At 43.8% G+C, this 144,179-nt stretch overlaps 1 protein-coding gene across 2 annotated transcripts; it reads right to left on the minus strand.

Moving 5' to 3' along the window:
- Positions 1-11,470: 11,470 nt before the first annotated feature.
- Positions 11,471-69,698, minus strand: C1QTNF6 (C1q and TNF related 6). Of its 2 annotated transcripts, none has more exons than XM_030190072.1 (3): positions 69,633-69,698; positions 23,868-24,117; positions 11,471-14,110 (listed from the first exon to the last, which is right to left on the minus strand). In XM_030190072.1, exons 2-3 carry the CDS (start codon positions 24,109-24,111, stop codon positions 13,560-13,562), a joined length of 795 nt encoding a protein of 264 aa, XP_030045932.1. In that variant the 5' UTR covers positions 24,112-24,117; positions 69,633-69,698; the 3' UTR covers positions 11,471-13,559. The 2 variants fall into 2 exon arrangements, with proteins under 2 accessions (XP_030045932.1, XP_030045931.1); XM_030190071.1 differs by lacking the exon at positions 69,633-69,698 and adding an exon at positions 36,374-36,428.
- Between the last annotated feature and the right edge of the window lie 74,481 nt (positions 69,699-144,179).

Here is a 144,179-nt window from a genome sequence, read left to right on the forward strand (position 1 = left end):
GGCAATGTCCTATTGTGGATTCAAAACTGGGTTAAAGATATAAAACAGAGTAGGGTTAAATGGTCAATATTCTCAATGGAGAAAAGTAGATAGTGGGGTTCTCCAGGGATCTGTGCTAGGACCACTGCTTTTGAACACATTTATAAATGACATGGAAACAAGAATAATGAATGAAGTGATCAAATTTGTTGATGACCCAAAGGTGCCCTGTTGCTAAAGGGCGTTAAGCCTTAATGTGTGGTTAGTTTGCCAAAATTAAGCTACTGCAAAATGTGTTAAGATGTTTTGTGGTATTTAGCCTGTTAGCATGTGCTATCATGCACTTTAGGTATTTTATAAATATATATTTTAAGGGGTCGTATCATGGGCGGAGAATGGGTATGTGAGCATTAACCAGCTATTTGCATTATCACATGCTAATTGGCAGCACTTAGCACTTTTGCTCTCCCAACTTTCTTCTCTTGGTATTAGTGGACTTCTTCTAGCTTAGTTTGCTTCTTTCCTTATAAACTGTTCTTATAATGTCACTACTGCTACTTTCACATCTTTCTTCACGCTCATTAACCTGCAGTGTCCCCAAGGGTTCTATTCTGTCACCTCTTTTCTTTAATCTTTTCCCAAGTCCTTTTGCAGCTTTTATCCAGTCTGCTGGTTTTTCTTACCATTTCTATGTGGATGATATACTTTTCATTTTTCCAACTAATCCTTTCTCTAAAATAAATAAAAACCCCAAAGAATATTATAATGCCTCTACATTGTTCCATGCTGTGACTGCAGCTCAAATATTGTGTACAATTTAGGTCACTGCATCTCAAAAAAGATATCACGGAATTAGCAAAGGTACAGAGAAGGGCAGCCAAAATGATTAAGGGGATGAAATGACTCCCTTATGAGGAAAAGTTAAAGGAGTTAGGGATCTTCAGCTTAAAAAAAAGATGGCTGAGGGGGGATATTATAGAGGTCTATAAAATAATGAGTAAAGTGGAACAGGTAGTTTAGTTTGGTTTAGTTTATTAGAGGCTTGATATACCACCCTTCAACAAAAATCAGAGTGGTATACAACAATAACAACAATAAATAAATAAATAAATAAATAAATAAATAAATAAATAAAAACAAATAGGAAATAAGCAAGGAACTCCATAAAAAGACAAACAGGGATAGCACATGAAAGAAATTAAGTAAGAGAAGAGCATAGGAGTAAACCAATCACAATGGCAGGATCACTTGGCAGCCAAGAAAGTGAAGGCTTGGGAAAAAAAGTGAGTCTTGAGGAGGGACCGAAATCAGGAATAGGATTCTTCACAACACAAATCAGAGGAAGCAGCAGAAAAAAACTGAGTATGGAGTTGATTTGAGACAGGAACAATGAACAGGGGGGAGAGAGAGAGAGAGGAAAGGTTACAGCAGAGCATAGAGACATAGAAAGGATGTAAGGAGAGATGAGGGCAGAGAACTAGAAAGGGATCCCAGAGTATAAGACCTTGTGGACAAGAGCAAAGATCTTAAGTTGAATGCAGAAACAATGCCAATTGGAAAATGTGGGATATAAATGCCAAAATAAATAAATAAACATGGAGCCAAGCCAATGGTGTTGAGCAAGGAGGGAAACATGGTCGGATCTGTGGGCACCAGTGAGCAGGCAGATGGCTGTGTTTGGACAGTCTGGAGCCATTTGAGAGTGGATTTGGGAGGGCCAGAATAGACAATGTTACAGTAGTCCAAGCAAGAAGAAACCAGAGAGCACAACAGAGTAGCACATGAATTATCATCTAAATAAGGACAAAAAGAGCGAAAGAGAACGGCTGTGGAAGAAACCTGAGAAGCAAAAGAAATCTGAGATTCCAGGACAACACCCAAGTATCTGAAAGAGTGTGTTGACTGAAGCAAAACATTGTGAAGGGAGGGGGTAAGGGAGGGAGAAAAAGACTGGCCGGTAATCCAGAGTGCATGAGATTTTGAAGGGTTGAGAACTAAACGGTTGTCAGTCAGCCACGCATCAATTTTATCTAAACAGGATTGAAGGATGGACAGATCGATGTTGGAGGGATTTTGAGGGGAGATTAATAGTATGTCGTCAGTGTAGATAACTTGATAATGGTTGACTGGATCAAGGATGCCAAAGGACTGAGAAAAATATTAATAGAATATTAAATAGAACCAGAGAAATTGAAGAGCCTTGGGAGACTCCACATTTAAGGGACAGAACTTGAATGTGGAAGCATAACAGAAAAGGAATGGTCCTTTAGGAAAGAAGAGAACCAAAGAAGTACAGAGCCAGAGATACCAAAGGAGCCCCTGCCTTTCTAAGAGGAGAGAATGACTAACCAGGTTGAAAGCTGCACTGAGATCTAGGGAGATAAGAAGAGTAAAATGACTGTGGAGTGAAGTGTGTAAATCATTAAGGAGAGGTCAAAATAGTCTCAGTAGAGTGTCCTTGGTGGAAGCCAGATTGAAAAGGGTGAAGAAAACTGGAAGATTTATTGTTTATTCTTTCTAAAAGTACAAGGACTTGTGAACATGTAATGAAGCTACTAAGTAATACATTTAAAACAAACTGGAGAAAATATGACTTCACTCGTTGTATGATTAAGCTCTGGAATTTGTTGCCAGAGAATGTGGTAAAAACTGTTAACATAGCAGGGTTTTAAAAGGTGTGGGCAAGTTCTTGGAAGAAAAGTCCATAAACTATTATTAAGGTGAACTTGGGGAAAATCCAGAGCTTATTCCTGGGATAAGCAGAATGAAATCTATTTACTCTTTTGGGATCCTGCCAGGTACTTGTGATCTGGATTGGTCATTGTTAAAAACAGAATTCTGGGCTTAATGGATCTTTGGTATGTCCCAGTATGGCAATATATACTTATGAGCGTAATGGTTTTCTCTCTCTCTCTCTCTCTCTCCCTCTCTCCCGTGCCTTTTTTATATACAGAATATACACAGATTCTAAGAATAGACCAGAATGTTAGACTTGTAATCCCCAACTAGCATCTAATATGCATTCCCTTGGTGTATTTTTTCTGGTTTCACTCTATCTGTTGTTCTTGGAAAGAATACAACAAAAGAAAAAACATCTTTCATTCGGGAGCCTCACCAGATCTCCATGCTAATAAGATGCATGCTGTGGAAATATTTCTTACACTAACAGACCCTCTAGCTACAAATAATTAGAAAACTAGTTTTTTTTTTTCTGGCTGTAGTAATTCTGTCTGGCGGTTGACATTGCCACGTGGCATTCCCATAGCTCTGGAGAGAAGGAAACTATGGGTTTTGCTGAAATGAGCATATTTTGAGAAAGAAAGAAAGAGTGATGGAGGGAATGCAGACAGTTAAGACAGAAGCGATACAGAAAGGGGAAGCTGACAGCTGTAGTTCCTTGGCCACTTGGGAGGCAGTTTTGTAACTGGGCACCTCCTGTGATGTGCTCTAGTGGTGCACAGTGCACACCTATTCTAGAACAGGTGCTCTTATAGAATACAAACGTAAGCTGCCGTCGGCGTGTCTAACATATAAGTGTCAGCAGTTATATCGGTAGTAGAACTGATGTAACTGTGGGAAGGGTGCACTTATTCTGTAAGTTATACATTTAACTGGGAGCCCTACACATGCTCTTTTTATGCCCTGTCCACATATACACCCCTCCCCCCTTGCAATTGAACACCATAGCACTTACATATGCTCTTACAGAATAGCGCTGAGGGTACTTACATGCATATGTGCTAATTTGCTCAGTATTTACATGTGCCTTGCATGTGCAACTCTGGGCACCTAATTATAGAATTTCCCTTTTGCTACTGACTAGAAGCCACCTGGTAGTATAATTATCTGGCTTCTGGCCACAAGGAGCAGACTAACAATCTCAGAGCCAGCCCAAAGGTATCTGATGCCCTAGGCAAATCTTCAGCTGTACACCCTCTCCCCTAGGGCAGTTCAAGCCCCTCCCCCTGCTCCAGTATCTTCATTTACCTTGCCTACCCCTCCTCCATATAAACCAGCAACTCCCCTTCCCTATTCCCTTCCATGTTCATCAGCAGCTCCTCTCTTCCCTTCCTTTCCCTATCTCTCCAGGTGTGCAGAATCTCCCTTTCTCTTCCCTCCTCTCTTGTACCCAGCACTCCTCTTCCGTTTCCTATCACCCATGTCCAAAATCTCCCTTTCCCTCCCCCCTCTCCCCAAGGTACCTAACATCTCATCTCTCCTTTCCTAGACCCCAATCCAGCATCTTCCAACTCTTCCTTTTCCCCTACTACGGTCTGTCCCAGAGCCAGTGGTTAGGAGGTGGGGATAGAGCTAAGCAGACTTATACGGTCTGTGCCAGAGCCGATGGTGGGAAGTGGGGCTGGTGGTTGGGAGGCAGGGATAGTGCTGGGCAGATTTATACGGTCTGTGCCCTGAAAATGACAGATACAAATCAAGGTAAGGTATACACAAAAAGTAGCACATATGAGTTTATCTTGTTGGGCAGACTGGATGGACCATGCAGGTCTTTTTCTGCCGTCATCTACTATGTTACTATCCTGCTTATAATCGAACGAGAATAACGCCCAAGTTCCGACCTAAATCGGGAGATGGGCGTTCTTCTCACAAAAACAAATAAAGCGGCATAATCGAAAGCCGAACTTTGGACGCTTTCAACTGCACTCCGTCGCGGATGCGGACAAAGTTGACGGGGGAGTGTCGGAGGCGTGGTGAAGGCGGAACTGGGGCGTGGTTATCACCCGAACAGAGATGGGCGCCCTTCGCCGATAATGGATGCGTTTGTAGCTAGAATTTAGGGCACTTTTCCTGGACCCTGTTTTTTGACGAATAAGGCCCCAAAAAGTGCCCTAAATGACCAGATGACCCCCAGAGGGAGTCGGGGATGACCTCCCCTGACTCCCCCAGTGGTCACTAACCCCCTCCCACCACAACAAATGATGTTTCACAACTTTTTACTTTCACCCTCAAATGTCATACCCTCCTCCCAAGCAGCAGTATGCAGGTCCCTGGAACAGTTGTTAGGGGGTGCAGTGGACGTCAGGCAGGTGGACCCAGGCCCATCCCCCCCCTACCTGTTACAATTGTGCTGCTTAATGCTACTAGTCGTCCAACCCCCCCCCAAACCCCCTGTACCCACATGTAGGTGCCCCCCTTCACCGCTTAGGGCTATAGTACTGGTGTAGACTTGTGGGCAGTGGGTTTTGAGGGGGATTTGGGGGGCTCAACACCCAAGGGAAGGGTGCTATGCACCTGGGAGCTCTTTTACCTTTTTTTTTGTTTTTGTAAAAGTGCCCCCTAGGGTGCCCGGTTGGTGTCCTGGCATGTGAGGGGGACCAGTGCACTATGAATCCTGGCCCCTCCCACGAACAAATGCCTTGCATTTATTCGTTTTTGAGCTGGGCGATTTCATTTTCCATTATCGGTGAAAAGCAAAAACGCCCAGCTCACACCTTGGCGAATAAAGCATGGGCGTCTATTTTTTTTAAAAAATACGGTTCACTCCGCCCCTTCACGGACCCGTTCTCGGAGATTAACGCCCATGGAGATAGGCGTTTCTGGTCGATTATGCCCCTCCATGTTACTAGGCTTGTCGCAACCATTGCCACTGTCACCTACTTCCACCCAAGCAGAACAATAGCAGAATGAAGATTATTACAATGCAGGGCCTTGGGCAAAAGCCTGCATTCAAGGCCTAGAACATAACATAAAAACATAAGACTATCCATACTGGGTCAGACCAATGGTCCATCTAGCCCTATATTCTGCTTCCAACAGTGGTCAATTCAGGTCACAAGTACCTGACAGAATCCCAAATAGTAGCAAGATTCATGCTATTGATCCCAGAGACAAGCAGTGATTTTCCCCATCTCTATCTCAATAACAGACTATGGACTTTTCCTCCAGGAACTTCTCCGAACCTTTTTTAAACCCAGATGCACTATGCGCTAATACTACATCCTCTGCATCAGATCATCTTGTGCCTCATTGGCAGGTTATCAGTAGGTCACAAACCTATTGCACTGGTAAGAGAAAACAACAACAACAACTATACTTAAGAACAATGGGTGACATTCAATGCACATCTGAAGGCGTCCTTATTTCAGCAGGACTTCATAATATTGCCATGCAGAAAAAAGTTTGGGGCCCTTTTACTAAAGCTTAGTGTATGCTAATGGACATCAGCATGATCTAAACGCTGCATATCCTGCTTTATTCCTATGGCCATGTGGCACTTAGTGCACACTAATGTCTGTTAGCCCGCACTAAGCTTTAGTAAAATAGCACCTAAATTTCTTTCTTGCAGGTAGTTGTAGAAGGGACTTGTGTGTCTTGTTAGGTTTTTTCTTAAATTATTTTGTTGTTTTATGCTTTTATGTATGTTGCTGTTTTGATTTTATACTACATGGCGGTCATTTTACAAACGCTATTTACACATTAAACATCCCAGTCCTGGCAAAATATAAGCAGTCAAAACATATAAATCAGTATTTTACAAAAGGGCAGGACAAAATGTTTAAGCCACTATGTATAGAGACAGCGAAGGCATGTTGGGGGCAGTACAGGGGATTATCAAGGGTGTCACTATGTGAGTGATGTCTATCTCCGATTCTGGATAGCACACTGATGTACATCCTACATCAGATGAATGTTGAGACTTAGACCACCTTTAAATCATGAAAATGTGTTTCTGCAGCATGACCCTATGACTGTTTGCATTGGTGCTGACTGTGAGAGAGATGAAAGTGAAAAGTTTGTGAGCCTGATTTCTATTTCTGTCCACATAGGTCTGTCATCTGATACCCCTCTATCTCTATATCTGCTACCTCTTCCACCTTCCAATACTGTGCCAAATACTTCTTGCTCCTCATCTATCTCCTTCCCCCTCTGTGGTGCAGCAGGTCCTGTGATTCTGTCTGATTTTCTTTATGCTCATCATTCTACCCACAGACCCTTGTGCCATCTGAGGCACTGACAGTTCTTCGTCACCATGGCAGATCCCAACCCATGCCTTTTGTGTGGTGTAGGTGCTGAGTCTTAGCCCTGCCACAACAAAAAGATTGTGGTGTCTCAGAAATTACCCTCCCCCCACATGTCCACCTCCTCTAAGGTGAGGTTTCCCTTGTGGAACAGGAACTGCTACTTTGGAGCCAGTACAAATCTTCCCATGCAGCCTCTGCCAGAGATTGTAAAATGGCAAGGCTGACATTTATATATGCGTTACAAAAACATCTTGGTGTTGCTATTTGATATGTTCAAGTTTCTGAAATTGTTGGCAGCTCTAAATGTTTAGGGCTGTAAAATGTGTATACCTACCATTTTATAAAGCTGGCAGCTTCTCTGGCTCAGTATTGGAATGTGAGCCAGATTTGTTTATAGACGATTTGGGTGTTACAACATTCTTTTTATTTCGATTCCTTTTTTGATTTGATGCCCTTTTTAATGTATTTTCTAATGGTGTATATCTCTTGTTCTCTTTTGGTTCAGTGCTGATTAAAAAAAAAAAAGCTGCCTGCTAAATATGTCAGTGCTCTGAGGAAGATTTGTCTCAAGTACTCCTGGATACCAAGCCTAGTGCTTTAGCCAAAAAGCTATTCCTGAAGTGCAAGACATAGTGCTCTGCTCTGCTCTGTGATACAATATATTTTGTACAACTGAGTCCTATGGAGGAGTAGATTAGTGGTTAAAGTATCACACTTGAAATCCAGAAGTGCCTCGTTCAAATGTCACTGCTTCTCTTTGTGATCTTAGGCATGTCACTTAACCCTCTCTATTGTTTTAGGTACAAAATTAGATTGTGAGCCCTCCAGAGACAGGAAAATACCATGTGCTACTACTGAAAAGGGTGTGAGCAAAATCCAAATAAATATTTTGAGCCCCAGAGCAGTGCTAAATGTTTTGCACACACTATATTTTCTACCACCGCCACAGGCAGCACTAGACATTTTCCCCTGCAGGCAATGAATGGACACTGGGGACACGGTGGGGACATGGTGAGGACCTCACAGACGTTATGTACTTGTCCTGAGGGAGTAAGGCATGATGGTGTGAGTTCGTATGGGCTATTTTCAGCTTCTTGGGCACGCTTGGGTACATTTTTTGGGGGGGAATGTTTTACATTTACCACATTTTGAGACATCATCGTTGATATGCTATATATTTGCCTATAAGACTCCTTGTTGGAGGGTAGAGATATGTTGATTTTACATTGGACTTCTATGTTTAGTCCTGCATTTGTAAAATATGTCACAGGCTCTAGACATTTTATATGCTGACATCCACGACTTTTCTTAAATAGCGCTGCACATTTTTCAGTTGTAATCCACCTAGTTTTTTTTTGTTTGAATTGAAATGCAATAAACAAAAACCAAATCAATAAAACAGTAATCCAGGGATTCATACCAAAGTGCAAAATGTATTTTATTAAAGAAACTTGCAGAAAAAAAAATCCATACTAAAGTACATCATGTTTATTTCATAAAAGCACCAGTACATGAGGATACAGTTAGTTTTGCTCCCCCTGTTACTCCCTGAATTGTAAGTACCCGTGGAGCAGAGCCCATCCACCCTGGTGGTGGACTGCTACATGCATAACTGAAGAAATGTGCCTCGCCTACCAAATGTATAACATACTGCATTGCTTGTGTGTACCTGAGGAGCAGACTCTGTCCACATGGGTTGTTAAGGGGTAACGTTAGAATTTAGCACCATTGATCTAAGAATGTGAAAAATAAACTAGTGGGATATTTTAATGTTGACCCTGGGCTATAGTATAGTCATTCTGAGGGTATTTCATAAATCATTTTCATGCATAAAACACTGATTTACAGGTGTAAAGGGGCATTTATAAAAGCTAGGTCATGCCTAAACGTGCAAACTGGCATGTACTTGTACAGTAGGGTTGCTCAGGGAGAAAGTTTGGTGGAGCATGGACGGAGTCACAATTTACACAGGTATTTTATTTTACATGCATATATTTATTATCTGTTGTTGAGCAGGCATAAGGTCTGTGCCTTCAATCTAGGTGCCATTAGTGTTATAGAGACACATTGACGCCTGTGAGTCCTTATAACAGCCAATCCCAACTCAGTTCTTGGGGCACACCTAGTCCCATTGGGTTTTCAGGATGTCCACAATAAATATGCATGAGAGAGATTGGCATGCATTGCCTCGATTGCATGCAAATCTAACTCACAAATATTCATTCTGGATATCCTGGAAACCTGATGAGACTAGGTGTACCCTGAAGACCGGGTTGGGAATGGCTGCTTTATAAATGAGGTGCCTTCCTGTCCAATTAACCTAAGTGCCTTAAATTTATAAAATGACCCCATTGTGTGCAATGCTGACTATAAACATTGAATATTCAGTATTAAGTATTGTATACAGACATGTGAGTGTAGTTTTGTAACAGATCACACAACAGTCCAAAAAGGGGTCTATTTTGTAAAAGCACAAAAAAACTAGGTCCAGAATAATTAAACAATCAAAACCCACCAGAATATCTTTCACTATACCTTATAGATTGTCTATAAATATTCTATAAGATGTGGAGGAGCATTTTCGATATGAGGTCTTAGTCGGATTTTGGATGTTTTGAGCTAAATGTCCAAATTCCGAATAGCAAATGTAACTGTTTCTGAAAAAAGAAAAATGTCTCTCTTTCTTTATTTCGAAAATACTATTTTGAACAAGGTTTTGTGCGTTTATCTTTTTGGGCCATTTTTGAAAAAAATGCACAAAATCAAGCCATTGGGATGTAGGAGGGGCCAGCATTTTTAGTAGCAGACTGGTCCCACAGACATCCCAGGAGGGCAATGGGGCACCCTAAGGGGAGCTGCAATGGACTTCAGACAAATGCTCCCAGGTACACATTTCACCTTTGCTCCCTTATCTCGTCTGGTGAGCCCTCCAAAACCCACCCAAAACCCACTACCCCCAAATGTACACCACTACAATAGCCCTTATGAGTGAAGGGGGCTCCTATATGTGGGTACAATGGGGTTTTTGTGAGTTTTGGAGGGCTCACAGTTTCCACCACAAGTGTAACAGGTAGGTGAAGTTATTGGCCTGGGTCCACCTGTCTCAAGTGCACTGCACCCACCACTACACTACTCCAGGGACCTTCATGCCGCTTCAATGGACCTGGTGTTAGCACAGCGGGTAAAAAACCCCCAGACACACATGGCCATACGGTAAGAGAATTCTTACCTCATGGCCATTTGGCAGGGAGCGCTCACTACCACACATTGAGGTGGTGATAAGGGCTCCCATGCTAACCTTGTGGTAACCAGCCAGCACGCAGCGATGCTCGATTACCACTAGGTTACCACCACGCAAGCCACTTCCGGGGGTTTTCTTTTTCTCCAGGAAATGGTGCACACTCTGGGTGGGACCATCACCGGTGGCTGCGTTGGGCCAGTGGTAGTCCTGGAAGTGCGAGCGGTAAGCCTGCATTGGGATTTCTGCTGTTATGTAAAAGGGCCCCCGAAAAACAGATCTAGACCAAAACGTTGAAGTTTTCGCCCCAGACGTTTTGGTTTTGTTCCATTATCGCTGTAAACATCCAAGTGATAGGCATGCCTTAATCCCTCCTTTGAAATGCCCCCAACATACTCCCTTGTGACTTGGATGCACTGCAGATGAATTGCATAGATAAATCTCTACAAAATAGGTTTTGAAAATACCGATTTGGACGTTTTGAGAAGAAATTCACCCAAATGCTGCTTCATGACACTTTTTGAATGTTTTTCTCATTGGAAAATGAGCCACTTAGTGAAGGTTATTCAGGTGATTTTTGATTGTTGTTACCAATGTTCTCTCTAAACTGGAGTCCTCCAACTACATTACTGCCAGTAGGGGGTGGTGGTTCAATATTCTGTTTTCAATCGCTAGGAACAGGCAGGTTCACTGGAGTCCTGCAAATCTTGCCTGTCCCTTACTATTGAAAATGTGGTAGTGAAACAGCACCCCACTAGCAGGACTATAGGTAGAGACTGTAGGTTTAGGACTCCCACTCAACTTAGAGGTAACAGTGGTTGTCATTTCATAAAAGCAGCATAGGCACCTATATGCCTGTATAAAATAGGCTGCCACAGATAGACCAACAGCATTCAAATAGCCATTAATGCATTTAGGGGTCCTTTTACTAAGGTGTGCGGAAAAATGGCTTGCGGTAGTGTTGGCACAGGTTTTGGGGGCGCACCAATGCATTTTTCTTCGCTCCTGTAAAAAAAGGCCTTTTAAATTTTTTTCCCGAAAATGGACGTGCGGCAAAATGAAAATTGCCACGTGTCCATTTTCAGTTTGAGACTTTACCACCAGCCATTGACCTAACAGTAAAGTCTCACGCAGTAACCGGGCGGTAATGACCTACGCTCGCCAAATGCTACATGGCGCGCGTAGCTGATGCTTGCCAGAAAATAAAAATATTTTTCTGGCGCGTGTAGGAGACACGTGCCAAAAATGAAATTACCGCAAGGTCCAAACGGTAGCCATGTGGTAACTCCATTTTGGCACGCGTTGGGCATGCGTAGACGCTTACGCGGCTTAGTAAAAGGGCCCCTTACACCTGCTACAAAAAAGATGTACATAAATACACATATGTAGTATGTAGAATACGCACTTACATTGCAAGTCCTCTTCACTCCACCCATATCCATGGGCATGCCTAAGAGCAGATCTTGTACAAAATAGGCACACTCTTTCTGTGCGACTACTTCTTACCCATGAATCCAGGCAGCAATTTTATTAAAGCTCTTTTCTGTGTGTGAAATAGGCTTTACATCTGGAAAAAGCTTTTTAACATGAACCCCGGGTGTTTAGCACTGTCAACTGGCTGTAATAATGGGGCATGACTTACTCTTTGCTGTAAGACTGAGGGTGTTTTTTTACTGATCACTGGCTGTGGTATCAGCAGTGACGGTGATTCATTTCATGGGGCTTCCATTTAAAACCCACCATTTTGTGGCTGAGCTTGGAAGGCATTTGATTTCAGAAAGTTTTGGGCAACGCCCTTCCCATCAAAGGACTTACAGTGGCTGAACAGATAAAAAAAAAAAAAAAGAAAAGAATGGTTGGACTGTTTTCCCCCCCCCCCTTTTTTTTTGATAAAATATTTTGCAAGACAGAACACATCCATCAACTTCTTTCAGCTATGGGTTTCTGTCCCCTCTCCCACTGACACTCACTCTGTGCTCGATCAATGTATCCTCAAAACAGAATAGAGGACTCCACAGGTTCAAAACATTCCATCACTAGGGGAAAAATGACCTCAGACATTGCAAGACATTAATACGCAGCTGGGTTATTCATCACAAGTCCTGTCTTTAGTGACAGTTCAATCACTGGTCCAAAAAAAACCCTTTATAATTTTTTATATGACATCAAAAAGTCCATTAATATGAAATTGTAGTGCAAAACTGTGCAAACTTCATATTTTTAAAACCATTTATTATCAGTTTGGAGAGGGTTAAACGATGTGGCACTTATCTTAAAAGAAGAATCCTGACAGGTGCCCGTTTTGTCTAAAATTGCTTCATCAGATGATCATCTTGAATTAACAGCTTGAAACATCACCACTCAAAACTCCATTCCCGCCTCAGGAGGAGGGAACCGAGTTTTGAGTGGTGATTTTTAAAGCTGTACTTTAAGAAGACCCTCTGACGCAATTATAAAAAAAATTATAAAGGGGTGATTGAACTGTCACTAAAGACAGGACTTGTGATGAATAACCCAGCTGCGTATTCATGTCTTGTGACGTCTGAGGTCCTTTTTCCCCTAGTGATTGAATGTTTTGAAACTGTTGAGTCCTCTATTCTGGTCTGAGTTGACACTACATTCAATAGTGGACTATTTTTGCCATTTTTTAATCAATGTTCTGAATGTATGTACTACCATCTCTGTCCTAAAGTAACCAACCTGTAGTAGCTATCCCTTTTGTGAAGTGACAGTAGAATTCCATTTGCATGTTCATTGAGTGAGTAGCTTTAAAGTTAAGCACTAATGACTCACAGATGAACCCCAACCTATAATCCAATGTGCCTATATAAGAGAAACTTAATCCAATAAAGAAGCATAATCCCAAACCCCACTTCAATTAAAAAATATATAATAACAATATCCCAATCTTCATGTGAAATAACACCTAGTTCCGCCAGGATTTTAATTATAATCCACATACAGATGTCCCACCGGACTCTTTTCAATCCTGATAGTTTGATCCAGTTCTAATTTTCCCTCATTTCATTTATGGACATAGATACAAAGGAAGAGTCAAAACAGGAGGAGTGTCCAGGACTAATCTGGGTCACATGACCACCTTATCCAAAAGTAAAGCAAATCCATGGTTGAACTCCAACAGAGTCAAATCTTGCATTTCATCTGACAACATGTGGTAGAACCCTAATTTACAGAACACCCTCAACCACCCTCAACTACCAAAGGGACCTATACTAGCACCTGTTTTTTTTCACCCTGATCTTTCTCCGTTATTGCACAATGTAGTAATTTTGAGCAGACAAGGAATAGGGAAGACAGTGGAGAAAAGAGATAAAGCAAAGGAGGGAGGGAAGATGGGTGCATTAAGGATCAATATTGGGTTTAATTAGGTAACCACTAAAGGTGATATAAATGTCCACATCGTCGCTGTAGATGGCATTCTCACGCTCACGCTTGTACAGGCGCACCCATATTTCATCATTCTCCTGCAGCTCCAGCATCAGGCTCTGGCTTTGCATGATGCTTCGGTCACTGGGCTGGGCATAGAGGATCACTTTTTCCTGGTCGTTACACATGATATGCATATAGGTCTCTTTGAAGTTCCAAGTATGGATGTTGAGGCTGAAGAAGTAGATTCCAGGCACATAGCAGTAGAACTTTCCCTTGAACATGTTGAAATGGCCAAATAGATTCACAAAGACTGTGTCAAAAACAAGGGTCTGGTAGTACTCACTGCTGTGAAGAGCCTTTTTACGCCCCACAGAGAATGCACCATAATGCTGCTTGCAAGGGTCTCCTGGAATGCCCATCTGACCCTTAATTCCTTTAGGTCCCTGAGGACCTCGCTGGCCTGGTGGACCTTCTTTGCCCAATTTTCCAGGGATTCCTCTTTCTCCTCTGTCCCCTTTGTCCCCTATGGAAGAAAAATAATATTGTCCATTATTGGAAATCTAACTATTAATTGTCTGCTGATGTTAAGAGGTTTTTCATTTTCAGTTCATCTCTGTAAACTCATGATCATCGTATATTTGCCTTAATACTTTGAGGAAAAAGCTCCAGACATGTAACTCACATTCACTTTCATTTTGATCTCCAGTTTTCTAGACACTGTATTCATCAAGGTCGCTTTCAACACCACAGGGGAGGACTGACCATTTGGGCAACCGGACAGTGCCTGAGGGCCCATAGGCTCTAAGGGGCTCAGAGGCTCTGCCTCGTTGCCCACCACCAGACACTACAGCCCCCATGGGGCACTGGTGGTCTAGTGGCCGCTGACGCTATTCACCCTGGTTGCACCGCTGTGTTTATAAAATGGCTGCTGAGACTACCGTGGGAAGTCTCGGCAGTCATTTTGTAAACACAATGTCGTGCCAGGCAGAGTAGAGGCAGCGGGTGGGCAGGAAAGAGGGATTTATTTCCAGCCCCCGAAGAAGTCACAGCCACTAGACCACCAGGGCCCTTCAAGGTGAGGGGTGGGGGGGACAGCAGCACACAGTGGGAGGGAGGCAGCACAGTGAGGGTGGGGGCACTGGTGGTGGCAGCAGCAGTATGGCGTGGGGGGGGGGGGGGAGGCCTAGAGTAGTCTCAGTGCCTGAGAGCCCAGAGTACTCTCAGTCTGGCTCTGTAACACCATATATAATTAGGGCTTATGATCCTAGGTATTTATCATTTGGAATTGTAGAGATGTATTTTTGAGGCAAGTAGGTGCTCTCCCTGGATCAGAAAAATAAGGGGTACATATTCAGTATTTTTTTTTACCTCTGCTGGCACTATCCCTGGATAAGGGGCCATCTCCGGGCTTCAGCACTGAATATCCAGGCACTTGCATCCAGCTCATATTTATGAGCTTAAGTACAATTTCAGCACTTAACTGCATAAAGATAGAAATGCATTTTATGCGGTCCTATTTATGTGGTTACCTTATATGGTTTAGCAGCAGTGCTTTTTTTGTAGAAAAAAAGGTACCGGTACTCATTACGGGTGGGGTCACCATCTATGGCTCCACCCCTATGGTAGCCACACCCACAGTAGCCACACCCCTTATATCAGCCGTGGCGCATATAAGCAGTATCATTAAAAATACTATTGGAGCAAAAAATAACTTGTGATTTTTTTTCATTATAAATAATTTCTATAAGCTGTTACAGCTCTAGTATACCCAGTGCAAAATAAGACAGCAGATGTAAATTCTCAAATTGGACATCTTCAAAACACTAAAATGAAAATAAAATGATTTTTTTCTACCTTTGTGGTTTTTCTTAACTTGTTGGTCCCAGTCTCTGATTCTGAGGCTCTTTATCTGATCCCTTAACTCCGTTTCCAGGGCTTCCTTTCCATTTATTTCTTTACTTTCCTCCTTCATTTCTTGCCCTATATCTATAGGTAAAAGCTGGGTCCTCTGCGGACTTGACTGGAGGAGGTATAGAGTGGATCCAGCTTTTGTCTATCATCCATGTGCAGATTCTCTCCTCTTTTCCCTTTCCCTCACCTTATCAGTATGCATCTCCTTCCTCTCTCCATCACGTCCAGCATTTTTCCTCTCCCCCTCCATCCATGCCCAGCATTTCTCCTCTCTCCTCCCCTCCATCCATGTTCATCTCACTTCTTCTCTCTTCCCTCTCCTCCATCCATGTCCAGCATTTCAACTCTCTCTCCTCCCCTCCATCCATGTCCAAAATTTCTCCTCTCCTCTAAATCCATGTGCATCTCCTCCTCTGTCTTCCCTCCCCTCCATCCATGTCCAGCATTTCTCCTCTCCCCCTCCACTTCATCCATGTGCATCTACGTCCTCTGTCTTCCCTCCCCTCCATCCTTGTCCAGTATTTCTCCTCTCTCCCTTCCCCTCCAACAGTGTACATCTCTTTCCTTCCCTCCAACATTTCTCCTCTCTTCCCTGTCCTCCACTCCATCCATATCCAGCATTTCTCCTCTCTCCCCTCCATCCATGTGCATCTCCTTCCTGTCTTCCCTCCACTCCATCCATGTCCAGCATTTCTCCTGCCCTTCCCTCCATCTATCCATGTCCAGAAACTCTGCTCTCTCCCCTGCCCTCTCTTCCCATCCATGTCCAGATTCTCCTCTGCCCTCCCATCTGTGTCCAGCAATTCTCCTCTCTCCCCTGCCACCCATGTCCAGCGATTCTCCTCTGCCCTCCCCTCCCATCTATGTCCAGCGATTTCTCCTCTCTCCCCTTCCATCTCCTCCCCTCCATGTCCAGCGATTCTTCTTTGCCCCCTATCCTCCCCTCCATGTCCAGTAACTCGCCCTAGGCCTCCACCTGCCCCCCCTTTTAAGCCTCCATCGAGTTCCAGTGCCCCAGCCCCATCTGCCCGCCCTTAGCTTCCCAATAGCCACACCCCCGCAACGCGTTTAAATCTTTTATTTTTTTACGTGAAGTCGCAGCGCCAGCATTAGTGAGAGGACCAGGCTCGCCTCCTCCTGCCTTCCCTTTGTTCCTGCCTTCCTGTGATGTAGTTTCCTGTTTCCACGAGGGCGGGACACTGAAAGGGAATGAAGGGAAGGCAGGAGGAAGCGAGCCTGGTCCTCTCACTAATGCCGGCGCTGCAACTTCATGTAAAAATAAATAAATAAAAGATTTAAACGCGTTGTGGGGGGGGTGGGGCTGTCAGGAAGGTAAGGGCGGGCAGGTGGGGCTGGGGCGCTGAAACTTGATGGGGGCTTAAAAGGGGCGTCGCAGGTGGCAGGAACGGAAAGCAGGGCTGGGGAGCTAAGGGCGGGTAGGTGAGCCTAGGAAAAAGAGGTGCAGGTATGCTGTACCGGTGCGTACCGGCACAAAAAAAGCACTGTTTAGCATTGAATGTCGGCACAACCACATAGGTGATTACTCTGCCCCCAGGTAGCTCACAAATTAGCCAGTTTCAGCTTAGGTGCTAACTGCAAATATTTAGTGGCACTAACCAATTAAGTGCCACTGAATATCCATGGTTAGCCCCAAACAAGTGATTTTAATGGACAGGAGCCTCTCTTGGCAGTTTAAATTGCTTTGAATATCAATCCCTAAGGGTTTATTAGTGTATCTGCATCATGAAAAAAAATTTTTTGTGGATTTTATTCAATAATCCCAAACCCAATTTTCAGTGTCAGTCCTATGTTGCAGTACTAGCCCTTCTTCTCCCAGCACCAGCATTAGGTCCATTTTCAAGCTCCAGCCTTAGCATCACACCCTTCTCTCAGCCCAATTACAGTACCAGCCCCCTTTTTTCAAGCCTTACTAATAGCATCATCCCTCTTATCCAAACACCAGTCTTAGCCCCTCTTTTTCTAATCGCGCCACACCCCCCATTTTCTAGCCCAGTAACAGCCCCAGCATTAGGCTCCCTTTGCCCATTCCCAGCAAAAGCATCACTTCACTCTTCTCTAGACCCCAGCAACGGTATCAGTCCCCCCTTCTCCAAGATCCCCTTCTTTCAGCTACAGTCTCCTTTCCAACCCCAGCATCAGCCTCCCTTTGTCCCAGCTCCAGCCCTCTATCTGGCACAAAGAGGTGAGATCTTGCATCTTTGCTCCCACAGCTCTGTGCTTCTTGGCCGACTCTACAATGGTTTAAAATTTGAGAATAGACCTTTTTGTAATCTCACGAGCAACAGGAAGTGGCAATTCTTGTATATGAAACCCTATTGAGCGCCAGCAAAGAAATAGAGGGCAGCAGAAGTAAAAATGTGATTTCCCACCATAGGAAATGGGACACCACTCCAATAATGTCATTCAGCTGCAGCTTCAAGCTAGATCTATTTTCTATAGTTCATTTCCAAGGATGAACAATGGTTCTCCCAAGTCTAGCTGGCAAATAATTTTTTTTATGAACTTTTTCCCCAAGAACTTGTCCAATCTTTTTTGAAACCCACTATTTTGGTCACTTTAACCACATGTTTCAGCAACAGATTCCTCAAGTTTAATTATGTGCTGCATTAAAAAAAAAAAAAAAAGACCCCCCCCCCCCAAATTTCTACTATTTGTTTTCAATCCGCTAGTCATTAGTTTCATGAAATGTCCTCTTCCTTTCTGCTGTTTGAGAGGTTAAACAACTGTTCTGTATTTAACCATTCACCCTCACCCATGATTGATCTGCTATCATATCCCTTCTCAGTTCTCTTTTTAACAATGCTGAACAGCCGTAAACTATCCTTTCTTCATAAAGAAAATATTCCATTCCCTTTACTATTTTTCTCACCCTTCGCTAAACCTTTTTCAGTTTGGTTCTATCCTTTCTGAGATGGGGTGACCAAAGCTGCACACAATACTCAAGGTGCAAATGTACCAGGAACTCATACAAAGGCATTATTTTTAGTTAGCTCTTTCTCTATGGAATGGGCTTCCAAGAGTTATTAGATCAGAAGCAAATTAAAAAAAAAAAATTAAGGTGGTGTTGGAAACTTTTTTTTTTCTGCATGGCCTTTGACATCCTGATGGAGGGTGAGGGGAGAATCTAAGGTGAGTCTGCAAACTATGATCCAGCAGTTACAGTAAATATATTACAAAACTAGTGCCTAGGGCCCTCTATTGAGGCTGAAGGAGTGATAAACTTTATTTATTTTTAGAGTGTCTTTTTTCTGTATGAATGTGACAAGTTTTTCTTCTTATTATTTTTATGGAGTTCTTTATTGACTTTTATGTATTTAGCTCTGTAAAGCACCATGATCTTGTCCAATCAGGCAGTATATCAAATTTTAAACAAACATAACTATAATAATATTCTCAGTTTTCTTTGCCATTCCTTTTCAGAGTAGACAATCCTTAATATTTTATTTGCTTTTGCTCCAAGCATGGCACACCGGACTGAACATTTCAATGCATTATCCACAATGACTTCAAGCTCTTTGTCTTGGGTTGCAATTCCTAATTTAGAAGCATTTTATTCCTATAATTGAGCTTATTTTTCCTTCTGTGCTTCATCCTGCTCTTGCCCATATAAAATTTCTTCTGCATTTAGATGCCCAGGTTTCCTGGTCTCACAAGATCCTTCTGCAAATCCTCACAGTCCTTAGCCATTTTAATCCTTTATAAACTGTTGTTGAGAAGCAATGGCTTTGTAAGTAGGGCTGCTCAGAAAGTAAAAAGTGGCAAACACAGCTTTAGAAGTGAGAGGAGATATAAACAGTCCCTGCTCTGTTGAACAGGGACACTGGTCTTAAGTGTCATCATCTACTGTATTTCTGTGTACAGTATAGTTACTTGTGTACAGATATTCATGGGAGCTATGTGTTGGCCAAAACATAGCTCCTTTGTCCATAGATTTTCAAAATTAATTTGAATAGTATTGGGTTGCTTGAATCACTAAGGAGTCCTTTTACTATGCTGTGGTAAGGCTACCGCGACATTTTGAACCAGCATAGCCCCAGGGCAAAAGTGAAGAAGGAGTTTCACTCCTATCTTGGGTTACCAGAGTACAAAAGGTCTGTGCTGGGTAGGGAATCAGATCAGTGGTGCTAGATTGGATGGGGGACCTTGATCAGTGATGATTTGGGGGTACACTGGTTGGGGAGGGTGAGGTTATACTGCTTCTTTTTTTTAATTATTATTTGGGCACGGCATGGGAGCACCCAATTCATCTGCCAAAGCATGTAATGCAGTGCCAATGTGGTAGCTGTCTGTTACCACGTTGCCTTTACACATACTACACTTTATAAAACATGCCCCTTAATTCTACCATAATTGCATTTTGAAATTTTTTATTTATTTTAGTTTTGCTTGGCTAACTAAATTCTATAATCATTATATCCCATGTTCCTGGCCCTCTTAAGGCATGCACATGCCTTAATATGTAGACATATTATATAGGGCAGAGCTGACGTTAGAATATCTTCAGGGGGTAGTCCCTTGAGACAGCTTGGTCTCGGGCGAAACATATGTCGGGCATTTGACCCCCTGAGTCTGAAGATTGATGGACTTTAAAAGCTAAGCCGAAAGCTAAGTCAATTTAAAAATTAAAAATTATAAATAAAAGTTTTGAACTACTTTATAGTAGACCGATGAAGATGATTGATGTTGTCTAACGTTGCCATTACAATAAATATGATGGCAACGGACATCGCTGAGGTCATTTAAATCATTAAATCATCAAGTGATAGTAGTTTGTAAGCAGTGTATTGGTGCTAGTTGGATATACTGGAATTACTACTTGGGATTGCATGTTTGTTTTCCAACAATCTACCATAAAATAATAGCCATTGGTGTGAGTTAATATGTAGACAGGCAGACCCACAGCACTAGCCAACATCCAAGAAAGACTCTGTTTTCTGCATTTCAACAAATTTTTGCAAGATAAACACATAGGTGGCAGAGGCTTAGCCAGGTTTTGACATCAGGGGGAGCAGACTTTTGTAAATAGGCGCCAGTGCAAGGCTGAAAGGCCAGGAGAGAGGGGAGGGCTAAAATCCTTATAGGCATACGCAGTTGGTGACTCAGCTGTTTGGGGAGGCTAAGGTGGGGTAGAGTGGGCCTAGGATGGGGTTGGGGCAGGGCTAGCTAAAATCCTTATAGTGGGGGTAGCACCCATGTCAGTAGTAAAGGAACAGCGGGGGCACCTTTGAACACAGCAGTGAAAGACCCCTTCACTGTGTCTCTGATGCAACTGCACCAGCTATTTCCCCCTAGTATCTCATTGGGAGAGGAGGGGAAAGAGAGACCTGTGAGGGGAGTAGGTCCAGCAGCAGAATAGATAGGTGCCTCTAGCAGTAGGAGAGGTAGGCGCAATTTTTATATGTTTAGGGGAGTGGCAGCTTCCCTTGCGCTCCCCTCCCCCAGCTATGCCTCTGATAGGTGGGAATTCTATAACATGGTGCATAAATTAAGGCTCCACAAAACAGTGCACTTAATGCCAATTCTACAACGGTATTAGGGCATGCTGAACTTACTACTTATCATTTCTATAGCGCTACTAGACGTACGCAGCGCTGTACACTTGAACATGACGAGACAGTCCCTGCTCGACAGAGCTTACAATCTAATTAGGACAGACAAACAGGACAAACAAGAGATGAGGGAATATTAAAGTGAGGATGATAAAAATAAGGGTTCTGAACAAGTGAATAAGGGTTAGGAGTTAAAAGCAGCATTAAAAGGTGGGCATTCAGCTTAGATTTGAAGACGGCCAGAGATGGAGCTTGATGTACCAGCTCAGGAAGTCTATTCCAGGCATATAGTGCAGCAAGATAAAAGGAATGGAGTCTGGAGTTAGCAGTGGAGGAGAAGGGTGCAGATAAGAGAGATTTACCCAGTGAACGGCGTTCCCAGGGAGGAGTGTAGGGAGAGATGAGAGTGGAGAGGTATTGAGGAGCTGCAGAGTGAATGCACTTATAAGTCAATAAGAGGAGTTTGAACTGTATGTGAAAACAGATAGGGAGCCAGTGAAGTGACTTGCGGAGAGGGCTAATATAAGGATAGGGACACTGACTGAATATAACTTGTGTAGCAGAATTTTGAACAGATTAAAGGGGAGATAGATGGCTAAGTGGGAGACCTGTGAGAAGCAAGTTGCAATAGTCTAAGCAAGAGGTGGTAAGAGCGTGGATGAGGGTTCTGGTAGTGTGCTCAGAAAGGAAAGGGCAAATTTTGCTGATATTATAAAGAAATGACAGGTTTTAGCAGTCTGCTGAATATGTGCAGAGAAGGAGAAGGAGGAGTCGAAGATGACCCCAAGGTAATGGATTATTAGCACAAATTTGGCGCCAAAATTTAGGTGCAAACTCTTAAACCATGTCAATGGCAAGCGTAAGTTGGTGCACTTATGTGTGTCTTTCAATGCATGCAACTGATAGTGTTCTATAAGTTGTGCACATTGTTAGGCAGAACGGCAATGACATGCACATCTCTGCTCACAGATACAGCCCACTTGCGATAATATGCTAAGTAACATACACGCCAAGTTTACAGAATAGCGCCTATCACTTGTGCACATAACTACAAATTTATGGCACCAATCAAATGCTTAAGTGCAGCTATTCTATACACTTGGTGCACAAATTGGCATCTTATAATAGCCCCTTAATTCTATAAAAATTGTCAAAAATTGCTCGCACAAATATGGGCACGTGCCCAATTTGTGCACACAATTTAATTGGATAATGAGCTTTTTAACAAGCAATTATTGGTACTAAATGGATTTAGTTGGAACTTAGACGTGTAAATTTAGGCACCCATGCCTAAATTTTACATGTAAAAAAAAGGGGGGGTGCAGAAATGGGAAGGTCATAAGCAGAACGGGGGTGTTCCTAGCATTGTAAGTAGTAAGTAGGATGGGAATCTGCCCACGCTGGGAGAAACGGCTAGGAGCACCAGGCTGGAAGAACAACTAGCAATACAAACATTGCCATCACAGATAGTACTTTGAAACAGTCTATTGATGCTCCCATTCCTGTTTTTTCTTCAGGGACTATAGCAAAATCAGCCGTAGTGACAATGGAGTCACTCTGGAACCTGACATTTAACATTCAATCTTCTTTACAAGTATTGATAACTAAAAACACTAGTGGAAACTAAGGTATTGTCTGAAGCAGCCATTATCCAGGCACAGGTAACTGCTCAACAATCCTCTGAATTGAAACTTTTAGATGAGAAAATTTAAAAATTAGAATCTGTGAGACAAGTCTCAATTAAAGAAAAAAACTTTACCTTTTGTCGTTTGAAATACTTAGAAAATCAATCTAGGAGGCTTAATTTGAGGCTGATGAATTTTCCTAGATCACCTTTAATTACACCTATAGAGATGGTTAAAAAATATTTGGTTGAAATACTAGGAATGGCTGGGGATTCACTGCCTCCTATAACTCGGGCACAGTACTTACAAACTAACGTAAAATCTTTGCCTGGAACTTCTCAAACCTAAGTAGGAGATGCTATGAACCTCACATCTTTCTTGGAATCCCTATGAGAAGTAATTACTCAGAGAAATACTTTGGTGGGTTCCTTTTCCCTGGAGATGGATCGAGATGCAGTACTGAGACTTTCCTTTCGTCATTTGGACTTTCTATTCTTGGGGTCTAAAATAAGAATTTATCCAGATTTGTCTAGAGAAACACAGAAAAGGCGTACAGCCTTTTTGGTTTTGCGCCCAAGGACTTTGGCATTAGATGCAAATTTTGAACTTAAATTTCCTTGTATATGCTGTATATTATTTCAATCTAAACAATTTCAATTCTTTGCTCCCAAGCAGTTAGAAGATTTTTTGCTGTCTAAAGAAGAGGTTAATGTTATTGTCTAGACACAGATGTACACTGTAAGATAGCTTGGAGTAGGCAACCTGGGTAGCATTAATTTAGTATTGCTTCTTAGATACAATGTTAAGTAATCTTTTCCTTTCTTGGATCTAATTTACCTAATGTATAGTGGACGAAAGTGGTGAAGATATTTATGGATAACTTAGAATATTTTGTTATGAGGTATTTCCAATTTCTTGTATTTTTGCTCAATGAATTGTATTATATATATATATATATATATATATATATATATATATATATATATATATATAAAAATAATGAACATAAAAAGATTTGTGTCCCAATTTTGAAAGCTCTTAGGGCTTCTTTTCTGCCATTTTACAGAAGAAACAGCAAAGATAGTTGGAACATGTCATGGTACATTATCTCCTCCCTTGCTTAGTGAAAAATATTGAAGCCCTCATATTATGAGTCATTGGAACAAACACTTACCCTTGAGAATAGTGATATTGATGTAAGGACGGACCTCTGGCACTAGGTATGGTAAGGGATGATGTCCAGTTGTGGTCTGATCCTCTGTGGTTGGAGCAGGGGGTTCTACAGGATCACAGCACCATCTGCAGCTACCTGAGGTCATTGGAGGTTCTTCAGTTGAAGGCTCATTGGAGGGAGCCCCAATAACAAATATTGGTAAAAAAAGGAGGCTCAAGTAAGCCAGGAGGGTAGCTGTTACCATAGTGACCTGGAGGGACAAGAGGAGAGAAAACTGAGGAAAGCCGGTAGCTGACCTTCTAAGTTAATTTGTTTGGTCACAGTAAAACTGGACTTATAGGTCTTACTGAGAAGTTTTTTCCAGCTGGTAAATTACACAAGCATGCTATGGTAACCGCAAACGTAAATACAGGGGAGAAAATGCACCAGTATATAACATCTGATGTATAATGTACCTCATATATGCTAGCATATATTTGTTGCTCATTTGTACTCACAGTTGTGGATGTTGTAATTCTTTTAAAGTTTTAATAGACAAATACAAATATTTGAATAAGAAATTTAACACATGATATATGGAACATCTAGGTTTTGAGAACTTTTTCTGATTTTGAACAAAAAAATAATAACATTTTTTTTAGAATTGCTTAGAAAACAATATCAGCTGCTATATACTAAGTCAAAGTTTCAGTAGGAACACAATAGCCATCAAGTGGCTTACTCCAATCATTGCTGATTATGAGTTTGTTTATATATATATATATATATATATATATATATATATATATATATATATATAACAGGTAGCCTAGGTTGTTGGGAGGCAAGGTAGGTGACTATTTCAAGCCTATTTTAAAGAGACACATAGATACCTATGGGGTCCTTTTAGTAAGCTGCAGTAAGCACTAATGCGTGCTTGCTGCAGCTTAAAATGGCTTACTGTGGGGCATCCTCAAGCATTTTGTGGTAAATATATGTGTGCTACCCATGCATTAAAAAATATTTTTCATTTTTTAGTTGAGGGGGGCAGAAAGTGGGTGATTCTGTGCTAATCAGTTAGCACAGCTACATTACCACATGCTAATTGATTAGTGCAGGATTAGCACACGAGCTCTTACTATCTATAAAATAGGTGACAGTAAGGGTTTACATGCTAATTTTTGTTAATGGCCATGTGCTAATGGCAACATTAGTGAATGCATCTAAGCACTATTCTGCTTGCTTGTTAACTTACATAGCACATATTTTAAAGAGGGGTATACACAAAACCCTCACTTCTGGTCAACCCCCCATTCTGTCTCAGTATTTGTTACCCTACTTTCCCGCCCAGGTACTTCGATTCTCAGATTAGCATCTCCTCACTCTACCTGCCTTGCAAGTGGTAGCCCTAGCCACTCTCCAGAAAACGTTTTCAGTTGCCAGCTCTATTCTTTGGAACAAATTTCCCACTGGTTTGCGATGATTGTGTTCTCAGAGTTTAGCGTGGCCCTTAAAACATATTTTTTTAGGCAAATAAATGGGTTTACTACCTGACTTTTAGGCTTCCCTCATTTTTTCCCCCCTATGTAGGCCTAATTTTGTGGAGACTTGTATCTGAGATACTAAACTTGTTGGACTTTCTGTTCCCTTCCCTTTATTATTATTTAAAAAGTGGTCTCCCACTCTCACCCTCCTTTCTTCCCCCCTCTATTAGTGTTTCCTTTTTCTTTCCTTTTTGACTTTTCCATATATATATTGAAGTTCATTTCCTACTATTGCTCTCCTGTTTATTGATGTTGTAAACCGTTATGATGGTACATACCCTTTAGCGGTATAGCAAACAAAGAAAAACTTGAAACTTGATGATCAGCATGCTACAAAGCTACATAAGAGTGCAAAAACATTCTTTGTGACCATGTGGTTGAGTTTTGTGCAGATAGTGGTCCATCTATGGCATGGCCTAAGCATCCTGCTGAAGAGAATTGCACCATCTGCTGTTTAGACTTACTACATAATTCATGGGGAGCAACCAGCAAGTCAACAACTGTGCAGAGGCGGGCAAACTATTGTAGCGAGTCACTTCAGTTGTAAACTATATTGAAGCTTCATCCACTTACAAAACATCTATTTGGGAAAATTGTCTGAAAATGTGGTGGCTGATTATGATGTGCTACCAGGACAACTGCACTTTTGGCCATTACCCTTTGCGTTAATAGCTGAGGCACATAATATTCAATTACTAAAGCATTTTAACAACCTGGGTCACAATTAGATAATAGACACCATCTATCTGCTCTCTTATATGCTCAGCATCAATTCTGCAAATTGCTGCTCCAAACAAAATTAATATGAAGTCTAACTCAGAAAATAGAGTGAAAGTCTGTTAGCTTTCCTGTTGGATGGACAATGAATGGAAGGGGTTGCTCCCTAGGTGGTGTTAGGGAAGGGGTGGAGGCATTGGGTCCCTATTCCTTGGTTTGTGGGCAGGAGTAATTCAAATGGTTATTGTAGTGGGCCGAGAACCAGGAGAACTCGATTTAATTCCTACTGCAGCTCCTGCGACTCTGGGCAAGTCACTTACTCCTCCATTGCCCTATGTACAAAAAGATTATGAGCCCACTAGGGACAGAGAAAGTAACTATAATATGTACACTGCTTTGGTTCTACCCCAAAAAGACAGTATATCAAATGCATTACCCTTATATCCTATAGGGAGGGCATTAATATTTGCAATTCAGTCCTTTTCAAGTTACACTTTGAAGGATGATAGTGATAGTGCTGCCCCTCCTGAATTGAGAAGGCAGAGGTCTACAAGGAGTAAACCCAAACCCAAACAAGATCATTAAGATTATTGAGAGGATTACATAGGGTGTCCACAGTGTGTTTCTTCTAGCAAAAAAGGTGCCGGTACTCAAATGTCAGGCCACCCTTCAGGGATGAGGTGATCACTGAGGGACTCACCCCACAATAGCCAGGACCCCTGCAAACAGTCACAGAATCTATGACAAGGCAGAATTGGTGTGTAGAGCCTGAGCTCTTTCGCACGTGAGCTTTCAGGGCGATGAAATGACCCCTCATCACCGCCTTAAATCCCTCCCACAGCACCCCTGGGGAAACCTCTCCATTGTCGTTAAATTGGATATATTCTTTAATTATCCTTTCAAATTGAAGCACATGAGTCACCTCAGTCAGCAATGCATCATCCAGGCGCCACTGTGGGGTATCCCCTCGCCCCTCCCAAGGCCGCAGAACTAGAAGGACCGGGCTATGATCCGACCACGTACGCGGCTCTATGTGGTGGTCTCCAACACAACCCATCACCGCCGTGTCCCCCAGCCAAAAATCAATACGAGAGAAGGAATTATGAACCTGGGAAAAATAAGTATAATCCCTTTGTGTTGGATTAGCTTGCCTCCATAGATTGCTCAAATGCCACCTGGCCAAGAAGGCATGGAGTGATTCCCGCCCTTGTCTAGCATAGTGTGCTAAGGAGGCGGAGTTATCCAGTTGCGGGTTAGGGGTAATATTAAAGTCTCCTCCCACTAGTATTGATCCCTCCCCATGTGTCAATAATATTTGATCAAGTTGATGAAAAAATTCCTGATGGTCTGCATTAGGCCCATATACGTTCACTATAGTGTACTTTTGTGTTCCCAATTGAATAATCAACAAAATATATCGACCCCCCTTGTCTCTGATGACTTTTTGAATCTGCCATGAATGGGAGTCATTAAGCGCTATCATCACCCCTCTGCTCTTAGAGCCTGAGTTGTTCGATACAAAGAAAATGTGCGGGTATTGGTGATGCCTACACAGCCTCTCATATTGCTTTTTTAAATGAGTCTCCTGAATCAGGGCTATATCAACTTTTAAGCGAGTCAGCTCCCTAAACAGAAGCTGACGCTTCATTGGTACATTTAAGCCTCTGACATTCAGGAGTGCTAATGTTACATCTTGCATCTCTTTACCCCCTTTAAGCTCTCTCGGCCTACCCCAGTGTACACCCACTCCCACTCGTCCACATACTCCTCGCCACTCATTAGTTCCTTCCCCCTTACCCCCCCTTCTCTTCTCCCCTCCCTCCCGTCCACCCGCCTCCCCCCATGTTCATACAGATCCTCCCTCATAATTGAAGAAGTATCCAATAGAGGAAGCAACTCACCCCTCCACTCACCCTCATATTACTACTATACAGCTTATTAACCATTCTCCCTTGAACTATAAACCGTTTCAAACTTAAATTGGATATCACCATTAAACTTGTGATTCTTGGCGCATGCCAGGCCCAAGCCTAGCTCATGATAACACAGTATTTGGTCCCCTTACCCACAGTCATGTGAGCCGGCCAGCCGACTGCTGTCGTTGTAGCCTCTTTTGTCCTTTGCCCACTCGTTGCCATTTCGAGTGGGATATCGGAGCTCTGTCTCTGCTGAGTTTCCCCGGAGTCACCGGGGGAGCTTCCTGTTGTATCTCTGGCAAAACTGCTCTAGCTTTAGCTAGTGTTCTTGCTTGGTGCGTATGGCCCTCTTTGTAGAATACCAGGGCAAAAGGATGCCTCCAGCGGTACCGGATGCCGAGCTCCTGCAGCCGCCGGGTTATCGGTTTCAGCTCCGCACGCCGCTTTAAAGTGGCAGACGCTAGATCCTGGTATATTTCCACTTGGTAGGTATCCCACTTGAAGCTTTGCAAACGTCTAGCCGCTTGGAACACCCTCTCCTTTAACTTATAGTCTTGGAAGCAGGCTATGATGTCTTTGGGCAAGTTATTCCGCGTTGGGCCCAGCGATCTGTGGGAGCGCTCCAGCACAACTGTAGTGGCCTCTAGCGGGGCACCCGCTTCTTTCAAGATAGCGCTCACCACTTGCTGCACTACTGCTTCACAATCAGCGTATTCTGGTGTTTCAGGTATGCCTCTGAAGCGCAGATTATGCCGTTGGCTCCTGTTCTCTAGATCCTCCATCTTGTCTGCCAATTGCTGTTGCCCCAAGCGGACATCTGCGACCGCCCGGTCCAGCGATCCGAGCTCCTCCGTGTGGTCCTCAACTCGGGTCTCCATCTCTTCCATCCGGCTTCCCAGTTCTCTAATTTCTCCACGAAGATCCGAGCCCAGTGTTTCCAGTTCGGCCCGGACCGCCTTTACATCTGCCCGGATCTCCTGCAGCCACTCTTTTAACTCCGCTAGCGGATCCGCGGTTGTGTGCTCTTGATCCTCCCCAAAGAGGCACAGCCTTTGCTGGGACTCACCATCCGTCAGCTTGCAGGAGCACTTGGGCGGGTTTTCCGGGCCCGCCACGCGGTTTGCCGCCATTCCACCTTTGAAGCCAAATTGGCTGAGTTCCGCTTGCGTGCTCATCACCGCTCGGATCGCCACCCCTTATTCTATCATTGGGGGCCCAGATCGCACTAGGAGGGCTCGATTAATGGGAGAACTCACGTTTCTTTGCTCCGGTGAGTGGGAGCTGAATTTTTAAGCCGCCATCTTCCACGGTGATGTCACTTCCTCTCTAGAGCCTGAGCTCTTTCATTAAAACTTGGGGACCATGGGCCAATTTCAGCACACAATGGAAAAGATGCTTGGGTGCATAAGGAGAGGGATGACCAGCAGGAAAAAATAAGTGATAATGCCCTTGTTTCTGGTGAGGCCCCATTTATAGTACTATGTACAATTCTGGAGACCACACCTGCAGAAAGATATAAACAGAATGGAGACTGTCCAGAGGGCGGCTACAAAATTAGTAAGCGGTCTATGTCATACAACATATAGGGACAGGCTTAGGAACCTCAACATGTATACGCTGGAAGAGAGGCGAGAGAGGGGAGATAGGATAAAGATGTTTAAATACCTCAGTGGTGTTAATATACAGGGGGTGAGCCTTTTTCAAACGAAGGAAAACTCTGGAATGAGGGGGCATATGATGAAGTTAAGAGGAAATGGACTTAGGAGGAATCTAAGAAAATACTCTTTCACCAAAAGGGTGGGAGATGCGTGGAATAGCCTCCCGGTGGAGGTTGTGGAGGCGAGGACTGTGTCAGAATTTAAGAAAGTGTGGGACAGGCATGTGGGATCCCTTTAGAAAGGAAGAGTTAGTGGTTACTGAGGATGGGCAGACTGGATGGGCCATTTGGCCCTTATCTGCCATCATGTTTCTATGTTTCTATGCCATTAACAACCCCAGACTGAAAAGGAGAAGGAACAATTCCCAGTCAATTCTTGCCCTCTGGCACAATCATCCAAAATGATTCTGGCTAATTCAAAGCTCCAATTTGCTGCTCACATGCAGGGCTTATAAAGTTTTTTTGTTGTTGGTGGTGGTGGTGGTGGTGGGGGGGGGGGTGTTTGGAATTATTTTCTCAAAATATATTTTCTGGTTAGGGAAAGGATTTCACTGATAGAAGGTCTCAGTTGCACTTCTTGGGGGAAGGGTCAAAATATCAGCAGGTTTATTAGCCTGCCAATATTCTCTGGAGATAGTTAACAATACTTCTTGAGGTCTAGTTAATTAATTAGACTGGTTTAATGCAGATGAAAACATTTATCATGATCTGTATTAAACTTTTTGCATAATAATTACCAGTTCATTTTTTCTAACAAAAAAGGCGTCAATACTCAATGCTAGGCCATCCTTCAGGGGTGGGGTGATCACTGAGGGAGCCACTCCACAATAGCCAGGCACCCTGCAACCAGTCACAGAATCTATGACAAGGCAGAATTGGTGTGTAGAGCCTGAGCTCTTTCATTAAAACTTGAGGTCCATGGGTCAATTTTAGCAAACAATTATAAAACAGAAATTATGTTGGCAAAGAAACCTTATGCTAAGAAAATGAAGCAAGTGGCTTGGCCACTGTTGGAAACAGGATACTGGGCTAGATGGACCACTAGTCTGACCCAGTATGGCTAGTCTTATTTTCCTACGTAATACTGAATCTCACAATCTATTTCAGATTATACATTCACTCTTTCAGAAATCAGCTTTGGATCTGACATCCTCTTTTCCCTCTGTATTGGAGTTGGAAGAATATTTTAAACAGAATATTTCTATGATCAGATCACAGCTGCAGAAATCTATTGACTATGATCTGTCAGGAGGAGAGACTGAACTTTTGTTATTGACTGTACCCGAAGATTGTCTCCTCAGTTGATTCAGAACTTTTTTAAAACCTCTAAACAAAAGGTTTCTGTGATCAGGACCCTTGTCTTACTACAATGCTAAAACATCTACCATTAGAGGGAATAGCTTGGCTCTCTTTGTTTCTAAATTTGACTCTTGAACTGGGTTGCTTTCCGTTAGCTATTAGTACTATTTCCCTAACACCTGTTTTTCAGGTATCCTGTTTTTGACCAGGGTTCTGCAGGTAACTGTGGCTTGTCAATTACAAGAATATCAGGATAAATTTGACATCTTGAATTCCAGGTTGTATGGATTTCGAAAATGATATCGTACTGAAACACGTTTATTATCATAATGGAAGTAAGAATAACATTGGATACATCGGGGATTCTCAACCCATTTCTCAGGTCACACCTAGCCAGACAAGTTTTCAGGAAACCCACAATGAATATGCATGTGATAATAGATTTGCATACACTGGAGGTAGTGCATACAGCTTTATCTCATGCAAAATCATTGTAGATATCCTGAAAATCAGACTGGCTGAGTATGTCCTGAGAACTGAGTTGAGAATCCCCGAGCTTAGATCTATCATCAGCATTTGACCTGGTGGACCAAGATCTATTATTGAAAGAACTGGATTTTATCAATATCTCTGGAAGTGTGTTGTCCTGTTTCTCTGCATTAAAAAATAAAAATCATTCTTACAGAGAACGAATTACCTCCTCTACATGGTCCCCAGGTCATGGTGTTCCACAAGGTTCCCCTATCCATTTTAGTAACTTTTTTTTTTAGCTCCTTAGGTATACAGCTCAAACCATTGGGGCTATCATAAGAGGGGCATAATTGAACGAAAACGTCTATCTCCATGGGCGTTTATCTCCGAGAAAGGGTCCGTGAAGGGGCGGACCGAACCGTATTTTCGAAAAAAATAGACGTCCATGTTTTATTCGACAATTTGTGAGCTGGGCGTTTTTGTTTTTCAGTGATAATGGAAAATGAAAGCGCCCAGCTCAAAAACGAATAAATTCAAGGCATTTGTTCGTGGGAGGGGCCAGGAGTCGTAGTGCACTGGTCCCCCTCACATGCCAGGACACCAACCGGGCACCCTAGGGGGCACTTTTACAAAAACAAAAAAAAAGGTAAAAGAGCTCCCAGGTGCATAGCACCCTTCCCTTGTGTGTTGAGCCCCCCAAATCCCCCTCAAAACCCACTGCCCACAAGTCTACACCATTACTATAGCCCTAAGGGGTAAAGGGGGGCACCTACATGTGGGTACAGTGGGTTTGGGGGGGTTGGACGACTAAGCATTAAGCAGCACAATTGTAACAGGTAGGGAGGGATGGGCCTGGGTCCACCTGCCTGAAGTCCACTGCACCCCCTAACAACTGCTCCAGGGACCTGCATACTGCTGCCAGGGAGGTGGGTATGACATTTGAGGGTGAAAATAAAAAGTTGTGAAACATCATTTTTTGTGGTGGGAGGGGGTTAGTGAGCACTGGGGGAGTCAGGGGAGGTCATCCCCGATTCCCTCCAATGGTCATCTGGTCATTTAGAGCACTTTTTTGGGACCTGTTCGTTTGAAAAAAGGGTCCAACAAAAGTGTCCTAAATGTTCGCTAAAAAAGCCTTTATTTTTTCGATTATCGCCCTAACGCGTACATCTCTCCTCGGCCGATAACCATGCCCCAGTTCCACCTTCGCCACACCTCTGACACGCCCCCATCAACTTTGTTCGCATCTGCGACGGAGTGCAGTTGAAAACGTCCAAAATCGGCTTTTGATTATACCGATTTATTCATTTTTGTGAGATAAACGTCTATCTCCCGATTTGGGTTGAAATCTAGGCGTTTTTCTCTTTCGATTATAAGGTGGATAGTATATGTACACAGATGATGTATAGATAATCTTGTTTTAACTCTAGTTTCTGAGATTATTATGTTTAAGAGCTTTTGTTTTAGGAAGATAGCAAATTGGAAGGTGGGTAATATACTCAAACTAAATGCTGATAAAGCCACATTGTTATGGGTTTTGTTTTGTTATGTTTGTATCCCGCACATTCCCACTCATGGCAGGCTCAATGCGGTGGGCAATGGAGGGTTAAGTGACTTGCCCAGAGTCACAAGGAGCTGCCTGTGCCGGGAATCGAACTCAGTTCCTCAGAACCAAAGCCCGCCACCCTAACCACTAGGCCACTAATCCAGTTCTGAATTTATATCCTGATCTGTAAGGCAAGTCTATACCTCTTTAGATGTCTGTTCGTAGCTTAGGCATGTGGTTTGATTCTTCTTTAGAAAGCAGGGCAAAAGTTTGAAATCTAACATCCTCTGCATTTCTAAAAATACATTACCTGCATCAAATCTGTTCATTTTTCGTATTAGATGATTTAAAGTAAATTGTTCATGTCATCTTTTCTTCTTGGTTAGATTACTGTAATTCACTCTATTTAGGGTTTTCTAAACCACTATTATAAAGATTAGAGCTATTACAAAACACTGCAGTTAAGCTTATCCTTTATAAGTCTAAATTTGATAAGGCTTCCCCACTATTAAAATGTTTGCATTGGTTGCCCATCATTGCTTGAGCAGAATTTAAATTACTATGCTTTTCTTCTAAATTATTATGTGGGAATTCCACTACATATATGGCTCCATTGCAGAAACATAGAGTGACATCTCATTCTAATTGTTCAGTTCCTGCCAATAAGCCTCTTCTACATGACTGTCTTCTACTCATAAGAAATTATTCAATTCACAGTTCAGTGGCACCAGGTCTATGGAAATCCTTGTCTTGAGAAATCAGATTGGAGCAAAATTCCAAGAAATTTCATTTTTGGTGACTTTTATAGAATTAAGGGGTATATGTTTAGGACTTGCTGTTAAACAAAGTGCTTTTGACTATCCAACCCGAAAGGGAAGGGAAAAGGAATGAGACTTGATATACCGCCTTTCTGTGGTTTTTGAAACTACATTCAAAGCAGTTTCCATAGTATATACAGGTACTTATTTGTACCTGAGCAAAGGAGGATTGAGGGCTCCTTTTACTAAGCGACCGTAAGCCCAATGTGGGCTTACTGCTCGGTATACAAGAAGTACCGTTGGGCTACCGCAGTAGCCCGGTGGTACTTCCCATCCCTAGCACACCGTCATTTCCAGATTTCCAAAAATTATTTATTTTTGTAGCGCCAGAGTATACCTGGCGGTAATCGGGCAGTGCCATGCGCTGCCTGGTTACCACCAGATTAACGCAGAAGCCCTTACTGCTACCACAATGGGTGGCGGTAAGGGCCCCCCTCGAAATGGCCACATGGCAGGTGCTTTACTTGCCGCACAACCATTTCCTGTAGGAAGGTGAGACTTCCCTTTTACCAGCTGCGGTAAAAGGAGGCCTCGGTACGCGTGTAACACACGTAACGAAGCCAGCACCAGCCCTCTTTTGCCGCAGCTTGGTAAAAGGTGCCCTAAGTGACTTGCCCAGAGTCACAAGAAGCTTTTTTTAACTTTAAAAATATGAGTGTTGCAAGTGTACTATCATCAGAACAGCAATCACAAGCTGAGTTATCTCTTGCTGCAAGGTTTCCAATATGATCTCTTTGGAAAACCTTTACAGAAAAAACTTCCAACATTCCAGCAGAAACCAAAATCATCTTTGGTCTGACACCTCCAGGGAAGTCCTTACCAATCCACTGAGGCCAAGACCTTTGTTACCTCCGGTAAAATGCCAGTGGTGATCTCATGCTATAGTAGAAGGTCTCAGCCAGGGCCCAGGACATGGCCAAACTAGACACTGTTCCACCTGGAGAAGTTGATGCCAATTTTAAAGGACTGACCTCCCCCAAAAAACATTTTAACGGATCTTTAATAGATCATGCCACCATAATCATGGCCACACCAACTGCTACTTCCACTAGAATGAAAGACATGAAAGACATGACTGACAGTGCAGCACATGCAGTAGCGTGTGTCCCTCTCCGGCCCTCATCAGCTCTTTGCTCTGATTCCACCAGCATGGTCACATTCTAGGAACGTGCATTTGTTAGTGCATATTTGATTTTATTTGCATGATTTAAAAAGTTAGTAAATGCACAATCTATTAAACACATGTTAACATACAGAAAGTGTGTAAAGTGGATTGTTGCATGCATTAAGTTCTAAGGCATGTTGGAAACAAAGCAGAAAAATGTCAGAAAACTGGGAAAACATCTGAAAATGACCCATAAATGACCCACAACCTTTTTTTTCCATGCTCATCCCTGCCACGCCAGGGTGATCTTCACAGCCAAATGGAATTCTTCTCCAGAATCCCACTGGCACCAGTGAGTCTTGTCTGAGTTTAGTTGCTGAATGAGATCTGGAATGGAAGTCTGTTAAAGGGTCACCGCTGCCACAATTAACCTACCCAAAACATCAGACTGTATTCTCAGCTACAGTCCTCGGTGGTAAACCACTAAAGAATGATGCTAGAATTAGAATCTTCCAAAGGAAAGGCTCAGACTTCCTCCTTGCATTTTTCATGGTATGATGATACAAAGGAGTGTAACAAAACACAAGAAATGAAAATATTTTTCCCCTTTTGACACAGAGAGGGGGGAAGTATGATTCTGGCTCCTTTTTTTTTCTTTTTCTATCCTGGATCGTCACTCCTGTATTCTTCCCAGCTTTAAAGACAACTTTTCTAAGTACTACACATTTTCACCTGACCAGTCCTGTCTTACTGTTTACAATGTTTCTAAGTGGTAGACACAACGTTGTTGGGTTTTTTTTCAGCAAAAAAGGTGCCGGTGCTCAAATGCTAGGCCACCCCTCAAGGGTGAGGTGATCACTGAGAGACCCACCACACAATAGCCAGGCCCCCTGCAACCAGTCACAGAATCTATGACAAGGCAGAGTTGGTGTGTAGAGCCTGAGCGCTTTCATTACAACATGGGGGTCCCTGGGTCAGTTTTAGCAGACAATAGAAAAGGTGCCGGTACTCAGTACCCCCCCCCCCCAGTACCCCCTCAAAAAAAGCCCTGAGCATCAAAAAAGGTAGCACAGAGCCATCACTGTGAGCAATTTGCTTCCATGCTTCCTAACCTCCACTTAGCTAACAGGCACCGCAGTGGCTAAAACAACAAAACACATCTCCGTTTTTAGTAGTACTGGAAGTTTTAGGAGGGAGACAGTGGTGGCAATGATTTAACATTGCTGGCCAGAAAATAGAGCATTTCCTTCCTAGAAAGAGAGATCTGGCTCTGGTACAATGCCATCATTTGCAGTCCAGTCTTGAACACTGTCGGCAGGAAAGCCAGAATGATTAATTTCTACACAGTGACTGAGGGGAGAGCAGAACTTGTCTCAGGCAGACATTAAATCCATACAATCACCGAGAAGAAATGGGGTCTCAGCTCCATGCCCAATAATAAGGAATTGTTATCTTACCCTGGCAAAACCTTGGGTGTCCATGATGCTGCTCTGCCTACCTCTTGCTAGGATCCTGTCAGCCGCACAGTGCTCCAAAAACCTCTCTGAAACAGCTCTGACCTAACTTCCATTCCTTAATAGCTGGTTAGTTGATTGCAGCATGTAAGCTGCTGGATTTTTTTTTCTTTTTTAGACTGTTCTTTGTTTCTCCTCCCATTTCTGACTGTTTTATTCGGCTATTCCTTAAACCCCTGCAAAGTGTTATGTTACTTGATTAACCCCATACTGAATTTTTCTTTTGCCTGATCTCAAGTCCTTGCCTTCAGAAAGGACAGTTTCTTTTTGCACTCACTCGCTGGCATGGTAAGATCTTACTTTATCTCTGGTTTTGTTTTTCATCCTGTTCCTTCTAGTTCCCCTTCCCAGTGGGACAGAGATAACTCAGGGGAAAGTTATGGCTACTGTTAAGACATGTTATTTTATCATTGACTTGTGCTATATTAGCACAACTCCCATTTATGCAAAGAGAGCTTGTTACTAATAACTGGGGTTAACAGTAAAATGACATGTCTTAATGGTAGCCCATACCAATAACTCCCCCCCCCCCTTTGTGTGGTTGCTGTATCAGCCCACTTTATGGTAATACGCAAAATAGAACAAAAGAAAGGAAAATTAGGTGATACCTTTTCATTGGACGAGATGTATTTTTTGACAAGCTTTTGAAGGCAGAGTCACATTTTTCAGGATTTTAATTCACAACATAAAAAAAGATGTGCACTATAATTAGCATACTTCCATACAATCCCATTTAAATGATGAGATTAACTATGTTCCTGAAGACTTAACTAATGTTTGGGGTTTTTTTTTTAACCTCCTGGATCAGAGAGTAAGTTAGTTCACATTTCAGGAGTTAGTATTAGTCTATAGTACTGTGCCATCATAGTCCAGAACCTGGAGTTCCTGAATGCGGGATCCCAGACTCATGTCTCCTGGGGTCCAGGCGGTTCACCAAACCCAAAGTTTGGGTACTGTACTGATTCAGTACCATAGATTAAACCTAGCCCTAGAAATGTGAGTTCACTTTACTCTACCTCTGACCCAAAAGTCAAATTTCCAAGCCTAAAAAATAAGGGCTAAGCAATAGGATACCTGAATAAGGAACCCCGAGAGAGTTACTCTGCCTAGGGTGTTCCAAATCACTGACCCTCTGCCCCAGGATTTCTGAATTAGAGGGACCCTACCCTGAGACCACCCATGCACCTAACTACCTTCCACACCCTCATCTCTACATCTAGGTACCTCTGGAAATATAAAAAAAAATTTGACCACAAAATAAAGCATTTTTCTGTGTCAAATAAGACCTTAGAACCAATGACTTATCTCTCTCATAGGAGAAGGAAACTAAGAGGGTGGAGCTTGTGGATATAATATCTTGGGAACAATCCAATCCCCTTGTTCTCCAACTTCACATATACCAATCTATGAATACAGTAACAATTAATAAACATAATATTCTCTGGATTGGTGATAAATAAGATCTACAAAATACATTACATAAGTACATAAGTATTGCCATACTGGGAAAGACCAAAGGTCTATCAAGCCCAGCATCCTGTTTCCAACAGTGGCCAATCCAGGTCACAAATACCTGGTAAGATCCCAAAAAGTACAAAACATTTTACACTGCTTATCCCAGAAATAGTGGATTTTCCCCAAGTCCATTTAGTAATGGTCTATGGACTTTTCCTTTAGGAAGCCATCCATACCTTTTTAAAACTCCGCTAAGCTAACCGCCTTTACCACATTCTCTGGCAACAAATTCCAGAGTTTGATTACATGTTGAGTGAAGAAAAGTTTTCTCCGATTCGTTTTAAATTTACTACATTGTAGCTTCATCACATGCCCCTTAGTCCTAGTATTTTTGGAAAGTGTAAGCAGACGCTTCACATCTACCCGTTCAACTCCACTCATTATTTTACAGACCTCTATCATATCTCCCCTCAGCCACCTTTTCTCCAAGCTGAAGAGCCCTAGTCACTTTAGACTTGCCTCATAGGGAAGTCATCCCATCCCCTTTATCTGTTTTTATCGCCCTTCTCTGCACCTTTTCTAATTCCACGATATCTTTTTTGAGATGCGGCGACCAGAATTGGACACAATATTCAAGGTGTGGTCGCACCATGGAGCGATACAAAGGCATTATGACATCCTCATTTTTGTTTTTCATTCCTTTCTTAATAATACATAACATTCTATTTGCTTTCTTAGCTGCAGCAGCACACAGCAGAAGGTTTCAACGTATCATCAACAACGACACCTAGATCCCTTTCTTGGTCCGTGACTCCTAACGTGGAACCTTGCATGACGTAGCTATAATTCGGGTTCCTCTTTCCCACATGCATCACTTTGCACTTGCTCACATTAAACGTCATCTGCCATTTAGACGCCCAGTCGCCCAGTCTCCCAGTCTCGTAAGGTCCTCGTAATTTTTCACAATCCTGCCGCGATTTAAAGACTTTGAATAACTTTGTGTCATCAGCAAATTTAATTACCTCACTAGTTACTCCTATCTCTAGGTCATTTATAAATATGTTAAAAAGCAGCGGTCCCAGCACAGACCCCTGGGGAACCCCACTCACTACCCTTCTCCATTGAGAATACTGACCATTTAACCCTACTCTCTGTTTTCTATCTTTTAACCAGTTTTTAATCCACAATAGAACACTACCTCCTATCCCATGACTCTCCAATTTCCTCTGGAGTCTTTCATGAGGCACTTTGTGAAACGCCTTCTGAAAATCCAGATACACAATATCAACCGGCTCACCTTTATCCACATGTTTGTTCACCCCTTCAAAGAAATGTAGTAGATTGGTGAGGCAAGATTTCCCTTCACTAAATCCAAGTTGACTTTGTCTCATTAATCCATGCTTTTGAGTATGCTCTGTAATTTTGTTCCTAATAATAGTCTCTACCATTTTGCCCGGCACCGACGTCAGACTCACCTTTCTATCATTTCCCGGATCTCCTCTGGAACCTTTTTTAATACATTTTCTAAAGAGTATCTCAGAAGAAAACAACTAGTTATAGGAAAATTTAGGGGGTCTTTTACTACAGTTTAGCTTGAGTTATCTGCAGCGGGGCCCATAGGAATAACATGAGCCCTTCTGCAGATAGCTTGAGCTAAGCTTTAGTAAAAGACCCCCTTAAAAAGGCAAATTTCTTGTGTTCTCAAGATTCTCAGTTTTAAAGTGAACATTCAACCTATCTTTTTACACCAGAATGTTCCACTGTTTGCAAAGATTGAATCTGAGGCTCTAAGACCCCTACTTTCTTAAACTCTAAATCAACTCTCTTATCAGGTTTCAGATACTTAGTAATTGTCGAGAGGTAAAATTAGACAACTGAGAAACAGTTCCCTGCATAAGTCCTTCAGACCTTGTTCCAGCTTTCCAAATATTCAGCAAGGATGTATCAGCCCTTAAGAAAACTCTAATCTAAGGATAGTGACTCCACAAGTTCCATAAGAACTTGAAGAAGCAACAATTGACTCTTCTCAAAGTATCCGTGGCCCCTTGAGAAAACAAATATAACCCATTGGAAGTCAGAGGTGGAAATGGAGGGGTCCTGCCAGAATTCTGTCAAATAAGAGATGCAGTTAATCCACCTGACTGAAAGGCAACCACATATCTAACCATTGGGCCTGAGATCAGGGGGAGTTGAAGCAGAGGGAGATTTATTTTTCATCTTCTGCTTGTCCATATCAAAACAGTACGAAGTGAGAACTGCCACTCACAAGATCTGCAAACAGACAAATTCCCGGTCTCTCAGCTGCTCTGAAGGGCCTCCAAAGGGGTGTTCCCTGTTGGTTGAGCTCCTTCAGGCATGCAGCTGCATGCTTCAGAACAGCTCTCTTTTATTAAGCTGGCCACCTCTGATGTCACGGGCACAACTCCAATCCAAGCTGACACTGGACCTCTGTAGCTGGTTAACAAACCAGGAATAGATATATAAACTAAAAGGATGAAATAAGAGAACACCACATCAAGTGCAAACAACAGTTCAAAAAGATCTCTCTCAAAAAAAAAAAAAAGAGTTAAAATTGAACACATTTATTGGATATTGTACAAAACTTCCAAATCTTTCAGCGCAATTGAACAGTCCCAAGATAATTCAAAGAACCATTCTATCACCATTTACGCCAAACTTCAAGCTTCTCAAATAGAAGAAACAACCAAGAGAGTGTTTACATGGTGTTTTAATAGTATTCACAATTTGAAATTTCACAGCCAACTCTTCTAACGGCTTTGAGCCTTAAAGCGTCTTCAGTCAAAAACACATCACTATTCAAGGAGTTTTACATAGCCTACTACTACTTAACATTTCTAGAGCGCTACTAGGGTTACGCAGCGCTGTACAATTTAACAAAGAGAGACAGTCCCTGCTCAAAGAGCTTACATTCTAATAGCCTGGCACGTTGCTGTCCTTGTGTCCATCTAGATGAATTACTATCCTCTTCTCTGTTTATACAGTATAAGAATTTCACTAAATATCCCTTAATTCATAGTCTGAGTCAACATTAACTTCTAATTGCAATGACTGGGGATATAGTAATTCTTTCTAGCACAAGGGGTATTCCAGTCAGAAAGCTGGGAAACAAACATGAGATTCTTTTTCTTCTGTTCCTCTTTTCACCTTTACTTTTGTTAACACATTATTCTATTTTTTTTTTTTTTTCTGAAGCAGTAAAACTGCTGAGCAAGCTCTTCAGGTCCCAGCAGCTTTGCCTCTCCTGGAATTCTCAGAGGAAACAGATAATGTTACAGCCTGAAGTTTTATGAAAGGACATAGGGCTTCAGATTGTTTAGGCTAGAGTTTGTCAAATGGCCTGAGTGTGCCTTTTAACAAAGCAGGAGAGACAGGGGAACAGTGGGTGGAAAGTACAGTGGAAGAAAAACAGAAGAGTTTGGGAAGAAGTGTGGTGAATGATTATTCTAATTCTGATTTATCAGGGATTGCAGATCTTCCTATTGTGGCCTAGGGATGTCTCTTTGGTATGAAAAGGATATATATTTATCCTTTTTGTGTTCTTTCGAAACTAACAGAAGTTGGAAAGAATTATACAAAATGGGTCAAGAATACCTGTCTATCTGTCTGTCCATGTGGGAACAATAAAATGGAATAGAATGGGATGAAACTTGACATGAGAGAAAAACTGGTAGAAAGACACATCAAGTTGAAACATGTGGTAAATCAGACTGGGGCTTCCAGAGAAATAAGCTCCCTCCCCACCATGGCCCAATAGGAGATAAAGATCCAGCTTCTGCAGCATAGAAAATTTCATGGAATGGGATTAAACTTGGCACATGGGGGGGGGGGGGGGGGGGGAGGGGAATAGAACACATCTAATGAGAAAATAAGACAGATCAGATCAGGTCTTCCAGAGAAGTATGCCCTACCCCCCCCCCCCCCCAAAAAAAAAAAAAAATAATAATAATAATAATAATGAATGACCAGTATGTTTCTATAGGATGCCTTTAGGTTTTATTGTGTGGGATATAATTTTTTTTATAAATAAATATAATAGTATAGAAACTTACATAGAGTGAAATATAGCAATTAGGGAATTTAACCTTTCAAACTTCCTTGCCCCATTCTCTACACTCCAAAACTCCCAAACTGCCCCTATTCTAAAAGCTATATCCCATAACCCCTCACCCTCCAAACTACCTGCCTGCAACTGCCCTGCTACCCCAAACTGCCCCAACATGCCCAAAACTGCCCCTTTAACTGTTGCACCAACTAGAAAATTGCCTCAGTCCCCAAAAACTACCTTCTGCAACTATCACACCATCTTTCATACTGCCTATAAAATATCCTATGTAACTGCCCCCATGCCCCCAAACTACCCGCACATCCTAAATCTACCTCTGTAAACTGTTCCACCCCAAAAAACTACCCCAACTAACTTATAATCCTGTAAACTGCTCAACCCAAAAAACTACCCACTGTGAGGAACTGCCTAGGCAAACCCTAGTTCCCATTAAGATTACCTCCTCACCAGGCCACCTTAAGTATATGTTAGCTGCCTAGTCAGGAGGGTGGGGCTCAGACAGGAAGGAAGTTAAAACCTCAGAGTGGAAACAGAACAGGAATTCAATAGCACACAGCCATTTACTGCTCCCTTTTAAAAAAGCCGTGGTAAAAAAAATGTCCCAGCATGCACCGAAAACACACGTCCACACTACTCTGCAGGCCACTTTTTACCAGGGCTTAGTAAAAGGACCCCTTAGTTCTTTCCATAGCCTTCAGTCTTTCTTTCTGCTTATGTTCTCAGGTTATGTTAGTCTTTCTTTCTCTGCAAACCTCTGTTAAATTGATTCTTTTGTAAACTACACATTGTGGTTTTACAAACTGCACTATAGAAAATGCCATAATCTAATTAGAGGCAAGCTTTTCATGTGGTGCTTCTCAAAAGAATTTTTTTTTTTGGGGGGGGGGAGGGGAGTTGGTATTTATAGGTGCTTTACAATAGGTTACAGAGGTCTTACTGCTGTTGTACATTACTGTTTAATACCATGCATCCTTGTGTCACATAGGGCATGAATGTTTCGAGATCCAGCAAAGCAACTCTTCTATAAGGTATACTCATCCTTTCCAGCTGCCCTGTTTTCCTACCTTCCCCTCCCTAACGTCAACCATACTTAAGGAATAAATGAAAGAGACTAGGATGAGGACTACAGTGGCAAAGAAATACAGCAGAGCAATACGTTTTATAGTAGCAGCAGTTTTCAATTTAAAATAATCTCAGTAAAACAGATTTGTGTCTGCAAAATTGGGCTCCTTTCGTTCATGCATGAGCATATGTTGCATCTGTTATGGAACTGAAAATGACTGTGTGTGTCATGCACTGTTACTGAAAACCCCTAGGCAAATCTTTTTTTTTAATATATGTTATTACTTCTGTTAATAATAACTCAAAAATATGTTTGGATCAATTTTCAAAAGAACTCATATGTTTACTGGCAGCCTTGTAAATGTGGATTTTCAATGGCACTATTTGGATACTGTTACTGAATATCCATATAACTGCTGTGACACCATAGAGATGATTTTATAAGTGGGAATCTCCTTCTAGGTGCCCCATTGCCAAGTGGTGAACTCCTATTCTATATCAGCATCTGGGCATGCCTGGAATAGACTTCCTGAGCTGGTACGTCAAGCTCCATCTCTTGCCGTCTTCAAATCTAAGCTAAAAGCTAACCTTTTTGATGCTGCTTTTAACTCCTAACCCTTATTCACTTGTTCAGAACCCTTATTTTATCATCCTCACTTTAATATTCCCATATCTCTTATTTGTCCTGTTTGTCCTAATTAGATTGTAAGCTCTGTCGAGCAGGGACTGTCTCTTCATGTTCAAGTGTATAGCGCTGCGTACGTCTAGTAGCGCTTTAGAAATGATAAGTAGTAGTAGTAGTAGTAGATGCTGTTATAGAATATTAGCATAACCCAGTATTAGGGTGTCCCAAATCCTTGCCAGCCATAGACCTTTTCTGACTGGAGGCACCTAAATGTTGCAAAGATGCATGTAAATGGCAGCATCGCCCATGCCCTTTCCATGCTCCACCCATTTGAATGCCCCCTTTGCAATTATAAGCTGTGACACTTAAATGTGTGCGTACTTCCCCGCAAGTGTACAGGTATTGTGTACATTCACACCAAAGCAACAAAAACAACAGAGGTGATCCAAGGAATGAAGAACATGCAGGAGTTCACCAAAATAAGTTTTATTGAAGAGGGACCCAATTTGGCCAAGTCAAGTCTCGACTTCGCTTTCATCAGGGGTCACCCAGATTCTGCAGTCAGAGGAGAAGCATTCATAGTTGGCTAATGATGTTTTTCTGCAGAAGTGAACTTAAAAAAAATTTGTTCTGAGGAATCTGATGACCCCTGACAAAGCCAAAGCTGAGGCTTCGCTTAGTTGGGTCCCTCTTTAATAAAACTTATGTTGGTGAACCTCCTGCATGTTCTTTATTCCTTGGATCACCTTTGCTGTTCATGTGGCTTTGGCTGTTACTGCAAAGAGTTTTCTCCTGTTTTTTTTTTGGCTTGGAATTGGTGCAGATTGTGACATGGAAATGAGGGCACCCGGCTAAAGAATCACCTCCTATATGGGAAAAGGGTAATTCTTTAATATGATGCCTATGCTTATGTGCCCCCTTGTACATGTAAAGTTACAGAATACTAGTACATTTAACCCACATATGCTAGCAGGACACCTAAGCACTATTCTGTAAGGATGCACGTTTTAAGTGGTATAGCATGTAAATGCAAGGAGCAGAGCTCTCACTTAAAGAAGGCCGGCGAGCTGCATAGCGAGCAACCGCACATAACATGACGGCTGCCACACGGTAGCTCCCTGGCTCGCACGGTCCTCCAGCTTCCCCGCCATGGAAGGAGTGATGTCACAAGAAACTCCAGCGGGGATTGGCGGGGAGGCTGAGAGGGGGGTGGGATCATGGCCTGTCGGCGCAAAAAAATAAAATAAAGGGCTGCTGAGGAGGCAGGGAAGCCTCTTTGGCGGTGAGCAGAAGATCAGGGAAAGCTTCACAACCCTGGGTTGTGGCAGAGGCACCCTAGCCTAGGAATTGCTGGAGATGCTGGAACAGCAGCCAAAAGGGAGTTCGGTCGCTTGAGGCAAGGACAGGAGCATTCACTGGTGGCAGACTAATCACCTACCTGGCTCTAAATGGCAGGTGGAATGCTGGGCTGGGGTGCAGTCCAAAGTAGACAGACACACGGCCACGCTGGAGGCGGACATATGGCTGGCCGTCATATGGAACAGTGAGACGTGCTCCCCAGCTGGAAAGGCATGGTGGGGAAGGAAAGCCTCTACAACATAGAATTCATGGCTCGGGTGCTTCCTAGGCGTTATGTTAATGTATTTTAATAAGGTTGTGGCAATTTATTCCCAAAAGTAAACTTGCTTATTGCTCAGTCATTGTGTGCAAGCCGGGGGCGAGAATGTGTGCAGCCTGCCTATGTTAAGTGCTTAACTTTTTTTTATTTTGTTACATTTGTACCCCGCGCTTTCCCACTCATGGCAGGCTCAGTGCGGCTTACATGGGGCAATGGAGGGTTAAGTGACTTGCCCAGAGTCACAAGGAGCTGCCTGTGCCTGAAGTGGGAATTGAACTCAGTTCCTCAGGACCAAAGTCCACCACCCTAACCACTAGGCCACTCCTCCACTCCACAGGATATTGTAAGTTATGTGCACCCTTGTCACAATTCCTTGACTGCAGTTACACCAGGGCTATGGTTGGTGTAACAGTGGGCACCTAAATGTTAGGCACACTGATGCCAGATAATGCTAGTATGGTCCTGGTCCTGCTCCGCTGATTCCCACCCCTTGTAAAGGCTCCACCTCTATCTGTTACACTAGATGACATCATCAAGATACTGTTCCATACTACTAGCGGTGTCTGCCTGTATAATTTGTGTCTGCTACTGCGTGTTTGCTTATATTTTTATTTTTGTGTCTTTCAGCTTTCTGTGCTGCTGTTGTTGTTCCTGGTCCGCTAATTCCTACCCTTCCCAAAGGCTCTGCCCCCTCTCTGTCACACCTAGGTGACATCATCAAGACACTATTTATTCCATACTACAAGCAGTGTCCACTCCGAAGGAGCGCTTCTTGGGCACGTTCCTTGGGTTGATGAGATAATACTGTTAACAGCCTTCTGAAAATCATATCTGGTTTCTTACCCAAACTTTCTACAGCCTTTCCCAGGTGCATGCAATTCTTTTTATTCATTTGTATCATGGCTGCAATACCCATAATCTGGGGCCATCATCACCCTTCTCTGCCCTCTCACAGACCTAGAATTCTAACTTCATACCAGACTTCCTCCCACTTAGCGGGTGACACATCTTCTATGTTCTATCTGGCCGTCCTATCTCTACTCCTTAATTGTAGTTCTCGGTGTCCAAACACAGTTCTTATTTATGACTTGCTTTCTTCGTATCCAGGTTCCCTCCTCTACCTTACTAAGACTTGTCTCCTTAATGGCGAGGAAGCGATTCTGTCTCAATGCCTCCCTCCCTTGTATTCAGCTTTCTCTACCTTCAAAATGAGGCAGTAGTGTGGCTCTGCTTGCTCCTTCCTCCTTTCTCCCTTCCCCTTACTGAGCTAGGTTCCGACCTACTTTCGTACATTGAGTATGTACTTCTCCATCTGGATGTATCTTTTGCCTTCTCCTTGCCTTCTCTTCTCTATCCTTGTCTGACCATGTTCTGATTTCCTTTTCCTTGAGACCTCCTGGTCCTGTTTCCCTGTCCTGCCCTAACTCCAAATTGTACTGGAACATTAATTCTGCTAACTCATCTTCCCTCCCTCCTTTGATCTCTTTATTTCCCCCTAATTTTAATTCTTCCATTAGCTAAAAAAAAAAACCCACTCTTGGAATTCCACTCTTTGCTCCTCTATTTTTGGGCTTCACCACTTTCATTGGAAAGCGTGGTATACTGTGGACCTATGGCTTCTCAAGAAACAACTACAGAGGGCAGAACATTTTTGGCAATGATCAAATTCTTTATCTGATTTGGCCCAGTGCAAGAAACTCCAACACTTTTTTAATGTACCCAGTTGATGGCAATACAGCTTTAACATTATTCAAGTGCTGCTAATCATCCCCCCAAACTATTCTCTATTCTTTCCAAACTCTCTTTGGAGGGTCCTGTATCCACCTTTCATGCTCACTTCTCAGCCTCTGATATGCCATAGTTCTTTTCAGAGAAGCTGCAGTCTTTATGCTCTCACTGTCAGTCATCCACCAGTGGGACTTGATTACCTCATTCACCTCCCCTGAACTCTAAGGAAGACCAGTCTCCTATTAAATGCTCTTCATCTGCTTCATGGTCTAGATTTAACCTCTCATTGCTGACAACTTTTTTTGAAACTGGTTTCTTCTACTAGGAAAACATGTCTTTCTGACCCTTCCTCCTAGTTGACTATTCCACGTCACTGCTCAATTTCTTCCTTTTTATCTATTGTCCACAATAGCCTGTCTTCCAGGTAGGTGCCACCTGTCTGGAAGACTGCACTATTTTATTCCATATTGAAGAAGCCTAACCTGGGTGGTTCACTTCCATCAAATTATAGGCCAATCTCTAATCTCCCTTTTGTATCTAAATTGACTGGTCTTTCATCATTTGTTACAGCATGTCAAATCCTCTCTGATCCTTCACCTCTACCAGTCGGGCTTCTAAACAGGCCATTCTACAGAAACTATAACTGTTTATTATGAGGACTTGATATACCACCTTATCTAGCAGGCAGGTCATGGTGGTTTACAAATGCCTCTTTGCTTAGTGACATCTATGCTGCTTTTGATCATGACAACGCTGATTTCTTAGCTTCATTGGACCTTACCTCAGCTTTTCATCTTATTGACCATTATCTACTTCTTTCTAGACTAGCCTCAATTGGTATTATCAATACAGTCTGAGAGTGGTTTACATCTTATCTGTCAGAATGCAACTTTATAGTTGCTTTGCCATCTTCTGCCTCAAAATCTCAACCTTTACCTTGTGTGGTGCCTCAGGCTCATTTCTCTCATCCTTATTATTCAATATCTTTATCAGCCTGCTTGCTTCTTTAATCCAGGCCTCTTCTGTTAAAGCTTATATCTACTCAGATGGCATCCTCTTGTGTCTGTACATGACCCCTACAACCTTGGTTTTCATACCCTTCAGTCTTGTTTGTACAGCATTGATACTTGGCTCACATCAAATCATCTCCTGAATCCATCAAAAATAGAGGCTCTCTGAGTCACAAGCAGACCTTTAACTCCTCTTACCATGTCCACACTATGATTCTCCAATTCAGCACGACAACTCTTTTAAGTATCTTGGAATTATCTTGGATTCATCTATATAATTTGTACCCTAAGTAGTGGCCATAGTTTAAATCTTATTTCCATTCACTCCATCATATTTGAGTGGTATGCCATTGTATGGACATAGCATCTTGTGAAACTCTTCTTTATGCTCTGGTAACCACATGCTTAGACTATTGTAATATCACCTATCCTGGTCTACCTCTCACACTTCTAAAGAGACTTCAAACAGTTAAAAATGCATCTGTTTGCTTACACATGCCTCACACTTTGGTCAAATTACTCTACTCCGAGCCAAATATCATTGACTCCCTATTTAATTTAGAATCAAGCATAAGATCTAGACTCTGGCCTTTAACGTTCTTTATACAGGGTCCCTCCCCTTATCTTCTTTGCTTACCCCATATGTTTTTTATGCTCTTCATCTGAGCACTGCCTCGCACTGTCTCCTATTCACTGATCGCGTCTGGAAGCTACCAGACACTATCCTTTGGAACTCTCTTCCTCCTTGGAGCTCTCATCCTCCATCCTTACATGCTCAGCAATCATATCCAACTTTTCAAGTCTTCCTAAAAGCTCATTTGTTTTCCCTGGCTTTCCCCAATATGGCGGGAGGATAGCTGCACCCATGATGGCAGATACCAGCATTTTGTCATTTCTGCCCCTATTATCGATTCTGTTACTTCCCTGTCATTTATTGTAGCTCTTTTCCATTTTAGTTTATTTTAAATTGTACACCAGGTTGTTGTCTAGATTGAAAGATGGTATGCCAAATATATAGTAAACATAATCCCACCGATATTCAACACTATTTAACTCACCAGAAACGCTTTTGGACGGTCAAATTGTGCTGGTAAAGCACTATTATTCAGCGCAAGATAGCTGGTTATCTCTGCTGAATATTAGCACATAGCAGCTAACTGGCTATATCATGCGATATAACCCGATAGCTGCAAATATTCAGAGCTTCGCCGGTTAAGTTTAGCGGCCAAATCGGACCACCTAAATAGCAGTCCTATCTTTGGCTGCTATAAACTTAAATGGCCAGTGCCAAATATTAACTTGGCTGGTTAAGTTTAATCAGGCAAAAAAAAAAAGGGATATTAAATGCTGGTAACCACAAACAGACTGGTATTGAATATTTGGGCTCTACACCGATCGTAGCACTTAGCCGGCCTGCCTCCCATGGGCTGAATATTTTCCGGAATGGATTCTGGATGCCCAAATGACATTATTGAATGGACCCTCATTGTGTGGCATTGAAGCTCCTAAATAGAGTTGTCCACTTAATTCTCTCCATAGTGACGGACTGGAGTTAGACTGAAGCGAGGGCAGAGTGCCTATCTATGTGCAGAGTGTCAATTTTCACCACCCAAGAAAAAGATCTAAGTGTCATCATAGATAATATGTTGAAATCTTCTTTTCAGTGTGCCATGGCAGCAAAAAAAAACAAATAGAATGCTAGGAATTATTAAGAAAGGAATAGAAAAACAGTACAAAGAATACCATAATGCCTCTGTACTGCTCCATGGTACAACTCACCTTGAGTATTGTGGGCAATTCTAGTTGCTGTATCTCAAAAAAAGATACAGTGGAATTAGAAAAGGTTCAAAGAAGGGCAACCAAAATGATTAAGGGGATGTCAATTTATACATAAGGCTCCCTGGGGTTTCTTTTGCTATACCAACATCCTAGTATTTGGAATTTGGTTCAGTCCAAGATCTGTGAACTGATTTCTTTCTTTCTTTATTAGGATTGGTCAGTATAGCATGTAGTTTACTGATTTCATTTTAGGAGATCTAAATTTACATTTAGAGGATGTATCAAATACCTCTACTGTTCAATTTTTGCAAATATTGTCTTCTTTAGATATAATACCTGGTCCAATCTGCCCAACTCATAAACAAGGTCATACCCTGGATTTTATTGCCTATTCTTTAAAAAATTATCAAGAACCATTAGTAGATAATATTTCATGGGAACCCATTATTTGGTCTGTTCATTTGTTACTGAATTTTTATTTGAAGGTCCCAAAGGCATATGTTAATGATCAGTTATCTGTACAGGAATGTATGCGCCACAAATATCCACCTGCCAATATTTTATGACAAGACGTTCTGCCTAAATTAGAGTTTGACACCTTTAGTCTTCAACCAATGATACAGGCATGGAATTCTTCTGTTTCTTCTGTTTGGCACCTCTATATACAAAGAAACAGAAACGGATAGATAATCCATGGTTTATAGAATCTTTAATGTTATTTAAACACTCCAGTAGATCCCTTGGAAGACATTGGAAGAAGCACAAGGATAATGGCTCTTATGTGGTCTGGAAAGAACAGCTTAGATGATATAAATTAGCCATTAGAGAAGCTAAATTGCATTATTATGATCAGCAAGTTTGCAATGCAGAGAACTCCTCTAGATTGTTGTTTAAAACTTATCAGACATTAGCTGAGACAGATAAGGTTTTGATTTTACCAACTCTGTTACAACCTTCAGCAGACAAATTAGCTTTATTTTTTCAAAGTGAATAAAATTAGAAGCTCATTTTGATGTCAGAAGATTATATTGAGTTGCAAAGTGTAATTCATCCTGATTATCTGCAGGCTGATAAGTTATGGGAACATTTTTCTTCTGTATCTAAAGACTTAGGGGTCCTTTTACAAAGGTGCGGTAGCTTAAAAATTGGATGTCTGAGTGGAATAGAACAGATAAACGTGAATCAATTTGTTTACTCTTTCAAAAAGTACAAAGACTAGAGGGCACTGGACGAAGCTACATAGTAATTCTTTTAAAATGAATAAGAGAAAATATTTTCTCATTCAAAGAATAATTAAGCTCTGCAACTCATTGCCAGAGGATGTGGTAACAGCAGTTACTGTATCTGGGTTTAAAAAATGTTTTGGACAAGCTTCTGGAGGAAAGGTCCATAGTCTGCTATTAAGATAGACATGAGGAAAGCCTCTGCTTATTCTAAGGATTGGTAGCATGGAATGTTGCATAGCTTGGTGGTTAGTGCAGCCGACTTTGATTCTGGGGACCTGGGTTTGATGCCCACTGCAGCTCCCTATGACTCTGGGCAAGAAACTTAACCCTCCATTGCCCCAGGTACAAATAAGTACATGCATATAAATGTAAACCACTTTGAATGTAGTTGTGAAAGGCAGTATATCAAGTCCTATTCCCTTTCCCTATTTGGGTTTCTGCCGGGAACTTGTGACCTGGTTTGGCCACTGTTGGAAGCAGGATACTGGGCTAGATGGACCATCAGCCTGAGTCAATATGGCTAGTCTTTAGTTTTAAGCTGCTATTCTTATAGCCAGAAAAATGGCTGTCCTAAATCAGACCACATAGCTGTAGATATGGCAGCTAAGTATTGCTGCTATATGTATAGCTATTGGTGGTAATCTTTTTATACATATCTTTGGTGCTGATGCCTATTGAGATAGCAGCTTTCAATATATGCATTTTTTAAATGTCATGGCTGCAGGGGCGTAGCCATAGCTCAGCGGGAGGGGGGTCCAGAGCCCGAGATGCAGGGGCACATTTTATCCCCCCGAGCACCGCAGACCCCCCCCCCCCGCTACTTTCGACACCCCCAGTGCCACCGCCCCTTCACGGCCACTTTAGGACCCCCCCACCTCCACCGCCTCTCCCCCGCCTCACCAGGTACCTTTGCTGGTGGTGGTCCCCAACCCTTGCCAGCCTAAGTCCTCTTCAGCGCCGGTCTCCGGTATGTTTGCTGATCTGTTTTTGTCAGTCTTAACTCCTGACATCCTGCAAGTTCGTGCAGGACGTCAGGAGTCAAGACTCACAGAAGCCGATCACCAAACGGCACGAGCTGGAGACCGGTGCTGAAGAGGACTTCGGCTGGGGGCAGTTGGGAACCCCCACCAGCAAAGGTACCTGGAGGCTGGAGGGGGAGGTCAAAAGTGGTGGGGGAGGGTCAGTGGCGGGGGGGGGGATCGAAAGTAGAGGGGACCAGGGCTAAATCGGTGGGGGCATCAGCATCCTAAAGGGATGTAAATTTAGCTTTGTGAGAGACTCAGTATTCATAACACCAATTATCCCCCCCCCCCCCCCCCCCAACACACACAGACTTTGAATCCACCAATACTTTAGGGCGTCCAGTAGATGTATTTATTCACAGAAATGTAAACTAGTTTCACAAGCCATAGAAAATACAGTCAGCTAGAGATGAGCTTTCATCACGTTCCAGAATCTGGGAAGCCTTCACCATGAAGAAATGAACATGTCAGTTACATCCTGAGAGCAATAAACTCTTCAAAGCCTGGATCTCTTTTATTGGGTTTGTACAAAATAAATAATCTAATATTGGCATGCCCAGCAGCTGCTATTCATCTTAATTAGTTGTTCTTTTCCACTCCCTCACTGGCTTTTATATGAATTCACACCTGTTTAAGCTATCTTGCATGTTTTCAATAAATTCCTGTATGTCAGCTGTATAATATCCAACATGACAGCTGCTGAGACAGCATTCTACCCTAGTCGAATAAAATCTTTGCATACAGAGCGACCAAAATGATAGAGGGAATGGAACTCCTCCCATATGAGGAAAGGCTAAAGAGGTTAGGGCTCTTCAGATTGGAAAAGAGACAGCTGGGGGGGGGGGGATATGATTGATGTCTACAATATCCTGAGTGGTGTGGAGCGGGTGAAGATGAATCTATTTTTTCACTCATTTAAAAAGTACAAAGACTAGTGGACACTCAATGAAACTGCATGGAAATACTAGCATGATTTATTTTCACTCAAAGAATAGTTAAGCTCTGGAACTCATTGTCAGAAAATGTGGTACCGGCAGTCAGCATATCTGGGTTTAAAAAAAAAGGTTTGGACAAGTTCTTGGAGAAAAAAAGTCCATGGTCTATTATTGAGATGGACATGGGGAAGCCACTGCTTGCCCCGGGATTGGTAGTATAGAATGTTACTTCTATTTGGGTTTCTGCCAGGTACTTGTGACCTGGATCGGCCACTGCTGGAAGCAGGATACTGGGCAAACTGTACCATTGTTCTGACCCAGTATGGCTATTTTTATGTTCTTATGTAGAGCTGGCACATTTTCAGAGCTTGGTGTACCTTTTGAGCACTTCTAGACACAGGAGCAAAGTATGTGTGTGCGTGTTTTGGAGGACGTGACTCCTCAAAATATGCAGAAGCTGGGTAGGTAGTGTTGGCTGGTAAAGATGTGGCAGTCCCTCTCTGAAGGTGAAGTCTAATGAAAAGGGTGTCATATTCTTTCTGGCATACTTTTTCTGAGCTGTGGAGAAGAGATGGCTGAGGGGAGACATGATAGAGGTATATAAAATAATGAGTGGAGTGGAACAGGTGGATGTGATGAAACTACAGTGTAGTAAATTTAAAACAAATTGGAGAAACCTTTTCTTCACCCAACGCATAATTAAACTCTGGAATTCATTGCCGGAAAACGTGGTGAAGGCGGTTAGCTTAGCAGAGTTTAAAAAGGGGTTAGACAGTTTCCTAAAGGACAAGTCCATAAACCACTACTAAATGGACTTGGAAAAAATCCACAATTCCAGGAATAGCATGTATGGAATGTTTGTACATTTGGGAAGCTTGCCAGGTGCCCTTGACCTGGATTGGCCGCTGTTGTGGACAGGATGCTGGGCTTGATGAACCCTTGGTCTTTTCCCAGTGTGGCATTACTTATGTACTTACCCACCCCTTAAAGGCATGAGGCAGACTAGTGGCAATTTAGATTTACAGTCCAATGATGCTGATCTATGAACCTCTGCACATGTGAAGGATGTTGTATGTTTATTAAATCTACATATACCACCTTTCTTGGGGGCAAAACACAGCAATGTACAAAATTATATAGAGAAGAAGTAATGGAAGGAATGACTATCCAAAAACAGAACAGAAAAAAAAGAAGTAAAGAAAGAGACAGAGGAGTGCAAAAGTAAAGTCAGTACCGACACTGTTCAGTTCTGGATTCCTCCATAAGCCTGGGAGAAAAGCTAGATTTTCAGAGCAATCTTATACTTGGCAGGGGATGCCTTAAGCTGGACTGAAAGAGGGACCAAGTTCCATAGGGAAGGTGCCAAGAAAAAAAAAGGCAGTTATGTCTGGCTGATTCTTGAGAGGCCAGAGAAGGCAGGGGTAAAAAGAAATCTAGAAGGAGTTTGCTGAGCAGAGTAGAAAGGAGGACTTATAGGCAGTGAGAAGGGAAGCAAGGTAGGAGGGGCATTCTGAATAAAAGGCTCTGTGAGTTAGGACTAGAACTATAAATTGGATTTGTTTATGGGAAGCCAATGATGTGGTAGAGAAGCATGGAGACATGGTTTGCATGGCAGGAACAATGGATAGCAGTATTTTGGTCTGATTGTAACTAGGGGTGTGCTGGTAAATTTTTAACAACAGGCTCTTTCTCCGGACGTAGCCAGCTCTGTAGTTGGAAGGGCCAGGGGGGGCCAGGGGGAGCAACACTTGCCTCTCTCTCCTCTCTCCCTTCATGTGGGCACGCTAGGCATACCTTTGCTGGCAGCCAATAAATGGGCTGCCACCACTCCCTACGTCTTGTTCTGAGCAGCATACTGGAACTTCTCTCACATGCTCGAGAAGTCCAAGCCTGCTGCCCAGAGCTGGAAACAAGGAGTGGGGAGCAGCAGTAGTCTATTTACTTGGCTGGAAGAGCTCAGCATCCCCACCAGCAAAGTAAAAGATAATTCAGCAGGGGGCACAAGCCCACATTTTGGGAGCCAGTTGTTAAAGTAGCCATGGAGGGCCCTACTTTAACAACCGGCTCCCAAAATTCTTAAAAACTTAACAACCGGCTCTTGCGAGCCTGTGAGAGCCTGCTCCAGCACACCACTGATTGTAACCCTTTGGTGATACTAAGGCGAAGACCTGCATAGACAGAAGTACAGTAGTCAAGTGTAGAAGTAATTGTGAGAATGCTGAAGTGCAATTTGAAACTGAGGGTCATGCTATGTACAAACTGATCTGAACTGGTGCAGTGCCCAGAAACAAGTGTGAACACCATGAGATATTTGTAGTTCAAAAGAAAGAGAGTGTTCAAGATATACACTTAAGTACTTAAGGTGCCCTTTTACAAAGGCGCACTGGAAAAATGGCCTGCGGTAGTGTAGACATGTGTTTTGGGCGCTCACAGAATCAGTTTTCAGTGTACCTGTAAAACTGCTGTGCGTCCATTTTGGGTCTGAGACCTTACCGCCAGTCACTGACCTAGCGGTAAGGTCTCACATAGTAACCGGGCGGTAATGGTCTCCACAGTGGTGTACCTAGGGTATTTGACACCTGGGGCTGGTCATTTTTTAACACTCCTCCAAAATCCAGTAATAGGCATACCAAGAATACAAAACACTCAGGACCTATAGAGCAATTCTACCATACCATAAGCAGTAATTTTTACGAGTCACACAAGGAAAAAGAAAGCATCTTAAACACTGCAGTGAGCACTAGAACATCAATTCACCTATTGAAAAACGAAGATCGTCGATCCTGCACAGTCAATGCCAACTGAAAGCAATGTTTTTTTCACAGACACAGATACTCCCTAATCCAATATAGAATAAGTAACCATAAACTTTCTATTTAGACAAAATATAAAGATAGCAGATGTAAATTTCACCACTTTACAAATTAACAAATAGAAATAAAACAATACAGAAAATAGAATAATATCATTTTATTGGACTAATACATTTAGCTTTCAGAGGCCAAAACCTCCTTCCTCAGGTCATTATAGTATACTGTTGTTACAGTAGCCTATCCTGACCTGAGGAGGGGGTTTTTTTCTCCGAAAATTAGTCAAAATGTATTAAAATTAGTCCAATAAAAAGATGACCTTATTTCCATGTTCTATTTATAAACATTTATTAACACAGCTACAATATTACTTTATCCTAAAGCAAAAAAAGAAAAAAATATTTACAGTTTGTTGTCTCTGGTTTCTGCTTTCCTCACATCTTCTCTCTTCACCCTTCTATCCAGCATCTGCCTTCTCTCTCTTCCTGCCACCCAGTGTCTGCCTTCTCTCTCTCCCTGCCCCTGCCATCCACCGTCTGCCCTCTCTCTCTCTCCCTCTGCCCCTTCCAACCACTATCTGCCCTCTCTCTCTCTCTCTCCCTTCCATCTAGCGTCTGCCCTCTGTCTCTGCCCTTTCCATCCATCTGTCCCTGTCTGCCCTCTCTCTCTCTCCCCCTTCCAACCACTGTCTGCCCTTTCTCTCTGCCCCTTCCACCATTTGCCCTCCCTCTCCTATCCATCCAGGATCTGTCCTCTCTTTCTCTCTCTCTCTCTGCCTCTTCTTTTCAGCCCCCAGTTCCAGCCCCATTATCCCACCAGTCCCCAGTTTCAGCCCCTGCCCTTTTCTCTCACCAGTCCCTGAGCTTCAGCCCCAGCCACCTTTTCCCTGTCCCCTTTTCAGCCCCCAGTTCCAGAACTAGCCCCCTTATCCCACCTACCCTCCTTTTCAGCCCTCAATTCCAGTTCCTTTCATCCACCTGCCTTTTATTATGCCCCCTTTCAGCCCCAGCCCCATTCTCTCATCTGCCCCCCTTCCAGCCCCAGCCCCACTCTCCCACCTGATCCTGCCCCATGCATGGCCCCATTCTCCCTCCTGCCCCTGCGCCAGGCTTGGCCCCAATTCCAATCCCAGCCCTATTTTCCCATCTGAGCTCCCCCGACCCAGTCCCCACCTGTCTACCCTCAGCTCCCTCGACAGCTCCCTTCTCTCTGCCACCCGGTCCCCTGCAAAGCATTTAAAAAATATCTGAATTGGCCGTGCAGCACAAGCATTCAATGCCTCACGTCTACCTGTGAAAGAAGCAGATTGCCTCAGGCCTTCCCTTACTGTGTCCCGCCCTCCTCTGATGTAACTTCCTATTTGCACGAGGGCGGGACACCTTGAGGGAAGGCTCAAGACGATCTTCTTCTTTCACAGGTGAATGAAAGGCGCTGCACGCTGCACTGCTGATTCAAATGTTTTTAAAATGCAATGCAGGGGACTGGGTGGCAGAGAGAAGGGGGTTGTTGAGGGAGCATAGAGTAGACAGGTGGGGACTGGGGACTGCAACGCCAAAAGCATGAATAAAAAATAGGATGGGGCACCCCCCTTTATGCTTACACCCAGGGCGGATCGCCCCACCCTTGCTACACCACTGTGTCTACGTGTGTAAAATGCTGATTACTGCTCGATTACCGCCCGCATGCCAGAAGAAAATATTTTCCAGTATGTGTAGCAGACGCACATCAAAAATGAAATTACTTCAAGGGCCACGCGGTAGCCGGGCGATAACTCAAATTTGACGCACGTTGGGTGCGCATAGACGCCTACATGGCTTAGTAAAAGGGCCCCTAAATGAGGAGACAAGAGATGTAGGGACACCGACCAGGATGGGTGCAGTCATAGTGCAGTGCTTTGAGCCAGTGATCCAACAAGCAGTTGCTTTTAAGGGATTGAGGATAAGGTGATTGGAAGAAAGCCAAAGAGCAACCTTGTCTAGACAAAGCTGAATCTGAGATGTCAGGTGTTGTGTACTGCATGGTACAAACGAGGAAATATAATCAGCATAAAAATAAGTGGAGATTCCCTAGTCTTGTACAACAGTAGCAAGAGGGCTTAGGAAAATATTAGAGAGGAGAGGTGTGAGGAAAGAATAGCTAATAGCGTCATTGCTATTGATTTTAATAGGCTGTGTGCTGGTGCCCAATGTAACATTTTGCACTACTACTAGTAATCATTTCTATATTGCTACCAGACTTATGCAGGTGCTTTCTCTGTCCCTAGAGGGCTCAAAATCTAGGTTTTTGTACCTAGGGCAATGGAGGGTTAAGTGAGTTGCCCAAGGTCATAACAAGCTGCAGTGGGATTCAAAGCCAGGTCACCAAGATCAAAGCCTGCTGCACTAACCACTAGGCTACTCCTCCCCAGGGTTAGCTTCTCCGCAAAACTCTTTTCTGCATTCTGTGCCCAGAAAATTGAGCACAGAGGACGCGCTATCTGCATGCTACTATATGTGCAAGCTTTCAATACTCTGCTACAGAGTAGCAGAGAAAGAGGAAACTAAAAGCACCACCATAAGCAGGCAAGGAATGTTCTGCAGTCATACAGTCTGTGAGCGAAAGAGCATGATGTTGGAGTTGGAAGTGGAAGATACTGTTCAAATGAGACCAAGAATTGTTAACCCAGTGAAGAGGGTGTTTTACTAAAGTGCCCTATGGTTTTGCACTTAGCTCACTAGCAGTAGCCTAGTGGTTCGTGCAGTGGACTTTGATCCTGGGGAACTGACTTCGATTCCCACTACAGCTCCTTCTGACTCTGGACAAGTCACTTAACCCTCCATTGCCCCTGGTACAAAATAAGTACCTGAATATATGTAAACCGCTTTGAATGTAGTTGCAAAAACCTCAGAAAGGCGGTATATCAAGTCCCATTTCCCTTTCCCTATTTGAGATTCTAAATGGAATGTTGAGATTCTGTTGCTACTATTGGAGATTCTACATGGAATGTTGCTATTCCACTAGCAACATTCCATGTAGAAGCCTGCCCTTGCAGATCAGCAACGCGGCTGCGCAGGCTTCTGTTTCTGTGAGTCTGACGTCCTGCATGTACGTGCAGGACGTCAGACTCACAGAAACAGTAGCCTGCGCAGCCGCACTGCTGATCTGCAAGGGCAGGCTTCTACATGGAATGTTGCTAGTGGAGGAGTAGCCTAGTGGTGGGTGCAGTAGTCTTTGATCCTGGGGAACTGACTTCGATTCCCACTGCAGCTCCTTCTGACTCTGGACAAGTCACTTAACCCTCCATTGCCTCTGGTACAAAATAAGTACCTGAATATATGTAAACCGTTTTGGATGTAGTTGCAAAAACCTCAGAAAGGCAGTATATCAAATCCCATTTCCATTTCCCTTCCCTTAACAGCAAAAATGAAAATGTGCTAAGTGCAAACACTGTGTGGTAATTGTTGGGGCGTGCTTAGCAGGTTCTCTGTAGTTATTACCCTGAAAACTTCATTAGTGCACCTAAACTTGGATGCAATTAGCATGGAGGCATTACCTCCAGATTCTATATATGGTGCCTAAATCTGGGCACAATCCCAAGACTTAATTGGCTAACGAGCCATTACTGATCAATAACTGGATGCTAACAACCAGTTATTGAGGTTATTTGGCACCAGTTAGGATTTCTGTGCGCATCTGGCTGCCCAAATCACATAACTCAAGAGGGGCTGCAGCCATAGGAGGGGCATGGGTATGTCAGAGATGTTCCAACATGTTGCATGTGTTGTTACAGAATAATGGGTCAGTGTGTCCAACTTGGGTGCAAACCAGTGGCGTATTTATATCAGGTGCATGTGTTGCATATGCACCCCTTGTCAGACCCGACCCCCTGCCTCAGTGGCGTACCAAGAGGGGGCAGTGGGGGCGGTCCGTCCCAGGTGCACGCTGCTGGGGGGGGGTGCTGCGGCACGCACCTGCTCCGAGTTCGCTAAACTTCGTCGCTTGTTCGCTGCAGCTCCCTCTGCCCCAGAACAGGTCACTTCCTGTTCCGGGGCAGAGGGAGCTGCAGCGAAGCGAAGTTTAGCAAACTCGGAGCAGGCGCGCGCCACGGCACCCCCCCCCCCAGCGGCGTGCACCCGGGGGGGTGTCATTTTGCCAGAGGGGGGGAAGGTGTCATTTAGTGGGGTGGCGCGCTGCACCCAGGGGGGGGGGGCGCATCGGCGCTCCGCCCCAGGTGCCATCCAGGCCAGGAACGCCACTGCCCTGCCTATACTGTAAAATAATCTCTTCTGCAGTCTTTGCCTGGGCAGTGGCAGCGGCACTCATAGGCTGCCTGTGGCCTGCAGCGGGACTTCCTCTCTAAACCGTCCTGCCCCTTCTGATGCAACTTCCTCTTTTATGAAGGCGGAATGGTTCAGAGAGGAAGTCCCTGTACAGCTGCAGGTAGCTTATGAGTGCCACTGCCACTGCCTGGGCAAGGATTGCAGCAGAGATGATTTTAAGTTAATGGGGGGTGGGGGGGGGGGGAGACGAGAGGCAGGCTGGAGATGCATCTCCTGTAAAAAAAAAAATCCTGGCTACCCTAATGGTGCAAGCATTTACATGCAAGCATTTACATTCAGCAAGGATTCAGTAGGCATAAGTCTGGCTTCCAAAGTTAAGTCATGGCAATCGGCACTAATTACGATTGTAAGGGCATGCACCCTTTATAGAATTGCATTTATCACTGATCTTTTCCAGTGCCCATTTTTGAGCACCAATTATAGAATCCAGTCCTTAGTACCTGCTACTGTGGATGTGCTAAGTAAACCTGTGCTAGCAGGAAAAGTGACAGGGCACAGTAAATAATATGCACTAACTTCATATGCAGTACCCACCCATTCAGGGGCACTTTTACTAAGGTGCGGCAAAAGTATGTGTTTTCGATGCACACTGAGGCCCCTTTTAACACAACAAGAAAAAGGTTGTCTTCTTTTGAGGAAAAGAAATGGCCATGCGATATGTGAAACACTTACTGCATGGCCATTTTGAAGGGCAGGCCTTACCGCCACCCGTTGAGATGGCAGTAAGGGCTCCCATGCTAACCCAGCAGTAACTGGCCAGTGATTAATGCCGGTTAAGTTCTGGTACTATAAAAATAGATCATATTTTTGTAGCGCCAAAAATGGCGATCTGGGTGTGGGAACTACCACCGGGCTCCTGATGTAGCCTAGCGGAAGTTTTGGATTGGCACTCGGCAGGCTCCTAGTGGCTTTACTGCTGTTTAGTAAAAGGGTCCCTTAGTTTCTGACCCCATAACAACTTGTGGTTAATGCACTTGCTAACTGGCATGGCACTGTGCTAACAGTTGGCATGCTTGTGTGGTAGCAGTTATGCATGCTAATTCACGCCTTAGCTTTACGCACTTTAGTAAAATGACCTCTAAACTGTTAGATAATTAATTTTTACAACTATTTTACAGTGGTTTTGTAGACAATTTGTCTCCGTGTTTTGATCATCCTTGGTTTCTATATACTTGTAGATTTCCAGAAAGGGACACTTATTTTAAAGCTACTTTGGTCTCCAGTTACCTGTTTAACTCTTTTTTCTCTGTGCTTAACTTGTATTCTATATATAATATAGAATACAAAATATAGTGGGGCTGATATTCAGAAAGTGGGAGGTAGCTGAACCTGGATATTCTATGCTGGGCTCTTTCCGATGACTGGCATTGAATATCCTGGTGTGTTTTGGCCGCTTTTAACTTAACCAACCAAATCGATATTCAGCGTTGGCCAGTTAATTTGAAACCAGCCAAAGATAGGTTCTTCTATCTCAGTGGCCTAATTTGGCCAACAGTCTTAGCTGGTGATGCTCTGAATATTGGCAGATAGACAGTTTATAGCGCTATATAACCGGCTATCTGCCAAGCGCTAACTGACAATATTCTGATAGCTGGTTAAGTGCCTTTTAATGGTTTTAGGTCAGTTCCCAACTGGACAGTTCCCACTCACCAATTCCTATCCGGACAATTCCCTCCTAGGGCAATTGCCACTGAACCAATTCCCACCACACCAGGGAGGAGAATTTCCACCAATAACCCAAATAATACAAAACACACAAGACAAGTAATCTCCCTACCTTTTCTCTTCCAGATCGCTTGGTGGTGGTGGTGGTGTGGGGGGGGGGGGGGGGGGGGGGACAGTACCCCCTCACCCCCCCAACATTATCTTTTACATATCCCTTTCCTCTTCCAGGCATGCGGTTCATGTGTGTGTGGGGGGGGGGGGGGATGCCCCCCCCCCACACACCCCAAACTAGGTTTCAACCTAATTCATGTTTAATCCAGGATCTAAATGTCATAAATAAGTAAATAAAAAAAAAATAATATATATATATATATACAAACTGCAGTTCATGTGGGGCGGAGGCAATGCCCCCCCCCCCCCCCCACATACCCCCAAGCTAGATTTGAAGGTAATTCAGTCCCTCAAATTGATGCACTGATTATGATCTATAACAAATTACTACTCTACCTATGCCCCCCCCCCCAAACTAGGTTTCAACCTAATTCATGTTTAATCTGGGATGTAAATGTCATAAATAAGTAAATGCATAAATAGATACATGCAAACTGCAGTTCATGGGGGGGGGGGGCATCTCCAGGACATATGGGACCCGATACAAGAAAGAAGCTACAGTTGGTAAAAAAAAAAAAAATGGTTAGGAAGGGTGGGAAATGACTGAGAGGGGGGAGGAGTCCTTGGTGGCAATTGTCCCCCTTAAGTGGGAATTGTCCCGGGGGGGGGGGGGGGGAATTGTTCTAGGTGTGATTTGTCTTGGGGGGAATTGGTAGGTGGGAACTGTTCGGGTGGGAGCTCACCTGATACCATTTTAACTGGCCAGGGGCCGTTCCTGACTGGTTAAATGGTTTTAAATATTGGCCAGAGTGAGCTCATTGGAGCAAGCCCTTTGCTAATCTGCATGCAATGAGACAGAAATTTAGGAGAACAGGAGTGTAAATTTGACCATAGACACCGCTTATTCTTTATGTTCCCAATTCTGGAGTAACCCTCAGCCTCAACACACGCGGGGTCCACTACACTCGATCCAAATATATTCCAGTACGTCTGATGAATATTCACACTGAATTGTTTTAAAACCAGAAGAGTTTGCAGTGTTTGTGAACCAGATTTGCATTCCCCTGTTGTAAATAAAATAACTAATTACTTGTGACTGCTAACCTCAACGCGTAGTTAGACTCTGGAATTTGTTGCCGGAAAAAGTGGTTAAGGCGGTTGACTTAGCAGACTTTAAAAAGGAGTTGGACGGCTTCCTGGAGGAAAAGGCCATAGAATGTTACTGAATGGACGTGGGAAAAATCCACTATTTCTGGAATGGGCGGGACAAATTGTTTGTTCTTTTGGCCACTGTCGGAGACAGGGTGCTGGGCTCGATGGACCCTTGGTGTGTCCCAGCATGGCGATGCTTATGTAATGTATGTGCTGGAAATTTTTTTATAGTGTGGCACTATGCCAGCAGTAATCAGGCAACGCCGCACGCTTCCCGGCTACCACCCGGTTACCGCAGGAGCCTTTACCGCCACCTCAATGGCAATAAGACCATGCGTTAAGACTAATCTTATTACATTTTTTTAGGGGTTTTTTACCCACTGCGGTAAAAATGGTCCTGGCACATGGGAAAATCAGCCCCCGCCACTACCGCAGGGCCTTTTTCCCTACAGTGTAATAAAAGGACCCCTACATTATCTAGCTGGCGTGTGCTAATGTGAATGTGCTAGCTGGATAATGCTTCCACACACATTTTCCACCCATATCACGCCCCCCTCTCGGAAACTGTTTAAAAAATATATTGGTGCCTAACCACCTTCCCCATTCATGATACCTACACTGACTACATAGTTTGTTACCTTTAGATTGTAAGCTCTCTTGAGCAGGGACCGTCCTTCCCCATGTTTAAACTTGTACAGCGCTGCGTAACCCTGGCAGCGCTATAGAAATGCTAAGTAGTAGTAGTAGTAGTAGTAGTGAATTCTATACATGGCACCCAAAAAATTGGCACTAAAAAAAATACAGATAGCACTATTTTGTAAACCTCACCTAAAGTTAGGCATGGTTTATAGAATATGCATAGCACCCATTCCCATGACTAAAATTTAGGTGTGTCCATTTACGTCAACTAAAATGTAAATGCCCACACCTAATTTAGGTGCAGATCAGGTGTTTTCTATGACAGTGCACATAATTTTTAGGAACACCCATGACCCGCCTTTTCCTCTCCCATGGCCACACCCTTTTTGAGATCCATGCTCTAGAATTACACTTAGGAAGCTGCACATGTAAATTCTAATTAGTGTCAATAATCGTTTCTTAGTAGCTAATGATTGGCATCGATTGGCTTGTTAACCAAATAAGTTGCACATACAATTTGGCCGCACTGCCAAATTTGTTAGCGCAACTTAGACGCCATATATAGAATCTGGGGGTTAGTGCACACCAAGAGGAAAACTACTGCAAAACACTTTAATGCATTTTGTGGTAGGTTTTCCCCCCTCACGTTAAGCATGTGTTAATGCTTAATGCAGTTAGTAAAGGGGCCTCAAAGTAAGGTAACTTATTATTTTACTCCAGAGGCAAAGAATGTGTCTTCAACAACTTTCTTGCAAATATACAGCCTAAGAAGCTGTGAAAAGTAAAATTTTCAACTTGAGAACATTTCATCCAGAAGCAGACCAAATTTCAGTTTTGGTTTCAGTTACAGTGCCAGCTATGACAATGTTATCAAGTCTATGTAAGCCACATTGAGCCTGCAAATAGGTGGGGGAATGTGGGATACAAATGCAATAAATAAATAAATAAATAAAACTAACCCAAAATCCTTTTTCTCCCAGTTTCAGTTTTGGCTGAAATTGATTGTGTGTTTTCTGTTGAAGACAAAAATTTGTGCTTTGTCCTGTTTGTTTTCCTCCCTCCCTCCCCTCCGGAGTTGCCTTTCCCTTCTGCCCACCTTTGGTGCCCCCTCAGGCCTATTTTACAATCCCTGGTGGTCTACAGGTGTAGTCAAGGCAGGAGTGATCCCCCAACCCTCTTCCCCATGCTGGCTCTGCTCTCAAAATGGCTGCCATGCTCACGAGATTGCCATTTTGAGAGTAGAGCTGACATGAGCAAAAGCGACTGGGGATCACTTCTGCCCTGAATATACCACTAGGGATTGTAAAATAGTCTGGGGGGGGGGGGGGGGCATTATTGTTTGCATTCTTTTTTTTCCTGTGTAATCCAGTTGCAAGTAATGCAGTTATGATCTTGCACAGTAGTTTATATGGTAAATAGAGTGTGGTAAATAAATGCCTTTGATACAAAACTTTAGCAGGAATTTAAGTCTGTAAATTTGAGATGATAAGTTCCTCAAGAATTAACCTCTCTGTGGAGATATGAGATCAGTTTTCACTCCAAATGTGCCACAAAGTCAGCCATTGTAAAAGCACTGTGGCTTTCAGTTTGTTTTCATTAGCTGAGGTCTATGTGTGGAGAGGCTATTTTGCTTGGAGGTAAAATATGGTCTTTCATATTTAAATTGTTATATATATTCTGGCTTGGATACTATTTAGGTGATTCTAAAGAATTTCCAGGCTCTATTGGGTATGATGAAGATACAGCGTTTTAATCAAACTTGTGGCGTGTAGAAGCTAGATTCTATGAGAGAGGAACCTGCAGTGATTGTTTTCAAGCACAAATACTGGTCAGTTTATAGTGTTAGTAGGGAAATGATATCACATTGAAATGAAACATATATTAGAAAATAATTTGAGAAATGCATTGCTCCTAATTGTCATTTTTCAGAGCATACTGTATAGTCCTTGAATTCAGTGACATCGGTGTGCTTTTTTATTCTGAATTGTGCATCAGGCTGGTATAATGTCCGCAGTGTAGAACAGTGTCTGGACTCCTTTCCCTTATTTTAGGAAGAATCTGTATCATGCTTGTCTTTAGTCAGTTTTATAACTAAATACAAAACGGGAAACATTTTAATGCTACTTTTTCTTGTTTCTTTTGCATTTTGGGTAAGCATAAAAACTAGTAATCATGAGGTATGATATTTTTCTTTTTACACATTCTCACAAAGGCCCTGTCTCAGAGGATGTTTAACTATACTTGCATTGACTTGGGAACCCAAACCTGCCAGACTTCTTGAGAAGTCCTTGTTAAAATAGGTCTCCCAGTTGTCAGCCTGTGCTTGCAGTTCCTGGGACTGGAGGGTAATAATCTCCTGTGGGTTTAGCAGAGGGCTGCCGACTACAAGCTCTGACAATCCTCAGTGGGCCTCATTGGTTCACATTCAAGCAATCAAACTTTAGTTTTTGGTTTTGGTTTCAGCAGTGACCAAAACAAGGTGATAGTTCTGCTGCAGTGTTTAAGCAATTTCAGTAGGAGTTTTGGTTTTAGCTTTTGGCCATAACTGGAAAAAAAAAAAAAAACAGTTCCAGTAGGCCTCTAATTTTGTCAGATATTCTGCAAAATTTGCATATGTTCAATTACTCATCATAGTCTCTAATGGGACGATTTCTATATGAAAGGCCAAAATATCAAAATTCATCTGCTCTGCATGTGTCTGTGTTTCTGCTTTGAATTCATAAGTACATAAGTAATGCCACACTGGGAAAAGACCAAGGTTCCATCGAGCCCAGCATCCTGTCCATGACAGCGGCCAATCCAGGCCAAGGGCACCTGGCAAGCTTCCCAAATGTACAAACATTCTATACATGTTATTCCTGGAATTGTGGATTTTTCCCAAGTCTATTTAGTAGCAGTTTATGGACTTGTCCTTTAGGAAACCGTCTAACCCCTTTTTAAACTCTGCCAAGCTAACCGCCTTCACCACGTTCTCCGGCAACGAATTCCAGAGTTGAATTATGCGTTGGGTGAAGAAACATTTTCTCCGATTTGTTTTAAATTTACTACACTGTAGTTTCATCGCATGCCCCCTAGTCCTAGTATTTTTGGAAAGCGTGAACAGACGCTTCACATCCACCTGTTCCACTCCACTCATTATTTTATATACCTCTATCATGTCTCCCCTCAGCCATCTCTTCTCCAAGCTGAAAAGCCCTAGCCTCCTTAGTCTTTCTTCATAGGGAAGTCGTCCCATCCCCGCTATCATTTTAGTCACCCTTCGCTGCACCTTTTCCAACTCCACTATATCTTTCTTTAGATGCGGCGACCAGAATTGAACACAATACTCAAGGTGCGGTCGCACCATGGAGCGAAATAACGGCATTATAACATCCTCACACCTGTTTTCCATACTTTTCCTAATAATACCCTATATTCTATTTGCTTTCCGAGCCGCAGCAGCACACTGAACAGAAGGTTTCAGTGTATTATCGACGACGACACCCAGATCCCTTTCTTGGTCTTTAGCTCCTAACGTGGAACCTTGCATGACGTAGCTATAATTTGGGTTCTTTTTCCCCACATGCATCACCTTGCACTTGCTCACATTAAACGTCATCTGCCATTTGGCCGCCCAGTCTCCCAGTCTCGTAAGGTCCTTCTGTAATTTTTCACAATCCTGTCGTGAGTTAACGACTTTGAATAACTTTGTGTCATCAGCAAATTTAATTACCTTGCTAGTTACTCCCATCTCTAAATCATTTATAAATATATTAAAAAGCAGCGGTCATAGCACAGACCCCTGAGGAACCCCACTAACTACCCTTCTCCATTGTGAATACTGCCTATTTAACCCCACTCTCTGTTTCCTATCCTTCAACCAGTTTTTAATCCACAATAGGACTTTTCCTCCTATCCCATGACCCTCCAATTTCCTATGTAGCCTTTCATGAGGTACCTTGTCAAACGCCTTTTGAAAATCCAGACACACAATATCAACCGGCTCCCCTTTGTCCACATGTTTGTTTACTCCTTCAAAGAATTGAAGTAAATTGGTCAGGCAAGATTTCCCCACACAAAAGCCGTGCTGACTTGGTCTCAGTAATCCATGTCCTTGGATGTGCTCTGAAATTTTGTTTTTAATAATAGCCTCTACCATTTTCCCCGGCACTGACGTCAGACTCACCGGTCTATAATTTCCCGGATCTCCCCTGGAACCTTTTTTAAAAATGGGCCACCCTCCAATCTTCCGGTACCATGCTCGATTTTAAGGATAAATTGCATATCACTAGCAGTAGCTCCGCAAGCTCATTTTTCAGGGATACTAACAAGGGCTGGATTTCCCTTGTTAGTATCCCTTAGCCATAGGGAAGAGGAACGTCTCTACAGGGGTGTGGTGGCAAGGGAGGGGGGATATTCCCCACTGTGTGTCTCTATGGGGCACCCTCTGTTTTGCCAGCAAACAGACTAAGCAGCAACTTATTTATTTATTAATTTGGATTTATTTACCACATTTTGAAGGAATTCACTCAAGGCGGTGTACAGTAAGAATAGATCAAACATGACCATTAGGCAATTACAGCAGTAAAAATATTCAAGTAACAATACAAAGTATGGCATAGTATACTACTTACAATGTCAACACAATATGTACTAGAACATTTTAATTGATAATGAAGGGTAAAGTATCCCCTAACAATGCCCTTAAAAGACACAAGGGCATGTCAGTAGCAGCACTTGGTAAATAATCCAGATTACACATGCAGAATACAGATAGACCTTCACCAAGTATAGAATAAGTAGCCACAAATTAAAAATATAATTAATAGGCAAAAATTAAACTGAACCCCCAGGAAGTCAGATTCTGCATATAGGGGAAAGGGAATGGGACTTGATATACCACCTTTCTGTGGTTTTTGTAACTACATTCAAAGCGGTTTATATATTATATACAGATACTTATGGGGCAGTAGTGCAACACCAGAGTAACAGTGATGCATGCCCACTGTACTTTGTAAACTACATTGACAACAGATGTAACTTTCAAACACTGACACATTCCAATTACTATATTACAAATGAACAAACACTGACTTGTTCCTGTGTCTTTAAGGAGATGGACCCAGTGGATCCCTACAGCTCAGGTCACGTGGCATTAAAGAGAGAGAGAGAGAAGGTGGGGACCTTGTCACTGTGCTTTCCCTAGGCATGGGCCTACATAGTCTAATGGGAAGTCTAAGCTTGGTCTAGTGTTCACTTTTTCTTGGAACAATTTTGCCCTTAAAGGCAAAAAAAGTGTCATGTTGTAACCACTCATTATGCTTTGGCACTGAATTTCCTGTGGTTCATCCTTTCTGAAAAGGACATATGGAAGGCAGGTGTGTTTTGGTTGATGTGCTATTTTAAATCTCCAGACTTCATATTAGATCCAAAACCAGCCAATGAGTGAATCAGTTCCATTCAATACTCCTTATGTCTTCCAAGCAAAGAGTGCCTTGAGAACTTAAATTAACATCAGAATTGAAAGTTGCTGATGAGATTACAATTCCCTTGCCCATGGATCCTGAGTTCCTAAAATAATCACTGGAACCCATTACTTTGCTTTCTGAAAACTAGTAATTGGAACAGAATGCCGCCTTCTGAAAGCAAACTATCAACAGTAAGCAGTTACATTTTACCCAACAGAAAACAGGAATTATGAAAGTTACATTCACAGTTTAACTTTCAAAAATCCATTTCGCTATGCTGTACACGTGTCTGCATCCCGACACTTACTGATTAATGCACTCGTAGTTGTGCTCTGAACTCCCACTACCCTGCATTGCTCAGCTACTGCATATCTTGCAAAAAAAAAAAAAAAAGCCTTTCCAGAAAAGTGGAAGAGCATCTTCCAAAGAAGCAAAAGCTTCTCCTTTTCTCTTACCCTCTCCTCTCCTCTTTCCTCGCAGGTTTTTTTGGCACATCCATTGCAAGAAATGCTTACCTTGGATCCCGGTACAGGAAGATCCAGGATTGTTCGACGTGTAACCTGGCTTGCTCTTCATTACCCAGCACAGAAGACTGGGAAAATCTGTTATATTGAAACCAGATGCTGTCCGATTTGAAGTTACATAATGCTGGCAGCACTTCCCCTGCTCGGTTGCTAGTCATCCATCTTTCCACAAAGCCCTCCCCTTTGGCTGAGATTGAGAATGGATGAACATTTCATTCCTTTTCGGAACAGTTCTTGTCGATTTAATAACTGGTTCGGCTGTAGGCAGCATTCCCTCAAGAGCTGGACTGGCTTTTTTTTTTAAATCACATTAAGACCTATATTGTAATGGTCATTTTCAGTTCATTTTGTCCCTAATTTTCAGATTTTTTCTCCGGTCCATTTCACACATCCATTGCATGTCATTAACAAATGGAAATGAGCAGAAAAAACATAATATTTGAAGGACCTTGTGCTAAACTGCTGTAAGCAATAATACTTGCTTAGTGCAGGTTAAAAATCACTACCACGGGCCATGTTCAGGCATCCCATGATAGTTTTGGCCAGTGGCGTAGCCAAGGGTGGGCTCGGGTGGGCCCAGGCTCATCCACTTTGGGTTCAGGCCCACCCAGTAGCAGCACATCTATAATGTGTCTGGCAGGGATTCCCAGGCCCCACCAGCCGAAAACTCCCAACTGTCCCTCCTGGATACCTTTTAAATAGCAGATCTTTGACTGCAGCAAGCAGCGACTGATACATACTGTTCGCACCAGCCCCGCAGCCTTTCCTCTGATGTATTCCCACCTATGTGGAAACAGGAAGTTGCAGCAGAGGAAAGGCTGTAGGACCAGCATGAGCAGTGTGTATTAGTTGCTGCTCACTGTTGGTGAAAATCTGTTATTTAAACGGTATTCAGGGAAGGGCGGATGTTTGAGAGACCATATGGATGCAGGCAAGAGAGGGAGAGACCAAATCACTTGTGGGAGAAGGCGGAGTTCTTCTGCCCACCCATCTTGGGCCCAGGCCCACCCAAATTTGGGTGTCTGGCTACACCCCTGGTTTTGGCATCTGCACGTGCTTCTCACTTGTTAAAAAACACTTTTTATTTTTTAGCGCTTGGGGCATGTTTAGTGTTGGAGAGTAGACGTGCCCAGCTTTGATCAGCGCAGCTGTAGCGTCGTGTGCTAACCGATTTGCATTTGGTTAGCACGGGAGCCCTTACTGACTAAAAAATAGGTGTCGGTAAGGGAAACTAGCGTGTAGCCATTAATTGGGGAAATAGGAAATGTGGCCATTTTAAAGCCATGCTAAAAGTGCAGTTTATTAAAAAGACTCCCTTGTGGGGGAGGGGGGGTATGTGCTAATAATAATGTGCACTCTTTTGAAAGTGTGCACTGTTTCAAAAGAGTGCACATCTTTGCACACTATTTGCAAAGAATTTGTGCTCTTTGTAAAGAGTGAATTCTCTTTCCCGATAGTGCATGAATACATCAACCATTGCACATGTAAAGAGTGCAAAAGAAAGTGTCTGAGAATAGAAAGCAAGCAAGCAATCTGCAAGATCCAAGATGATGAAAAAAAAATAGCAGACCAGACAAGAAATGTCTGTCAACAAATGTATTCACCACAGCATATAAAAATGAAAATTAAAGGCCTGACCTGGCCATGTTTCGCCCACAAATGAGCTGCAGCAGAGCCATGAAAAAACAATCAGTGTGTGTTCCAGCTGCATGGAAAAAGCTGTTTTCACAAATTAGGAGATACTGCTGGAACAAACCAATTGGTCTTTTTAACCCCCGATGCAGCCCATATGTGGACAAAACATGGCCGTGTTGGGCCTTTATTTTTCATTTTTATATGTTCTGGTGAATAAATTTGTTGACAGACATTTCTCATTTGGTTTACTATTTTTCTGTGCCCTCTTTGCAAAGAATGCACACTTGAAAGACCATGTGCTCTTAACAAAATAGCCTAAAACCCCCAAATAAAAAGAAAATTCCCATAAATTAACCAGAAAACAACATGAAATGAAAACGTTTTGGCTGTCCATCTTTGCCTGTCTCTGGTGGCTTGTCACAGGAAGATATAATAAAATATGAATCCAGCTCCTCCGTGCAGAACAGTTTGAAGGACCCAGTCCCCAGAAGAAAATAAACAACTTTCTGTTGTTATATAATACTCCTATTACCTACTTTACCTCATTATATTGTATTGTTTTGCTTAAAATGTTTCAATAAACATCTGAAAAAGAAAAAGTTAAACAATTTTCTAGCCCACCTCCACACAGAAAAAGAACTACCAAGATTCGATGAGCTGTGGGGCTGTGAAAAGCTACGTTCTGTAGGGGAAGTGACTTACTATTCAGTTTTCAATCCTTGGCCTTGCTTAACTCCAGTGATGGTCAGAGGCACCAGCTTCTTTTGTTCTACTGCGACCACACCAGTGCTCACCTGCTCAACAAAACAGATTCTAACTAGGCCGGGGCCCTCAAGTCAGCTCAGCGCTGCTGCTTTCCCCTCTATTCTCAAGGGGTTTAACTACTGCATGCTGCATTTTCTTAGGCCTGTGATGGCTCTACTGCAGCTGGTCTCTCAAACAATTTGTAGCGTGCCCATATGTATGAATGGAAGTCATCATGGTTCACAAAATGTGTGAGAGGAGAGGGGCTTAGCATATGAGTGTGTGAACTGGGCTAAATGTGTGTAGCATCCTTAATGTGTGTGACTTGAAATGTATAAGGGACAGCCTGGGTGCTGCCTCCTTCAAGGCTGTCTAGGTCACCAGTCTAGGGGGGTCCGTTTACAAAGATGAGCTGAAAAATGGCCTGCGGTAGTGTAGACGTGTGTTTTGGGCATGCGCAGAATCGTTTTTCAGCACACCTGTAAAAATGTCTTTTTAAAATTTTTGCCGAAAATGGACTTGCGGAAAAAATGAAAATTGCCACGTGTCCATTTTGGGTCTGAGACCTTACCACCAGCCATTGACCTAGTAGTAAAGTCTCCTGCGGCAACCGGATGGCAATGACCTACATGTGTCAAATACCACTTGGCACACTTCCTATATGCACGTCCCCCCCCCCCCCAATTCTTTTTTCAAACATGTGTATCGGACATGCACCAAAAATAAAATTCTGCGAGAGCCGCGTGGTAACTCCATTTTGGCACGCATTGGGCATGCGTAGATGCTTACGTGGCTTAGTAAAAGGACCCCTAGGAGTGTTGCTACCCCATGAGTAGGCTAGGCTTATCCAAAGCTACTAGCTTAAACAAGGAGAAAAGAGGTGCTTAAGATCAAAGGGGATTGTGGCTATAAAGATCAGCCTGCAGAGTCAGTAGCAGAGGAGTCCAGAGAAAATGTACACAGGCTTCCTGTTGCCTGGAAAAAGAAAGAGAAAATCTCAGTGCGGGGAAGGCATCCCCGTTTATACCGGAGGAAACAGAATTGTGATGGAAAGGACTTTCGTTCCAAACACATCCCTAACATCTCAGTGTAGGGGTATGTTTTTTTAAATATTTTTCTCAACTATTACATTTCTAATATGTCGCAACTGTACTTGTTCCGTCTGCTTCTAGTTAAGAGGTTCCATTGATATTATGTTGACATTGTTATATGACTCTGTTATATGAATGATCTACTTTGCTGCCTATTATAGTGTATCATTTGTACTGTGTTGATTTGTATAGTTATTTTATATGGATGTTTTTTTGTGTGTTTCTGATGTGATACTGTATCATATTACTACTACTATTGTCTTGACTCTTGGAGCTTGGTAATTAGAAGCCCCAATATAATGGAGTATAACCCTGGCACAGCAATCACCTGAAGTCTCTATTATTTTATGAAGTCTCTTTTATTGAATACATCACAGATAATTTACTCACAGATAGATGTTCAGGATACAGAGACTTCTTAATCTGGAGGCTGTGGGAGGTGGAGATCTGAAGAGAGGTAGTTGTATTGCAGGGGGAGGGGAAGATAGTTGAACAGGTAGAAATAGTCCAAAGCTGGGTGACTGGAATGTACGATATCTCATTTGGAAGGAGATATTCTCAGGGTAAAAAAACAGGTTCTTTACAGGGAGTTCTCAGCAGGACAGAGCTGTCTGGAGCCAGATGGTGTTAGCTCCATGTGCCTGGCTAGAATGGTGAAAGAAGCCCCTCGTGGCTGAAAGGACAAAGAAGTGGTGGAGCTTCACACAGGGAGGAGCAGATAGAGACCAATGGGGACAGAACCTGCCATCGGATAGCAAGGTGTAGTCCTAGAGATAGGAGGGAAAGGTCATACCTGGCTGACCTCTGAGGACAGATAGCAAGACTGAACAGGAAGACAAAAGAGCCAAGCTAGAGAGAGAGAGAGAGAGAGAGAGAGAGAGAGAGAGAGAAGGTCTGGGCAGCCTCACAACCAGTGGTAACAGTTCTTACACAGCCAAACAAGTGTGGTTGCACTGCCTGTGAACTACATTATCCACAGTGCATTGCTCATGTATTTTTCCAGTGAGAAACTGCAGCAATGATAGTCCTTGGAATTGAGAATAACAGTAAAGGCATTACACACATTTTAGGATCACGTTATAAACTAGTGCGAGGCTGTCGGAGGACAGAACAACTATTACTAGGATTTAATTTGCCTATCTCTAAGTTTATCCATTACTCTAATGGTGTATTACTGATATTTCATCATATTGTTATGGTTATGCTGTTAATTTGATGTTAAATTATTTCACTGTCTACTTGTTGAACACCACCTTGGATAACTTTCTTCATAAAAGTGGTTAACAAATCCATAAATAAATATTTTTACCTTCGCCTTCTTGGGAAGGAAAGCAAATATTCCTCTAGCTTTTGTCTGCATCCAGAAGATATGGGGCCAATATTTAATGGGTTTTGACAGATAGTGCTACTGAATATCTTGTCTGACTTCTGCAGTGCTGTCTGGTTACTGCTGGGGCAGTCTGCAGGTGGAATAAGCCAGAGCCAGGACTTAACCTGGCACCACTGATTGCCAGCAGCAGTACCTAGATAACTATCCAGTTAAATTAGAATAGTGAAAAGCCTGAGCACTGCCAAATTAGCTTAGTTAAAATCAGTTTTCTTCAATTTTTAACTGGCAGGAGAGTGAAATAAACTTTATGCACTAGAAGCTTGTATGATTAATACCTGGAATAGTTTGTGAGTGCTTTTTAAGACAGAAAGAAAAAACAATTCTAATATACCAGCTCCCAGGGCCTGAGAAAAAATTGAAAGTATAGGATTAGGATTCAAATGGGCCGATATTCAGCTCACGTGAAGCAGGCCACCTAACTGCCGTGATCGGCTCTGAGCCCTCTTGTTCAATGTTGTGCCATTTCTGGATATGTGTGCGTGTGTGTGTGTGTGTGGGGGGGGGGGGGGGGGGGGGGGGGTTGTGCTGGCTTAAACTTAACTGGCCAAGTTAATATTTAGCACTGGCCGGTTAAGTTTATAGTGGCCAAATATAGGACTGCTATTTAGGCTGTTCAATTTGGCAGCTAAAACTTAGCTAGCAAAGCGCTGAATATTTGTGGCTAGCCAGTTATATTGTGTTGTATATCCAGTTAGCCGCTATCCCTCGGATTCTACATATCGCGCCTAGTGTTCTGCGCTGAAATCCAAGGGTATTCTATAACAATGCACGTAACTTAATTGGCTTAACAATTGATTGATTTGCTTACTTTATTTATTTTTTTGTCTATTAGATTGTAAGCTCTTTGAGCAGGGACTGTCTTTCTTCTATGTTTGTGCAGCGCTGCGTACGCCTTGTAGCGCTATAGAAATGCTAAATAGTAGTAGTAGTAGTAGTAATCAGCATTGATAACAGCTCTTAACAAGCAATAATGAGCACTAATTGAGAATAATTAGAATTTACGTGCACAAAAGTGTATTCTGTAATGTAGAGCACCTAAATTCTAATGTGCGCAGCTAAAATGAGGTGTGGTAATGGGCGGGGAAACGGGCATTCAAAAATTTACGCACACTTATAGAATATGGCCATTTGCACTTCATTCTACACATGGGTATTTAAGCCAAGGAAAATGCAGCCTAAATGGACGCGACCAAATTTAGATGTGCTGAGTGTATGCTATATACCACATGGAAATTTAAGCCCATTCTATAAAATTTAGGTGTACTTTAGAGAATACGCCTAGGCTTATTTTTTTACCGTATGGATTTTTCAGGCACCATATATAGAATCTGGCCCTATGTGCTAAGCGCTGATATTCAGTGGAGAAAAATGGCTATCATGCACTCAATATTAGCACTTAGCCGGCTGAGGAGGTCTTTTACTAAGCGGTGGTAAGCCCAACACGGGCTTACTACTTGCTAAACCGGAAGTACCGCTGCGCCATTTCCAGCGCTACAAAAATTTTTCCTAACGCCAATGTTTACTCGGTGGTAATCATGCAGTGTGCACGCTGCCCGGTTACCGCTGGGTTAGTGCGGGAGCTCGTACCACCCTTAGCGCCCCCCGAAATAGCCGCGCAGCAAGTGCTTCACCCAGCCTTTTACTTACTGTGGTAAAAGGGGGCCTGAGCATGCATCAAAAACACATGCTGATGCCGGCACAGGCCCCTTCTTGCCATAGCTTAGTAAAAGGACCCCTAAGTGCTATTCAGTTTACCAGTAGCCGTTCCTGGCTGGATAAAAAGCGCCAAATATTGGCCAGATAGTATTTTAGGAGTTCTTTTACTGACGTGCACTGGAATCTGGGCTTAACACATTTTAACATGGGATTTTTCCACGTGCTAAGCCCAGATTTTAAGCAGCACATTTTAGGCATTTGAAAAAATATTTTTATGCAGGCTATTCACTAATGTAGATATCAGCATGTGCGCTACCTGCTGGGGTTAACATGGGATCACTTACCGCCTCCTATTTAGAAAGCAGTAGATGCCCCCGCATTAATATTGCATTATACAGTTAGTGTGCACTAATCATAATTTACTAGCAGGATAGTATAGGAATGCTCACTCTCTGCCCATGACACACACCCCTCCCAAAATATAAAAAAAAAATAGTTACCTTGCGCCTTAGCACATGACAAGAGCAAAATTATCACAAAATGTTTTATCATGTGTCCAATAAGTCTTTTCTCACCCGCTAACCTGCGGAAGGACTTAACACCCTTTAGTTAAAAGGCCCCCTTAGTTATCTTTAAAAACTAGCAGACTTACCTTTATTTTATTTCAACAAATAGTTAGAAACATCTATCAAAATATTAGGTAACCTGCTGAATGGAGCACACACCTAGCTATGCTCATACATAGGAGGTGTTAGTCTCTTTCTTTGTTTTTTATTGAGTTTGGTAGGCATCTTAGGAACATAAGAATATAAGAATAGCCATACTGGGTCAGAGCAATGATCCATCTAGCTTAGTATCCTGCTTCCAGCAGTGGCCATTCCAGGTCACAAGTACCTGGCAGAAACCCAATTTGTAGCACCATTCCATGTTACCAATCCCAGGTCAAGCAGTGGCTTCCCCTAAGCAGTGGCGTACCAAGGGGGGGGCGGTGGGGGCGGTCCACCCCGGGTGCACGCCGCTGGGGGGTGCCGCGGCACGTGCCTCTCGGCTCCGAGTTCGCTAACTTCGCTCGTTCGCTGCAGCTACCTCTGCCCCGGAACAGGTTCCTGTTCCGGGGCAGAGGGAGCTGCAGCAAACGAGCAAAGTTAGTGAACTCGGAGCCGACAGGCACGCGCCGCGGCACCCCCCCCCCAGCGGTGTGCACCCGGGGGGTGTCATTTCGCCGGGGGGGCGGGGGGGGGGGGGCGCTGCACCTGGGAGGCGCATCGGCGATCCGCCCCGGGTGTCACCCAGGCTAGGAACGCCACTGCCCCTATGTCCATCTCAATAAAAGACTATGGACGTTTCCCCCAGGAAGTTGTCCAAACCTTTTTTAAACCCAAATATGCTAACCACTGTTACCACATCCTCTGGTAATGAGTTCCAGAACTTAACTATTCTTTGAGTGAAAAAAAAATATTTCCTCCTATTCATTTTGAAAGTATTTCCATGCAATTTTATTGAGTGTCCCCTGGTCTTTGTGCTTTTTGAATGAGTGAAGACAGAGAAGATTTGTTTGTATGTGATAAGTAACTGCACAAAAAAAAAACCCCCAAACAAATGAAGTAAATTATTTAGTGCACATTTACAAGGCAATTCTGCAGCTGGGTGCATGAGTGTGCCGAGAAAAATTGAAACTTACATGTGTACTGTAAATGCACTATGTGGTATTCTAGATTGGAGCACTTAAGTATATTAGCATGTAACTACAAGGGGGTTCATGTGGGCAGAGCATGGGAAGAGCATGGGCATGTCTCCAGTTTATGTGCATAACTTGTAGGAAGCTATAAATTAAACGTATCACATGGACCATTTACACAAGCCACAGACCTACTGTAAGTGGGTGTTTCTACATTTAGACGTGTCAACGTGGGTTACACTAGGATTCTAGAACAGAACCTTGGCACCCAGATGCCATTACAGAATAGGTGCTCCCTGTATTTCATCAGGTGCCTAGATCTGAACGCCCTATATAATTGCTCCCTATTTTAAAGTACATAAGAAAATATGAACCTAAGAGTAGCCATACTGGGTAAGACCTATGGTCCATCTAGCCCAGTATCCTCTTTTCCAAACAGTGCCCAAGCCAGGCCACAAGTACCTGGCAGAAACTTAAATCATGGCAACACTCCATACTACAAATCCCAGGGCAAGCAGTTGCTTCCCATGTCTGTCTCAATAGCAGACTATGGACTTTTCCTCCAGGAATTTGTCCAAACCTTTTTTAAATCCAGATACACTAACCACTGTTACCACATCCTAGATCTAATTTGGTGAAGACACAGGTACCCTGGAGTCATGAGTAGCCATACTGGGTCAGACCAATGGTCCATCTAGCCCAGTATCCTATTTAAAGTAACCACAGACACCCACAGTAGGAATCAAACTCACAACCCTTGCATTCAGATAACCCAGCCTTAACCCCTTTTCCAAGCACACATCTGACAAAGCTCTCGCTCATTGACTTATGGTAGTTAACTTGGTTTATATGTGTGTACTGCTTAGGTCCTACAGCTAGACTTGAACTCTGCTTGGTGATATCAGAGAGCTATCACACCACAGTGCAGAGACAACCCTTCTTTCATACAGTACAACAGTATTGAGCAAACACTTAGGAGGTTCTTTTATTAAGCTGCCTTGAGCACCTAACATGTGTTTTACCACATGGTAGACGGAAGGGCAGGCCCGTTCTACTGTCTCCTACACTACAGAGACAACCTTCATGATAAATAAAACTCTGCATTAGCTGCTTAACGAAGGATTAGGCAGGAGAGGGCCATGACATGAGTAGGTGGAGGAGTGGCCAGCTGTGATGACTAGCACACAGGTCAGTATCATGTGCTAGCTATAATGAGTACCAATAATGCAGCTGAATTTACCACCACCTCAGGAGGAGGTAATGAGTGCAGCTGTGTTACTGGTAGTCCGGTAGCATGACCATAAGCAAAATGGCAGTGGGTTGCAGCCTCCTTTACCTTATCCCTACATTCTTCATCCTCCTGCACCTTGATCCCACTTCCAATCTCCCCTGAGGAGAACCCTAAACTTCTCAGATACAACAACCAGGGGCGTAGGCACGGGTGGGCCTGGGTGGGCCCAGGCCCATCCACTTAAGCCCAAGGCCCACCCAGGAATGGTGCTGCCTGAGTCGCTCTAAGAGGCCTCGCGTGGCATTCCTCTTTCCCTCCCTCGCCCGACCATCAGCCGTCCTCCGCTCCTCCTCCGTTCCCCCCCTCAGTTCCGTCCCCCCCCCCACGCAAATGTTTAACCTGTCCTTTTTGTTTCAGTAGCAGCGAGCAACGTGAAGACACAGCTTCAAGTTCTCCCTTTCCTCTTCATGCAGTGTCCGTCCCGTCTTTACGATGACGTATTTCCTGTTTCCGCGAAGGCGGGACGAACACTGTGTGAAGAGGAAAGGGAGAACTTGAAGCTGGCGAGCATTGCAGTTCCTTCACGTCGCTCGCTGCTACTGAAAGAAAAAGGACAGGTTCAACACACTCGTGTGTGCGGGAGGCTGGGGGACGGAGACGACTCGGAGGGCTGTTGGGGAGCTAAGGGAGGGCAGGGAGACTCGCTGGCCATGGGTGGGAGGGGAGGGGAGGGGAGGGGAGGGGGAACGGAGAGGACTCGGAGGGCTTTTGGGGAACTGAGGGAGGGCAGGGAGACTCGCTGGCCATGGGTGGGAGGGGAGGGGGAGGGGAACGGAGAGGACTCGGAGGGCTTTTGGGGAGCTGAGGGAGGGCAGGGAGACTCACTGGCCATGGGTGGGAGGGGAGGGGGGGAACGGAGAGGACTCGGAGGGCTTTTGGGGAACTGAGGGAGGGCAGGGAGACTCGCTGGCCATGGGTGGAAGGGGAGGGGGAACGGAGAGGACTCGGAGGGCTTTTGGGGAACTGAAGGAGGGCAGGGAGACTCGCTGGCCATGGGTGGAAGGGGAGGGGGAACGGAGAGGACTCGGAGGGCTTTTGGGGAACTGAGGGAGGGCAGGGAGACTCGCTGGCCATGGGTGGGAGGGGAGGGGGAGGGGGAACGGAGAGGACTCGGAGGGCTTTTGGGAAACTGAGGGAGGGCAGGGAGACTCGCTGGCCATGGGTGGGAGGGGAGGGGGGGAACGGAGAGGACTCGGAGGGCTTTTGGGGAACTGAGGGAGGGCAGGGAGACTCGCTGGCCATGGGTGGGAGGGGAGGGGGAACGGAGAGGACTCGGAGGGCTTTTGGGGAGCTGAGGGAGGGCAGGGAGACTCACTGGCCATGGGTGGGAGGGGAGGGGGGGAACGGAGAGGACTCGGAGGGCTTTTGGGGAACTGAGGGAGGGCAGGGAGACTCGCTGGCCATGGGTGGAAGGGGAGGGGGAACGGAGAGGACTCAGAGGGATTTTGGGGAACTGAGGGAGGGTAGGGAGACTCGCTGGCCATGGGTGGGAGGGGAGGGGGAGGGGGGAACGGAGAGGACTCGGAGGGCTTTTGGGAAACTGAGGGAGGGCAGGGAGACTCGCTGGCCATGGGTGGGAGGGCAGGGGGGGAACGGAGAGGACTCGGAGGGCTTTTGTGGAACTGAGGGAGGGCAGGGAGACTCGCTGGCCATGGGTGGGAGGGGAGGGGGGGAACGGAGAGGACTCGGAGGGCTTTTGGGGAACTGAGGGAGGGCAGGGAGACTCGCTGGCCATGGGTGGAAGGGGAGGGGGAACGGAGAGGACTCAGAGGGCTTTTGGGGAACTGAGGGAGGGTAGGGAGACTCGCTGGCCATGGGTGGGAGGGGAGGGGGAGGGGGAACGGAGAGGACTCGGAGGGCTTTTGGGAAACTGAGGGAGGGCAGGGAGACTCGCTGGCCATGGGTGGGAGGGCAGGGGGAGGGGGGAAAGGAGAGGACTTGGAGGGCTTTTGGGGAGCTGAGGGAGGGCAGGGAGACTCGCTGGACATGGAGAGGAGGGCGGGGGGGGGAGAGAACAGATCGCTGGAGGGAAGGGGACAGAGGAAATTGCTGGACATCAGAACATGGATGGATGGATGTAGGGGAGAGAGGAAATTGCTGGACATGGATGAGGAGAGGGGAGGGGAGGGCAGGGGGAGAAAACATAAAGGCACAGGAGGATGGTGGACATGGTGAGTGAAAAAATATCAAATAGAAAGAAGACACTGCATAAAGCAGAAGACACTGGGACCACTGCGAATAGAAAAACTAAATGATCAGACAACAAAGGTAGAAAACATTTTTTAATTCAGAATTTATTAATTGGAATATGTCAGCTTTTGGAAATGTGCATCTGTGATATTTTGCATGTAAGTTTCAGTTTTTCTAGTATTGCTGCATGCTGAGTCTGACTTCTTGAGGTAACTTTCCAGTTCAGAAATTTGCCTTCATATCTGTTGTGTCATGTGTTTTTCATGTGTGATCAAGGTGCAGTATTCTGTTAGCGTGTAGTATTTGCAGCCTTTTTTGTTTTGTTTTGTTTTTTTGTTTCACTAGGTTGTGTACTGGTGTTTTAGAGCCTGGTGTAATTATAGTGCTGCCTTTCCACGCATAAGGTTATAGCTCGTCCTGTCCTTGGAATTAGTGCTGTTATGGTTTGGTAAGGTTATAAGTGTGTTTTTGCACAAGTTTGTGTATAGTGTTTTGCAGTGGAGAATTTGTGTATTGCCTTACTGAGGTGGCACCAAAACATCAGAAAGGGTGTAGAGCCTAAATCATGACACACTACCTCTTGAAGGATCTATATAAGGTCGTTAATATAAGTACATAAGTACATAAGTAGTGCCATACTGGGAAAGACCAAAGGTCCATCTAGCCCAGCATCCTGTCACCGACAGTGGCCAATCCAGGTCAAGGGCACCTGGCACGCTCCCCAAACGTAAAAACATTCCAGACAAGTTATACCTAAAAATGAGGAATTTTTCCAGTCCATTTAATAGCGGTCTATGGACTTGTCCTTTAGGAATCTATCTAACCCCCTTTTAAACTCCGTCAAGCTAACCGCCCGTACCACGTTCTCCGGCAATGAATTCCAGAGTCTAATTACACGTTGGGTGAAGAAAAATTTTCTCCGATTCGTTTTAAATTTACCACACTGTAGCTTCAACTCATGCCCTCTAGTCCTAGTATTTTTGGATAGCGTGAACAGTCGCTTCACATCCACCCGATCCATTCCACTCATTATTTTATACACTTCTATCATATCTCCCCTCAGCCGTCTCTTCTCCAAGCTGAAAAGCCCTAGCCTTCTCAGCCTCTCTTCATAGGAAAGTCGTCCCATCCCCACTATCATTTTCGTCGCCCTTCGCTGTACCTTTTCCAATTCTACTATATCTTTTTTGAGATACGGAGACCAGTACTGAACACAATACTCCAGGTGCGGTCGCACCATGGAGCGATACAACGGCATTATAACATCCACACACCTGGACTCCATACCCTTCTTAATAACACCCAACATTCTATTCGCTTTCCTAGCCGCAGCAGCACACTGAGCAGAAGGTTTCAGCGTATCATCGACGACGACACCCAGATCCCTTTCTTGATCCGTAACTCCTAACGCGGAACCTTGCAAGACGTAGCTATAATTCGGGAGCTCATTGTGAACACTATCCACCCTAAAAAGGTGTTTTGTGGCTCTACATGAGAATTGTGATATGATCCCATGTTTCATATTGTTGACGGTCTGCATTTTCCGTATCGGTATATTGGTGTATTAGGGTCTGCCCAGTGTAATATTTATGGTACAGTAAGGTTCTGAGTGTGTTTTTGCACAAATTTGTGCATAGTGTTTTGCAGTTGAGCGATTGTTGCTTTGATTGATGCTTTGAGCAACCACTTTATTCTTTGACATAAGATACATATCTAATATCTAAAATTCTTTGACATATGATACATATCTAATATCTAAATTTAATTAAAGGTATTAATTGTCTATGAGGTGGAGCTAGGGAGAGGTGCCAGACCGTAGACTGGAGGCAGGGAAGGGAGAAAAGTGCTGGACCGATTGGTATTAATTGCCTTTGGAGAAAGTCTTCAGCTAACAGAGCTTGAGGATCCTCATTAGCTAAAGTATTTATATTTTGAGGTGGAGGTATGGCGGAACAGAGATAATTTTGTGCCCACCCACTTTAGGCTCAGGCCCACCCAAAATTGGCTGTCTGGCTATGCCACTGACAACAACACCACACTTTTTGATAAGCTCTCTCCTCAGCCAACAAAAACCCACCTCCAAATTCTTACCCTCCCTCCACTTCCCAGCCCCACCCCCAGGACTTACCCAGGTGTCAGTAATTGAACTTGTTCTCTTTACATCCAATTAAGATGTTCCATTTGTATTCTGCTGTTATTGTATCATGTCTATATTATATAAATATTGTACCATGCTGCACAATTCTACCATCGCACTTTATCATTGCTGTAGATATAGTAGAATTGGAAAAGGTGCAGTGAAGGGCGACTAAAATGATAGCGGGGATGGGACGACTTCCCTATGAAGAAAGACTAAGGAGTCTAGGCTTTTCAGCTTGGAGAAGAGACGGCTGAGGGGAGACATGATAGAGGTATATAAAATAATGAGAGGAGTGGAACAGGTGGATGTGAAGTGTCTGTTCACACTTTCCAAAAATACTAGGACTAGGGGGCATGCGATGAAACTACAGTGTAGTAAATTTAAAACAAATTGGAGAAAACTTTTCTTCACCCAACGCATAATTAAACTCTGGAATTCGTTGCCGGAGAACATGGTGAAGGCGGTTAGCTTAGCAGAGTTTTAAAAGGGGTTAGACGGTTTCCTAAAGGACAAGTCCATAAACCACTACTAAATGGACTTGAGAAAAATCCACAATTCCAGGAATAACATGTATCGAATGTTTGTACGTTTGGGAAGCTTGCCAAGTGCCCTTGGCCTGGATTGGCCGCTGTCGTGGACAGGATGCTGGGCTCGATGGACCCTTGGTCTTTTCCCAGTGTGGCATTACTTATGTACTTATGTAACATCTAAAAACTTTAAAAGATAGCACTTTACCATCTAGTGTTCCTAAATGAAAATAACCCTTTAACATCCACTGTTTTAATAGTTCAGATGTTTTAACTTCACATTTAAAATGTACTGTACAGGATTTTTTGGATGTTGATATCCAGTGTAGTGGGAACACGAAAGGCAGATACAAAAGAGAGAATACCAGGGGAATGCTTCCAGTCCAAGGACTTTGGAAACTCTATTTCTTGTGCATTGAGTAACTTTGATACCTATTGACTTGTTTTTAATTTTTCCTTTTCTGTGTGGTAAATATTTTGTGAGATCAGCATTAAGGGCCTGATTCTATATTGGAGTAGACTCTATACATGGTGTCTAAAAAACTGACACTGAAATTAGTGCCAACTAAGTGTATTCTATATTCAGCACCTAGATTTAGGCACCGATTATAGAATATGATTAGTTGATATTTCAGCGCCTAAATCTGCGTGCATCCATTTACACCAACGAAAACTTGGTGTAAATCCCTGCGTGCAGATTTAGGTGCACTAGGCCATATTCTATAACAAATTACTACTCTACCTATGCCCCCCAAACTAGGTTTCAACCTAATGCATGTTTAATCCGGGATCTAAATGTCATAAATAAGTAAACAAATAAATAGTTAAATTCAAACTGCAGTTCATATGGGGGGGGGGGGGGGGGCGGCAATGCCCCCCCCCCCCCAAACTAGGTTTCAACCTAATTCAGCCCTTCAAAATGACACATTGATTACGATTTATAACAAACTAGCCATTCAGCCCGTAAAAACGGGCTAGTATAGGAGGGGGGGTTGAAAGGCCCCCCACCCCGCCGCCGAGTTCGCCGCTGTCGCTCCCCCTCCGAGTTCTCCCCCCCAGAGCTGTTGCTACCCACCTTCCACCCGGTCGGGCCCTCGCTCTGCTATTGAAACAGCAAGGGCACGCAGCACACAGCTCTACTGCTGAGTTGCCGTGGCCTTCCTTCTTCTCTGCCTGTGTCCCACCCTCGTGTGACGTAACGTCGTCGAGGGCGGGACACAGGCAGAGAAGAAGAAGGAAGGCCGACGGCAGCTCAGCAGAGCTGTGTGCTGCGTGCCCTCGCTGTTTCAATAGCGGAGCGAGGGCCCGACCGGTTGGAAGGTGGGTGGCGGCGGCGACTTCAGGTGGGGGGAGCGTTAGCGACGGCGGTGTCCCTCGCAAATGCGCAATAAAGACCCTCTCTGTTCCGCCCTCGTCATCACGTATTGACGCGGGGGCGGGGCAGAGAGGATCTCTACTGTGCATTTGCGAGTGAGTACGACACTCGCCATTTATATATATTGATTACTAATCTACCTATGAAAAGCTATTCTGTTATTATATGTTCTCTGTATACATCCGTATGCTGCTTAACTTCCTTGTTCCAACCTGATACAAGTAAGAAGCTACGGTCAGTAAAAAAAAGGCTAGGGAGGGAAGGAAATTACTGGGAGGGGGGGAGTCCTTGGTGGGAATTGTCTCCCTTAAGTGGGAATTGTCCCGGGAGAATTGCCCTAGGGTGTGAATTGTCTCAGCGGGCAGGGCTGTTGAAAGACTGAGCCAGGACCGGGGCAAGGCCGTGCCCCCTGGATAGCCACCCCCGCCCCCCAAGGATTGTCCCCCCACCCCTCAATCGCTAATGCTGTTGCCTTCCTCTCCTGCTTCCAGGCCGCCGGCGCCGCAATTCCCGGTCTCCACCTACCTACCCTCTGCTCCCTTCTGCCTACTACTACTACTACTACTACTATTTAGCATTTCTATAGCGCTACAAGGCGTACGCAGCGCTGCACAAACATAGAAGAAAGACAGTCCCTGCTCAAAGAGCTTACAATCTAATAGACAAAAAAAATAAATAAAGTAAGCAAAATAAGCTTGAACCACCACCTGCCACCTGCCATCCAATCACCTTCATTTAAATTTAAAAAAATAATCTTTAAAGCAGAAACGCAGTGTCTTCTCTGTGAAAGTGGCAGATCGCCTCGTGCGGGCCTTCCCTCACTGTGTCCCGCCCTCGCGAAAATAGGAAGTTACATCAGAGGAGGGCGGGACACAGTGAGGGAAGGCCCGCCCAAGGCGATCTGCCGCTTTCGCAGAGAAGGTGCTGCGGCTGTGCTGCTGCTTTAGAGATTTTTTTTAATGCAGGGGGTCAGACGACAGACAGAAGGGAGCTGAGGGTAGGCAGGTGGAGACGGGATTGCAGCGCCAGCAGCCTGGGAGCAGGAGAGGGCAAGAGACTTTGGCGCGGGGCCTTCCTTGGTGGCCCGGGGAATTTGGCCCCCCCTGCCCCCCTCTCGGCGGCCCTGTCAGGGGGAATTGGTGGGTAGGAACTGTTTGGTGGGAACTGTCCAGGTGGGAACTCGCCTGATACCCTTTTAGCATGTAGAGTACTATATACTGGGAAGATCCTGTGTCTCCCTTTAATTACTCCATGCATTTTGCTGACTGCCACTGATGTTATTCCCAGATATTCAATGCTGATCCCTGCTGGACTTCAGCAATGAATATCTGGTTTTGTGAAGCCAGCTATCACATAGCCAGTTAATTCTGATAGTCAGCATTTATCTGACTACAGGTTACCGCATAAAGGGGCCTTTTTACTAAGCTGTGGTAAAAAGGGCCCTATGCTAGCGGCGGCGGGGGGGGGGGGGGGGCTGTTTTGCCATGCTCTGAGGCCCTTTTTACTGTAGCAGTTAAAAAGGCTGAAAAAAGACATGGCCGTGCGGTAAGATTGTTCTTACCACTTGACCATGTGGGGGGAGGGGACCACTTACTATCACCTATTGAGGTGGCAGTAAGGGCTCCCATGCGGTAATCCCCTGTGTGTTGGGGTGGAACTCCTGCCAGCACCCATGTTGGGCCGGCGGTATTTAAACATTGCCGGACGGTGAGCCCGCGTTAGGCTTACCATCGCTTAGTAGAAGGGTCCCAAAGATAGGACTGACTTGAATGAGTCTTATTTATGCTGTTAACCTGGCCAATTAAGTGCTGAATATTGTTTTTTAATTGGCCAAGTGCAGATTCTGCCCCCCAAATAACCGGTTTTCAGTTCAGCACTAGCCAGTTATTTTCAGTGGCACTAACCAGTTCAGTGCCACCGAACATTAGTGGTTAGCCGCGAACAGGCAATTTAACTGGGCTAGGAGCTGTTTTAGGCTGACTAAATCGCTTTGAATATTGACCTGTTCATGACCATTTTCTATCACTTCCCCCATTGTTCATGACCTGCCTGGAGTTGACCAGACAACCTGCTTTGTTTTTCGTGTTCTCCTTCTGGAATGCATTGCCACTTTCGTTACAGACTTTCAAAAAGCATTAAGCTAGTTTCAAGACTTTTTCCAGGCAATTTTCAGTTGGTGCTGGGCAGTGGGCTGTCCGCACAACACCGGCACTCAACCTAGATATTCAATGCCAGGCCATTTCCAGCAACCAGCATTGAATATCCAGGTTTTTTTTTTTTTTTTCGCTGGCTCTAACTTAACCGGCTAAGCAAATATTTAACACTGACCAGTTAAGTTAATAGTGGGCAAAGATAGGACTGCTAGTTATACGGTTCAATTTGCCCACTAAACTTAGCCGGCCAGTGCTGAATATTCTTGGCTACCCTGCTAAGTCTCGCGACATAACCAGTTAGCGACTAGCTGCTAACCGTGAATATTTAGTGGAGATAACTGTCCGTCTCCCACTGAATAATAGCTGTTAGCTGGCTAAATGCCATTTAACTGGCCAGGAGCTGTTCCTAGCTGGTTAAATAATGCTGAATATCATATTTAAAAAATATGGGCTTTTCATGGATGGTAGCTTGTACCTGAATATGTACTGAACTTTCTTTTTGCTACTCTTGACCCTCATCCTGTCAAATACAGCAATTAGGCGATAGTCTGCCAGAGATGTTTATCGTTTATTATACTTGCTTTACCTTTCTTTTTGAATAACAAATCAGAGTGGTTCCCAATTTAAAAAGCTAAATAAAAGAAGGAAAAGCAATCCATTAAAATATAAAAGAATAAAACCAGACAAGCACATTCAAGCAGTCAATAACAAGGTTAACACATACAAGCAATCTATGGAAAGATTAACAAAGGTTGCTGGACTGTGATCACCGCATGACCCCACCCAAAGGGAAGGCAGGGCAAAAGGAGAAACCTCTACACAAACAGTGCAAGCAAAAAAGAGTAGAGGCTAGCCGAAGGACAATCCAGCACAGGAGATGGTGCTTTAAAAGATGCTCTATTTGCTGCATCTTTTAAAGTACCATATTCGGGGAGTGGGGTAATGAGTTCCATAAAGAAGGAGCCAAAAAGAAAAAAAGCATTTTTATGAGTAGATTCACATTTTGCCCGAGAAGGAAAGGGAAGAACCAGACTGTGATCATTCAATGATCAGAGGAAACAAGGAGGAGGATAGGGAACAGTAAGGGGAGCCAAATAATCGGGTTTGCCATGATACAAAGCTTTGTAAATCAAGGTAAGAATTTTAAATTCAATACGTGTAGAAATTGGAAGCTAATGAAGGCATTTTAAAAGAGGAATAGCATGTCTCTACATTTCACTTGACAGTGAGGCGAGCTGCAATTTTGTGTAGTTTCCTGTGTCTTTCTGGGAATATTTATTTTGATCATGTTTGATGGCTATTTTTTTTTTTCATGAAGGAAGCAATTATGCTCCTTTTCAAAAATGTACATGCTATTTGGGAAATGGGTGCACTCTTTTGGAACGAGGACACATACAGTCAGAAAGAGCAAGCACTCTTTTTCCCGGTAGTGCACACATGCATGCAATATTTGAGCATGCACAGTGGTTCGGTCGTACGAGTAGTTTGCACATGCACAATGGAAGCACTGTTGGGAATGTTTGTGCTTTTTTCCCCAATTGTGTGCATTTCTTTTGCAAGTGTTTTCATTGTTATTGATAAACAGCATTTTTGGGTTTTGACGGCAGGCAGCAACATGGGATAAGACCTCAGCTATCCAATTTAATGCTCTACAGCTCAAAACTGTCAAAGGTAGAACATAATACTGGTCAAAAAAAACTTCATTCAAATGCTGAATTATTACAAAACTGTCAAAAAGAGTGAAAACTGCAATAGTATCAAACAGGAACAGAACTAATTTAGATATGCCAGCATCTCATATCCAACAAACAGTAGTGAAAGGCAATGTGTCTTTGCTGTACTTATCTCCAAAATGGTCAATATTCATCAGATGCTTAACTCTTGAAACAAAACCTGATAAGGAATCCCTGTTTTGCCAATGCTGCTTCAGGAGAATTTCTCCTGCTCCTTTGATCAGGGGGGAGCATGTTCTTTCCTGCCCGTTGAGCTGCTGCTATTCCCCCTGCCCGGCACCGCTGTGCTTTAAAAATGGCAGCCAAGATGCCCTGCGGAAGTGTCGCGAGACTGTGGGCAGGAAAGAACATGTTCCCTCCCCCTGCAGAGACTACTAGACCACCAGAGCCCTTCAGGTAGGACCAGGGCAGCAGGGGGGGGGGGGGCGGCTCCGGTGGTAGGAGGGCAGCAGCGCAGCAGTAGGGTGTGTGTCAGGCAATGACCAGGTTGGGGGCCCAGACCACTCTCGCTCCACACCTGGCACTGGGAACAGGGAAGAAAGACATAGAAACAAAAGGGCAGCAGAAGCGCTCAGTCAAGCTATACCGGTCCCGCCCCCTCTGACATGCACTTTCAGCTGCTGTGAGGAAAGGATCAGCAGGGCCTGAATAAGCGCTTCATCACTAGGCTCTGTGCTGGCTGCCCTTTTGTGTATTTTCTTTGTTTTTCTGTTTTGTTTTTCCCAGTGCTGACAGTCCTGGGAGCAGAAAGGAGCCACAGGAGGAAGGCAAGTTTGAAAAAAGGGGAAGGGGAAAAGGAAAGGGAAGGAGGAGACCAAGGTAGGGGGCAAGAAGGGGTATTGCTGGAAGGAAGAGGAGAGAGAATGGGGGAGGTGTTGCTGAACTAAGGTGAGGGGAAAAGAATAAAAAAAACTGGGACCATTTTGGAGTGGGACAGGGTCTCATGTGGGGGCTGGAAGAAGGAGGCTGACTTAGGATGGGAGAAAAGGGCACATGCTGGGGCCTGGAATTGAGGAGGGAGAAAAGGATAGACAATGTGGCAGGGATGAAAAAAGGACAGATGCATGGGAAAATGGAGGCAGAGGAGTAGAAGGATAGATGCATGTAAATGAATATTGGAGGAGGAGGTAGTTGGGCAAATGCTGGGGAAGAGGATAGAAGAAGAGAATGGATGCTAGAGATGGAGGAGAGTCAGGGCAATGGATGTTGAGGAAAAAGGAATAAAGAGGTAGAGGGCTATGAAGAGGGTGAGATACAAAGGAAGAGGATCAAGTCTTTGATGAAGGTATGAGAAGGTGGAAATAAGGAAGTAAAAGTGGGAATGTGAGCCTCTATAAGGGGATAAGACTTAAAAGGGGGATTGAGGTAGAGAGATGAGTGACAAGGAAGGAACAAGGTTGGTGAGGCAGTGAGGGTGAGGAGGCAATGAGTATAGAGAGTGGAAATGAACTAGAAGGTGGTTAAAAGACAGGAATAAGAGACAGGTGGAAATAGAAGGACTAGAGAAGTATATGGAGGGAAAAAAAGAAATAAAATCTAGCTAAAATAAAATAAAAATGCAAAACAGAGAAATGGCAGGAGAAAGATGAAACAAAAGGATCTTTAAAGAAGGTAAGAGAGGGTGTAAATGAGGCAAAAAATATCATGAAAGAGGGATAATGAGAGGCTGGATGGAGATATGAGGCAGAAGAATTGGCTTGAGACAAGGGAAAGGAGTTGGGACTGGTGAGGCTTACTGCTCGCTAAAAGGGAAGTACCGCTGGGCTATCAGAGCAGCCCGATGGTGGTTCCCATCCCCAGTTTCCGGCGCAACAAAAATATTTTTATTTTTATAGTGCCAGTGTGTACCCAATGAGGTAGCATGTGGTAGCACGGGGTGGCAGTAAATGCTCCCAACCGAAATGGAGGCAAGGCAAGGGCTTCACTTGCTGCCTGTCCATTTCTTAAAAAAAAACAAAAAACCCTGCCTTTTACCTGCTGCAGTAAAAGGGGGCTCATCGTGCATCAAAAACATGCACCAACTCCAGCTCAGGCCCACTTTTTCCGCAGCTTCCTTTGTTTCTAATTTGTGATCTCTTATTCTATATTAGATTAGGGTTTGCATGTGTGCCTGAGATAAAGGATTCAGCTGGTGTATTGTTCTTGTGTATAGGCATCTCTAGCAGTTTGATTTGTTGAGTTTCCCCAGTAGGAAGTGTGTTGATGTCTAGGGCCTGTTACAATATCTGTAGTGTTGCCTTTTCACAGGTACGGCGGTTACAATTTGAATCATGGGAGTTAGTACTATTTTGGCATGGTTTTTGCTGTATGGGTTCTGAGTATCTTTTTTTGCAGGGTTATGTTTTACTTTACAAAGTGTTTCCAATGAAAGATGAGTATGTTCCCAAGACGGTACTAGAGTTTTAATATTTATACATTTTTGTATGCTGAATTATGTCCTAGCTTCATTATTTGGGAATGTGGAGTAGATTACAGAACTGGGAGTGACATGTTTATATTGAGTTTCTGTCTCATCCTCTATAGCAGTGCTTCTCAACCCTATCCTTGCGGCACATCCAGCTAGTCATATTTTCAGGATATCTTCAATGAATATTCATGAGATAGATTTGCATGCACTGCCTCATTATGCAAATCAGTCCATGGATATTCATTGTGAACATCCTGAATACCAGACAGGGTTGAGAACTACTGCTGTATAGTCTACGGACTACACGTCCATATGGAAGAATTCATTGAATGATGCTATCAAATAATATTTGTTCTCTACATGACTGAAACAGAATAAAGGGGTTTCTAATGCCTTTGGGACCTATAGTATCATGTATAGCTAATTTAAAGGGGGGAGGGGAAGGATGTGATGTGAAGAAATGCCACTTTGACTTGCCTCCCTCAATACATGGGTTGTCGCCCCCGAGCCCCTTCTCACTGTATTTGCCTTTAATGATTCAAATTCTTTAGGTAGTGCTTGATTCCTTTTAGCTGTCTGTGAGATGATAGCACCTCTAATATACGTTTTGAAAGCATCCCACATACAAATCCATCCTGTATCTTCCAATTTATTGAAGTGAAAGTAATTGTTTTGGACATATATTCTTTAAAATCAGGCTCTTGAAGAAGAGTAGCAATTAAATCTCCAGTTTGGCTTCCTACATTGTTGACCAAATCCAGTTAATTGTAGTTTAATTAGAGCATGATCAGAGACTGCAATCGCTCCAATTTTAGATTGATACATGTTTAAACAATGAATTATTAGAAAAAAGTCTGAGGACTGAGAGGTTTATTTATTTAATTTATTTGTAAATTTATATACCACCTTAAAACCTAGGTGGTTTCCAAAATTACACACATAATAAGAACAAAACACAAAAAAATACAAAACAATCCAATTAATACCCATTAGATTAAATATGATAAACAGTACAGCAATCACTACTCAATAGAATGCTGCCATAAAAATTTGTGTTTTAAGCTGCTTCTTAAATCGAAGCACATCATTACATAAGCGTAAGTGATCTTTGAGTGCATTCCATAGCTGCATACTAGCCACTGTAAACGATGAAGACCTTGTTTTGGCATATTGTGATTGCAAATTGGATCCAGTGACAATTGCATTGTTTTATCCGATCTCAGAGATCTGATAGGATGAAATACCTGTAGAACTTCCTGAAAGTAGGCAGGAGCAACCACATACAAAGTGCGATGAATTATTGACAGAACCTTATACTGTATCCACTGGACAACAGATAACCAGTGCAAGCTCTTAAGAAATGGAGAGACATGAACAAATTTACCCACCCCAACTATCAATCGTGCTGCCGCATTTTGGATCATCTGCAAAGCCCTAAGTCTTTGTGATGATATTCCAAGATATCATTTTATTATTATTTGTTACATTTGTAGCCCACATTTTCCCACCTATTTGCAGGCTCAATGTGGCTTGCATAGCACCGTAAAGGTGATTGCCAAGTCCGGTAGAGGAACAAATATAGGGTTATGTTGTAGTCAAAAAAGGTAGGTATGTTTTAGGTACATTAGGGTCAAGAAGATAGGGAAGGTTATGTAGAGTCCAATACAATCATTGGTTTTGCTGTGTTGCAAAGTTCAGGCCTTTATGTTGGGTCGGTAAGGTATGCCTTTTTGAACAGGTTGGTTTTTAGAGATTTCCTGAAGTTTACATGGTCGTAGATTGTTTTCACAGCTTTTGGCAGTGCATTCCATAATTGTGTGCTTATATAGGAGAAGCTGGATGCATAGGTTGCTTTGTATTTGAGTCCTTTGCAATTTGGGTAGTGGAGGTTTAGGTATGTTTGTGATGATCTGGTTCTGTTTCTGGTATATAGGGCATTGCAGTAGTCCAACCGTGACAACACTAGCCCTTGTACCACAAGTCTCAGATCATAAGTGGATAGCATCGGTCTAAGCCTATGGAGCAAATGTAGCTGAGAAAAACAAGCCTGAACAACTTTACTAACCTGGCACCCATGTTCAAAGCATTGTCTAATTGAACCCCTAACAATGAAAGGAATGTATAATCTCTCTCATTTACATTCAGCATTCTCTATGGATCTATTAATCGTAACTGCACAATTATGTCTTAGAGTTTGTGCCACACTTTAGATTTTTTTTATAAGGTACTGAAGATGTCCTATCCCTTTCAGGAGACAACATTATATTGAAACTTCCACCAATCATGTATGGAGTGTCAGCTTCAGTGGCAATTAAGTCAACTATATCAACTGAAGAAGTCAGGGAGTCTAAATTTTGTGCATAAATATTAATAACCATCAGCTTATGACCATCTATATTTAAATGCATCTTAATCCATCAACCATAGAGATAAGTAAGTAGAATGTGAAAGTAAAGATATATCTTTTCTTTTACGTATTAGAATGGAAACATCATTTTTCTTCCCATGAGCTGATGAGGAAATTGATGGAATAGTTCATCTAGTAGTTAATTTACTGGCTTCTTTCATAGGTAATAATGTCTCTTGAAAGACTATGATATCAGGATTGTATCTGGAGATATAACTTAATATTTTAGTCATCTAGATTGGGTTATTGATACCTTTAATGTTAGGGAAAAGAGAGAAAGAATCATGTTATATAGCCCTTATATTTTGATCATTTTAAAGAAGATTGGCTTGAAAAATAGATCTGATTACTCAAAATGTCATGCAAGGTTTCAGAACATTTTTTTGCACATTGACATAGACAAACAACAATGATTAATGTAATATTCATATAATAGCAACATATCACATGAATTGCAACTTCAGGTCTGTGAAAACTACAGATAGCTGCCCAGAATATTCCAGCAGATAACAGAAACATTTAGAATCCCAAACATCCTAATTGATACTATATATTTACTCTTCAACATATACTCCCCTGTTTACTAAGCCATGCTAGCATCTACCAGGTGCTAATACTGACACAGCCCATTCACCTCGAATGGGCTGTGTCGGCATTGCCGCGCGGCAGCCACTATAACGAGGCTTAGTAAACAGGAGGGGATAATGATTAATGGCTATACATATAAAATATCATTTTGTATACCATTAAATATGTAATGCTGTGTTCATGTAACAACATATGCAAGGTGAGTGTTTCAGAGACTAATGCTCAAGAATTAATCACAGATTATACAAGAAACAAATGTGAACCCAAAATTACTGCACCTTCATGTGTAATGAATCCCTGTATGTGTTAGTATTTGAGAATAACATCTGAGTATGCAGCTGACCTTGGTAATATTAATAATAATAAAGAAAATATAATGGTAGTAATTAATGATCATTACACAGTATGTAATTTGTTGTAGAAAGCAAGCGCCAAATGCTAAATGAAGTTAGGTAAAAGCTTGACAGTGATTCCAATATCAAGTAACATCTATAGTGCTTGGTAATATTTCTTCCAGAAAAGAAGCAAGGTAAAATCCTTTGTGCGATTATTTACTGTTACCTTCGTTCTGGCAGGGTTGAACATTCCGAGACGAGTGTTCACTTCTTTGAGCTTAGGCATGTAGACCAACAGTTGTTTGAACAGCCAAGCAGTATTTTTGTTCAAATCAGGAACAAATATAAGGTGTTTCCTTTGTATTTGATGGAAGCATGAGCTCTAGGTTTTTGCATGATCTCTACCACCTGGTTATAGCGAAGAGGTTTTACCACTACAGGCTATGGAAATCTATTATTCCGATCAGTCTGATTTTGAAATTTTTGTTAAATTTCAAGTCACACAATAAAGGAATAAATGATTACAGGAATTGGAGCATGTTCTGACCTTCTCTGCCTTCAGGTAAACCAAGAATGCACAGATTATTTCAATGATTTGAATTCATATGGCCTGCAAAGCATTGTCATCAGATTTACCCAGAATTGATTTTAACAGTGAAACAGGTTCAGGCTTGGGTCCGTTGTTGCCTTTTCCTGTAGACATATCTTATGTAGGTAACACACAGGCTCATTTTTGAAAGAAAAGGGCGTCCAAAAAGCGACACAAAAGGTACATGGGCGTCCCCGTGAAAGATGGTCGCCCAAATCCAATAATCGAAACAGGGCCATATGGTCATCCCCACAGGGACGTGTTAGGGGTATGTTATAGTCGGTGTTACGAGATGGGTGCCCCCAGCGTATTACGGATAGTGAAATGGTTTTGCATGGGTCGGAACATGGGTATCCTGAAATAAAAGTGACCAGGGTAAGGGGGAAGTCGTCTTTAGACCCATTAGCGATTTTGTGCAGTTGGAGAGTGGCGAGAGCGTTGTTGGGAGAGAAAGCTGAGAGTTTGTTCGGTACCTGTTACCTTTGTCTGTGTGCCATAGTGGGAACGTTTTCACCCTCACCTGCATCATTTGTGTTTTACCTTTTCAGCTTTCCCTACCCCTTCTAGCCCCCAAACCCAGACACCACTACTCCTTCCTCTATTTCCCCCATCCCCTCTCCCTTTCCATTCACTGTCCACAAGTTCATAATTCATTCCCTTACCTGTTTGTAGTGTCTGTTTGTCTTTGTCCTATGTACTGCTGCAGTGTGTTTGTGAAGACTGTCATTTGCTGCTTGGAGAGTGAGTGGCTAGAGGGTGTGGCAGGAGAGTTTGTAGTGGGTCAGAGAGTACTTGCAGTGTGGCTCTTCTGTGTGTGACCGCATTGTTTGTCGGTGGTGGGAGAGTGAGTGTCAGCTTCTGTTTGTTGCTGCTGTGATTCACCAAGTTGGTAGGGAGAGGTGAGCACTGGTGTCACTGCATTGCACCTGTAGTGTGGGGAAATGGAGGCACTAAATGCACAGGTGGCTTACATGTTGGAGGAAGAGGAGAGGCACCGCAGGAGGGACTCACGCCCCAGAGTTTTCAGGCCCCGTAGCAGTTTCCTAGACCTCACTGACCTGCAGTGTCTCACTAGGTACCGCTTTGATAGGGCTGCCATTCAGCACTTTTGTGACCAGCTCAAACTCCTCCTGCAGCCCAGGACCCATAGGAACAACTCCATCCCTGTGCACCTAAAGATCACTGCTTCTCTATCTTTTCTGGCCACTGGGAGTTTCCAGTCTGTCCTATCTGTGAACACGGGTCTCACCTAGGCTTCCATTTCTAACTGTCTCACCCAGTTCATTGATGCCTTCCTTACCCACACCTCTGAGTACATCACCTTCCCCACCACCCCTCAGGCCCTGCAGAACAACATGGCTGACTTCTACGCCGTAGCTCGCTTTCCCTCAGCCATAGGTGCCATTGACTGCACACATGTTGCACTCAGACCCCCCCCCCCCCCCCCGGGCACAAGAGGCCACTTATAGGAACAGGAAAGCATTACACTCACTCAATATGCAAGTTGTGTGTGATGCCCAGGGGGAGATTTTAGACGTGTGTGCCCAATACCCAGGTTCCATCCATGAAGCCTATATATTGCAGCACTCAGGAATCTTCTGCAGGTTTGAGCAAGGGGAGATCACCGGTGGATGGCTCCTAGGTAAGTGCAGCATGGATCTGCCCAAACTATACCTCGTCCACCGGGTAACCCTCCACAAGCCACTATCCCCCCCCCCACCTCCACAAAGTACCCGCTCCAAACAATAGACACTCATCTTTCTCATCCCCAACGGTGACAGAGGCTACCCAAAGCGGAGTTGGCTCATGACCCCCATAGTGCACCCACAAACAGGGTCAGAGGAGAACTACAACAGTAGACATCGGACCACCTGTGACATCATCGAGCGCACCTTCGGACAACTTAAGAACAGGTTCCGATGTCTGGACCGTTCTGGAGGGGAGCTCCTGTACAGCCCTCAAAAGGTGGCCAAGATATTCCTGGCCTGCTGCATGCTACATATTTTGGCAATGCGCAGAGGACAGGCCCTCCCAGAAAAGCCACAGCCACCACAGCAGCAGGCCCCTGATGAACAGGATGAGGAGCCCCCTCCACCTCCCGCCCACAGAGCAGAGCAGAGTGCAAACCAGCTGGGGGTCAGAGCCAGGCAAAGACTGATCGAGTCAAGTTTTGTTTGAGAGTAAGTTGACATTTATTTCTATGAGATAGTATTTACACACCACCACTATTACCCCCCTCCCACCACCATCACCCGCTCTGTGCATATTCTCCTCCCTCCAACCCTCACCCCCCCACCCCCCCAGCATGTCCCATCACTTTTCCTGCCCCCTACCATGACCCCGTCCCCTCCTACCCCTCCCACCATGTTCCCTTGCAGCTGGTGCTGCAGGGGAACTCTGTTGAGAGTCCTCTGATGAGCTCCCACTCTCCTCCTCCTCTGTGTCCACAAGGCAGCCTGCTGCCTCGGCTGCCCTGTGGAAGTCTGGCCACCTTGCGCTCTGTGGCTTGCCCTGCAACCTGGGCACAGGACCCAGAAGGGGAACTGGTGTGGTGGCTGCGGGACCAGTGACTGGGGAGGCTGAGGATCTCAAACTCCTTTTCTTAGCTGGTGGTTGCTGTGCAGTGGTGGAAGTAGACGCCAGTTGTTGCTGTACTAGGTGCTTTCAAGTCATGGCATAGGCCCTTGATGCTGTGCTCCAGCCATTGGAGCTGCTGTACCACTTCACGTTGGGCCTGTACCACTTCCTGTTGCACCTGGAGCACTTCCCATTGCAGCTCCAATTTCTGGCACCGGTAGTCTTCCATGTGCACATTGTAGACCAGCAATTGTGTGGTGAGGTGCAGTGGCTGCCTCCTCTGGCTGGATGGCCTTTGTTGAGGAGGAGCCTTCCCTTCTGCATCTTCTTCTTCAGTGCCACCATTGGCAAAGGCTACAGGTGGTGGAGGGAGAGCCTCTGCTGCGGGTGCTGGAGGGAGAGCCGGCGCTGCTGCTGCTGGGTCCTGTGATTCCACCTCATGGTCTTGTGTGGTTTCTTGTGCAGGCCCACTGGTTTACTGCTCTGTGTGCAGGGGCTGGTGGCCACTAGGGCCAGGTTCTTCCTCTGACTGGCTGTTATCACCTGCATAGCAAAAAGGGAGGAAGTGTTTTGGTCAAAATAACCCACTTTTGTTTTTCTGCTTTCATATACATAGCCCACATGCAAAGACCAGCAAAGAGATAGTGAGGAATGGGATTGGCAGGCAAGCCACAGATGTCATTGTACATGATACAGAGCTGGAGACAAGGAGTGCAGTGTACTACAGAGACTGATGTGTAAGAGAGCCACACAGGCAGGTGGGTAGACATAGAACTGTGGAAGGAGTACAGAGGACACAATGTCTACAGCACAGAGGTGTGGGAAGGAGATATGCAGAGTTTGGTGATGGGGAAAATAGGAGGGAGTGGGGTAAGCCCCCAAAACTGTGAAACAGTGGTAACCTACACACACATTGATGGAAACGCTCCCCCTCCCCTCCTCCCTGCTACTCCCTGTGTCACGGTCTGTAATGAATAGTGATTTGTATTCTCACCCCTTCCCCTACTGAGGAGCACCACACTGTCCCCCACTTGTGTAAAACAGAATGTAGTGCAGTACAACAGATACTCCAGCTTCCTAATGGTGAACCTACCTGAGCCCTCAGGCTGTGCTGAAGTGTCAAGGGACCCAATGCCATGGATCCCGTCCTGGGGCAAGAGCCCATGAATGATGTGCTCAATGGGGGTCAAGTTAGCGGTGTCATCTGCTGGGGGGTTGGCACCAGCCTTCCTCCTGACTTCACGCCTCAGCTGGCGCCACTTCCGTTTGCAGTTTTCCACATCTCTGCCACAGTGGAAGACTGCATTGAGCTGGTCACTTACTGCCTCCCATTCTCTCTGCTTCCCGTACCTGGATGTCTGCAACTACATGCACTGTACTTGCGGAACAACCAGATACATCAGAGATGTCCATAGTAATAAGGACATCTTTCTCGTAAAACCGCTGAAGGACCATATGACAAATATTGGCAAGAGTGTGTTGGGGGCATCCTTTGGTGGTTATGGAAGATGGGTGTCCTTTTTTTCTGTACTTTGGCCGTTCCTGATTTGGGCGTATCGCACTGCGATAATGTAATGTGTAAGGACGTCCATAATATTTTTCGATTATACCTACCCAATTTTGGCCAACTTCACGAGGGCGTCCTAATTCATACTTGGATGACCTTTCGAAAATGCCCCCCACAGTTGTTTTAAAACCTCAAACAGCCTATTTTTGGTAAGGATGTTCTTGATTTTCGATGGATTCTGCCTGAGCATACATTCTAGGCTGCCATCTCTTACAATGCTCACTAGTGCCCCCCCCCCCCCAATTCTTATTTAATTTTATTTATTTATTGGGATTTATTAACTGCCCTTTTGAAGATTCACCCAAGGCGATGTACAGCAGATACAGTTTAACATAAAATGTACAATTTTGTTAACAGCATAACAATAGTAAAAATGACCAAATATAAACATAAGTACAATAAATGAGGTAAACTTGAAAACAGCAAATTGAAATGTAATAATAGGACTACCATGAAACAGTATCAAAAAATACACATGTAACAGCACTGAAATTCAAACAACAGAGATATAATACAATGTCAGCATTATACTAATGAAATATTATTATTATTATTAACATTTGTATAGCGCTACCAGACGCACGCAGCACTGAACACCTGACACAGAGAGACAGTCCCTGCTTGATAGAGCTTACAATCTAAAAATACACACAGACAAGACAATTAAGGGTGAGGAAAGTACTGGGTGAGAAGGAACAAGGATAAGGGAATTGAGTAGTGGTTACCTAATAAGCATGCATTAGAACATTTAAATAACATAAATATAATGCTAATGCCTTTCTATAACACAGCTTACCATGTTGCCGAGAGGCCAAGTGTATATATATAGATGGGGACAAGATGTGTGGTCCAGAGTCAGTTGGGATTAATGGATAAACTCTAGGCAAGTTCTTTGTACAGTTAAACAGATATAAGGAACTGGTCTAAGTTACAGTGTTTATAGCAAGTTAGTCCAGGTATAGATTGGTGTACAGTCAGTCACCCTATGTATTTAAGGCTTGGGAGAAGAGCCAGGCTTTCACCTGCTTCCTGAAGTAGAGGTAGTCTCAAGTTAGATGTAGTCCCTCTGGGAGTAAATTCCAGAGCACGGGGGGGGGGGGGGGGGGGGCTAATCCTGAGAAGGTTCACTGGCGGGCATCACATTGTACAATTTCTTTTGATGAGGGTACAGGTAGTGATGCTTCTTGAGAGAAGCTTAGAGGTCTCAAATTGTAAAGGGCTAACTTGTTTTTTAAGTACTCTGGCCTATTTTGTCTGAGGACCTTGAACATCAAACATAAAGTTTTAAATTTAGCCCTGTAAGATTTTGACTTTCATAGTCTTACTCACCAATTGCTCAAGATGCTTAACATCTTCCTCTGCCACATTATCCTAGCCAGTGTCTTAGGTGTTCCTAATCAAGCCTGCTTTGTGTTCCTCCTCCAACCAGAATCACACTTGAGATTATCAACTGTACTGTATTTAAGGGCCTTTTACTAAAGCTTAGCGCTTGCTTTTGTATCGCTCCATGGTGCAACCGCACCTCGAATATTGTGTTCAATTCTGGTCGCCGTATTCAAAAAAGATATAGTGGAATTAGAAAAGGTGCAAAGAAGGGCGACAAAAATGATAAAGGGGATAGGATGACTTGCCTATGAGGAAAGGCTAAAGCGGCTAGGGCTCTTCAGCTTGGAGAAAAGGTGGCTGAGGGGAGATATGATAGAGGTCTATAAAATAATGACTGGAGTTGAACGGGTAGATATGAAGCATCTGTTCATACTTTCTAAAAATACTAGGACTAGGGAGCATGCGATGAAGCTACAATGTAGTAAATTTAAAACGAATCTGAGAAATTCTTTCTTCACTCAACGTGTAATTAAACTCTGGAATTCGTGAGTGGAGTGGTGACGTCACGCGATAAGATGGCGGCGTGAGTGAACAGCTCTACATGCCCAGCAAACAAAAGCGTCTGTTATAGCGATTTTGGCACTCCAGGTCCTGAAAGGTCGACGGATTCTGATACAGGAACAGCGGGCGAAACACACTATGGCAGGGAAAGAATCAGGCGGCCCCCGAAAATCGCTAAAAGCATTTACATACCAGCCGCAGCACGAGGGAAACAAGATGGCGACGGGGCAGCGAGCTGCAGTAACAGAGAACAGCAGGCGGGAAGCAGAACGGACTGCGATGGCAGCCGAGGGTGAGCTTTCCACAAAAGAAATGCACGCATTATTGATGGAGATCCGGGCAGAAGTAAAAGGTGGCAGAGAGGATATTACTAAGCTGGCCACAGAACTTCGCGGTGAACTAGTAGAGATGGGAAGACGGGTGTCAGAAGTGGATGAGCGTATCGACGAACATCAGGAAACTCTAAACACGCTGACATCTGCTCTCAGAGAACAACAGGATATGTGCGGAACGCTCATAAACAAAGTGGAGGACTTAGAAAACCGAAGCAGAAGATCAAATATCAGAATCAGAGGTATCCCGGAACAACCAGAATATATAAATTGTGAAAGGGTTGTACAACAAATTGCCAGTATGATTCTTTCAGAAGAGAAGCAGACGATTCAACCGGAAGATATTAAAATAGATCGGGCACACAGAGTGTTGGGGCGTACACGGGCAAACGTGCCCAGGGATATAATAGCATGTCTTTCAGAATACCGGATTAAAGAAGCTATTATGAGCAAAGCCCGTAAAATGGACATAATCAAATGGGATTTACTCCCAATTGAGATATATCAAGATGTGGCCCCGCAGACACTAAAACGCCGTGCAGAGTTCCGGAACTTCACGAAATATCTACGGGATCAAGGAATATTTTATCGCTGGCAGTACCCTTTTGCGCTATCATATAAAGAGGATGGAAAGTGGATTAAAATTCAATCGGTGGAGGAAGCACGTGCAGCCTGGCCAGAGGTGGAGATAGCGCAGGATACTCCAGAACATGCAGCCGAGCCGACAACACGCCCGAAACATCAAGGATGGACCCGGGTGACCAGACAACCATCAAGTCAGCTGCAAAAATCCACAGCTATAGAGGGACTCTGACAGACAGACCTGAGAGGCTATCACCCTGACTGGATAAGGATGAGACATTATATACAGGTTTCACTGAGTGAATGTGGACTTGGAGACAGTATATAGAGGTTTGAACAAGCTTAATAGTATCAACCAAAGGGCATGTATGTTGTCACCGCTCTCTTGTTGAATGGGTGGGATAAGTTGGACCCATTGGCTGAAAAGGGGAAAGGGGGGAGGGGGAAGGGATACCAGGGTAACTCAGAAAGAGGGGATATATGTAATATTAAGATGGAAGTCACATAAGACACAGACCAAACAATTAAAGGATAGAAATAGAGAATTAAGATGGCACAGGTAAAATGCATGACATTAAATGTACGAGGTTTAAACTCTCCACAAAAAAGGAAGAGTCTTCTGAGAGAAGCCTATAGGGTGGGAGCGGATATTATCCTAATACAAGAAACACACTTGCTGGAGAGAGATGAGCATTTATTGAGATCCCCGCGATATCCAATTCAGTATCTGGCATCTAATAGGCAACAGAAGAAAACGGCGGGAGTAGGGATACTGTTAAAACAAGGGCTAGCTTGGGAAAAGATAGTGATAAAAAGGGACATAAGAGGACGTTATATAATCATGGTGGGTAAAATGGAGGGCCAAATATATACCATAGTGAATGTTTATGCCCCGAATCAGGCCCAAGGGGAGTTCTTCGATCAGGTCAGCTCGCAGCTTTTAAAAATAGTACAAGGGGAGGTTCTAATAGGTGGGGACTTCAATATCACTATGAACCCTGGGATAGATAACACTGGGATGGCAGCTGGATACGCGCAGGTAGAACGGGACAAACTGCTTTCCTTTCTGAATGCATGGGGCCTGGTGGATATGTGGAGGGTCTTACATGGGACGGAAAGAGATTATACATGTTATTCGGCACCACATGGCACACACTCTAGAATCGACATGTGGATGGGCAATGAGGGAATGTTGTTGCAGGTCAGGTCCATAAAAATAGAGGCACGCACATGGTCAGACCATGCTCCGGTTGTTCTCTCTTTGAGGGGACGGCGGGAAGTGCGTGGACAAAAAAGCTGGCAATTCCCAGATAACTTGCTAACAGACCCAAAGCAGATGAAGGCAATTGAAGGTGAACTAAAAGAATTTCTTTCTATTAATGATACAGCCGATATTACACCGGGGATACTTTGGGAAACTCTGAAAGCAGTGATAAGGGGAAAGATGATATCTCTTCAAGCGTATTTATATAAAGACATTAAACAACAAGAAAAAGTATTAAGACTTAAGATACAGGATCTAGATAACCTAGTGAAACAGCAGTGCGCTACACCAGATCAACAGAGTATGTTACATAAAACGAGGGTCCAACTGGCCGCTTTAGAAAATAAAATTATTCAAGAACAGCTGCAGAAAGTGCAGCAAGAATATTACGAGTTCAACAATAAGGCCAGTAGGATACTGGCATATAAATTAAGACAAGTAACTAGGCGTAACAATATTCATAGTATAAAAGACGTGAAAGGGAAAGTATACGACCAGTTAGAGGATATTCAAAGAGAATTTGTCACATACTATGAGAAACTTTACCAACCGGAGTTCGCTCCATCAGAGGAACAGATCCGCTCTATATTAGAGGCCGTAGACTTTCCCAGATTAACAGAGACAGAGCGAGCTATGTTATCGGCCCCTATAGATCAGGAGGAAATAGATGTAGTGATTAGGGGACTCCCGGGGGGGAAGGCCCCTGGGTTAGATGGCTTCGGCAATCGTTTTTATAAATGTTTCAGGACAATCTTGACCCCAATACTGACCCGAGTGTATAACGATATTACAGCAGAAACCATTCTTCCACACTCGTGGAGACTAGCAGAAATAGTGCTGTTGCTTAAACCACAGAAAGATCCGCAAGAATGCGGATCCTACCGTCCAATTTCACTGCTAGGGACAGACTACAAAATTTTCACCACTATCCTGGCCAATAGGTTACAAAAAGTGCTACCCCGTTTGGTTCATGAGGACCAGGCGGGTTTTATCATAAACAGACAGACCTTTGATAACACCAGGCGAGCACAATATATAATAGATAGAATTCAGAAAATAGGGCAGCCAGCGGTCCTTCTTTCATTGGATGCAGAAAAAGCTTTCGATAGAGTGTTGTGGCCCTTTCTATTTGCACTGTTGAAGAGAGCCGGTTTTGGTGGACAGTTTATACTGTGGGTAGCAGCACTTTACCGACAGCCAATGGCTCAACTCAAAATTAATGGCACTCATACTATACCCTTTGAGTTGTTCCGCGGAACAAGGCAGGGTTGTGCATTGTCCCCCTTGCTATTTGTGCTAACCATGGAGCCGCTGGCTAGAATGATAAGGCAGGAGCCGAGGATACAGGGTATACATATGGGAAGTCAAGAAACTAAAATCCTACTGTACGCAGATGATGTCCTGTTGACCTTGGCAGAACCAGGGACCACATTACCAGTGGTATTGGATATTCTTAACTCATATGGGGAAATAGCGGGCCTAAAGATTAACATACAAAAATCAGAACTTATGCCTTTACAATTTCCCCCAGGCCTACAAGCTGAAATTCAACACCTTTTCCCGTTCAGATGGACATCTAAAGCTATACGATATCTGGGGGTGAATTTGACATCAAAAACCTCCGACCTCTTTAAAGAAAATTTTGTACCCAAAGCTCAAGAGATGTTTCAGGACTTGGAGCGCTGGGGGGGATTAGGTATGTCCTGGATGGGGAGGATAGCAGCAGTAAAGATGACCCTACTCCCCAGACTACTATATCTGTTTATGGCTATCCCCATCCACATCCCAAAATCATTTTTTAGGGCATTAGATCGTAAGGTTTTTGCCTTTATATGGAGGAGAAGGCCCCCACACGGGTTAAACGAAATGTGCTGTATCAATCTAGAAAGGATGGTGGAATGGGGGTGCCCAATTTCTGGTTATATTATAGAGCTACATTGTTGCAAATGTTGTCTATGGGGCAGAAGGGGATACTCAAACCCTGGTCACACGCAGCACAATGGGGCCTGAGAGGCGTTCCCCTGTGGGCTGCCCCATGGCTCCCAATACCATTGTTGAGAGGCCTTATAGAAGGACTGCAGGGACCGATGGGAGTGGCCCTAGGGGAATGGATTAAATGCAGATTAACATGGTTTCCTGGCCGCAAGTACCATCTGAATACCCCCATAATTTTTGCGCTGGACTTCCATGCAGGGAGGGAGGAAGGAGTATATGGGCATTGGGCCTCAACCTCGCTGAGATTATTGGGACAGATATGGGACGAAGGACAGTGCCACACATTTGAAAGCCTGAAAGAGGAATATGGTCTGACTGACAGAGACAGATTTCACTATATACAAATCCGAGACTTTATACATCGGAAAGCTAAAAATGAGCTGCTATTAGCTGTCACGGAACTGGAGCGGGCAATGGGATCCGGGTCAGGGAAGGGAGGAGTATCTAGAATTTATAAAGCATTAATACACCATTCTCTCCCTCTGACCTCATATAATGCAAAATGGGAGGCCCTACTGTCGACCACTTATACACCTGAGAAATGGACTAAAATATACAAAAATTTATTATCTTTTTCGATATCGACGCCCCTGGTGGAAAATGGATATAAGATGCTATATCAATGGTATCTTACGCCACACAGATTGGCACGCATATTTAAAACAGGGGCGTCGACATGTTGGAGGGGCTGCGGGGCAGAGGGCACATTCTGGCATATATGGTGGGAATGTCCGATCATTAAGACCTTCTGGGTGACCCTGATGTCGTATATTCAAAGTAAACTGGGAATTTCTGTTCAGCTGTCCCCAGGTTTATGCATGCTTAATATACATGAGACAGGGATACCATATCCACAGAATTGTTTATTGACATATATAGTTACAGCAGCCCGTACGTTAATTGCAAGAAAATGGAAACAAGTAGTAGCTCCCACAGTGGAACAGGTATTTGTGAAAGTAGATTTTTGTTGTGTGATGGATAAACTAACAGCTATGAGAAGAGGAAGGGTGATCCGTTTTTATAAAACATGGAGCAAGTATATGGAATGGAGGGGCCTGCAAGTATAATAAGGCATAGAGGCCATGGTAACAAAGAATCAGGATATAAAGTTTGAGTTACCTTTGGTGGGAGGGGAGAAGGGTGGGTAAGGAGGGGGGGGTATATGTTCATATTTGACGCTATATGTAATCGCAGGCATGGAAAATGTCAATTGTATGCAATATGCAATGTTAAAATAATAAACATATTTGGGAAAAAAAAAAAACTCTGGAATTCGTTGCCAGAGAATGTGGTAAAGGTGGTTAGCTTAGCGGAGTTTAAAAAAGGTTTGGACGGCTTCCTAAAGGAAAAGTCCATAGACCGTTATTAAATGGACTTGGGGAAAATCCACTATTCTGGGATAAGTAGTATAAAATGTTTTGTACTTTTTTGGGATCTTGCCAAGTATTTGTGAGCTGGATTGGCCACTGTTGGAAACAGGATGCTGGGCTTGATGGACCTTTAGTCTTTCCCAGTATGGCAATATTTATGTACTTATGTTGCTAATTGCTAAACAGCCCATAGGTATAAAAAAAAAAGCTTTTTGGCATTTAGTACATGCTAATTCTGATAGCATACACAAAGCTTTAGTAAAAGGACTCCTTAGTTGTTTGGGTCCATTTGTATGGAACAGAATGCTGTGCTCTTTGAGACAAAATTATTTGCATTCTTCTCTTAAAGCTTAGATGAACATTTGGGTTTCAGTAGACCACAGACCTGGATGTCTCCTAGATTCCTCTTCAATTGTTCATATATACTTTATTTATTTACTACATTTATATCCCTACCCTTGTTGTTTTCTTTTTTCTCTAGTCACTAGTGAATGCTGCTCTAAAAGCAGTTTACCAAGCATAATAAACCTTAAGCTGTAAGTCTATTCAGTGCCACTATCTATAGAAGCAGTGGTAACCACGGCAATGTGCATATAGTTACGTGATTAATTTATGAGAGCCGACTATCTGTAAAACTAAATGGAATACCCACACTCCACTCTAATTCCACTCCAGCACTATCCGGATAGTGCCAGGAAGTCTGTAAGAATCTTCGGCAGCACTATGGAGACATTTCTGTAAAAGGCGCTCAATGTCATGGAGGTGTGTCTAAATATACACGTGTATTTTATAATGGGCATACAGGCTAGCGCACCCTTTGCAGAATAGGTTGTGTGTATTGACACTACACGATTGGATGTAATGGGGCACATAGTGTTAAGTACACTGTCAGATTTGTACGCTCACATGTATGCAATGTATGTATCGCAGGCATAGGAACATTTTCAATATGATGTCTGTTTTATGACGGTTGAATTTTGGAGCGTCAGACTCCCTCCTGCTGGCCAGGTTCATCTTGCCCAGGATCTGGAAGCTATTTTCAAAGCCTGAACAAAGGAGAGACTTTGTGTGGATGCAGAGATTGTGGCAGAGACTGCATCACAAATTTAATTCAGAAACTGTATCCCCAGAGAAGTAAGTGTAGTCAGAGGGACTGAGTGGAGAGGATGGTTCTAGATAGAATGTGCACAGTTCTTTTAAAAATTATAACATTCTTTTCATTTTTTTTCAATTTCATTATGTTGTAAACCACTAAGATGGTATTTACCGATTGGTGGTATCTCAAATGGTAAACAAACTTGGAAATAGAAATGTGAGACTGTACACATGCTTGCAACATCATGGATTTGCAAATGGCTGTCAAGAACTTCTGATAGAGTCAAATGGAGAAGAGATAGGCTGGAATATATAGGAAAGGAGGAATATCTGAGACTCGTGCCAGACCATCCAGATCGATGCTAGACAGAGGATGACATGGAGAAGGAAGCAAGGAGAAGCATGAGAAGGGAGACTGGAAAGTAGAAAGAAAGAGAGAAGAAAATGCTCAGACCAAGGAGCTTGGGATGCAGAAATAGAGGTCAGGAGAAAGTGAAGCCCAAAGAGAAACCAAGTGACAGAAATTCCCATGGTATTTCAGAAGAGGGCATGCTAAAATTGCCTAAAACCAACAACAGAGTGCAAGCCACCAAAGCTGATGTAAGTTCATTTAGGGAAGACAAAGAGGGAGGAGGAGGAGGATAGAACAAGACTAAGAAGAAGGGGATAGGAGCTCTCACGTTCAAGACCCAGACATCAGAGTGGACCAAGAAGCAATAGCTCCAAGAGGAAGCTTGCAAGTCAAACTGATAGGTGAAAATGACACCTCCCTCATGTTTCATAGGACAGCAACAATAATAACAAGCAAAATTTGGAGGAGTGGCCTCAAAGAAAGAAGCAGTGTCACCTGGACTGAGCCATGCTTTGGCAATATAAAGAATCTGTAAAAGAGTGCATGTTGATAAAATCATTGATAAGTGGACCCTTATGACACATGAAGTGTGCATTTAGGAGGCTTGCTTTCAGAGGAGGCAAGGTGTGTTGACAGGAAGGTCCATAGAAAAGGAGAGGCAGCGCATGGAGATGTCTGGAGGTAGAAACACATTTTCACATTAAGGGTATGGGTAAGTTGTTAAAATGAGGCATTGACACGTGTGTGTGTGGGGGGGGGGGGGGGGGGGGGGGGGGGGAGAGGATTGGAAAACAAAGACAAAGAGTGACCAAAGCTGAGAAACGAGGTAGCATTTTAAGCCAAATAGGGAGCCCCAGGAGGTTCCCTAAAGAGCTCGACCAAGGAGATGATCCTTCAGCAAACACTTTGAGTCCAATGGGCTATTGTAGTAAAAGGGGAGTAATGTCAGTTTATCAGGTAACAGGCAGATGTGGGGAACCAGGAGCAGAAATAAAGTATGGGTAATGGAGCCTGTGAAGAGATAGATGGAGCGTAATAGCACACAATAGTGTAACCTGGGGTTTAAATTTTAAAAAGAATTAAAAAAAAATATTCTTACCTGTCTGAAGGCAGGAGGAGCACTGCAGGAAGCAGCGCTGGGTTTTTCTGTGGGCAGCTGCTGTCCCATGAACAACTGTAAGAGGCAGCGCTGCTGATCCAGCCAGAGGTTCCGTTTCCTAGGAGATGGAGTAGCTGGCAGTTGCCAGAAGGGTGAAGCCTGTTGAAGAGTGTGGATGTGTGCTGAAGAGTGTCTGAGTACAGGGAGTACTAGTGAAGTAATAGGCGGTGGGAAAGAGAGTTGGTTGCAAGAAAACAAGGTTCTAACACTGTTTGGAAGGAGGAATAGCTGGTAATGTGTGTTTAGCATCTGGAAGTCAGAAAATTGGATTGGATGTGGTGAGTGTTTGCCCTAGACATACCCTTCCAGGACAGGGAATACCAGTGTAAGAATAGGCCCGGAAGTGAGGGGCTGTTTGTTTATTTTTTATTTATAAGAGTTTATGGTCCCAATGTTTTGAAAAGCATTTAAGTGACACCCAGCATAGTGCTACATATCTAGAATAAGGAGTTTTCTCCATTTGATTTAATTAAGTGAGGTGCAGGAGGAAGAGAATGTGCATCGGAGGAGATGACCGGGCCCCAACGCAAGAAAGAGTGAAACTGCAGTGAAATCAGAGAGAGAGAGAGAGAGAGAGAAAAGGAGAATGGATAAGTAACTGAAAAATATATTATAAACAAAAACTTACCTGAGAGGGAGTTTGGATACAAAGGGAATCTGGAAAAGAAAAACAGAACCACAATGTATCAAATTCTTGCTGATAACAAGGGGACAAACAAATAACAGTGATGTGTAATTTATAGTAATAGTAAATGGGAACAAGAATGATACTTATGTGATGCTGTGTATTTAGGTCTGTTAGTTCCACCTGTGCAAGGAAAGAAAGCCTCAAATGTTGATTGTCAGATGACATGGATATATGGTTCTAAATGTATTTGAAATTAAAAAGTATTCTAATTATTTTGGGAAAACTAATAAACATATTTGGTTAACCTTCTAATTGGTCTCCCTCTAATTCGGAATCTATCTTAAATTTAGTTTTAATTCCTCTCCCGTCCTTTGAGGATGGGAGACGTGGTTAGTTTCTGTAGCTTGCCCCTCATTCCTGTGTGCTGGTTTCCGGGAAGTTGCCACGACTGCCAACATCTGGCTTCCCGGAATCCTGCTCTATCTTACATCATACACAGGCGTGAGTGGGTCTTGCTTACAATAGCAGACAGAAAAGCACTACAGAATGCAGCAGGGTAGAGAGGGTGTTTGGTTGAAAGGAGCAGAACCAGAAACCAGAAACCAGCAGAAACAGTTGCTACAAGATTGAAGCATATCCATAGTGATTTATCTTGAAATATATACAGCAAATGACATCTACCTACTCGTCTATACAACACAGGAAGACTCCTGAGACAGACTGATGGGCCGAAACACAGTCCTGTGAGTCGTTGTGTTGACCATAGCATTGTTATTGTTGTTCAATAAACCTAGACCACATACAGCATCATCGTTTCACTGAGTCACCTTCACTGTTTCCTTTGTGGTACTTTTTCTGCGAGGGTTCTTGTTCTTCTTTACCCTTGTCACCTATATGTGGGTACAGTAGATTTTTGGTGGGTTTTGGAGGGCTCACACTTTCTACCATAAGTGTAAGAGATGATGAATTTATGAGAGCCAACTATTTGTAAAACTAAATGGAGTTAGAGTGGGATATGGGCCTGGGTCCCCTTCTCTACAGAACACTGCACTGCACTGACCACTAGGCTACTCCAGGGACCTGCTTGTTGCTTTAGTAGGACTAGCCATTACATCTGAAGCTGTCATAAAGGCTGGTATGTACTGTTTCTTTGAGGGGTGGGAGTTGGTCAGTGAACCCTGGAGGAGTAAAGGGGGGGGGGGTCATGCCTTAATTCCTCCAGAGGTCACCTGCCTGCTTATTTTTGAAGGAGATCACCAGCCATCTTCTGACACAAATCGGGAGATGACCGGTGATCTCCTGAACCCGGTCAAATCGGTATAATCGAAAGCCAATTTTGGCCAGCGCCAACTGCTTTCCGTCACGGAGCCAGCCAAACTTCAAGGGGGCGTTTTGGTAGGGTAGCGAAGGCGGAACAGGGGGGTGTGGTACGAGATGGCCGGCTTCGCCCCAAAAATGGAAAAGGACAGCCAGCCTTGATGAGCATTTCGCCGGCTTCACGTGGTCCCTTTTTTTTCAGGACCAAGCGTCAAAAAGGTGCCCCAACTGACCAAATGACCATCGGAGGTAATTGCGGATGACCTCCCCTTACTCCCCCAGTGGTCACCAACCCCCTCCCACCCAAAAAAAGAAAAAAGAAAAATATTTTTGTGCCAGCCTCTATGCCAGCCTCAAATGTCATACCCAGCTCCCTGACAGCAGTATGCAGGTCCCTGGAGCAGTTTTTAGTGGGTGCAGTGCACTTCAGGCAGGTGGACCCAGGCCCATCCCCCCCCTACCTGTTACACTTGTGGTGGTAAATGGGAGCCCTCCAACCCCCCCAAACCCACTGTACCCACATGTAGGTGCCCCCCTTCACCCATAAGGGCTATGGTAGTGGTGTAGAGTTGTGGGTAGTGGGTTTTGGGGTGGTTTTGGGGGGCTCAGCACACAAGGTTAGCACCTGGCAGCAATTTTTGAAGTCCACTGCAGTGCCCCTAGGGTGCCCAGTTGGTGTCCTGGCATGTGAGGGGGACCAGTGCACTACAAATGCTGGCCCATCCCATGACCAAATGCCTTGGATTTGGCCAGGATCGGTTTCCATTATCAGCTGATGCCGGCCATCTCAAACCTGGCCATCTCTGACATTTGGCCGGCCCGAACCGTATTATCGAAATGAAAGATGGCCAGCCATCTTTTTCGATAATACGGTTCGGGACTGCTCTTTGCGGCGCCGGCCATATAGATGGCCGGCAATCTATTTGGCCGGCGCCATTTGATTATGCCCCTCCTGGTCATTTAGGGCACCTTTTGTGATTTAGTCATGATTGAAATGGGTCTAGACCAAACTGTCTAACTTTTAGCCCTGAACATTATTGCTTTTCTCTATTATGGCAGAACAAGTTTTGGAAATACCCAAATTCCGCCCCCCAACATGCCCCCTTGTGATCTGGATGCACTGCATATGAACTGCATAGAAAACCATCTTCAAAATGTGTTTCAAAAACAGCCATTTGAACATTTTGGCAAAAAACAAAGGTTCATCTGCCGCTTTGTGCTGCTTTTTGGATGTTTTCCTGTTTCGAAAATGAGCCCCAGTAAGATTTATGATACCTTGGGCATACCTGAGACAGCAGACAGAAAGCCAAAGGATGTAAGAAAGCTTGAGGAGAGGTTATTTTTTTTAATTCCACTTAATTTATTTATTCCACCTAATTACATGCTTCACCAGACTCAGGCAAAATGTTGTACAATATAAAAATTAAACATAATAATGCAGTATTGAATGATTGGCAGCTAAATTTCATTACAAAGTAATTCACTTAGGCATTTAGCTTGCAGAAATCCAAGGGAGCAGCATATGATGAGAAATGAGATACTGACATTCACGAAGAAGAAAAGAGATTTTGGGGTGATCTTGGCCCTGTTTGACATCGTATACATAAAATCATTTATTATACAAAAATGAAAAAGCAATATTTAGTTGACTCAGAATTTTCAAGTGTGTAGTAATCCTCACTGCATTAGACAGATAGGAGCACATGCAGAGGGAGCCTACTGTTTTGTGGTAAAAAAAAATGGTAATCTTAAATTATATGCCTTTTAGGTACCATGAAATTACATGTTCTGAAATTAAATTGTTTTCATTTTTTCCCCAGTGGAGACTGCCTTAGACCTCTTATAAACTGCTCACTCTCTCTCTCTATTGATACTGTATAAAAGGTACCCAGATTTGCTGAACAGAAATCTGGTAACCTTGGAGTCAATATTCAGCTGTGTGCTAACTGATAAACAAAACATATAAATAAAAAAAATATCCATTTTCTTTAACTGGATAGTTAAAGACTTGGGAGCCCTTTTACTTAAAACAAGTTAAGATCTGGGTTTATCGTATTTTAACATGCGTCTTTTAAGCATGTTAAACCCAGATTTGCCAGGACAGTATTTAGGACTTTTTAAATCATTGTGTTTTGCAGGTCCAGTGCTAATCTTTTCATTAGCACCAGCGACTTGCAAAAAATTAATGCATGAGCACTTACTGCATCCTGTTTAGGAGGTGCTAAATGCTCCCACATGAAGTCTGTGTTATCCAGTGAACACACACTAATCAAAATGTGCTACTAGGTAATGCATCCATGCCCATTCCATTCCCCATCCATGGCACGCTCACTTCTGAAAAAAATAACAAAACGAAATACATAACATGATTAGGGGTCCTTTTACTAAGATGCATTAACAGATTTATCATGCACTACCGATTAGCATGGACTAAATTATAAGACACCCATAATATAATGGGCATCTTATTACATGTTAAGAGGTAAAATTTTGCAATACACTTTAACATGTTTTGCAATAAGCAGTTTTTTGGCTCTTTAACCATGTGTGAGGGCTTAACGTTCTTAAGTAAAATGGCCCCTTAATTGGTTGAGGGAGTTAGTTATTAAGCTTTGTTAGGACAATTAACACATGTTATTTGCCCCTTAACACATGTTAAACTGCAATAATATGTGTTATATTACCATAGCATGTTAATTGTAATCACTGCAGGATACATAATGAGATGCAAAACATTCAAATACATGCAAAACACCTAATTATTATGTAAAAAAACAGCAGCTCAAAGCTAATGTGATTTTAATTAATTAAATTAAGTTTAATTTAACTTAACGTTAGCATTTATAATCTACTTCATTCCAATAAAAGAGAACAATCAAATACAAAGTTCTTAGGATCTTAGGAGTTCTATATAATCCAAATACAATCAATTCAATTTATAACAGTATAAAAAAAACAAAAATTCAGTTCCCAAGAACAAAATCAGTATCTAAAATATTTTTGAAAGAGTCAGGTTTTCACTGATAGTCAAAATCTCATATTGGCCCAGATGCACTAAACCTAACGAGCCAGCAACATGGTTTTTATACCAGTTCTAGCCGGTTTAGTGAGCAAGGAGTAAAACGAGACATGCACAAAAGGGTTCTCCGAGCACTTTTCCTATCACAGAAGCAGCTAACAAAAATAGAATGCAAAGCTATTACAATGAGCTAATTAGTATATAAATGTGCATGCAAAGCAAGTGAATGCACAGAGGCAGCCCCTACATTTAGCACTGAAATTTTAACGGGAGGTCTGGAGCTGTGGATAATGCCTGGCTGCAGCTCAAAACCATTGAAAACAAGAAGTCAACTGTAGTGCCTAGCATCCACAACACAGCAGAAGAAGAGAACAGACAAATGGCAAAGCCTTGCATTTTCCCCTTCTCCCACCTTTCCTGGAGGGCGGCCTCTGCCATCTGGGCATGTATCTGACAGACTGATGTGAAATTGTAGATACCGAAACTGTGCCTGATAGTGATATAATTAGGGGATTGCAGACTTCTGCAGAAGTCTTAAAAGCAGCCTGTAGTGTCTCCTGTAGCCATCAAAAGACCTCACGAACCAAGTAAACTACAGACTCCTAAATGGTCTCTTCCCCACGGACAAAGGAAATATCCTTCTCACTCCACTGCCAAAAGATGCCAAGAAAAGCACAATGGACCTAACCAACTACCGACCTGTTGCTTCGATCCCGCTCATAACAAAACTGATGGAAGGCACAGTGACGCAACAACTCACGGAATACCTAACCAAACACTCAATTCTACATGAGTCTCAATCAGGATTTAGATCAAATCATAGCACTGAAACTGTACTAGTGTCTGCAATTAATTCATTCAAAAAAAACAATTGCAACCGGCAAGAATATACTACAATTTGACATGTCCAGTGCTTTTGACATGGTAGATCATGGAATACTATTACACCTGTTAGAATACTTTGGAATCGGAGGCCCAGTTCTCAAATGGTTCAAAGGATTCCTCACCAGCAGACCCTACCAAGTAACAATGAATAATGATAGATCACCACCTTGGACACCAGAATGTGGAGTTCCTCAGGGATCCCCCCTTTCGCCAACTATTTTCAACCTTATGATGATACCACTAGCCAAACTTCTAGCCAATCAGAACCTTAACCCCTACATATACGCGGATGATGTCACGATCCACATCCCGTTCAAAAGTAACCTAAATGAAATAACTAACGAGATCAACCAGAGCCTCCAAATCATGCACTCCTGGGCGGACTCATTCCAGTTAAAACTGAACGCAGAGAAAAATCAATGTCTAGTTCTCACCTCCCAATACAACACAAACAATTACCCTACCATAACCACACCATACTGCACACTCCCTATCTCAGAAAATCTGAAAATTCTTGGAGTCACCATTGATCGATACCTCACACTCGATACCCACGTGAAGAATACAACGAAAAAAATGTTCTACTCGATGTGGAAACTCAAGAGAATAAAACCTTTTTTCCCAAGAAACATCTTCCGTACCCTAGTACAATCATTAGTAATAAGTCATCTGGACTAGTGTAACACTCTGTATGCAGGCTGTAAAGAACAGACCATTAAAAAACTCCAAACAGCCCAAACACCGCAGCCAGACTCATCTTTGGCAAAACTAAATACGAAAAGGCAAAACCTCTAAGAGAGAAACTACACTGGCTACCACTCAAGGAACAAATTGAGTTCAAGATCTGCACAACCGTCCACAAAATCATCCACACAGACGCCCCACTTTATATGTTAAACCTAGTGTACCTACCACCTAGAAATGCCAAAAGATCGGCCCACAAATTCCTCAATCTGAACTTCCCCAGCTGTAAAGTAATTAAATACAAATAGTCATACACTACTACTTTTGAGTAGTACTACCCATGGCCCTGAAAAAAATGGACAATCTAACCAGCTTTCGCAAATCTTTGAAGACACATCTCTTCAACAAAGCCTACTAAGGACATCCTTACTAAATCATTCCTCAAACTACTCAGATGCATCAAAAACACCTCTCACAACACCCTACCTAACACCTTGCATCTAAATTACCTACCTTAGCTTATTATCGACTGTATCTAAGATCATGTAATGACTGTATCATAACAACATCTGTAAGCCACATTGAGCCTGCAAAAAGGTGGGATAATGTGGGGTACAAATGCAATAAATAAATAAAAATCAAGATCTCTGCCTTTTTCTCCAACCCCCGCAAAGACCATGGCTAATTAATATCACTAAGGAGGGGGCTTGAGAAGGAGACCAAAAGCAAGAGAAATTGGAGACAGTTCTTGCTGTGTTGTAAGAGGAGAGCTGATTTCTCTTTGCCAGCTGAGCAGAAAAAGAAGGCTACCTGCTTTTCATACACGCAGCTTATCTGTGTGTATGAAAAGCCGTCTGCGCCATGTGCAGAGCAGCCATGCTTAATGATGGACTGCTCTGCACATGCTCAACTGGCCGACTGACTTCCCCCATATTGCATGCAAATGAGCCTGTTCGCAATAGCAACAAGCAACTCATTTGCATGCGATTCTCTTTGGGAATCCCTCTGTATTTTCAAATTGGTAATGTTTACCGATTTGGAAATAGAGATGGATTCTTAACGGGGACCTTGGTGCATCTGGATCATAGTCCGTTATCAATCTAATTCCAGAAGATAAAGAATTCCAAAGTTCAGCTCCTCTTCCAAATATAATTATATAGTCAGACGATATACCGACTGAGCAAAGACTATTACTCTAATATCATTTAGGGTCCCTTTTATTAAACCACTCTAGCGATTCCCAGCATGGCAATGCTGATAAAGCCCATGGGTTTCGTCGGCATTGCTGCTTAGGAATTGGTAGTATGGTTTGGTAAAAGAGGACCTTAATGATCTAAGAGCCATCTTTGGTTGATATAATTGGGCAAAATCTTGTAGATAAATTAGTGGTGCACTGGCCCCATTGAATGGGACAACCTTTGCTGTATATATTGTAATGGATTTTATGTCTATACATTTGATTTGTGTAAAATGGACCAGATCCCTGTATTCTCGTGGTTCTAAGTGATTAACCATTGTAAGTACCTGCACTGCTCTCAGTACTTGATACTGGCCATGATAGGAGGAGCAGGTTTATCCCCTCCCTCCAAGTGATCTCCGAAGAGAAAAAATAGTGGAAGGACATGGCAACTGGCTGTTAGAGCTTTCCCTTATGAATTAATCCAATGTGTAGAGTGTCTGAACATTCTACACTGAGGCAGCTCCCGGCTGCTTAGTATCTCTTCCAAACACAGAAAGCCATAGTGATTTTTCAACTGTTGGCAGTTGCCGCTGATACTTTGGACTGCTGTTGCTCCTGCTTCTGTAACTGCTGTCTATTAGTGATGGTCTGTGAGTATGTCATTATCAGTCATTGACACTTCTCTCTGGGAGAGGATTAAGTTACAGACACAGATTCATTCTGTAGGGACATTGTCTTAATCCAGATTAATTCTATTTACAAGTGTTCCATTTGTTTTATTCTTTTGTCATCAATTATATTAAACTAGTAAATAAGGCCTATTTCTGACACAAATGAAACGGGCACTAGCAAGGTTTTCTTCGGAGTGTGTATGTTTGAGAGAGTGTGTGTGAGAGTGACTGTGTGTGAGAGAGAGTGAATGTGTGAGTGTGTATGTGTGTGACAGAGAGAGAGTGAGTCTGGGTGCGAGTGTGTCTGTGAGAGACAGAGAGAGAGAGAGAGTGTGTGTGAGAATGAGAGTGTGTGTGTTTGAATGAGAGTGTGTGCGAGTGCGTATGTGAGACACAGTGACTGTGAGACAGTGTGTTTCACACAGATACACTGTGTGTGAGAGAGTGTATGTGTGTGAGAGAGAGAGAGAGAGTGTGTGTGAGACATAGTGTGAGAGAGTATGTGTGCGATACACAGATTGTCTGTGAGACCGAGAGAGTGTATGAGACTGAATGTGTGAGACCGAGAGTGTGTGAGAGTGACTGTGTGACACATAGAGAGTGAATGTGATACAGTGTGAGACATGGAGGGGCATAATCAAACGCGAACACCTATGTGTAAGAACGTCCATCTCTGAGAACGGGTCTGTGAAGGGGCGGGCCGAACTGGATTTTCGAAAAAAATGGACGTCCATCTTTTTTTTTCAAAAATACATTGGATTAGGGCGTTTTTTGAGCTGGGCGTTTTTGTTTTTTAGCGATAATCGAAACCGAAGCGTCCCAGCTCAAAAACGACCAAATCCAAGGCATTTGGTCATGGGAGGGGCCAGCATTCGTAGTGCACTGGTCCCCCTGAGATGCCTCTATACCAGCCTCAAATATCATACCTAGCTCCATGACAGCAGTATGCAGGTCCCCAGAGCAATTTTAGTTTAGTTGGTGCTGCGCAGGACCCATGCAGAGAGGAAAAATTGGAAGGAAAAAAAAACAGGCAAGCAAGTGCAGTCAGGGACGTCCAAATTACCATGATAGTAAAAGGAAGAATCAAACCAGCAACCTTCTGATTACAAGCTCAGTGATCTAGCCAGTGCACCACTGCTTAGACATCCTTCCCTCTCCATTAAGTGCCTCCAAGTTTCTGTCAGCCAATCACAGCTCATTTAGCTGACAATGGTGTCAGCTAAACAGCTGTGATTGGCTGACAGAAACTTGGAGGGACTTAATGGAAAGGGAAGGAAGTCTAAGCACCTGAATAATGTGGTACACTGGCTAGAGCACTGAGTTTGTAATCAGAAGGTTGCTGGTTAGATTCTCCTTTTTACTATCATGGTAATTTAGAAGTCCCTGACTGCACTTGCTTGTTTTTTTTTTCTTCCGATTTTTCCTCTCTGCATGGGTCCCGCGCAGCACCAACTAAACTAAAATTACTTCGGGGACCTGCATACTGCTGTCATGGAGCTGGGGATGACATTTGAGGCTGGTTTACAAGTTGGAAAAAAAGTGTTTAACATTCGGGTTTTTTTTGGTGGGAGGGGGTTAGTGACCACTGGGGGAGTCAGGGGAGGTCATCCCCGGTTCCCTCCGGTGGTCATCTGGTCATTTAGGGCACTTTTTTGGGACTTGTTCGTGAAAAAAACAGGTCCAACAAAAGTGACCTAAATTCTCTCTAAAAACGCCTTTCTTTTTTCCATTATCAGCCGAGCACGCACATCTCTGCTCAGCCGATAACCACGCCTCAGTCCCGCCTTCACCATGCCTCCGACACGCCCCCATCAACTTTATTCGTTCCCGCAACGGAGTGCAGTTGGAAACGCCCAAAATCGGCTTTCGATTATACCGATTTGGGCACCCGCGTGAGAAAGACGTCCATGTCCCGATTTAGGTCGGAATATAGGCGTTTTTCTCTTTCGAGTATAAGCAGGATAGTGTGACAGACTGTGTGAGAGTGAGAGAGAGAAAGACACTGGCTGTGAGAGAGTGTGTGAGAGTGTGTGTGTGTGACAGAGAGATACCTCCCTCCTCCCTCTGTGGTCTCAGGACCCCCTCCCCCCTCTGGTCTCAGGATCCCCTCCCCTGTGGTCTCAGGATCCCCTCCCCCCTCTCAGGTCTGAGGACCCCTCCTCCTCCCCCCTCTGCGTTCCCCTCCCCTGTTGTCTCAGGACCCCCTGCCTCTCCCCCCCCTCTGCATAGTTGGCAGCAGCGTGCGAGTGTGTGTGTGTGTGACAGAGAGAGAGAGTGAGACTGGGTGCAAGTGTGTCTGTGAGACAGAGAGAGTGTGTGATTGTCCTCTCTCCCCTGCCCCCCTCCAGCCACCCAGCGATTATGCTCTCTCCCCTGCCCCCCTCCAGCCACCCAGTGATTGTCCTGTGTCCCTGCCCCCCTCTAGCCACCCTGCGATTCTCCTGTATTCCCTGCCCCCCCTCGAGCCATGCAGCGATTCTTCTCTCTCCCCTGCCCCCCTCCAGCCACCCAGCGATTATGCTCTGTCCCCTGCCCCCCTTCAGCCACCCAGCGATTATGCTCTGTCCCCTGCCCCCCTTGAGCCACCCAGCGATTATGCTCTGTCCCCTGCCCCCCTCCAGCCACCCTGCAATTCTCCTCTGTCCCCTGACCCTCCCTCCAGCCACCCAGTGATTGTCCTGTGTTCCCAGATTAGCTCGTCGAAGCGGCGGCGTTATTGAAAGCCCTGGCTGTCCACGGAGTCAGCTTCAGAACGTTGGAGGTGAGTTCGTTCCCTCAGTCCTGCCTTCTGATTACCCGCCCTCGACATCATCATGTTTTGATGCAAGGGCGGGGCAGAGAGAGATGTGACAGACTTACGAATGTTACGAACCTTTCACTGAAGCCACGGAGTCAGCTTCAGAACGTTGGAGGTGCTTTTTATTATAGTAGATGTGATTTGGATGAAGGATTTGAAGTATCCCTTATTTGGTAGAAAACTGCTTCAGTACAGTCAGGTTTACCTATCTGGATATACAGGGCCAAAGTTAAAACCTTGTGGAGGCCAGAATAAGCAGTTAGCCCTGAACAGGTGATTTAACCGGCCAGGAGCCGTTTCTGGCTGGTTAAATCGCTTTGAATATCTACCCAGTAATTTATCATCTGCAACTCATTACCTTTAAAAAATAATATCTTTATGTGAGTATGCAGTAGTTATTCTCAGAGGCAATCTGAGCTTCTTGGCAGACACTGTGACACTTAATTGAATTAGCAGGGTATTGATGTAGGAATGCATTTTCTGACAGAAGTAGTTACACCATGAGCCGTGAGCAGCTGTGGGGTAGGGATAGAATTTTGTCAGAAAAATACGCACAATGGGCAGGGTTTGGTCAAGAATCCTATAGGAGGAAAACTGCATGGGTCATATAAGAAAAAATATGCCAGTAAACAAAAGGATTCCTCACAAATGGAAATTAACAATTGATGTTATTGTACAGAAGACTTACCATACTCTCTTCCCTCCCGCTATAATAATGATGATGAGAGTTTTGTAATCACTCCTACACTGATGTGTCATTATCTTCCGCTAATGTGTTTAGCTCATTTGTATAATACTTTTCAAAATACTTGGTGACCTCAGTGGTGCCACTTGCCTGTGCCTTCACACTTCAGCAAGATAACTGGCAACCACCTCCTCATTGGTACATCTGATTTAATGCCTTGATTAAAATTTTGATTTTTACTTTAAAGGGATTAAGCACTTATTATACTCATCTTATTGTCAGACTGGGGACGTAACATCCGACATGCATGTTTCGCCTCCACAGGCTGTCTCAAGGATTGTCCCCTGCAAAAACATAAATCACTGTGTGAGAACCAAACTTACACTTCCCATATAGTGAATAAAATGTACATCTTTACCTTAAGCCGTCTTAGCGCCAACTCAGCTTTCATTCACGGGAAAACCCCTGCTAAGACAACGGCGTCTTATCCGCTGATTTAAATGCTACTTCCTAAAAATTACATCATCTCCTCTTCCGCTCTGGGTGGTCTACACCAGCAGTGCTCCCTGCGACTAGTCTATGATACCCACTCCAGTTCCAGATTTAAACCTTCCGGTACAGTAAATCAACTGTTGTTCTCTGTAGTTTGAAAGTCTCTCCACTGAACCTCCCTCTTCTTCCATTTATATTTGTTCCACCACTCTCCAACATAAGTCCATCACGGTATGATGAAACGACAGCCAATGATGCGCCAAAGGTTCTTGTTCATTTTGGATAACTATCCTGCTTATAATCGAATGAGAAAAACGCCCAAGTTCCGACCTAAATCTGGAGATGGACGTTTATCTCACAAAAACGAATAAAGCGGTATAATCGAAAGCCGATTTTTGGACGTTTTCAACTGCAATCCGTCGCGGATGCGGACAAAGTTGATGGGGGCGTGTCAGAGGTGTGGCGAAGGCGGAACTGGGGCGTGGTAATCTGCCGAACAGAGATGGGCGCATTTCACCGATAATGGGAAAAAAGTATGCGTTTTTAGCTAGAATTTAGGACACTTTTCCTGGACCCTGTTTTTTCACGAATAAGGCCCCAAAAAGTGCCCTAAATGACCACATGACCACTGGAGGGAATCGGGGATGACCTCCCCTGACTCCCCCAGTGGTCACTAACCCCCTCCCACCACAAAAAATGAAGTTTCTCAACTTTTTATTTTCACCCTCAAATGTCATACCCAGCTCCCTGACAGCAGTATGCAGGTCACTGGAGCAGTTGTTAGGGGGTGCAGTGGACTTCAGGCAGGTGGACCCAGGCCCATCCCCCCTACCTGTTACAATTGTGCTGCTTAATGCTTATTAGTCGTCCAACCCCCCCAAACCCACTGTACCCACATGTAGGTGCCCCCCTTCACCCCTTAGGGCTATAGTAATGGTGTAGACTTGTGGGCAGTGGGTTTTGAGGGGGATTTGGGGGGCTCAACACACAAGGGAAGGGTGCTATGCACCTGGGAGCTCTTTTACCTTTTTGTTTGGTTTTGTAAAAGTGCCCCCTAGGGTGCCCGGTTGATGTCCTGGCATGTGAGGGGGACCAGTGCACTACGAATCCTGGCCCCTCCCACGAACAAATGCCTTGGATTTATTCGTTTTTGAGCTGGGCGCTTTCATTTTCCATTATCGCTGAAAAACAAAAACGCCCAGCTCACACATTGTTGAATAAAACATGGGCGTCTATTTTTTCCCAAAATACGGTTCGGTCCGCCCCTTCACGGACCCGTTCTTGGAGATAAACGCCCATGGAGATAGGCGTTTTCGTTCAATTATGCCCCTCTATGTGGGACTTATGTTCAGTGAGGCGTACCTTGATCGGGCTTCTACATAAACTAAATTACAGGGACATACTATAATATAAATAACATATTTTGTATCAGAATTAGTAATATCTCTAGATACTAAAGTCCTCTCTGTATGTGGTACTGTCCATGAAGGTCCCACTACTGCCATCTGGCACCACTGACATCGCCCGCAAATTTGATGTTTCCCCATCAACCTTTGGACTCCAAGCTCCCTATATCTATTTGTTCCCAACAATTATCCCACTGTTTCTACCCTGGGATAAACAGAAGAAGGCAGCAGTAATTCAAAAATCAGCAAAACAAAACACAACAACCTGCAAGATCAATTTATTTTGCAATGAGCTGAACTCCATATAATCAAAGGTAAAAAAACAAAACCCAAAACCCTCCATATTGATTGATTCAAAAAAGTAAAAAAAAACAAATAAATGTTCAACTTCTCCAAGATACAGGTGGAAAAACTAACGAACCAACAAACAGTGGGTTCCTTTTACAAAGCTGCGGTAAGTTCTAACATGCAGAGGTGTAGCCAAACCTCAAAGTGTGTGTGTGTGGGGGGGGGGGAGGGGGGGAGGGGAAGGTCTAGAGCCCAAAGTGAGGGAGCACATTTTGACCTGCCTCCATGCTGCTTCCCCCTCCTGCCGCAACGCCATATGCCCTGCTCCCCCTCATATTGCGCATGCTCAAACATGCATGCTATGAGGGAAGCACAGTAGGGAATGTAAGGAGAGTAGCGCTGGAGAAACGCTTCAGTTGGCAGAGGTTGGGGACCCCCGCCAGCCAAACCAGGGGCCCTGGATTCATTTTGGGAGGCCAGGCCCCTGTGGTCCCTCCATAGCTGCGCCACTGCTAACATGTGCTTACTGCAGCCCAAAATGTTGCATTTGGATGTGCTGAGGCATGCCATGGTAATTTTGCCAAGTGCATGCGCTACCCTCCCGCTAAAAATGTATATATTTTTGGGGGGCTCAGGGATCATGTCTGGGGGTGGAGAATAGGCGTGTTCTGCACTAATCAGCACAGCTACATTGCTGCACAGTAACTAATTAGTGTGTGCATAGCACATGAGTCCTTACCACCTACATAATGGGTGATGGTAAGGGCTCGCTTGGTAATCTGGTTTAATGGCCACATGCTAATGGCAAAATTAGCACATGGCCATTAATACATAGAATAGGAAATTGGGCTATTTTACCCCAGCGGTAAAAATGGCCTTAGCATGCACGAAAGACCTGAGTAAGGGCGCGCTAAGGCCATTTTTTTCTGCTGTTTGGATAAAGGCTCCCCCTGTGATCACATAAAACACAAAATATTACTTAGTTATACCATAAAGAGAAAATCATTATTGTTGTCCATATGCAGACAAATCCCCCCTATTTGCAACTTGCTGCTTTAGGGGAACTGAAAAAAATCTAAGCCTCTGTCTTGAATAAGTTGAAGATTTATTTTTTTTACTTTTTTGAATTGATTAATATGGAGGGTTTTTTTTAAACCTATGATTATATTGAGTTCAGCTGTGTTACTGTTTATAGCAGTAGAGCCTTTTTCTCAGGTCTTTTTCTCCATATCTTTGTATTTTTTTAGTTGTCTAGGAACATATGTAGTCATTACAAACTAAATTGATATTGTAATATTTTGTGTTTTGTTTTGGTCATATGGAAAGACCTATCTGGCTTCTAAGGAGCTCAGGTTTACTGTGGATTCCTTGGGAGCAGCAGCTCCAGTTATCTCTGGGCAGAGCTGAACCATCTGGTTCATGCAAGCCCATAGATTTACTAGTAAAAAGCAGAGCCACTAACCACAACTTCAAAAGCAGGCTAACAAGACAGAACCAGCTGTCCTACTAGTAAGGATCTTTGGTGTCATTGCTTTGATGCACTCAAAAGGTGTCAATATGATAGAGTTTTTAATGACAATATCAGGTGGGGGAGGGCTATAAATGTGTGCTTTGGGGAAATCATAATGGTAGAACCAACCCAGGTGACTGGAGAGCTTGAGGTGGTCAGCCTCAAGTTTATGGTAACTGGAGAAGAATTCTCAGGGCACTGGAAGGTAGCGTGGAAGGCAACTGATTTCAGCCAGCCTTGATCTCTTGACCAAGATCTGAGGTTCCGAGGAACGATGGGGATGAAGAACCACAGGTAGCAAGCGGTCAACATCCCACCAAAGGCATTCAGGTATTGTTGATTTGAAGCTGGTGCCCTGGGCTCATCTGTGAAGCTGGGTTGATATCTGGCCCTAAGAAAAAATGGCCTCCTGTGGATGTGGTATAGCACGCTTGCAGGGAAAAATACAGCTTTGCAGTTTCTCTCTTTTGTACATGCTGCGGGGTTCATGCAGGGCCCTTTTGGAAGGCAGCTCAGGACAACCCACTGATTGGTGCCGCCTATCTGAAGGGGGGAGGGGCATTTTTGAACTGAGAGATCTCTTTCTCCAAAGCCCACTGAAATCTGCACCCAAAGACAGAATAAGCATTGAGCTACAGGCAGCAATATGCTTTGGAGGATTGGGGCCTGGGAAATGCCTCAGCAGCCAAGTTGCTGATTCATCCTGCTTGTCCTTGGAGAATCTAAAGTAACTAATAAAAGGGAGAAAGGTCACTGATCAGCATAAAGGAAGATAAAAGCACCATAAGAGGAGTAAGGGTTGTTACCACTATTCAGTTTGCAAAGAGGTGTGAAAGATGAATGAGTTTTAAGCAGAGAGATGCTCAAAGGAGAACAAGAGTGGAGACCTCTTTGAACTGTTTTGATTCCTTTTGTAACTATTTTAAATGGTTCTTTTGAACTATCTACCTCATTTTCTACCCTTTTTATGCTTGTACAGTATTGAAACGTCCAATAAATGGGAATTTCAATATAATTACGAACATTCTTCAAGTTAGCTTTTTATCTCTGACTTTTTATATTTATCTATTCATAGCTATTAACTTTTAAACCTGCCATTAAGGAATCCTTTAATAGTCTGTGTGCACTGAAAGATGTTGTTTGGGGACATTGGAGTTGTTTTAGCCATAAACCTCAACCAATTTGTTTGTGTACTGCCTCGGGGGGGTATCCCTTTGCCCTACCAATCTGAGGACCTGATGATCAATCCCCCGTGCTCTTCCAAAACAGCACTGTACAAATAGTGCCAGAACAGCGTGGGGAATTAACTCCTCAATGATCAACGCTAATAACATGCAAATTTAGGTGCGTTATTAATGTTGATCATCAGGGGGAAATGCAGGAGGATTGTGCCTGGGCATGTGCTCAGACACAATCCTCCCGCACTTGTTTGACAGGTCCAGCCTGTCAAAAAAAGAAAGCCCAGACCTGTCAAACGTCAAGCCCACAAACAGGGGGGCTGGAGGTCCGGTGGACCCCCTGACCCTCACCACCCAGCATGTAACCCCCCCCCCTGTCAAACACAAAACCTGGATGTCTGGTGGACTTCCAGGCTTCTCACCCCCCAAACAGAAAGCACCTCCCAAACCCTAAAATACCCTTAACAGCCCCCCACTAGCCCTGGAGGTTTAGTGGTGGGGTCCCCAATCCCTCCTTTTCCGATCCCAATCCCCTCCCCTCATACCTCAGAATAGAAGAGGGAGGAACTAGCACTCCCTCCCTCCTCTGGGTGCCAGCTCAAAGTGGTGGTGCCCTGCCCGGTGCATCCTGGGATGCACTGGGTGGGGTTTAACTTCCATATAATAATGTTATAGCTAGATCAGATTTTTGTCTGTTCATGAGGCAGGACTTGTAGCCATCTCTATGCTTTTGTCTACCAACAACCATTATGTCTGGGCAATCAGCTTTTCTCCCTGGTGGTGAAGAGGTCTAATTTCATTTTAACCTATTCCTGCTCCTCAAGTTCCAGCCCTCTAGCCCTCCCTGCCTCCATTACCCTTCTAATCTGAAGAAATAAGTAATGCATGTGGGTAAGGATGCCAAATTCATTTACAAAGTCTATATAGAATTGTTCCTCATATTGCTTCATATTTGTCCCCAAAAAATCACAGCCCTCTCACTCCATACTCTTGGGAATGCAGGGATAATGTAGCCAGAGCCTATTAGGAGTTGACCTGTAAAGGAGGTAGTGAAGAAAACGTCCCTGAGTTTCCAGCCAGCTACCTCTGAATTTCATGTCATATCTTTGTACCAGATCTCTCTAGGTGACGGAACAGCTTACATACGTGCTCAAAAAACACTACGGTGCAATAAAATTGAGTGCTAAGTGTAAACATGATGAGGTTAATTGTGAAGAATTGTGAGGATGGAGCTCTCACCTCAGGCTCCCAGGTCCCTCTTTCACTCAGGGTGAGCTGGTTCTTAGTATGCAGATTTTATGCAAATTCAGATCCTACCCCTTTTTACTCGGGGTGACCTGGGGATCTCCAGCTCCAGCTTCCAGCTCTCTTCTTCAGCTGCCAGCTCTCCCCCCACTTTCTCCCCCCACTTTCTCCCTCTCTCAGGTGGGGTATTAAGGGTTTAATGGCAAACAGGACCCAGCCCATAACCGGCTGCACCTGTTTCCATCTCCAGGACTCTCCCCGGTCCTAGCGAGCTCCAGCTATACCTCCCCTTTGACTCACCTAGCCCTTCTCCCTGGACATTTTAGGGGGGTCAGCGCCCTCTAGGGGCCTAACCAGGGTAGGACAGCCTCATAATCCTTACATAAGCTAATATTCTAAATGGCAAAGCTGGGCACTGAAGCTGTTATGGAAGACTATCAAGTCAGTATTTGAACACCAAACTTTAGTTGCGAACATTTATACCTGTCACTGGCTGGTGTAAATGCTCGTGCCTAAATTCGATCAATGGTGCACATTACTGACAGCATTCTATAAGCTTAGCGCAGAAGTGCCTGACACATCCCTGACCTGCCCATCCCCCTCCCATGTTAGCGTTCCCTTTGCAGTTCCGCGCTATAGTACTTCAGAGCTAAGTTTATAGAAAACCATAAGTGCATTTGTGCATGTAACTGGAAATTGGTGCTAACTAACTTCACTTGAGGGTCATTATTGGCAATTAAAGCCAATTAGCACCCACTTAATTAAGTTAGGCGCTAATCTATAACCTGCGCGTACAATTGTATGTGCTATTCACAAAATTGTGCACCCAAGTTTATAGAATTAAGGGGCCGGTGCACACCGCAAGTCTCATTATGGTTTTTTTTTTTTTTACAAAGTAATGAACTACTTTAAATGCATTTGCCTGTTTTGCATTTCATTACTTTGTAACCCATGGTGACCTAAATATCATCACGATACAGCAAGACAAGCTGCGTTAGAGCCTTTTAATCCATATTAAGGGGCAAATAACATGACAAGGCATTAACACGGTCTACTTCCCCCCAAATGTATTAACTTTTTCACCAAACTTGCCCTGCCATAAGCTACACTCCTCTTTTCCATACAAATAAATATGGCTATTCTATGTATAGAACATTCAGATTTATCCATAAAAAGTACTGACAATGTTTTAAAAAGCAATTAGCACTAGCAATGACCTCATGAATGCTTTTGAATATTGGACCATCCTGTCAAACCGGAGACCTGAACCTGAATTTGGTCTGCTGCTATTAAGCCCCAGACAGGTCTGACCAGCTAAGGATCACTTTCTGATCCATTGAAATACTACACAAGACACACACACACACACACACACACACACACACACACACACACACACACACACACACACACACACACACACACACACACACACACACACACACACACACACACACACACACACACACACACACACACACACACACACACACACACACACACACACACACACACACACACACACACACACACACACACACACACACACACACACACACACACACACACACACACACACACCTTCCTTTCAGCTGTTTTCCTAACTACTGTAGTGTTCAGTTTGTCATCAAATGTCATTGTTAAGTTTGCATAACAAATCTAGTCTTTTTCCTGATGGCCTTGGAGGCTATTCAGTGCCTGAAGCTGTGGGCAGATTTTATTCTCTGTTCCCTGCACAATACTTCCCTCCTGCCCCCTCACCTGGCATGCCAAGAGCTGTAATGTGAAAGGCAGAAAAGAAATACAGGGGAGAAAGAGGAAAGACAAGGACACTGGGGGACAAGGAGAGAAATGGAGGGAGGGACAGATTGGCAGGTTCAGAGATAGGGAAAGCAGAAATAGATAAGCAACGCTGGAATCATAAGCTGCTACAGTAATGCACAGCTTTTTTATCTAATGGGTAAAGCATTGGGATTTTATAAATCATTTTTCTCTTCTTGACCCTTCTTCCTCCTTTAATCATCAAAACTGAACTGTGATGCAGATGCAGATCCAAGCTTCTGGAACTACAGAAACTGTTTTCTTTAGCTCTCTCTATCCAGACTAATTTTAAAATGGCTCAAATTCCAAAGCAACCATTTCAGAGTGTCGTATCATGTTTGAGTTCTGGAATGCAATTACAATTCATCAGCAGTCCTTCTGTTCCATCTCTCTCATTATGTTTATTGCTTATGTTAAGATTTCTGAAATATCTCCCTTAATGTCTCTGAATTTCTCATTTCTGTTTCTCCCTCTATTTACTGTATTTTTCGGACTATAAGACGCACTTTTTCCCCCCAAATTTGGGAGGAAAATGTGGCTGTGTCTTATAGTCTGAATGTAGCATACCTGCTCGCTGTGGGGGGGGGGGCAGGGCTGGTCTAAGGCCGAGGCGAGTGTTGCGATCGCATAGGGCCTCGCGCTCAAAGGGGCCCCGTGCGGCGTGCCTCAACTCCACCCAGTGCTTTTTTTGTGAGGTCCGGCTCACCTGCCCACTCCCTTCTGTTCGTGCACCCATGTTCCCTGTTTTGAAATCTTTAATTTACCCGAACTTAAGGATTTGGACGTCTTTGACGGTATTTTTGAAATGAAGGATGGGCGTCCATCTTTTTTCAAAAATACGGGTTTCCCCATCCCTGGATTTTGCCATTTTGCAAAGGCATCCAAATCGTAACTTGAACGTTTCTTTTGAAAATGCCCCTCCATGTAACCCCCAAAGGGAAGAGAGCTCCAACCATTGCTCAACAGTGATGCCTGGTGCCTACTAGCCAGGCTAAAGGTGCATGCATACCAGACTCAGGAGAAACTGCAGATTGAGCTGCAAGTTGCAAGTCTTTGGCTTAGGATTGTCACTGTGATGGTTGAGTTAACTGGAAGTGAACATGAAGGCTTATGGCACCATAGTTCCACTACAGGCTAGTACCAATTAAGTATAGATCAGTTTGAAGGGCAGGCTTAAATTTTTAAAAGGAAATTCTCTCCTGGTTGAGAAGGTGCTGTGTATTCATAGATTCATCCCTATTCACCATGAGCTGTATCTCTGGTAAGAGTCACCAAACACATCCCTCTCAGGTCCTGTTAATCTTATCCATTACTCTTGATCCTTTTAGTTCACCACCTTTTACAGTTTTAAAAAGAAATACTGCTACTACTACTACTACTATTTAACATTTCTAAAGCGCTACTAGGGTTACGCAGCGCTGTACAAGTTAACATAGAAGGACAGTCCCTGCTCAAAGGAGCTTACAATCTAAAGGACAAATGTACAGTCAGTCAAGTAGGGGCAGTCAAATTGGGCAGTCTAGATTTCCTGAAAGGTATATGAATGTTGTAATCTAATTTGCCATTTCAGACATTGTCACCCTCAACTGACCAGATGAAAGGAGTATAGTTCTTGAAATAATGGTCTAATAAAAAACATACAATTTGCTTTTGATACTTGTTTTTATATCAGAAGATAAATACTACCATACTACTGCAAAGTGTACTGCTGTATAGGTATGCACATTTGTTAAAAATGACATGGGAAATCTCTGTGACCATTCTCATATTGTTCCATGTTGATTTTAACTTGAATTAACAGGAACAATCTCGAAATGTTTCTTCATGTGTCATCAATAGTACACATCATTGATGATAGTATACCAGAATAAACAAACAAAAAAAACTTGTATATTACACAGGAAATTCAACAAAGTAAAACTGTTTGGCCTATACAGTCCTAAAACTGTATGGAACAGAAGATGGCGCATGTGTGTGTGTGTGTGGGTGGGGGGGGGGGGGGGGGGGGGTTGTTGCAGCCCTTCTTTCCCCATGCTCACATAGACTCTGGAATAATACTAATATTCCATTCATGTCAGCCCTTTGAAAATGTGTACTTAGCAGTTTTGAACAGCCAGAGCCAGTCTTAGCAATTGTGGGGCCCCCTGCCCTCTGCTTGCCCCGCTTCTGCCTAGCCCCACCCTCTGCCTAGCCTCATCCCCACCTAGCCCTGCCCCCTGTGGACAAGATGTTTTTTTATATTATTTTTTTATTTATGAAATTTCAAATAAAGACAAGTGAAGCAAAGCTTGTACAGAAAAACTGACACAATCAGGTTTATTTTCGAAAGTGATCGCCGGCCATCTTCCGACATAAATTGGGAGATGGCCGGCGATCTCTCAAAAGCGGCGAAATCGGTATAATCAAAAGCTGCTTTTTTGACACCATCACCGCTTTCCCGTCGCCGAGCTGGCGAAAGTTCAAGGGGACGTGTCAGCAGCGTAGCGAAGGCGGGACATGGGTGGGCATGGGCGTGGCTACCAGATGACCGGCTTTCGCGGATAATGGAAAAAAAAACGGCGTAAATCAGTATTTCGCTGGGATTACTTGGTCCTTTTATTTTCACGACCAAGCCTCAAAAAGGTGCCCCAACTGACCAGATGAGCACCAGAGGGAATAGGGGATGACCTCCCCGTACTCCCCCAGTGGTCACCAACCCCCTCCCACACAAAAAAAATAAAACTAAAATCCTTTTTTGCCAGCCTGTATGCCAGGCCCATCCCCCCTACTTGTTACACTTGTGGTGGTAAGTGTTGAGCCCTCCAAACCCCCCAAAACCCAATGTACCCACATGTAGGTGCCCCCCTTCACCCATAAGGGCTATGGTAGTGGTGTAGAGCTGTGGGGAGTGGGTTTGGGGGGGATTTGGGGGGCTCAGCACCCAAGATAAGGGAGCTATGCACCTGGGAGCTATTTGTATATTTTTTAAAAAGTTTTAGAAGTGCCCCCCTAGGGTGCCCAGTTGGTGTCCTGGCATGTCAGGGGGACCAGTGCACTACAAATGCTGGCTCCTCTCACGACCAAATGCCTTGGATTTCGCCGGGTTTGAGATGGCTGGTATTTTTTTCCATTATCGCTGAAAAACAAAACCGGCCATCTCAAACCCAGCAAACTCTGGCATTTGGCTGTGCCAAACCGTATTATTGAAAGAAAAGACGGCCGGCCATCTTTTTTGATAATACGGTTCGACCAGCTGATTGTGGTGCCGCCAAAATAGATTGCCGGCAATCTATTTCGCTGGCGCAGTTCGATTATTCTCCTCCATAAGCACCTTAAGTTTGAGTTCAAAATGGCCTCCCAATAGTAAAGGTAAAACAGATCAAAAACAACACAGTTTAGAACAAATCAAGAAAAATCAAACTAATTTGATTAAACCCATGGCAAAAATAAGACATGGCATCTCTTATTAGATCCCTTCCCAATGTTCATAGCTGTTCCTAGGATATATATACCCCAGATCCCAGAGAACTATGGTCCACTTGCCATTTGATACATAAATGTTGAAACGATGACGGTCCCATGGGCCAGTGATTACATTGAGCCCTGACCCGAGGCCTCCACCCTTGCAGCCACAGGCCTTGAGTTCTCCTAAACAAATGAGGAGAGGACTAGATTTAAGGCAGTCTATCTGCAATTTTTCAGGGATATTGATCTCCACTAGACCTGCTGAGATTTCCCTATTCTTTGGCTTGCTATAGCTGATTTAGGGAAAATGTTGCTATCTGTAAATGTGTTGTGATTTTGTCTTAAGTGAAATATGTATTTTTGGGAGCCTATGCACGTGACAACTTTTTTGGCTACTAGGGGATTTCCTGTGTTGCCTCTCCAGATTGGTGGGTTACATTAATGGGAGAATTTTATAGGACTCTGCCCACAAACCTGGATCTTTTTTTAGTTAATTCATATTTTTCCTGTATTCTCCTCTATGTTATGAGAATTGGAACTCCTAATTGTAGCGGACTTGAACTGAATAATTTCTGGATATTTTCATAATACTAGGTTTCCTATGATAGCATTAGTCGCAACTTGATTTCTGGGTTCATCCCCCTCCAATATGCTTTCAGTGAAAGCAGTGAAACTAGAAGCTGGGCCACAGCAATAAAAGTTTAAAAAAAGATCAGTTCTGCCAAAAATCAGCTAACTACTGTGTCAGGAGGGCAAAATTAAGGTAATCAGAACAGGAAGTCTGGCACATAGAAAACAGATGAAGAGGTAGGGAAGGAACACGGAGGGGCATAATCGAACAGCGCCGGCGATCTATTTTGGCGGCGACGCAACAGCTGGCTGTAACCGTATTATCAAAAAAGATGGCCGGCCATCTTTTCTTTCGATAATACGGTTTGGCCTGGCCAAATGCCAGAGTTCGCCGGGTTTGAGATGGCCGGTTTTGTTTTTCAGCGATAATGGAAAAAAATACCGGCCATCTCAAACCCGACGAAATCCAAGGCATTTGGTCGTGAGAGGAGCCAGCATTTGTAGTGTACTGGTCCCCCTGACATGCCAGGGCACCCTAGGGGGCACTTCTAAAAAAATTTTAAAAATACACAAATAGCTCCCAGGTGCATAGCTCCCTTACCTTGGGTGCTGAGCCCCCCAAATCCCCCCCCCCCAAACCCACTCCCCACAACTCTACACCATTACCATAGCCCTTATGGGTGAAGGGGGGCACCTACAAGTGGGTACAGTGGGTTTTGGGGGGGGGGTTGGAGGGCTCAACTCTTAGCAACACAAGTGTAACAGGTAGGGAGGGGGTGGACCTGGGTCTGCCTGCCTGAAGTGCACTGCACCCATTAAAAACTGCTCCAGGGACCTGCATACTGCTGTCAGGGAGCTGGGTATGACATTTAAAGCTGGCATACAGGCTGGCAAAAAAAGGTTTTTATTTTTAATTTTTTAGTGTGGGAGGGGGTTGGTGACCACTGGGGGAGTATGGGGATGTCATCCCCCATTCCCTCCGGTGGTCATCTGGTTAGTTGGGGCACCTTTTTGAGGCTTGGTCGTGAAAATAAAAGGACCAAGTAAACCTGGCGAAATACTGATTAACGCCTCTTTTTTTTTCCATTATCTGCGAAAGCCAGCCATCTGGTAGCCACGCCCATGCCCACCCATGTCCCGCCTTCGCTACACCGCCAACACGCCCCCTTGAACATTCGCCGGCTCGGCAATGGGAAAGCAGCGATGGTGTCAAAAAAGCAGCATTTGATTATACAGATTTCACCGCTTTTGAGAGATCGCCGGCCATCTCCCGATTTATATCGGAAGATGGCCGGCGATCACTTTCGAAAATAAGCCTGATGGTCAACTACTTGGAGGGGGGGGGGGGGGGGGGGGGGAGGCACCAGTTCTGGGCTACACCAGAGTGCAGAGTCTCCTTAAAATAAAAACTCAAAGAATTGGTATCGCAGTGCAGTCAAACACACATAACCCTAAGGCTTCAGTTTTACACAGAGTGTGCTAGCTCATGCAGAAGAATTTGAAAGGCTACTTTTTAAAGCAGTTTATTTATGTAGCAGTGAATGGAAAACAGCCAAAAGTTTAGGGGCAAGCTCTTGTATGCACCAGCAAAGGGGTTCTCTCCCATAGCTCCTGGGATAAGCAAGAGCCACTTATGTGGTCGTGTGTGTGTGTGTGGGGGGGGGGGGGGGGGGGGGATTTGCCACTTTTGGTCTCTAATACCTGCCACACAACCACCGTTCTCTAATTTTACCAGTTCTTTCAAACTAAAAGTAATGCCTAGTTAACAGATCCAGTCAACTGAGTGAAGGACTTAAATGGCTAACAATCCTCAGCAGCACTAGATCACCTTAATAGTGGTATTAATTAGACAGAAAATGCCAAGGGATAATGAAGTAGAAGATCCAGGAAATCTGTGTCACTCTTGAAACCCCACTTTATCCCGTACCTTATATCCCATTGGGCACTGAGCCCTGGGCCTCTTTGTTGCTGCATTCTGTCCTTGTGGAAGCAGGAAATGACATCAAAAGAGGGTGGGATGCAGCAGCGAGGAGGCTCCAGGATCTGTGGCCAACAGGATATGAAAATCACTGCTGCTGCCTGCCACTCTACTGAACTGTGGAGCATGTTAAACTATGGAGCCGGGGGGGGGGGGGGGGGGGGGGTGTTCTGAGACAGGGGGACAGACGTGCTGGGGATGCAGGGCGTGTGACTGCCCCTTCCACATTTCAGTCAGTTTTCACAGGGATACTACTGATGTTGTTGTCCTTCGACTGTTAAGAGCGATAGCATATAGATGTTAACGCCTCCATAGACCTCACAGCTGCTGCTGAACAAGGGAAGAATCATACATGTGCATTTGAAAATCTAATGTGTTCACATTGTTTTACACTCCTGACCACAGCAGGAAGGTAGACAGTAGAACACACGATATCAAGCGCCAGAACCTCTATAGCAATAGAAGCCGAAGCGAAGACTGAAGGCGACTGTGGTTCTTAAATAGTCCCCTGGTCGGTTGTCACCCCCCCCCCCTTTCAGCTGGAAAGGAGTGGCCTAGTGGTTAGCGTGGTCCTGGGGAACTGGGTTCAATTCCCACTGCAGGCACAGGCAGCTCCTTGTGACTCTGGGCAAGTCACTTAACCCTCCATTGCCCCAGGTACAAATAAGTACCTGTATATAATATGTAAGCCGCATTGAACCTGCTATGAGTGGGAAAGTGTGGGGTACAAATGTAAGAAAAAAAAACATGTCCATCAGAAGAACTCTTTTTAACTCAGCTACATGTGTGACTGCTCTGAAAGCTGGGCTGTAGAGGGTAATATTCAGGCAAGACAATTTACCCTGTGTACAGGATCATTATCTAATAAGGCAGGGGTCCTCAAATCCAGTCCTCGAGGTCCACAACCCAGCCTGGTTTTCAGGATTTCCACAATGAATATGCATCAGATCTAGTTGCATGCAATGAAAGCAGTGAATGAAAATAGATCTCATACATATTCATTGTGGAAATTCTGAAAATCAAGCTGGGTTGTGGATCTTGAGGGCTGGATTTGAGGACCTCTGTAATAGGATGTCTAGGCAGGAAAAGCACATAGAAACATCTGGTGTGCATATTTTATAAAGGCAAACCCATGCACCTAAGTGACTTTATAAAATGATTTCGAGAAAATAGGTGCACGAATGTACACCTGCTCCAGTGTGGGTGTAATTATGTTTGTGTATGTGTGGGCACATGTATTTAACAAGTTATATGCAGACGTGGCTATTCCATCCCCATTCTTCCTATTCTCCGCCCCTGAGAATGCCTGTATGTTTATTGCATAAAGGGGGCCTTTTACAAAGTCATGCTAGCGTTTTTAGCTCGTGTTAAAAACCTGCTGGTGGTAAACGCTGTGAAGCCATAGGAATAAAATGGGTATCTCAGCGTTTACCACCAGCTGATTTTTACCGCAAGGTAAAAATGCTAGTGCGGCTTTGTAAAAGACCCCCTAAAGGAGCAGATGTGTTGCTATGCATGCATACCCCCTCTCAGTTTTCTAGGAGGCCTTCAAATGTATGTTAATTCATGGGTATACCTGTGCATAAGTGATTTGTACACACTTCAGGAGTGGAGTGGAGGAGTCACTGCAGTTCCTTGTGACTCTGGGCAAGTCACTTAACCCTCCATTGCCCCGGTACAAAATAAGTACCTGAATATATGTAAACCGCTTTGAATGTAGTTGCAAAACCCTCAGAAAGGCAGTATATCAAGTCCCATTTCCATTTCACATTTTTTAGATGCCTAAACAAACCAAATGCATACTCGTAAGTGCACATCTCTAGTAGTTAACCAGCTAAATGGATTTCAAAATTGCCTTATGAATACTTAGACCCTTGAAATCCCATTTGTAGTTTATCCATATGTCAACAGGTGCTCTAATGCTGAACTGAAAGTAACAGCTGTTCCTGAACGTAACAGCAATATGCATACTAAAATATATCTTGAGGCTTTATTAATACAAATTTTAAAACAACAAAAGAGGATGCAAGATGTAGTTTCACTAAATTGTTCCACATTAAGTTGTTTTGGGTACATGAACCCAATATGTTCTCCAGTTTATTTCCCACCTTCTTTTCTTCATTCTCACTTCTCGACCACTTTCTGTTTCCTTCTCACGTTGCCCAGGTGTACTCTGTGCTCCTCTGCTCACAGATGACAATCATAGATAAAGGTGGTTGTAAACATTTGTTTACTGTGGTGCCATAAACCTAATAGCCATATATATATATATATATATATATATATATATATATATATATATATATATATATATATATATATATATATATATATATATATATATATATATATATATATATAGCTTTAAAAGAAAAGCACATACAGCTTTGTGTTTGACCAAAGGTCCATTTAGCCAGTATCCTGTTTCTAAGAGTGGCCAAACCAGGTCAGAAGTACCTGGCAGAGTGCCAAAAAGTAGCAAGTGCATGATATCTTTGGATGGCAATTAGTTTTCTTTGAACCTTCATTCAAAAATGTTAGCTGTGGAGATAGACCATCTACTGTCTACTCAGTGTTATACTCAGTCAATTATTAAACATTCTTTTATAATGTTGAGAATCTTTAGAAAATGTTTCATTCTAGTGGCTTTCAGAATCTTGGTTCAATCTTTAATTCTCTCTAGATTGGATTTTTGTAGTCTCATATTAGCTGTTTGTTCTAAATCTTATCTCAATTTGAGTCACTTCAATCTTATTATTCTAAGCTCCATTAGTTACCAGTTTCTGAAAGAATAAAGTTTAAATTCTTACTGGGGAAATTCCAATACATGTTGAATTTAATATCATTGTTACAAGGATCCAGTGGCGTAGGAAGGGTGGGGGGGGGGGCAGGAGGGGCGGTCCGCCCCGGGTGCACGCGCTCGGGGGGTGCTGGTCCCGCTGGTTCCCTGCTCCCTCTGCCCCGGAATAGGTTACTTCCTGTTCCGGGGCAGAGAGAGCAGGGAACCAGTGGGGCCAACGCAGCTCCGAGTAACGTGCACTTGGGGCGGATCGGCCCTCCTGCAGGTAAGAATGCGGTTCGGGGGGGGGGGGCTTGCGGTCCAGGGGGGGTTCGCTCCGGAGGGGGGTTACGCCGCAGAGGGGGGGGGGGGTCGTGCCATGCTGCACCCGGGGGGGGGGGGTGCGCAGCGGCGACCCACCCCAGGTGTCATTAGCCCTCGCTACGGCACTGCAAGGATCTTCCTCCAGATATAATACTCATAATCTTTTTCGACTTAGATTTCCAATGTATATGAATTTAAAATCTATCAAACATCTTAATTTGTCATCTATCCAATATCAGTGTCTTTGAGATCTTGTACACATTATCTTCGATTCAGAAATTATTTAAAATCTTTGTTTTTTATTTTGTAAGGCAGGTCTATCTAATATTTAGTTGATGGGTTCTCAAGGCAGATTTATTAATGTTTAATATATAATATTAGTCTGTTTTAATCACTTGTAGTTCCTGGATTGATTGGTCCTGCTCTTGTTTACTGTAATCTGTCCTTGAACTGAATAAGTATAGGCGGAATACAAGAACCAGTATAACATAACATGACATAACAGATTTACCACCAGGGCTAAGCAGTGGCTTTCCCCAGGTCAACCTTAATTACAGTTTATAGACTTATGGATTACATAGACCATCACCAGCTTCTCCACCCACACCAAGTGGTCGTCTCAACATAACCAGCTAGTAGTGGCTGCTCACACTTATATGCACATGGAAAGTCTCTGAAAGTGATTTTTTTTTTTTTTTTTGGCATTATAGGTCCTCAGCTTTGGAATGACCTTCCTTTGCACATCCAACTGGAATTGTCATTGGATAACTTTAAGACAGGGTTGAAGACCTATTTATTCATGATTTATTGTGCCATGCTATGGCTTGATTGGTGTTTGACCACCCCAGTATTCTGCATGCTTTATCCTTATCGTTATCTTCATCTTTCTCTATTCTGTCTCATCTTGTCTTTTCTTTTCTATACTGCTTTGTTTTCCTTTTCTTTTAATTATCGTAGTTCCTTTCTGGCTTCTATGGCTTTGTTATTGTAAACCACTCAGAAGACTTGTCAGTGGTGCGGTACATCAAATTTTAATAAACTTGGAAACGTGGACTTTACCTCCAGGAATTTGTACAAATTTTTTAAAAACATTACTACATTGAATGCATTTACCACCTGCTCCAGCAATGAGTTCCAGAGTTTAAAGACCTCTATCATTCTCTCCTCAGCTGTCTCTTCTCCAAGCTGAAGAGCCCTAACCTCTTTAGCTTTTCCTCATATAAGAGTTATTCCATCCCTTGTTTTCCTTCTCTGTACCTTTTCTATTTCCACTTAATTTTTTTTGAGATTCAGTGACTAGAATAGCACATAGTACACAAGGTGCAGTCTTACCATTGAGCGATAGAGGAAGAGGGTTTTCAGGAACAGAAGAAGAGAAAAAGAGCTTTATAACTGATATTCTGCTCTGGCAGCAGGCCTCTGAAAATTAACATTGTGATAGATTCAGTGATCAGAACAGCACAGTGGGCTGGATATGTTAATTGCTCTCTGTAAGGAAAGAAAGACTAAATGATCAACATTTATACACTTTGGGGAGGATTATTCATTAAATTTTATAAATAAAATTGGGGTTAATGATGCACACACACTAAGTAAAGGTAACTGAAACTGGTTATGGCGTCAGGGAAAACTCCTCGCCAGAATATAATTTGAGGGTAGTCTAGCCGTGACCTTCCTGGGTTTTAGACCCATCAGTCATTCAATGATACAGAGATTCTGTGCAGCATCCCTGATCTTATGGCCTTTTGGCTAAGAGGAGAGACTTCTTTTTATTGGAGAAAACCTGGAACTTCAGGTCACAGACTCTGAAAGGCTAGAATGAGAGAGAGAGAGAGAGAGAGAGAGAGAGAGAGAGAGAGAGAGAGAGAGAGAGAGAGAGAGAGAGAGAGAGACTCACAAAAGCTAAGCTGTGAACCTGGCAGGGAAGGGCCCCCTGGAAGCTCCTCCTGAAGACTACTATAGAGTAGCCCTTGGCAGCAGGATCAGGGCAGGGCAGAAAAAAGACCATTGAGGGCACAGTCAGTGACTGAGGCTGAGGAGCAGAGCAGTCCTTGGAAGGAGGTTCAGAGCAGAGAGGCCCTTGGAAGCAAGCTCAGGGTGAGGCACAATTCCTCTGGGGCACAGTCAGTGCCCAAGGCAGAATGGCAGAAAGGCTTCTGGGCGCACAATCAGCGCTAAGAGCCCTAGCAGAGGCTCTTGGGAGTGCACCTGGCACTCAGAGTTTGGAGGAGATAGAGGCTCCTGGGAGCATAATCAGTGCTTGGAGCTCTGGCAGAGGTTCCTGGGAGTGCAATCAGCACTTGAAGTCCAGAGGAGGCAGAGGCTTCTGAGAGCACAATTGGCACTTGGAGCCCAACAGAAGAGACTAACCAAGCTAGACTGACTCATATCTCATTGGACATCTAGCAGCTATTGGTCCAGAGTGTTCTAACAGGAGTTTGAGATCTAGGGGATATGGTAGGGATGGACAAGGGGGAAGACTCAGGTGATATATGTAATACTGCTACTCCAATAAAAAGACTTAATAAGGAAGAAGGAAATGTATTTTAAGCTGGCACCTTGGCAAAGAGACAAACTAGTTCCAAGAGCACTGTTTAAAAAGTAATTTAGTAGGTTGCTTTTTGAACACCATTCTCTCAGAAGGTTTAATAAGTTGATTATCACAAATACTTCTCATTAACAAATGTCTTAATGCTTTTATATAGTATGAATTGTAAGTAGTGCACTAACCTTTTAGCCAGCCTTGTTCACAGTGGTCTTTTTTAATTTCCTTGGTGGAAAGGATGGAAATCCCACCCGCTAACACCTTTCTTTCCATGGTGCCAATTGTTCCAGAACCCAACAGAGCCTGCCTGAGGGAGACTCTAACCAAGTCAGCCCAGGATCGAGGAATATTCAAAAAGGGGCATTATACTTTGTTTTATTCTCTATTCCTTTCCTAATAATTCCTCATATTCTGTTTGCTTTTTAGCCACCACCGCACACTGTGCAGAGCATTTTTAGATATTGTCCATGATGACACATAAATCCTTTTCCTGGTGGTTCCTATGGGATAATTCTATAAAGAATGTGCATAACTTAGGTGACAAATATGTGTGTAAACATTTAGAATAATAGAATATAGGCCTGTATGTGTGGACATACATGTATATATGCCAAATTTCTGCTTGAGCACTATTCTATAAAGACATGCATATCTTACTTAGCACATAACTTGAGGGTGTGCATACATATTGGTAGAGTCAGGCTGCAGCACAGGTGGGGCCGGATGTTATATGCATAACTTATAGAATATAATATTTTATACTCATACCTCTGGATCATAAGTGTATACATTTATTCCAGCCCTATGGCTAACATGAGTGTCTGCACCTAAGTAATACTCATGTATCTCACCTGGTATGCTAATATTCTATAAAGGAAAATAGACAATCAGATTTGCAGATGACCAAGAGGGGCATAATCGAAAAGAAATGCCTATCTTCATGGGCATTTATCTCCGAGAACAGGTCCGTGAAGGGGCGGGCCGAACCGTATTTTTGAAAAAATGGACGTTTTTGAGCTGGGCATTTGTTTTTTTTAGCGATAATGAAAACTAAAAACACCCAGCTCAAAAACGTCCTAATCCGAGCCATTTGGTTGGGGGAGGGGCCAGGATTGGTAGTACACTCGCCCCCCTGATATGCCAGGACACCAACTGGGCACCTTAGGTCAGTGCGGTGGACTTCAGAAAAAGCTCCCACATGCATAGCTCCCTTACCACGGGTGCTGAGCTCCCAACCCCCCTCCCCCAAAACCCACTACCCACAAATGTACAACACTACCATAGCTCTTAGGGGTGAAGGGGGCACCTACATGTGGGTACAGTGGGTTTTGGAGGTCTCCCATTTACCAGCACAAGTGTTACAGGTGGGGTGGGGGGGATGGTCCTGGGGCCACCTGGCTGAAGTGCACTGCGGTACTCACTAAAAGTGCTCCAGGGACCTGCATACACACAGGCCTCTAGGACTTGTTACTGCTGTATAACATTGGCACACCAAGACTAATCTCTCCGAAAACATCCTTTATTGGAATAAGCACGCTTACTCACAGTTAACTGCAGATCAGAGGTTGTGCCCCACCACTGGCAACAAGTCTCCCTGGTACTGAGATTAGCAGGTCAGAACTGGCAGAATGCTGTACAATGCCCTCTTTCAGCCACATTCAAGGGAAGAACTAAGTTGTCTAATGTGGCTAACACAGGAAAGGGAACTAAAACTGGCTTACAAAAATGGCCACTACCGCATGGACTACATAAGTTACATAAACCTTTCCAGACCTGGAGACAGGTGACACTGGGACTACATGATTGATTGGCTTGATGTTGGTTTGCTCTATAGAGTTCTGCCTTGAGCCTCTGCAGATTCATCACACTTCTCCTTCTTTAAGGGATTTTGGAGTCATGTAGTCCAGACCTGTCTCCAGGTCTGGAAAGGTTTATGTAACTTAAGAACCTATCCAGTTATGCCTAAGAGCAGTCAGTTTAGTTATCATTGTAGTTTGGCTATCACATGAGCTCTGGTAGGTACTGAGGACTGTTTCCACGCAGCAGCCAGTACCATTTGACCCACTGTAACCAGGTGGCACTCTCTAGCATGCAGTCCCAGTGGACCCACATTGAACAGGCAGTAGTCTAGCTGTTTATATATTCTGCTCCATCCCAAGATCTGCCACTAGAGCAATCACATGATCCCAAAATATTTTAGCTTGAGGGCAGTACCACCAGATATGTAGAAAGGTCCCCTGCTCACCACATCACCACCAGTATTTCCTACTTCAGAAGCCATACACATGACGTAAATGCTCTGACGTATAATACCACATATTAGGGGCGTAGCCAGACCTCAGCGGGAGTGGGGTCCAGAGCCCAAGGTGGGGGACACATTTAAGCCCACCTCTCCCAGCTGTCGACCCTCCCCCACCACTTTCAACCCCCCCTCCCCACCACCACCGACCCTCCCCCCACCGCAAGGTACCTTTGCTGGCGGGGGTCCCCAACTCCCACCAGCCTTAGTCTTCTTCAGCGTCGGTCTCCAGCGCGTTCGCTGATCTGTGCTGTGAGTCCTGATGTCCAGCACGTCCTGCATGTTCCTTTAAATGAAAAAGGAATATGCTGGACATCAGGACTCACAGTACAGATCAGCGAACATGCCGGAGACTGGCGCTGAAGAAGACTAAGGCTGGCGGCGGTTGGGGACCCCTGCCAACATAGGTACCTTGTGGCGGCGGTGGTCGAAAGTGGCGGGGGGGGGGGGGGGTCAAAAGTGGCGGGGGCCAGGGCTAAATCTGTGGGGGCCCATGCCCCTGTGGCCCCACCTAACTACGCCCCTGCCATATATATAAAACTTTATAGCCATTCTCTACCATAGAGCTAGCAACATAAACTTTTAATAGACAGTAAAATATTCTGCCCCATGTTTTCTGGTCATAGCTTTTTCCTGTGTCCAGTTCTCATTCTGCAACATAAATGATTGGGAAGCTCCTTGAGT

The sequence above is a fragment of the Microcaecilia unicolor genome, chromosome 1, assembly GCF_901765095.1.
Source record: "Microcaecilia unicolor chromosome 1, aMicUni1.1, whole genome shotgun sequence".
NCBI lineage: Eukaryota > Metazoa > Chordata > Amphibia > Gymnophiona > Siphonopidae > Microcaecilia > Microcaecilia unicolor.

Bases quoted from the DNA above. Each gene is read 5' to 3' on its own strand.
- C1QTNF6 (XM_030190071.1), bottom strand. From the start codon at position 36,397: ATGGACACCCAAGGTTTTGCCAGG. The intron at 24,118-36,373 runs GTAAGATAACAA...TTGTCCCTCCAG, and splicing joins ACACCCAAGGTTTTGCCAGG to GTCACTATGGTAACAGCTAC. The intron at 14,111-23,867 runs GTAAGTGTTTGT...TTTCTTCCATAG, and splicing joins CAATATCACTATTCTCAAGG to GGGACAAAGGGGACAGAGGA.